We start from the raw sequence: 141,596 nt of genomic DNA on the forward strand, positions 1-141,596 counted from the left end.
GTCCCTGGAGCCCCTGGAGGATAAGGCATGGGTAGGTGTGACTGGGGCAGGTTGGCCCTGGGTCGGGTCTGCTGAAAAGGGCTGTCCTCTGAGCACGGGGCATGGAAAGTTCCTGCTTGCTCCCACAGACTGACAGTAATAAATGCACAAAAGAGAAGGACACAAAGGACTGTCAGGGGAGTGAGTCAAGGCCCCTGAAGGTCACATGATGAATGTCCATCCCACATGGAATTTCTCGGTGACCCAGGGGTGTGAATATAAAAGTAGCTGGAGTCTAACACAGAGGCGAGTGGGTCTTTAGGAGGGGGCAGCCTTGCGGGAGAGCCAAGAGCACCGATCTGGGAATCCGGAGACCTGCGTTCTCTAAGCCTCTTTGTCAGGAACTAGCCATGTGACCTTGCACAGGGTGACCTCTGTTTCCTTTTCTGTGAACACAGGGGCAGGACGGCATGATCCCGCTCCAGAGTTTTCACACAGCATTTGGCGAATGAGGCCCTCCAACCCCAGCACCTCTCGCTGTTTACCCTGTGCTTTTTGGACAAGACGTGCCAGCCGCCTCTGTTACTGCTGGGTGGTCAATCCTTGTGGTTAATGAAGACTGCTTTGGGGCAGAGGGGGAGCGGAGGCTGCTGGGGAAGGTGGGGGGATGCGGGTTCTGAGGTGGGATGATTTTAGGCAGCAATATGCAGAGGAACCTGAAAGTGACTTCGCTAAGCAGTTTTTGCCGTGGGCTTGCCGGCAGGTGGCCCTGGTGGCCCCCGCTGCCATCTGCCACCCTGAGTTTCCATGGCCAGCGGGTGGTGATTGATGGTGGCATGGAGGAGCCTATGTCCCTGAGGGGCTCTGCTTGCTACCCCCATGCCCCTGGGCTCAGAAGACCTATTCCCAGACAGCCTGCATCTCCGGCTCGAAATCACTGGCTCTGATTCTGGTTGAGGCTTTTCTTTCCCACGTTAAAAAAAAAAAATTATTTGAGAGAGAATGAGAGAGAGGGAGAGAGAGTATGAGTCATGGGAAGGGCAGAGAAGCAGACTCCCCGCTGAGCCAGGAGCCCGATGTGGGACTCAAACCCAGGACCCTGAGCTTATGACCTGAGCCGAAGGCAGAAGCTTGAACGCCTGAGCCCCCCCCAGGTGCCTTTTTTCATTTTCTTACCCACTTGAGTGAATGTGCTTCTTCCTCCCCATGTGGCAGGAGTTTTGAGCCTTCTCCCTGGTCAAGTTTTGCTCTGTCCCAAATCCCACTCTCTGTTTCTTTGAGGTTGACCTTTCTCATTCCAGGCCTGGAGCCCTGCCCCTTAAGCAGGGCGACTCAGGTCCTCCCAGCTCTAGCTGCTTGGAAGCATCCAGAATTCTAAGATTAGTCCTCAAGACTGCAGAAGCACGCAATATGAGCTCTTACCCTTAGGGAGGCCACCCCAGACGTCAAAAATGGAAGCCTGAGGGCCAATTTCTTGTCATTCTAAAGTTTTCCTTGTCGTAGATAATTCTTGCACCTATTAAAAAGCACATTTGGGAGCATGAAAACAAATGAAATGTGCTGTATTTCAAAGGAAAACTTGATGGAACAACACCTTCATCCTTCATCCATGTAGCATTCTGTCAGCCAAGGCAGCATGGTGCAGGGTCATCACAACATTGCGTGAATATGGTTCCTAACTTTTCTGACTTAAATCATACTAACACGATTCAAAAAGACCTTCTCCTGGCTTCCCTTTGTCCTCTGCTGCCCTTTCCGCTCTGCGCTCTGCCTGCTCTGAAGGCTGCCCTCTGCCGTGACCCCTGCTCTTGTTCTTTGAGCATTCTTTGGCCTGGATACTTTTACTGATTTTCCTTAGTCTAATTCTGTATTGCAGAAAATTTTGAGTATATCCCCAAGTGGAGAGAGTAGGATCACGAGCCCCCATGCACCCATCACCCAGTTCCAGCCATTATCAGCTCATCCCCAGCCTTGTTTTATCTACACTTGCTCCCTTTCTTACCCTGCCTGTATTATTTTCCAGAGAACCCCAGGAACAGTTATGATTTGCCCATGTGTCGTGGAGAACTCTTGGCTGTTAGGCGGTGTTTATTAGTAATTTGCATTTTCATTCAAAATTCGTCTTCAGAATAACAAGGAGGTAGCATCTTGTCCCCATCCGATTGGTGAAAATGTAATGGCCAGACCATGCCAGGGAGTTAACAAGCACCTAGGACAGAAAGAACACTTAACCCTGACCTTGGGAATAGAAATTGGCATCCCAGGGTAGCAGAGCCATTTGAGCCACGCGCAGCATGACCGGAGATCCCCTCAGATGAAGGATTACAGGAATATTTATTGTAGTGGAGAGTTGGGAACCACTAAAAGTTCATCAACAGACAAATGAATAGATAAATTATGATCGATCTCTCCATCTATCTATATACAGTGAACGTTCATGCAAGGGACTGTGATACACAGCAGTCGGAATGAACGTGCTGGAGTGACACAGGCCAACAGAGATGACCCTCAACAATGGTCCAGTGAACATGACGCAAACTGCCTGCCGTGGTGCCGTCATAAACAGTTTGGAAATGTGCAAAGACTGTATTGAAGCATAAAAACGTACAAGAGTGGTAAACGCTGAGGGCAGGATGTTGTTTTGGGGGTGGGTGGGGCCATGGGATAGGGAGCTGGGAAATTCGGACTTGGGCAGCGTCTGTGAGGCTTATTTTCTTGGAAAAAATTTCAAGCAAGTGCGACAAAATATCAGGATTTGACAGTCCTGGATAGGCATGGCTGTTCGTTATTCTGTATACTCTTCTGTAGGTTTCCAAGGCTTCCTCATTCAAAAATTAAATTCAAGGAATGTGTAATTACTTTTCATCTTGTGAGCTGGAGGTGGCCCCTGTGCTCACGTGATGTCGTAAGCGTCCAGACGGAAGCTAAGACACTCATCCAGTCCTGAGAAAGTGCATATTTTGTCATCTGAGGACAGTAGGTCACGGATTGCCCTAAGTTTAATAGAGTCCTACGTATTTTCCAGAAAGTTATATTGACAGGGAAAGCCAAGGAACGAAACCCTAAGGATCTGACTTAACAGGCTATAGAAGAATCAATTACTTTGTATTTTCTCCTTTTGGAGAAGGTAGGAACAGGGTGGAGGGAGGGGTGAAGGGGGACCCCTTCCCTCCCTATATGTAGTCTCCCTCTTACCTGCGGTTGGTTAACAGCTGAGGCTTGCATTGGGGTAGGACAGATGGGCTTGGAGAAGGTAAGATTTTTGTAACAAGGCCTGGGTGACTGGATGTATGCAGGATGAAGGGCCCATCTTTCCCAAAACACAGACTATGCAGACTTGGTCCCTACTTGTCCGTTGTCACCAGGGTTCATAGTGTCCTCGCCAGGGCCCGCAGCAGTCCTCTCGGTGAACTCACCCTTTGTTCTCTGGCCTTGCCTGGGCCCTGTCCTCGTGTGTGGACGAGTGCCTCCCCACACTGGTCCCTGGGCTGTGTGCCCAACTCCTGCTGACCTCCCGAGACTCAGATCAAGAGGACCTCCATGAGACGCCCTCCCTGAGTCCCCAGGTTGACACCCACCACGGCCCTGGCACAGATAGCTCCTCAGCGGGTTGGTGCTTCATTCCAGGCCTTTCCCGAACAGTGATGCCAGTGGAATGGTTCGGAGCACAAACTCCCATGTGGCCTGGGGCAGATGACTTAAGCTCCTGGCTTAGCATTCATCTGTGGACAGGGAGGAGAAAGGCACCCACCTCAGGTTGTTGCTGTGGGGATTACCTGTGCCACACATGAGGCATCCAGAGCAGGGCCTGGCAAGATCCAGTGCTGAGAATCGCTGGTTCCTCTCTCCTACTGTCTTCCTTCTACCTTCCCTCCTTCCTCTTCCTTTGTGCTCACCATTTTTCGCCTACCAGCGTGGGGAGATGGAAGACATTGTAAGCAGAGCCTGTCTGTGGGAATGACGAACGGCAGGCTTGTAAGGGGGTGGGAGTGGGGAGGCTAATTCTGGAATGACTTGGGGGAGATCGGAGTGATGGGGGAGTGGGCCAGGAATTTGGACACCTTGATGACCAAGAGGAGGTGTTTAGACAAGAAGGGACTGGCAGAGTGGAGCCAATAGAATTTCTTTAAATTTACTTGTATTTTTGATAAGTGTGGAATGGCTTAGGCTTTGGCTTCATATTCCATTTGTTGAGCATGCCTATTGCACGGGCCAGCAGGAGGTGGGGTGATGTGATGCGCCTATGGGTAGGACAGGCACGCAGGAGTCTTGTGCCCAAGCACTGCGTTCAGAGTTCGCTGGGTGCATTAGGGTGTTGTGGGATTTTGTCCTTGACCTTTCTGCATTCTTCCAGCAAGTTTTGATGAAGGTGAAGGTCACACTCATTTAAAGCCATTTAAAGGGCTTTAAAACGAGAAGAGACAGCAGGCAGGTTGGTTGGTGGGGAAGATAAAAAGCAAGGCAGACGGATGGGCTGCCTTCTGCTAGCATGGAACGGGGATGAAGGCAAGGTTTGGAATCCAGCTACCCAAGTGTGAGAGGGGGAGGCTGTGGGCAGGGTGGCAGGTTGTGTAGCTGGCATGCGTCAGCCATGTGACGGGGCCCCCGGACGGAGCCGTCTTGTCTGCACTGGAGGAAATTTGGTGTCCAGAACCAGGGTGCTGGTGTCCTTCCTCTTTGCCGGTCACACCACAGGTGGGAGATGGCGTGAGGTTCTGGGCAACACATCTGGAGGCACAGAGGCAACCTGGAGCCTGTTTGTGAGAAACAGGGAAGAGAACTGAACCCATGTCATGCGTGCAGCCATGGAAGGTCTCGGGCTTTTCAGCCTGGGGAGGAGAAGCCACAGAGCATCTAGACGGCAGGCTCCTTGAGCGTAAGGATGGTTGCTAGGCATCTCTCTGTAGTTTTCGTTATTGTTTCAGTGTTCAGGGCCTAGAATGTGCTCAGTTACTACCCAGTGAATGGGTAAATAAGAGACTGAGCTCAGCCTGTGTCCAGGACCCCTGCGCTCAAGTTCAGTTCCAAGTAAAGAAGAGTGTCCTAACAGAGCTTCCTGACCCGAGCTGCCACCCATGGAGTTGAGCCTCAGGTGTGGGGAGTCAGTAGCTGCGCAGGCCCCAAGAATCATTCTTTACATCCCTGAGTCAGGACCTAGTGTGGAGGGAAGGAAAAGGAGTGGGTACAAATCTGTGATGGCTGAGGGTGGCCAGGAACAAGTAGATTTGTAAATGAATCTGTTGGCAACTTAGAAACGCACCCCCCTCCTCCCCAAACAATGCTTTTTATAATTTCTGGTTAAAATGCCCTAATTTGAAATAACATTGAGTAGAATTTAAGTTAATAGTGTGAATCGCAGTCCCATTTGCTCAGCTTCATGGCCCAGATCCGCAGAGCCATTTGTCACAGTTTGTTTTAAAGCCAGGAAGAAAAATACTCCTGGCCACTGTCCAGAACTCCTCGTGGAGATGCTGCCTTTGAAACATGGAAGCAGTGGGTGGCTCCAGAAAGCTGGGGTGGGGCAGAAGGAGGGCCAGGGGCGGGGAGGCAAGAGACGGGGTTCCACCTGCCCTCACTGGCTTGCTGGTGACCTTGGCTGAGTCATGCAACCTCTCTCAGTCCCCGGTGCCTGGTGGAGAGGAGCCTTGGCCGACCACACCTTCTCCAGGTCAGTGAGCTTTCCTCCTTTTATTCATTGAGCTAAGACTTTGAGCTCCTCTGGTACCAGGGACTGTTTCAAGAGCAGCACCAACGCTTTCCTAGTTTTAAGACCTAGGATGCACAGAATGGCATCCTCCGTACTAGAGAGCAGCGTTTCTTCCAGGCGTGAGAACCGTGGGCGTGCAGATTGCTGTGAGCTCGGGAAAAGTCATCAGCAGGCTTTGTCCTGGTGTGCTTGAGGCCTGAGAGGGTGCAACAAGGGCCAGCTCTGAAGTGCATGAAATCAGGCTGTGGAGATGTGGAGAGCTGAACAGATGCCCTTCAGAGCGCCTCTGAGCGTGCAAGGAGCCGGAAAACGGGTGTGGGGAAGGTGGTTTTGGAGTGGAGTTGTCTGCACGGCAGGGACTCACTTCAGCTGGCAGGGGGAGTGAGGCGCCCGGGGGGAGGGTTGTTCTTTGGAGTGGGGGTGCACTGGGAAAGAGGGTTCCGGGAGAATGAGTGTGTGATTCATCCCGCACATGTCCTGGGCACCTGCCGCGGAAGCCCAGAGGGGCCCACAGAGCTGGGTTACGATGGGGCCCTGATTTTGGCTGCCCGGAGGCCTGTGAGGCAGACGGGTATGGAAATGTCCCTCCACGGTGCAGCCAGGGGCACACCGCACAAGAGGGGGCGAGGAAGGCCTTCCAGCAGAGAAGACAAATGGGCTGGGCTTTCAGGAGGGACTCGGAGTGGGCTGGGTGTGGGGCAGAGAAAGAGCCATTCCAGGGAAGGGCTTTGAAGTCCTCAGACTTACACTTCTTGTGGGTGGAAGCAGAGACCCCATCACCAGGCGTTGGTCATTTGATTCTTGGAACGATGGGGGATCTATGTTTCAAGTGCCCAAAAAAGAGGGTGGCCATCCCAGTGTTTGAGACTGAGAATTCTTTGTGCTTAAGCTGCCACCAGCCTTTTCTGGAACACTGTGGGTGGAAAACAAAAAATAGTCCTTCCTGCTCTGCGTGTGGGGATTGGGCGGGATGAGGGCTGGGAGGCAGCCGGTGGGCCAGGTGGTGGGTGGATGGAGGTGTGGCTGCAGGAGGGGGCCTGGGAGGGGCTGACAGTGACTGGGAGTAAACAGGATTTCCGGGCGGTCCCTGGGCCCTCCACTGGCTGTCCACAGTTGAGGGAGGAGAGAAGAGTGAGGACCACTCTGTGCCAGAAAGAGAGCCAGGGAAGGCAGACATTAGTGGAGATTGTTTTGGAGGAATAGTCAAATATGCACAGATACAATGAATTTATTTAAACAAATTTCTGGAATTGACAGCTTGACTCAAGGGCTAACCAAGCTCTGTGCCTTAAAACCAGTGGGTGGGAGCCTGAAGTGAGTTTGAGATGGGGTCTAGACCCTGGGGGCTCTGTTGTGGAGAGGCGGTTATCCATTACCTAGGGCTTTTCAACCAACTACCCTAATCTTAGTGGCTTATGAGAATAATCCTTTTATTCTCTCTCAAGGAATCCTGTAGGCTAGGACTTCAGGAAGGTTTTGGCTGGGATCCTCCCTTGGTGTCTTTCCTGCAGCTGCATGGAGCTGTTGGCTGGGACCCTAGCTGGTGCAGCGTGGGGTGGGGGGTGGGGACGTAGAATCTCTTTCTCTTCCTGTGGTCACTCCTGGGGGCTGGCCTGGCTTCCTCAGAGTATGGCGGGTTCAGTGCCGTCAGGCTGCTCCCAGAGTGTCCAGGGCTCTGAGGGAGCGAGGCGCCGGGGAGAGCCAAGAGGAAGCCTTTCATGACCTAGCCTTGAAGTCACTTGTGTCACTGCAGCTGAAGTCATAAGCCCACCCAGGTCCAAGGGGAGGACCCAGATCCATCTCTCCATGGGTGCCTTGGAGTCAGGTGAGCAGAGCATGGGATGGAAGAGAAGGGAGCTTTGCAGCCACCTTTGGGGTACACTCGCTCAGGTGTGGAAATGGCAGGAGCAGTTGAACTCCCCCTAGCACCGTTAGATGCCGAGGGTGGAGAGCACCGCCTGTGGTCTGGCAGGCAGCCCACGATACTGGGCACTCGGAAGAGGAGGCAGCCAGGGACGGAGGCCACGGAAGAGGGACGCCAGAGCTGTCCTCGGCGGGGCAGGGAGGACAAGGGGGGAGGTGCTTTTGGCCAGAAGTGCGGAGCTCTTGTTGATGAGTTGTTTTCTTCACTATCTGGAGCCCTCCCCCCAACCTTCCCCTTAGATTGCTAAACGACACTTAATTAGGAGAAATTTTAAGTAATCTTCGTCTTTTTTATTGTCTCCAGATTTTACTTTGGCATAGCATGCATTTTTATTCATTTACTTTGGAATAAGCAAAGAGATGCACGTGTCTAATTTAAAAAGATACAGAAGAATGTAGACAGTGGAAATTAAGTCTGCTGCACCTCACCCCGTCCCCCCAGAGACCACCGCTGTTGCTGTGCAGGCAGTGTTCTCCCCGCCCCGGGCCCCTCGGTGATGCTGATTCTCTGGTCTGGCGCCCAGGCTCTTCCCCAGCCCAGGCCTCCCCTCCGGAGCCACCCACCCACCTTCACCAGAAGGCTGGGCCTGTGAACTCAGGGTCAGCCTCAGCCTGGGGCTCTGATCGGGCTTTTCTGAACCTGTCATTGTAGATGTTGCTTCTAATTCAGGTTGGATTCATTCCACGCTGGTTCTTCATTTCTGCTTTGTGTGGTTTCTAAATGTTCTTTTATTCCCAAGACCATGATTTCTGGTATTTTTTGTTCTGTCAGTTACACGTACATTTCCCTGGCAGAGGGAAATACATATAGTTGGGGGAGCCCAGGGGCTTTGAATTTTGGTGTCACAGAATCACACAAACTTAGAGCTGAAAAGGGACTTTAAGGATTGTCTAGGTGTTTTCCCTTTTTTGTTTTGTTTTGTTTTGTTTTGGATTTTTTTAAAAATTTTTTTTTGCACATAGGGATTTCAGCTCCGGAGAGAAAGCTGAGAGATTAAAGTCCTCTCTGTGCCAGAAAACCCCACAAACCTCCCACAAAACCAGCCCTGCTTTACTTCCTGGGATGGACACCACCCCGCAGAGACCCCCAAATCCCTGGAGCAGGTGGTGGGAAGTGCCTGATCCAGCCCTGGGTAGGAACGCTGCAGCCCAGGAGATTCCAAACGGCTTGAGCGCAAGACCTTGGCGCTGTGCCCAGGCCTGGAGGGACTTCTTAGCCGGCCTTCAAAGGGACAGATTGCAGCTGAACTCCGCGCGGTACCCGAACACAGCTCGCCAACACCAAGGGCTGTGTCTCTGCAGTGCGCAGCATCGATCTGTAGCATCTGAAGCTCTTTTTTCTCTCTGAGTGTCCATAGAATTCATTACTTTACAATGAGCCTGTCAGGGACAGCTGCAGTGAAGAAACTCTCCGCTCAGGTCCCGGTGTCTCATCCTTCTGAAATTTTGCCTTAGCGAGTAAATCAAATGCTCTGTAAACACACTAATGTCACCATCCACACGCATGGGGATTTAAAACTTTCTCCAAGCCCCTTTATAGATGCTGCCTCCCCTGTTCTTGGCCGCAGCCCTTTACTTTTCTGGATTTGGCTGCACTTTCTGAGAAATGCTTTTTTGGGTATTTAAAGAAGATTTTATTTACTTATTTATTTATTTATTTATTTTAGAGAGCATGTGTGTGCAAGCAGGGGGAGGGGCAGAGGGAGAGAGAATCTCAAGCCAACTCCGTGCTGACAGCAGAGCCCAGTGCACACGGGGCTGGGGCTCCATCCCCTGACCCTGAGATCATGACCTCAGCGGAAACCAAGAGTCAGATACTTAACTGACTGCGCCATCCAAGCGCCCCCATAAAAAGCTTTTAAACAGCAGCTCCTTTGCCCCTGAAAAGCACTCCATGCACTGGGTCCTGCTCTTGGCTCTACAGGTACGGTGAGTGAATCCTGCCAGCCAAGGGGAGCTCTAAGTTAATGAGTACAATCTTTCTTCTCCTTCTTACAGCATGGATTTCCTTTACAATCCTTGTGAGTTTGGGGAGACAGAAGTAAGTGGCTGAAAAAGGGTCACTGGGTGGGATTCCAAGTCCCCATTTGTTCCTTCCAGGTTTGCTTTTTTACCCCCTGCCTCAGAGCGCCCCTCATTCAGTGTGTGGCGTGCTTAGTTACTCCATAGTTATCTTGAAAGGGGTTTCTGAGATGCTCTTTAAATCCTGGTGAGGATGTCGCCCTCCGTGGCGGTCTGCTGTGCCGAGGGATGCTGGCAGCCCCCACCACACACAGATCCGTAGCTCATCTGGCCATATACACAAAAGACAGCTGACAACTCCGCTTATCAGCACTAGGTGTGCTGGAGGCCTTCGGGGATGGTCAGCGCTTTCCGGTTTTGATTACCCGTAACTGTTTCAAACGTACAGCCCTAGCAAAGCGATGACCTTCACAGCCGTATCATCAGGGCTCTCACTAATGGGATCATTTTCTATTTTGAACGTCAGTTGCCTCTCCTCTCTTTTCTCAATCAAGCCTTCATTGATTGCGTCGTGCGAGTCTGGGATCCTTGACTGCCTTCCAGGAACAGCTCTGCCCTTGGCGACTTCTGCTATGTCTGGACCTTTGTGGTAATGATGCCCATTTGGGAGCTGGGGGGTCCTCCACTGACGGAGGTTTTGAGGGGGACTGAGTGCCAGCTATTTGGGAGCAGTCTTGAATTAACTGTCTTCTGGCAACTTCCTCCAATTGATCGATGGCTTATTTTGGCCTCGGAGGCACCTCCTGTCTGAGTGTTTGCCTCCATCAGCTGTGTGACTGTTCTCTGCTCCCTCTGTCCTGCAGAGGGTGGTGGGAGGAGGTGATTTCTAGCCTCAAGTGGCACGGTGGTCTGGAGGGTCAGACGGACGCAGGGGAATGGACTCTTAGTCCTATCGTGACTCATCCACCCCCCCGCCCCCCGCCAACCTTCCTCCTCTATCTTTGTTCCGTATACGCAGCCTGTCACCCAGATCTGCAAGTTGCTCTGGACAGCTCCTGGACACTTGGGCTCTTGACCACATTTCTTTAGCATCTCTTCTTCCAGACTGCCTTTGTCCCCCTCCTGGGGTCTGCCCTCGTTGGTTCTCAGTGGCGCTCTTCTAGACCATTGCAAGGATCTTTTGCTAGGACCTCTTTCCCATCGTTCCCGCCAGAACCACCTTCCCGAGACATGACTCAGAATATACATTCAGAATATGGACACCTCATTGGCTCTTCACTGCCCTCGGATCACAGCCTCTGTAGTATGGCGACTGAGCCCCACCAGGTCTGCCCTGCTGCTCCTGCCACTTATCGGTCTGATCCCCCAGTGTGTCCACACCGTGAGCCCTTTGGCTCCCCCCAGGAGCTGTGTGCATGTGGGCTCCTCTGGGCTGAGGGCCTTGTCGTGTCCCTCCAGCCTTACCAAGCAGGCACATCTGCTCACCCTAATTAAAACAGGCACCAGAAAGCTCTGATCTCTGAAGCTCTTCTGACTCCCTACGGTTAGTGAGGACCGCTTGCCCCATTCCCTGCACGTGTCCTTCGCTGCACCGCTGGCCCTTCTGACTTTGTTTGCACGTCTGTCTCCACCTCCTAGATGGCGAGGATGTGGGTCTTGTAGCTCATCCGCCTGACACGGGGCCTGGTGAGGGAGAGGCAGCGCCCACAGTTGTGGACTGGATGAGAAAGGAGTGTGCAGTACTGGCTGCGTATCCCCTTGGTGCTTAATTTCTCTGAGCCTCCGTTTGCTCACTCCCTCTGTGCAACGGGGACAGCATCCTTCTCTTGCAAGATGGTTGTGAAGTTCAGATGAGAGGACGATTGCGGAAACCGCTTTCATAGAGCGGCTTGGCCAACACCAGGGATTTCGCAGGTTCTCAATCCTTATGGCCCTTTTAAGGTGACAGATGAGGGGGAGCATTGGTTTCAGGATGAAGCATCTCGTGACACCCTCGTGTCTTTGGTCTTACCCAGAGGGCTTTTCCTCTCACCTCTAATTAGAAAAGGATGTCTGGGGAGCGCCTTCAGCTTCTGGGCCGAGTTTGCCGCTGGGGGCAGAGGCTTTTGAACCCTCGTGGGACCACTGAGCCAATGCTCAGAATCCCAATCCTGAAATCTCTCTTCCTCAAGGCTTCTCTAGGGCCTTACTGGTGCAGCTGCCCTCGCTTTCAGTAGGGAACTGCGGACAGCCATGGGACTTGGGGTGCATCCTTGGCCTCGGGTAAGTCAGAGGTAGCCTGCATGGTGATGCCTGGACTTCTGCCTTCTCAGAACTCTCCCAGCCGCCTGTCACTCAGGGGCCTTCTCCATACCCTGGAAGGACGGTTGTCACCAGGGCTCATGGTCTCCATCTGTGCTGCACGAGGGCATTGAGTTGGAAGAAACAGAAGAGATGTGTACAAGGGCTAGGAATGGATCAACACAGAATTGAAAGTTTAATAACTTGGAAAATAAGGGGTTTTAGCAAAGTGACTAAATAGCTTGGGGAAAAAAAAAAAGGAGATGAGGTCGAACCTGTTCAACCAGGCCCTTGAGCAAGTACCAAGCTCAAATAGAGGGCAACTGATTAACCATGCAACCTGTCACACCTGCCAGGTCACCTGGCCAGCCTGGCCCTGGCCGATTCTGCCATCCAGTCTTTCTCAGCCCTTCCCTTCCCCCTCCCCCACCCACAAAGGCCGCTTGGCCCCCTCTCCCTCCCCGCCTCCCCCACTCACCCAGCCTTGGACTCATCTGTACAAAAACAGTCACCCTTCTCTGACTCCTTTTCTGGGGGAGGGAGGGTGCAGGGGAAGGCAGTCTGAGAAATGCGTTGTGACCGCTTGTCCTCCTTCCAAGAGTAATCCATGCAGAATGCAGAATGCTTAGGAAACACAACACACAAAGAAAACCAGTCACTTACTACCTTCCTGTCCTTTAGCAATTTCCTGTGTGTTGGCCCAGCACCTTCCCCATACATAGGTAGTGGGGTAAGCGGTTCTTTACAAAAACACTTGTAAACCCTCTAGAGCCTTTTCCTTCTCTAACTTAGTAAGATGTTTCCGACGTGTTTAGGTGTTCATAATATTTTGCTCTGTGATTTTTGATGACTGTGTAATATTTCACCTGCTGGAGAAGGGCTGTCATTTCCATCACAGAGCCTTGCTGGCTGGACCTCTCCCCGCTTCTGCAGACCCCCATCCCCACCCGCCGTGTGCTGCTCCTCATTCTGCCACCCTTTGGAAGGCCCCTCTAGTCTCCCCCAGCACAGCCCCGCACACCTCCCAGGGCTGTGCTCCGAACTCCCCAGTTCCTGTCTCTGGCCTGCTGCAGAGTTGTGTTTTATGTGTTCCTGGCCCCAGTAAGAACAACCAAGGGACCCGCTGCTCACTCCCTGGTGACAGTCCTGTTCAAAGCGTGTTCCTTGAATTAAATTGGAAAATGAGGCATCCCTAGGGCGGCCCTCAGAGGAGGAGATTGAACCACCAACAATGAAAGTCAAAGCTGAGAGGAGGAATGGCTGTGAATTATTATGATAGAGGTAACAGGGGCTTGGGAAATCCCCAGGGGCGGTGTCCATGCACTTGACTATTAATTTTTAGTTGAGTGTGGATGTTCTTTGTTAGTGTGCTGGACGTATTTCAGGATGCCTGGCCACTCACTCTTTAAGCAGGGACTGAGGGGGCAGTGGTTGTACTCCAGATAATGAAATACAGAAAACCACCCCGTCAAGTCTGCCTGGGCCTGGGTGGGGCGAAGTGTGTGTCATAAACGACCCCCCACATCCACACCTGAGCCTTTGAGGTTGCTGTCTGGGGAATGTGTATGAGAGCCGTAGTGGGGAGTTGCAGGTGAGTGCACAGGTAACGGTAGGTTATGCAAGCTGGACTGTTGGAGCCCAGAAACTTTGGCCAAGTAGAGAAAGCCTGTCCTTGGAGGGAGGAGTGCAACTGTCCTGAGGAAGTAGTCTAGGTCATGTGGGTTTCCAGTTCTGGGACTTCTAAGGACTGTGACTCATACTCTTGGGTTGTTTTGAACTTCCATGGTGTCCCCTGTCATACCTGCCCCACCGCACACATATACCCACTTGAGCTAGTTGAATGGGCCCCTGAGCTCAGATACTTGTGTTTTTCTGGCTAACGACCAAGAGGATGGCCCACATGCCTTTGAGCATGGTCACAGTCAGGACAATGGTCATCCCAGCTGCCAGCCCATCTGTTTCCCTGACCATCTGGCAAAGCCAGCCTGGCTCCCAGAGGAAGCTGCTTGAGTACTTCTGGGACTGAAGGCAAGTGTTCTGGGCTTCACCTAACTTGAGAGAAGGGGGCCCTTGGACCCTGATGTGCTTATTGGCTCTCCCATTGGCGACATATACTGAAGTGTCTGACAAGCCCCAAGCGCTGAGCTCAGGGCATGTTTGGATGGTAACAGAGCTCCTCAGTGTGCAGAGGTTCCCGCTGGGAGTCACAGCACAACCTCCATGAGGCCAAGAGAGCCAGGGGAGAAGGCTGTGATCTTGGGCGGAATTGGGAGAAGAGCATCAGTGGTTGGTACAAGGAGTGCTCCCTGGAGGGAAGTTGGAGGGGCTGCACCAGGAGTAGGAAGCTGCTCTGAGACCCATCTGAAGACCACCCATTCAAAACCTGCATGTCCCTTGGCAGCTGGGCAGCCCCCATTTCTTATGTGTGTCTGTGTATGTCTGTGGCCTTGGCATTGGAAGACAACAGGGAGGGTGTGGGACATTGTATTGAGGGCCACGATAGACCTCTCAGGAGCTTCCTGAAGCCGTGGCCTCTGGTTCCCTCCCAGGTCATGGCCCTCGAGGTCTTATGCATTCCTTGCTGCCCCAGTGAACTGACCTCCTCATGCAATCCGCAGGAGCCCTTTGGGCATTTTTCAGGAAGGACCTGGGCTTAGCATCTTCTTCCTGGGGCCACGAGAACATCAGGGGAGACATAGACAGGAAGCCTGCCAGCTTCTAGGAGGAAGAACCGGAGGACAGGGGTGATGGGGGGAACCAAGGAGGCGTTACCTTGCTCCTCATGGAGGACGGTGGTGATGGCCAGTAAAGTGACTCCTGGGATATCCAGCAGGTGCCTCTCAAACTGTCTAAGAACTTGGTGAAACTGAGGCATTCCAGGTCCAGAATGGTTCTGAGTGAGGGTCCTTTTACAGGAACTCACGTGAAACTGGTGCTTCCTAGGCCACCAGACTCGGCCGGAGAACTGTGCCGTGAGGTTGTCCTCTCATTAAAAACAATCTGCCTGACACTTAGTCCATTTCTGTTATCTTTGAAACCGGATGGAAGGAAACAGTGGTCAGTAGATGTAGGGTAATTACAGAGAGAGCATTTACAGGCAAGTAATCTGATTCCGTCTTTTAATTTTTTTTTTTTCTCCTCCAGAAAACAGAAGGTGAATACTGGTACTTCTGTTCAATTATAAGCATTTTCCCCTGGATATGCTGCCCTCAGTCCTGGTGTAGTTGGGTCTGTTACCTTAGCTGTTGGCATGGTTGGGTCAGGGCAGGCTGCAGGGCTCCCCCATCTGCCTTTCCAGAAGCTTCTGGGCTGTGCCGACCTTGGGATGGGAGTGAAGGGCCCCAGGTGGGTATGAGAAGGTGGGAGGACTGTGGGGCATTAGCTCTGCCTTTTCGGGGAGTGGAAGGCTGTGGGAGGGCTGAGTGACAGGAGGGGGTGTGGCTGAGGAAGAAGAGCAGGGGGCTGTGGTCTTGGGGGCTGGTCCTAGTGCCAAGCACGTCATGGGTGAAAGGGCCACGGACATCTTAGAAGTGCTCAGTTCTCCCCTGAGGGTTCAGTGGTTAAGGAGAGAGAAGCTAGGGGATTGCACAAATTCGGTCGAGGAGAAGACAAAGACCTAGTGCTTCTGGATGGAGAGCAGGAGCCGAATTCAGATTCAGATGCATGCTGCTCGAAAACCAATACTTGACAGACAAGGGATGGTGGGAGAGGAAAGCTTGCTTTCTTCCGGAAGCCGGCAGTCTGGGAAGGTGGAGGACTAACGTCTCGAAGACCGTCTCCCCTGTATAGTTGAGGCTGGAAGGGTATAAAGGGGAAGGAAGAGGAGCACATGAGCAGGAGAAGCAGGTGCCCTGGTGGTTAGTCCAAGGTGGACGTGACACTGAGCAGACTTGCTGGCTTCTGGGGCAGCTGTTTTCATAGACTCAGACCTTATCTTCTGGGAAGGTCTGTTCCTTCACTTCTCAAGGCCAGTGGTCTGCAAATCTCAAGGAAAGTAGGTTAGTTCTGCTCCAGACCAAGGGACTTAGGTCAGCAAGCAAGGAGTGCATAAGCTCAAAGCAAGTTATCCCTTAAGACCCGTTGGAGTGCTGTTCCAGTGGGAGGCATGTACAAAGAGGAGGACATGTTGGCTATGGCAACAATGAGAAATCCCATAAATATCCATCTATAGGGGAACAAATAAAATGCAGTGTAATCCCAGGAGGGGATACCATTTAGCTATATAAAAGGAAGGAACTAGAATTATATCGAATCTCAAAAACATTGGGGAGCAAAACCAAGGAATGTGTCTGTATGGAACCAAAGTGTTTTTGTAATGATACTGTGTATTTTCAATGATTGTGTATATATATATTTATATACATATATACACATATCTGTTTGTGTCTGTATTTCTGTACATGCGTGGATTTTTAAGAAAAGTCTGGAGTGGTTCATAGCAGTGCTAGTCTCTGGGGAGTTGAGGTGGGAAGCAGGATGATGGCTGGTAGTCAGAAGAGATTGAAAGCTTATAATATTTTCATTATCATTTGTTTTAAATATTCTAATTGAAGTAAATATTAGAACGTTTAAAGTATTTTTGAAGTCTTCGTTCAGCAGCGTTCTAAGGTGGCAGCTACAGCATTTAGGACCAAGTAAATGAGGCTGCAGCTGGGAAGCAGGGACCCCGCTCTCTGGGAATCCTACCAGAGACAGACAACCAGGCAGCCTCATCGTGACTCAGCAGGACACATGTCACGGAGATCAAAGTCGGTTTGGGGTGAAGTGAATCATTGTGTTTGCCATCTTCTTTGCTGGTTCTGTAGCAGGTAGTCATACCTCCTTAGAAGTGGCATCAATAATGTAACATTAACTAATCATCTTTAGACGAGCTCTATTTTAGGTACCGCTGGGGATTTAAATCAAAAAAAAAAAAAAAAGAGAGAAGGAATAGTGATATTTTTGTCCTTGAACTTAAAACCAGGCCAGGCCTTCATCTTATCTCACTTGACTGTGAATTTGGTCTCCCTGCTTTGGGTCTTGCCCTCTGCTCTGTCCTCCACCTGCCTCTAGAATGAGGACTCAGAAACACAAACACAGTCTGTGTCCTTGCTTTTCCTGTGCTAGTCCCTTTCTCAGCTTCCCCTATCCCAGAGGAGACCTTTGACTGTATCCGTGTGCCTTTTGGTGCCCTTTCCCGCCTGGGACTCCTGTACCCTCCTGTCGTGTGACCAGAGCCCCTGACAGGCTTCTCATTGGTCCTGCAGCGACCCGGTAGTGTTTTTATGTGGCACATACTTCCCTGCCCACCCTTCAAGACCCAATTCAAATGCTCCTGCTTCCGTGAAGCCTGTTTGGAAGCCTACAGTCTCCTTCTGAGGGAATCTTCACCTTGCACTCTGCCCCTCACCGTGGTCACCTTCTGTTATACAGTAATGTTCGGTTGTGTGCATTTCCTTTGGGATTGTCAGCTTTGCATCCAACTATGTCTTATTAATCCCTCCCTCAGTTTGGGGCTGGGCTCCCCTTCATATAACAGATACTCGGAAACTGTTGGTTGAAAGCGTAGCGTAGGTTCCAGCCCTCTTGGCCCTGTAACCAGTTACTCCAAAACTCAGTTGCTTCAGACTATTTTATGGTGTCACCGAACCTGTGGGTCAGGAATTGGGGCGGGCGTGGCGGGGATGGCTTCTGTCTGTTCCCACTATCCCGGAGTCTCAGCTGGGAGGCTGCTTGTAGCTGAGCGGTCCTATGAAGGCTCGATCACGTACATGGCGCACTGTGGGTGGTGAGCTCTGTCGGGCTGTGGATGGGATGGAGGGGGGCCCCCTCCCTGCACCTTGGGCTTCCTCATAGCACGGCAGCCTCAGGACACTGGAGATTGTTCTGTGGCCACACAGGGAACCAGGTGGCAGAGCAGATGCTGCGTTACTTGCTACGACCAGACCCTGACGGTCACAGGGTCACCAGCCTGCCCAGGTTCAAAGGGAGGGAGATTAAAGTCCACCCCCGATGGCATGGTCCCACTGAGGAAGAGCACCTGGGACAGGAGCTGTGTTTGGAAAACACGCCTTTCCAGGGTGTGTGGGAGAAACTGGGTTCACAGCTAGAGCTCGTGTCACCACCGCAAGCCCTCTGGCACTCGGCCACTTCATGCCCGTGGAGCACTTAGGATGGGCCATGTGTTCAAAATCTTGGAGGAAGAACTCGTTTAATCCTTCAATGACAAGGTGACAGTTAAGTCACTTTACAAATGGGGGGATGCTGAGGCACAGAGAGCTTCAGTAGTCCTAGCCGAGGTCTTGCAGCACTGCCGGTGCTGTGCAAGATCAAGGTAGGAGAAACTTCTGGAATCATCTGCATTCTTCAGATCTGCTGCTGGGTGCTGGCACTGCACACACATCGCATGGGAGTCAGAGGCTGTTTCAGGGGACAGTTTTGATGGAAACGAGGACTGAGCTAGAGGTATTCATGCCCATGGTCTGGGGAAGTGGAGGAGACAGCTGTCCTGTCTCTGTGGTTTCCTGCACGTGTGTGTGTGTACGCACACCTTGGTCAGACTGCCTCTCATGGGTGCTGACATTGACCTAGCGGGACCCCTTTGTGAAGGTGCTTTGGGTGGTGCGCGTGAGGGTAGTCTGGCTTCCTCCGCCCCTTGCCTCAGGTTCTGCATCTGTGAAGTAAAGTCGCTAGGAGTATATTCCTCCCAGGGCTGCTGTGAGCGTTGACATGCGTTAGTTAATACCCGTAAAGCACTTGGACAGTGTCTGGTACCCCATCGGGGTCCAGCAGGTGCTGGCTGTCGTCGCAAGGGCCAACCTAACCTCTGTGTCTGTCTGTCCATCCCCTGGTCCAGAAGGGGATCACATGGAGATCCTTTTCGCTGATACTACTGTTGTCCTCCCTTGGCTGAAGGCTAACAAGTGGGGACCCCCAGACCTTGTCACCAGCGTCTCCTCCCTGATTGCTCTTTCTCAGGAACCTACATTCTGGGAAGCTTCTATTGGGTCCAGTCTCCACCTTGCAGAGGGTCTGTTTGTCATTTTAAACTTGAGGCCCTAGAGATTCCCCACGACAGTTGTCAGGACAAGGTTGGTAAGAAAGTCAGTCTGTGGCTTATCCTCACTTAACGCTGATGTCCCCACGTTCGGCATGCACCACAGACTAGGAAAGTATATACAGTCACATTCTTTGTCCTTGAGGAAATGGCTTAACCCGGAAGGACATCTCCTAATCAGTCAGGGTGGCTCTAATGACATCAACTAACCTTCGTTGTGTGAGGATTAAATGAGATGATGGATGCTGAGCGGTGAGGGTAGTGGCTGGCCCCCTAAAGTGCTAGTCGTTACCATCCTCTTTCTTCATTGTAAAGCAACACAGACTTGCCAATTTAAAGTAATGGGAGAATAAAAGAAAAGAGAAGGGGAGGGTCACCAGCGTTCTCACCACTCAGAGATTTAGCCCAGGATCATTGTTTTCTGGGGTCATTTTTCTAGGTATAGTTTTGGGTTTTTTAAAACACAATTTTACTATTTTTAGCCGAAAGTTAAATGTCGATGTTTCTTTTTTATGCTCCTGTACTTACAAAGATTTTTTTCCCCCGGTTTTAGATGATCTCCTAGGGGGCGGAAGAAAATAAAATCTTGGAATGCTCATTGGGTGGCTTTCACAGTCTATCTGATCTCTGGGGTTACCTGCGAGATCGAGATACGGTGCCTTACATTGTTCCCATCGTATGGAGAAAGAGATCCGCCAGCGTGGCAGGGTTGCGTGTAGAATTTCTACCAGCTGGGTGTGGAGGGAACTTTCATAACTGGAGAGGCAACAGCTGGAAGAGCAGACGTGGAGAGGTGAGCTAGATCCTTTGACACTTCGACATGCTCAGTCATGCATCTTGAACATAGCAGTTGGACCCTTTGCCTAGAGACGTGGGTTCCCCGAGCCCAGGCGTATTCCAAAAAATGCACGAGAAGCTAGTTTTCACAGGCACAGTGACCCCTCCTGCTCTGTAACTCCTGAATCATACTACCCCTAGCCAGTTTCATCTGGGAACAAAGGAAAAAGAGCGTCCTTGAACATGCACGCTCTTGAAAAACTAGTGAAGTGATAGATACCCTGTGTTTTTTTATGTGACTGGAGACGGTCACAAGTAAATCTGAAAGGCATGGCCTGTCCTAATGATCATGTACTGTCTAAAACAATATTCTGAATTCTTTTCCTGGGCCTTGAGTTGCTTTCCGAATCTTTTAAAATTGATGGACCCCTCTTCTAGAAAATGTATGCATGGGCAGCAAACACAGTTTTTCATTAAATCTTAAGACTCACAGGTGTCGATGGGGCGCCTGGGTGGCTCAGTGGATTAAGCCGCTGCCTTCGGCTCAGGTCATGATCTCAGGGTCCTGGGATTGAGTCCCGCATCGGGCTCTCTGCTCAGCGGGGTGCCTGCTTCCCTCTCTCTCTCTCTCTGCCTGCCTCTCCATCTGCTTGTGATCTCTCTCTCTGTCAAATAAATAAATAAAATCTTTAAAAAAAAAAAAAAGACTCACAGGTGTCGATACCAGTCATATATTGGTGCAAAACAAATTACCCCCACACTTCAGGCTGAAATCAATAGTAAATTCTTCTCAGTTTTACTATAAACCTAAAATTGTTGTCCCCCACCCCCCAAAAAAGTGCAATCTTAAACAAGAATTTTGATTGGAGAAGCTGTGTGCGCTCCGTGAAAGCAGGAATTACTGCAGTTGTCAATAAAATTCTTAAAATGAGAAAACACACAAAGATAACAGTAAACATTATTTCATACAGTTCCTGTGCATCAGGAATCCAGGAGCCTTTACCTCTGGTGGCTCTGATACTGTGACTCCTGGTGGGGGGCTGTCATCTTGGCTGGTCTGGAGGACCCTCTTCCGGCATGGGCCAGTTACATGCTGGTCTTTGAGGGGGTTGGAGGTGGGGCGCTCAGGTAGACCTGCCCTGAGGGCTGCTTTGATGTCCTCCTGACATGTTGTCTGTGGTCCCAGAGAGCAAGGCAGAAACCCTGGTGTCTTTTTCAGCCTAGCGTTGGACGTCATACTCCAGCGTTCTGCATTTCCAGTCAGGGCAGAGGGCAAGGTGTGGAGGGTAAACTCTCCAGGCACGTCACCCTCCCTACACATTGACTCCAGGGGTTTCCTAACCCTTTCATTTAGGGTTTTTATATGGGGTTTTATTACACTGGCATAGTTCGTTGAATCATTGGCCGTTGGTGGTTGAACTCAATCTCTTGCCCCTCTTTCCTCCCTGGAGTATGTGGGGTGGGGAAGAAAGTATCAGCCCTCTAAGCTGGGTCAGCTCCTCTCTTAAAACTGTCAAGGGCCTGCTTTAAATCATTAGCATCACTCCTTTGGGGGGAAAAGGGGCTCTTTATGAATGACAAAAAGACAGTGCTACCAGTCGGAAATTCCAAGGGTTTTAGGAACTCTGGGCCAGGAACCAGGGACAAAAACCAAATACTTTTTTTTTTTTTTTTTTAATTCTACCATATTAGTCAATACAGAAGAAATTTTATACAGCAGTCATACCTTACTTTTGTTTTTGGTTAAATTTTTTTCCTGCTTATGCAAGTAGTATATACTCTTTGCAGAGAAACAAGGGTCGGGAGGAGTAAAATACAAAAAAGAAAATAAAAATCACTTGCCATCATATTATCCAGTATTTTCTCTCTCTACTTTTTCGAGAGGAAGATACAGAAATTTTCTTTTTTTTTTTTAAAGATTTTATTTATTTATTTGACAGACAGAGAGATCACAAGCAGGCAGAGAGGCAGGCAGAGAGAGGGAGGGAAACAGGTTCTCCGCTGAGCAGAGAGCCCAATGCGGGGCTCGATCCCAGGACCCCGAGATCATGACCCGAGCCGAAGGCAGAGGCTTAACCCACTGAGCCACCCAGGCTCCCCGATACAGAAATTTTCTGTACACCCCTTTCTCCACTCATAGGTAGCCTCACGTATCACCCACGTCACTCATCAGAGCTGCACGTTGGTTACCCAGGATGAACCTGCATTGACACAGCAGAGTCACCTGAGGCCCATAGTTTACCCTAGTGTTCACCCTTCTTCCGCGGTACACTCTGTGGGTTTGGATAAATGTGTAATTAAACGTGTTCATCATTACAGTATCGTACAGAGTATTTTCACTGCCCTAAAAATCCTCTGTGCTCTGCCTGTTCATCTCCCCGCCCCCCGCAACCACTGATCTTTCTAGTGTCTTCATAGTTTGGCCTCTTGTGGAATGTCACATAGTCGGAAGCATATAATGTGTAGCCTTTTTTGATTGGCTTTTTTCACTTATTTGTATGTAAAGTTCTTTCATGCCTTTTCATGGCTTGAAAGCTCATTTCTTTTTATTATTTTATTTATTTATTTATTTATTTTGAAAACTCATTTCTTTTTAGTGCTGAATTCTCTTCTGTGGTCTGGATGTACCACATTTGTTGATCTCTACTGAAGACTATCTTGAGTTCTTCCAACTTTTGGCAATTATGAATAAAGCTGATATCAACACATATGTACTGGTTTTTGTGGCAACAAAAGTTTTTAACACCTTTGGATAATACCAGGGAGTACAGTTGCTGGATCATATGGTAAGAGTGTGCTTAGTTTTGTCAGAAACCCCCAGACTGTCTTTCAGAGTGGCTATTCTGTTTTGCATCCCCATTAGCAATGAATGAGCGTTCTTGCTCTAAGTCCTCCCCAGCGTTTGGTGGTGTTAGTGTGCCAGATTTGGGCGGCTCTGACAAGTGTGGAGTGGTATCTTTTTGTTGTTTTCATTTCTGTTTTCCCGGTGACAAGATGTGGAGCAGCCTTTCATATGCTTCCGTGCCATCTGATATCTTCTTTGGTGAGGTGTTTCTTAAGGTCTTTGGCCCATTTTTTAATCATTTTTTTTCTTATTTTTGAGTTTCGAAAGTTCATTGTATATTTTGGTTATCAGTCCTCTATCAGATGTGTCTTCTGCAAATATTTTCTCCCAGTCAGTGACTTGTCTTCTAATTCTCTTGATTTTGTTTTTCACAGAGCAGGAGTTTAATTTTTTTTATTAATTTTTAAATTTTTTTATAAACATATAATGTATTATTAGCCCCAGGGGTACAGGAGGAGTTTAATTTTAGTATATGTGCTGCCGAAGCGAGCACAAGGAGGAGTTTAATTTTAAGAGCACTTAACTTACCCATTATTTCTTTCATGGATTATGCCGTTAATGTTTGTATCTGAAAGGTCATCACTGTCCCCAATCTCCCCTAGGCTTCCTCTTAGGTCATTTTCTAGGAGTTTTATACTTTCACATGTTAGGTTTAGGTCTGTGATCCATTCTGAGTTAGTTTTTGTGAAGGGAAAAAGGTCTGTGTCTAGATTTGTTTTTTTTGCTTATTTGTTTACATGTGTTTATACAGTTATGTGGGCATTATTTGTTGAAGAGACTATCTCTGCTCCATTGGATTGCCTTTGCCCATTTGTCAGAGATCAGTTAAGTATTTATGGGGCTCCATTTCGTTCTATTGATCTATTTGCCCTTTCTTTCTCCAATACCTTGCTGTTTTCATTACTCTATAGTAAGTCTTAAAGTTGCATAGCTTTAGCCCTTCAACTTTGTTCTCCTCTTTTCAATATAGTGTTGGCTAGTCTGGGTCTTTTGCCTCTCTGATAAACTTTAGAATCAGTTTGTTGATATACACAGATAACTTACTGTGATTTTGATTGGAATTGCGTTCAATCTATAAGGCAAGTGAGAACTGTTATTTTGATGATATTGAGTCCTTTTATCCAAGAACATTGACTTTCTCCATTTGTTTAGTTCTTTGATTTTGTTCATCGGAGTTTTGTACCTTTCCTCATATATATCTTCTGTATATTTTGTTACATTTCTACTATTTCATTTTGGGGAGTACTAATGTAAATGGTATTGTGTTTTCAAAACTTCACTTTCCTTTTGTTCCAGGGTTTGTTTGTTTGTTTGTTTAGTCAATCCCTTTAGGTTTTTTATATAGACAATCATGTCATCTGTGAATAAAGACAGTTTAATGTCTTCCTTCCCAATCTGTATACTTTTTTTTTAAGATTTTATTTATTTATTTGACAGAGATTACAAGTAGGCAGAGAGGCAGGCAGAGAGAGAGGGGGAAGGAGGCTTTACATTGAGCAGAGAGCCCGATGCCGGGCTCAGCCCCAGGACCCTGGTCATGACTTGAGCCGAAGGCAGAGGCTTTCAGGCGCCCCCTCTGTATACTTTTTATTTTCTTTTCTTGCCTTATCTCATCAGCAAGGACTTTCAAGTATGATATTGAAAAGGAGTAGTAGTAAAAAGAAATATCCTTGCGTTGTATCTAATCTTAGTGGGAAAGCTTTGAGTTTCTCACCATTAAGTTTGCTGTTAGCTATGGGGTTTTTTTTGTAGGTATTCTTTATTAATTTGGAAAAATTCCCCTGTGTTCCTACTTTACTGAGACTTTCTATGGTGAATATTGTTGGATTTTGTCAGATGCTTTTCCTGCTTCTCTTGATATGATCATGTGATTTTTCTTTTTTAGCCTATTGATGTGGTAGATTACATTAATTGATTTTTAAATATTGAACAAGTCTTGCATACCTGGGATAAATCCTACGTGGTCTTGGTGTATAATTCTTTCTGTAAATTGTTGGGTTTGATTTGCTAATACTTTGTTGAAGATTTTTGCATCTATGCTCATGAGAGATATTGGTCTGTATTTTTCTTATAATGTCTTTGTCTAGTTTGAGTGTTAGGGTAGTGCTGGCCTTATAGAATGAGTTAAGAAGTGTTGTGTCTGCTTCTGTTTTTCTGAAAGAGATTGTAGAGAGTGGGCATACTTTTTTTCCTTAAATGTTCAATAGAATTTACTCATCTGGACCTGGTGCTTTCTGCTTTGGAAGGTTCTTAATTACTGAATCAATTTGCTTGATAGGACTATAGGTCTATTGAAATCATCTGTTTCTCGTGTGGGTTTTCACAGATTCTGTCTTTCAAGGAATTGATCCTTGTCATGTAGGTTATCAAATTTGTAGGCACAGACTTGTTCATAGGATGCCTTAATTATCCTTTTAATTTTCATGGACCCTGTAGTGATGTCTTCTCTTTCATTTTTTATTATTAGATAATTTGTGTCCTTTCTCTTTTTTCTTAGTTATCCTGGCCAGGGGCTTATAGATTTTACTGATCTGTTCAAAGAAGAGCTTTTGACTTTGTTGATTTTCTCTTTTGATTTCCTATTTTCAATTCCATTGATTTCTGTCTCCTGCTTACTTTGGACTTAATTTGCTTTTCCTTTTCTATTTCCCTAAGGTAGAAACCTAGATTACTGATTTGAGGTCATTCTTCTTTTCTAATACATGCGTCCAACGATATAAATTTCCCTCTAAGCTCTGTTTTGCCTGCATATGACACATTTTGGTAAGTTGTGCTTTCATTTTCATTGAATTCAAAATATTTTTAAATATCTCTTGAGATTTCTTCTGTGATCCAGGTGTTCTTTAGAAGTGTGCTGTTTAATATCCACATGTTTGGGGGATTTTCCAGTTATTTTTCTGTTACACAATTCCATTGTGGTCTGCGAGCAGACACTGCGATTTCTAGTCTTCTGCATTTGCTAATGCAGAATTTGCTAAGGTGTGTGTTACGGCCCAGAATGTGGTCTGTTTTGGAGACTGTTCCGTGCAAGCTTGAGGAGAATGAGGACTCTGCTGCTGTTGGACGAAGTGGTCAATAGACGTGTGTTACGTTCAGTTGATTGATGGTTTGTTGAGTTTAGCTATATCCTTACTGATTTTCTGCTTGGTGGAACAGTCCATTTCTGAGAGAGGGGTACTGAAGTCGCCAGCTCTGCTAGTGTATTCATCCATTTCTCCTTATAGTTCTATCAGTTTTTGCCCCATCCAGTGTGATGCTCTGTTGTCATGTGCGTACACGTTAAGAATTGTTATGTCTTTGTGGAGAATTATGTAATGTCCTTCATCATCAGTTTTTACTTTCTCTACCTTGAAATCTGCTCTGAGATTAATAGAACTACTCCTGCTTTTTTTTTTTTTAAGATTTTATTTATTTATTTGACAGGCAGAGATCACGAGGAGGCAGAGAGGCAGGCAGAGAGAGAGAGGGAGAATCAGGCTCCCTGCTGAGCAGAGAGCCTGACATGGGGCTCGATCCCAGGACCCTGGGATCATGACCTGAGCCGAAGGCAAAGGCTTAACCCACTGAGCCACCTAGGTGCCTCCCTGCTTCTTTTGATTGGTGGTTACATGGGGTATTTTTCTCCATCCATTTACCTGTAATCTATATGTGCCTTTATATTTAGAGTGGACTTCTTATAGATATATAATATCTACAAGATATATAAGATATTATATATTGGCTCGTGTGGTTTTTTTTGTTTGTTTGTTTTTGTTTTTTTTTGTAGCGTGAAGGGAGCTTTATTAATTTCTATCCATGCCTTCAACAGACAAAATATACAGAGAATTACCCTTCAGTTACAATAACATGACACTGGACTATTATCACTAATGGCATCAAAGAAATGTGAGGCATTTATGTAGAGGAAACTCTCAACAATGGGTACAGCCCTGTACCACTTTACAGAGTACTTCCACATTATTATCTCATTTGATATTAAACATTAACATAATGCTTAAAATTGTGAAAATTGATGGAGTGCTTTCTCATGACTGCGCCAAACACTGTGTTGCTCTATGATTTCTTTTTTTTTTAATTTTTAAATTTTTTTATAAACATATACCGTATTATTAGCCCCAGGGGTACAGGTCTGTGAATCGCCAGGTTTACACACTTCACAGCACTCACCATAGCACATACCCTCCCCAAAGTCCATAACCCCCACCACTCTCTCCCTACCACCCTCCCCCCGGCCCCTCTCAGTTTGTTTTGTGACATTAAGAGTCTCTTATGGTTTGTCTCCCTCCCGATCCCATCTTACTTCATTTATTCTTTTCCTACCCCCCAAACCCCCAACATTGCATCTCCATTTCCTCATATCAGGGAGATCATATGATAGTTGTCTTTCTCCTATTGATTTATTTCGCTAAGCATAATACCCTCTAGTTCCTTCCACGTCGTCGCAAATGGCAAGATTTCATTTCTTTTGACGGCTGCATAGTATTCCATTGTATATATATATATACCACATCTTCTTTATCCATTCATCTGTTGATGGACATCTAGGTTCTTTCCATAGTTTGGCTATTGTGGACATTGCTGCTATAAACATTTGGGTGCACGTGCCCCTTCAGATGACTACATTTGTATCTTTAGGGTAAATATCCAGTAGTGTGATTGCTGGTCATAGGGTAGCTCTATTTTCAACTTTTTGAGGAACCTCCATGCTATTTTCCAGAGTGGTTGCACCAGCTTGCATTCCCACCAACAGTGTAAGAGGGTTCCCCTTTCTCTGCATCCTTGTCAGCATCTGTCATTTCCTGACTTGTTAATTTTTGGCTCATGTGTTTTGATCCACTCTCACAATCTCTGTCTTTTAATTGGCACGTTTAGAACATTGATTGACGTTCAGAGTGATTTCTGATATAGTTGCATTTGTATCTACCACACATACTACTGTTTTGTATTTGTAGCCCTTGCTCCTTGCTCTTATTTTTGTCTTCCACTCTTTCTCTGCCTTTTGCATCCAGTCCTTTTTAGATGGCTGTATATGACCCTGTGTATATTTGTTCTTTTCTTTTTAAATTACAGAAGTGGTATTTGCTTGTTGCAAAGTAATTCAAAACGTATAAGAATGTCTAAAGTGAAAAAAAGCAATAACACTAAAAAAAAGTAATCCCTGCCCAGGAGGAGTCTCCTGTTGTAGGCTGAGAGGGAAGACGGAAGGGGCCTCGAGGCCAGCGCAGGCCTTGGCCAGGTAGGGGACCTGGGTCTCTTTGAAGACATGGTGCTGTCTCAGAAAATGAGGGGGCAGTGCCAGGAATAGGAAATGTGGAGAGTGGGGTGCAGAAAGGGAATTAAACTGAGAAGGAAAATGTAATTTCTACTTCTGTGTTAGGGTCCACTCTTTAAGAACGGTGTTATTTTCAGGGACCAGAGGCCCTTTGTGGGGCAGGAAGGAAACGAAGGAGATCTTGAATGAACAAGTGCGGCCGAATGTGTGTGGTTCAAGTCCAGCCTGGTGTTTGTTTATTTATTTGTTCAACAGGGCTGCTTACAACCTGCTTCCTGCTTCGGGCTTGGACAAGTTAGTTTGACCCGGATGCCTCAGCTCATCAAGGCCGCTTCACGCTGTTTACTTTCCAGGGGGTGACATGTGTGATCTGATGGCCGAACGCCGTGGTAAGGTCTGTGAGGAGAACATGGGCTGGCTAAGCTCCGGGTTGCCTCGTGTGAGGAGAGCCAGCATCGTCCAACGGGCCTCTGCCGCGCCCATTCACTAGAGAAGAGTGACGCTCTCTTGACCCAGATTCACGGAGAGTCTTTGCAGAAGGGAGGAGATGGCCTCCCAAATCTGGACACCTGGGTGCCAGCACATAGAGACCCGTGGAAGCAGCAGTTGTCGACCTTGCCATGCTTTTGGATTTTTAGAATTGCTACTGGCCAGGCTGCACCCCAGACCAGTTATACCAGCTGGGGTCCAGGCCCTGCTGTGTCAGAAAGGTCCCCGGGTGATTCTAGTGTGGCTGCAGCGTGAAGGAGAAGCTGGCTCCCTCTCACCTGCCTCTAGTGACCTTCCTGGCAAGCGGCTGTGGCTTTTGTGTCCCCAAGCCCTGAGATACAAAGAGACCTGAATGTTCTGAATGCAGTTAGATTGTTTTCAGAGTTCTGTGTTTCTGGAGGAGTGCAAACATTTGATTCAGAATGTCACCATACAGTTATTTTAAGTTGTCATAGACAGAGTACACATAGTCAAAATGTTATACACCACAATTTTCACAGATCGAAAATAACTAATGAGCTGTCTCCTCCGTGGCTCTCAGTGTAGTAATGAGGGCTGTCAACCAGGATGGATCAGTGACATTCACAGACCACTTTGATCCGTTGATTTGGTTCCCTCCCCTTCATTTGTTCAGTTCCCAGTTTCTGCGCAGGAAGCCAAGATGGGGTTCTGGGTAAGACTTGGATTGGGAGTAAAGGATCTCCGTGAATTACAGGTCGGAAGCCCCCGTCTTTCCTTCAAGGGTCTGTGGTAAAGTCTGTCATCTTGTAGCTGAGGCCAGCTTGCTCGGAGGTGCCCGCCCTGCCCCCTCCCAAGTGCAGCCCTGGACTGGCCTCGAGTTGTGTCCCCTTGTCCTCGAGCCGTCCAGGCTGCTCACCAGCTGGATCCCCGTCAGATCGGTTCACATCTGGGCAGCTGGGATTCCTTTTCAGAGAGGGAGAGGGGAAGCTGTCATGGACCGTGGAAGTGGGCTGCTGCTGTGGGTGGAGGTAGGTGGGTGAGAGACGCTGTCGTTGTCAAGAGGCCCTTGGATTGTCCTTGGGGATGTCTGGCCAAATCTATGGATCCAGCACTGCATAATGTTCCAGCCAGGAGGGGTTTTTAGGAGGGGTTTTTAGCTAGCAGCCCTGCACAGAAGAGTAACTGTGGGCTAGACCCGGTGTTGGGGGCTTGACAGGTGCTTTTGTTTGTTTGTTTGTTTGTTTGTTTTAAAGATTTTACTTATTTATTTGACAGAGATCACAAGAAGGCAGAGAGGCAGGCAGAGAGAGAGGAAGGGAAGCAGGCTCCCTGCTGAGCAGAGAGCCAGACTTGGGGCTCTCGACCCCAGGACCCTGGGATCATGACCCCAGCGGAAGGCAGAGGCTTTAACCCACTGAGCCACCCAGGCACCCCTATGGGTGTTATCTTACTGAGTCTGATAACTCTGTGAGGCCCATGTTATTGTCCTGGTCTTACAGATGAGAAAACTGAGGCCCCGAGGTTTAAAGTAATTAAGCCAAGGTCACAGCCAGTAAGGGACAAAGCCAGCCCTAATATATGTGCTGGTCCACTCCCAAGCCTTCTTAGAAATCTTTTTATAGATGAAGAGATCAAGGTCCAGAAAGGAAAAGCAGTCTGTCCAAGATGATACAGCTAGTCCTAGTTACTGGCAGAACAGGGGCTGGAACTCACCTGCCCCCTGTGCCTCACTGCTGTACCCAGCTGCTGCAGGGAAGGAAGGCCATTCGGCCTGGGGGTAGTGGGGGTGGGGGGCGGTGGTGAGGAGATGTGGGGGGTGCCTTCTCCTCCCTGCCCTGGGGCTCAGGCAGTGGCAGCCTTAGGCTGGCATGGAATGAGAAATGAAACTCACCATTTTCCATGCTCCCGAGTCTATGGGGGAGAGTGTAGTTGAGAAGAACTAGGAGAAGGCAGGCAGGGGCGACCTCAGAGCAGCATAGCCAGCCAGACTGGCAGCGCCCCTCCCCCCATGGCCAGTGTGCTGGCATCGGGGCTGTCCTTCCACGTTCATGTGCATTCAGCTTCAAGCCGCAGTCGCCCGCAGGAGCTCCAGGAGGTGAGGAGCGGCTCCTCCACCTCCTGTGCTGGGAAGAGCTACATCTAAAAACAAAGGGCGCAGCACCAAAGCAAGGGCCGCAGGACTCCCTTCAACCTACAGGCCCAGCCTGCAGGACGGTTGCTTTTATTTGTTTTCATGGGAATGGGTGTTGAGGAGTCAACGTTTCCTGCTCATTTCATTAAAAACTTTGTAAACGGCATTAATAAGTAGATATAAAACCGCTACACAAATGACAAACAGAGGGACTAAATGAAATTCCCAAGGGTTCAGCCATTGAATCAGTAACCAACTGTGGCTTTGCTTGGTCAGATCTCCATATATGCAAATTCGGGACAGAGCTTTAGCGCAGTGTTTTAATTAATATTTATAAATCACAGAGCACCTCAGAGAGGGCCAGGAAGCTATTTATATGATCATGTCATACAAATCACAAACGCTTTTGAAAATCGCGGCCTACTCTGCGTTTTGGTCTGGGAAGTAAGCGAGCCTGTCTGTGTGTCCCCCACAGGTGTCGTGCTGGCACAGCGACATGTCGCCGTCCAGGAAGGACCCCTGTACCGCACAGAGGGCTCCCACATCACCATCTGGTGCAACGTGAGCGGCTACCAGGGGCCTTCGGAGCAGAATTTCCAGTGGTCCATTTACCTGCCATCCGCCCCGGAACGGGAGGTCCAAATCGTCAGCACCGTGGACTCCTCCTTCCCTTACGCCATCTACACCCAGCGAGTCCGCGGGGGGAAGATCTACGTGGAGAGGGTTCAGGGGAACTCAGCCTTGCTGCACATCACCGACCTGCAGGCCCGGGATGCCGGGGAGTATGAGTGCCACACGCCCAGCACGGACAATCAGTACTTTGGGAGTTACAGTGCCAAGATGAACCTCATGGGTAAGGAGATGATGTTTCCCGTGGCTGGCATCCTGCCCCAGTGAGTCTGCTCAGGGTGCTATACCCAAATGCCACAGCCCGGGTGGCTGACACGACAAGGTTGATTTCTCACAGCTCTGGAGGCTAGAAGTACAAGGTCAAGGTGGCAGGCACGGTTGTTTCTGGTGAGGGCCCTCTTCTGGGTTGCCAACCTTTGATTTCTCGTTGTGTTCTCCCATGGCAGAAAGGGAATGAGAGAGCTCACTGAGGTCCCTTTCCAAGGGCTCCCCCTCCATGACCCCATCACCTCCCAGAGTCCTCACCTCCAAACACCACTGGGGATGGGGGAAGGAAGGATTAGGATTCACCATATGGGGTGTGGGGGAGGGGAGGAAATAAATACTGAGTCTAGATTACTGAGTCCCTGCTTTTGTAGTGCAACTTTACTTGACTAAACAACAACAACAACAAAAACCCAAAGCTCCCCAGATGTCTTAGTGGTTAACTAGTAGCATGAGTGAACAAAGGTTGTGGGTTCCCTTGTAAATCCCTTATAAATAGAAGGCTGGGGCTAAAACAAAAGATGGAGTGCGGGTGTTAAGAATTCGGAGAAGGTTAACTGACCCTGTAGCTGGTGAAGGGAGATAGGAAAATCGAAGGCAAGGACATTTGTGGTTGATGATCTGCCTGAAGAAGTGGTGGAGGTGGAGTACAGGACATCAGCTAGCAGAGAAGCGAAACTGTGGGGTGACAGAGGGGCTCTGAAACCTGCAGGGCGTTGCTGAATCAGGAGGCGAGTGCACCTGCAGGTCCTTGTTCACACCCGGAGCCACTCCCTAGGTCCTCCGGCTGCACAAGCAAGGGATTGTGCACCAGCTGTCTCCCTTGGCCCTAGTACCCCCTGAATGTTGAAGGTTGCTGGTGGGAGGGGACAGATTTCAGTGTGGACGGCTGTGGGCCACCAGGCTTGCTGATTTGGAAGGGTCAACAATATCAAGGCCAAAGACTTTTTTTTCTTTTTCCGCCCAAGTCTTAATCTCCAGTTTTTATTATCACAGTTCTGCTTGGAAATTATGCCTTGAGCAGAAAAACAGAATAGCTTTATTATTGCTGACCCTCCACATGGGTGAACATTTACACCCCAGTGCTGTCCACACTGAGTTCTCCCCTCCCCACCCCACACCAAACTTGCTTTTCCTTTCTGTCGGTCTGCATCCTCTCGAGAGGCCTGTGAGACCCAGGCCTGAGATGAGCTCAGTAAGAAAACACACACTGGTTGCGACTGGGGTGGCCCCAGGCCAAGAAGGGGGGTGTTGAGTCTCCAGAGTATAGTTTTTTTTTTTTTTTAATTTTTAAATTTTATTTATTTATTTGACAGAGAGCGAGATCACAAGTAAGCAGAGAGGTAGGTAGCTCGATGTGGGGCTTGATCTCAGGACCCTGAGATCATGACCTGAGCTGAAGGCAGAGGCTTAACCCACTGAGCCACCCAGGCCCCCAGAGTGCAGTTTTGACCAAGGGGCCATGGGGCCGTGTTCTGAGGCTTCCTTCCGGCACGGACCCCTCTGACACATGAATTACAGGAAAATTCCACCTACCTGATGATCAAGGTGGTTGTTGCTTTCCTCTGCCAAAGACTTTTTTTTCTTACAACGTAGGCTTGCTAGAGCATTGCATTGCTGAAGTTAGTGGGGGGGAACGTGGGGGTGAGGCAGTGAGAGGGGAGGAAGTCAGCGAGGTACACAGACATGTGAAAAGGCAACTTCTAGGAACTATTTCCTTTTGAGGATCGGTCAGAAGCCAAGCGAAAGTATCTTGAAGCAGTACCAGAAGGAACAACAAAATCTCATTTGGCCTAAAAGAGAATTCTTGTTGACACGGTATTTTTAGGGAGTTCATTTACTATGAGAAACAAAGTACATCCCGCCTATGTTAGCCAAGTGTTATTAAAATGCCAAACAGGTAAGCGTTAAGTGCCAAAAAATTGCAGTCCAAATCCACTCAGGAAACTCTTTCTGTTTCTGTGCCGTCCGGGGTTGACCGAGGCCTCCCGGTGACTGCTGAAGGCCTTGTGGGGTCAGTGGTTGGCCCCCCGGCAAGGGTGAGGTTCTGCAGCTTTGGGACCGTGCGCCTGGGACATTTCTGTGTTGCAGTGATTCCTGACACCCTGCAGACCACGGCCGTGCCCCAGACTCTGCACAAAGTGGAGCAGGACCCCTTGGAGCTGACGTGTGAGGTGACCACGGAGACGTTCCAGCACAGCCACCTGTCAGTGGCCTGGCTCCGGCAGCGAGGGGGCGAGAAGCCCGCAGAGGTCATTGCCCTGAGCCGAGATTTTGTGCTGCACTCCAGCAGCGAGTACGCCCAGAGGCAGAGCCTGGGGGAGGTGCGGCTGGACAAGCTGGGGAGCTCCACGTTCCGCCTCACCGTCTTCCACCTGCAACCCTCCGACCAGGGCGAGTTCTACTGTGAGGCTGCCGAGTGGATCCAGGACCCGGATGGCTCGTGGTACGCCATGACCCGAAAGCGGTCCGAGCGTACTGTGGTCAACGTCCAGCCCACAGGTCAGTCTCTCTCTTGTTCTTGCTGGTGGGGAGGGTTGTCTGATGCTGGGAGAAGGTGCAGACTCCTTCTCTGGGGACCTCTGAAAGTACTAGGAACATAGAGGGGCCTGCCTAAAATCTGCACTTGATCTTAGCCAAAAGGCCGAGAAGCGATTCCTGCCTAAAATCTGACCTTCTAGTGACTTTTGGAGAGGAGCCAGCCAGCCCAAATCCGGCTTACAGACAGGGTTTCTTGGACCCAGGGGGTATTTGATATTTTTCTTGAATTACAAGTTCATTTTTAAAAATTGGAAGATTTCACATAAACTGTTTTGTATCTAATGAACTGGGTTCCCAGGGGCTGCCCCCCCGCTTTGATGACATTACCTGTTATGGTGACCAGTCCTATTTTATTTGTAGAAGACATTTGAGATTCTGAGCCTTCCATCAGAGGTCTGAAATTATGATCTAGGGAAATTTTGGCTTAAATTATGATTTCCTATATTAATACTATGTCCTTGGTGGTGTTTTATAATTTCCAGAATGCTTTATCACGTAGTACTTCTGCAGAAGTTCTGCAGAGTAAGTCAGTGGTGGGGCAGATGCCGAGGGCAGTGGCTTTATGGTGGGGCCCCGGGAGAAGTCCCAGGGCGGGGCATCGAGGCCCGCCTGGCGAGTGTCAGATTCTCCCATAAGGGCTTTCACTGGTGAAAGACCTGCTAAGGGGGCTCCCTGAGGAGGCTGAGTTGACATGTTTATAGCTGCGGTGAGAAGATGATGACACCATGAGCAGATATCCTCTCTGACTCCCCACACTCTCCGACTGCCCCGTGCCCCCGAGTCCAGCCATGCTCCAGATCAGAGCTAATGTCTGTCGCGGGCTGCCTTGGCTGGGCAGCAGCAGGCCTTCCACGAGACCTTCAGTGCCCTGACTTTGGTCATCGAGCCATCATCAAGGTGCAGTAAGCGGCCCCAGGACGTTCCTCTGTTGTTCCTCACCTCCAGGAGGAGCTGCGGTTGGAGGTGTCGTTTATGGGAGATGAGCTGTGGTACATTTGGGGTCTCATCTTCAGGACCTGACCTTGACCTTGCTGTCCTGTTTGCTACACACAGTCAGTGGTCTTGGCCTTCTGCCACTTTTTCTTGTGTCCGTGTAGAGCAGTGCTTCCAATCTACCCAATGGTACAGATTCCTGAAGCAGGTTGCTGGGGCGGGGCTGGGGGCGCTGGGAAGCTGGATTTCCAGTACACATCCCAGGTGATTCTTCTGCTGTCTATGTTGTCCGGCACAGCTCTACAGGTAATAGGGCAGAAGGGATTCTCTGGACAGCGGATGGGCTTTCATGAGAAGGATCGGCTCCGGGAAAGAGAGTGCTTTATCTGCTCTGTCGGGCCCAGAGCCGTTAGCGGCTTTTGGATCTTCCAGTACTAAGACATCTGGGGGAGGCACTTCATTTCGTATTTATCCTTTCCCTTTCTGGTTGGCTTTAAGATCAGCTTCAGAAGTCTGGACCAAATTTTGAATCTTAATGCTTTCAAATTAGGTGGCATCAGTTAATCTTCTTTATTTTAATCTTACCAATTTGGGATTAGGACTTTTTGAATTTGCCCAGCAAATGTATTCAGACTAAGCCAGCCAAGAGAAAACTAGATGCAAAAAAACGTTGATGACTTTACTCAGTGCCCCCAAGCTTTTCAGGTCCCACGGTTGCAGCTCCATCTGGCCCTTCCCTTAGTTCCTTTCGGTAAACATTCAGTGAGTCTCTGCGGTGGTGAAGGTCTGGCGAGAGCCGCTGGGGATTCGAAGATGAACAGCTCTTGGGGCCTGCCCTCAGGGAAGGGGCAGCTGTGAAGGCCAGTGGCTCAGTGGGGTGTCCTGAGGTCTGTGATGCTATGTGGATGGTGCTCTGGGACACAGCGACTAGGCAGTGCCCTGGCGACCTGAAGTTTTCCCTGGATGGGAGAGTGAAGGCGAATCCAGGAAAACCAGCAAGGAGGGCAAGTGGAGCTGAGTCTGAAGCTTGAGGAGCCACCAGAGGGGCAAGCTTAAGGGCACAAAAATGTGTCCCATGTTTGGCCAGCAGACAGGTGTCTGGCATGGGTAGAGGTTGAGGCCCAGAAATGAGTGACGAGAGGAGGCCTGAGGTCCCACGTGCTGGAGTGCGGAGCTCGGCCTTGACTCCATAGCCCCAGTGTTTGCAAGCTGTCCTTCTTGGGGTCTTGGGAGCCCCCTTAGAGGTGCCTGCCAGGAGGTGGTGGAGGAAGGCACCCCAAGGGCCACAGTGTTCCCTCATTGCCCTTAACCAAATGTTTTCTGTGTTGGGCAACAGAAGATTTTACATAAAGAAACTGCCCCCTCCCAAGGACTGTTTGAAAACTACTGCTTCAGACACTTGTAGGGGGAAATAGAGATTTTAAAGCAAGGAGTGACACAATGAGTTCTGGGTTCCAGAAGGACAGAACCCCAGAGGCCAGCTGGAGGTTGATTAAACAGGTCAGTCCTGCCGTGGAGAGACCAGGTAGGAGAGAGCTCTAAGACCAGGGTAGGTGGGCGGCAGTCTGGAAAGCAGGCAGCGGGTGCGAGAGACGGAAGAATGGGGAGCACCACACGGAGCAGGAATCCACGTACTGGGCACCCTGAGGCCAGGGCTCTGGGTGATTCCTTGAATTGGGATGGGGAGGGAAGGGGAAGGAAAGGTATTAAGAACAAAGTCCTGCTTCAAAGCCTCTGCTTCCTAGTCAGTGGCAGCCCTGGTTGTCTTTTCTTCTGTTTTTATCAGTTTCAGTCCAGGACTCCATCCTTCAGCAGAAGCTTACAGAGATGCTCAGTACTTAAAAGCACTGTCCATGCTGAGCCTGGGAGGGATGAGGGCCTGGGAGAAGCTGTGTGGTGGTAATTGCAAAGGCCCAGGAGAACAGCAGCAGTGAGAGGTCAGAGGAGCAGGTCTCGGTGAGAAAGAGAAAGAAACCAAGGGGTCAGTCAAGCAAGAGGAGAATCAGGAAGGAAGGCGTCATGGAACCCAAGGGAGGAGAGTGGGTCTGACTGAAACCTGCTTGAGAGAAGCCTTTGGTGCGATGGGTCAGGTTCAGGGTGGCCAGGGGAATCACTGAGGACATTTGCTAAGACAGTGAAGTGTGGGAGAGGGGCCAGAAGCCAGACTTCAGGGAGTTGAAGAGTGAGGGGCATTAGAAAAAGCAGAAATCAATGTCTGGGGGTGTAATTGACTGGGCATCATCCCCAAGGACCAGCTGCACAGGAAGGCGGTGGTATGCTGTAAGTCTTGTGTCTTTGACCTGGGAACATCAAGCTTCACCAAACCATGGGGTTGTCCCGCAAGAGTAGAAGAGTCTCTGGTTGCCACAAGTAGAAAGCCACAGGTGTAGCCAGCCTAACTCTGAGGAGATGGAAATGGAAAGTTCTGAGGTCTCAGGAACCTGTTTGCATGTCTTCCGTGCCATTTATCTGGAAGGCGTGCCTTTTTTTTCTTTTTTTTTTTTAATCATTGATGTTGAGTGACTGTAATTGGGTTTACCACAGAGCCACTATCTGGCCGATAACACAGGCACAGTTCCCTTTTGGTGTGTCCCTTTTGCGCAGGGGGTGACAGAGAGAAACTCCAGTTCCCACCTCGTAGGACTGGTTTTTGAGGAAGAGGAAGCTGAGCCAGCAGCTGTCCCCTGGGAGGCGAGCCCCTGGGAGTCGTTGATTGGGGTTTGCTTTGTCAGGAATTTGGGATCCTGAAGGAAGGAGTTAATTTGCTGAAGAATATGGATATTTGGAGCAAGACACCAGGCCATGTGGGAGGGGAGGGGAGAGCCTCAGGAACAGAGAGAGGAAAAGCCTAGTTTGGACTGGAAAAGAGGATGTCAAAGATGCATACTTGTGATCCCTGTGATTTCTCAGGGAAAATAGAATTTTTTATCTGCTTGAAGGGTGCATAGGACAGGGGGACAAAAATGGGGCAAAGGTCACAAAGTTAGTGATAGAAGCTTGGAAATGCCAGCATACGGAAGATAGTTGAGGTCAGAGCCAACAGGTCTATGAGGAATTCAAACATACCTGGATTGTGATTTCCCATCTTTAGGGGGACAAAGCTAGACTTGAAAGAAGGAGGGACCTAGCTCCAGCCCTCCTACCCAAGGCCTCGTGGTTCTGTTTTCTGCAAACCTTCATCCTTTGTCTCAGCCCCCACTTCTGCCATGGGTGCCCATGAGGGGTGGTGAGTGTCTCACCGTCTATGGGACACTGTTTGCGGCCATGAGCCTTTCCCTCTCTGAGCATCTGCTCCTTCCCGGTCAGACAGCCAGCTCTCTGGAGGGTGCTTGGCCTCACTGATCATCTCAGAGGTCATTCACTTTCAGCAGAACTTGGTATCTTCCCTCTCCCTCCTTCTCAAGATTTGATCTGACAGGTGGTGACCGGTGGAGAGACATTCATTTTCACTTTGTGGAATTTTGTGTGCGGGATTGTCATAATTACCTGTGTCTTATTTCCAGCGTGCACAGGGGACTAAGAACATATCTCAGTTATCGGTACATTTTTGAATATTTCTTAGCACTGGGGTTAGTGCCTAGGCCCCTGTGTAACTTTGTCTCTCACATTTCCATGGTGTGGGTCCTGCCACACTGGCAGAAAATGTTTGTAGGCCTGTTGCTTAAATGGAGTTTCGGGGGGTATAGGTGAGAGCTAGACCTGGGTAAGTGATGTCAGGAATGATATTCCTTATTGACCTCTGGGGTCTAATCCTGGACATCATAGGCTACAGGGTCCCCTCCATCTCAACTGGGATGATGAGCCCCTTAGACTGTCTGGGTCTAGCTACCTTTGAGTTCTCTCTGAGATATTCAGGAGTTTCTCGGGTCCTCAGATCAGCCCTGGGCATGGGTTGGATTTTTCTCCCAAGACTAGCAAGGACGTGCCTTCCCTGTGGTTAGCACACCCCCAGAAGGCCCCGGTGGTGGGAATTTGCGGATACTGTTGGGGTAGCTGGGGGTCCCTGTGTTCACCCAGAATGCATCCGTTTTGTTGTTGGTTTCCTTAGACAAAGAGTTCACCGTTCGGCTGGAGACCGAGAAGCGGCTGTACACGGTGGGTGAGCCAGCAGAGTTCAGATGCATCCTAGAGGCACAGAACGTTCCTGACCGTTACTTCGCTGTGTCCTGGGCCTTCAACAGCTCTCTCATCGCCAGCATGGGGCCTAATGCTGTGCCAGTCCTCAACAGTGAATTCGCCCATCGGGAAGCCAGGGGCCAGCTCAAAGTGGCCAAGGAGAGCGACGGTGTCTTTGTGCTCAAGATCTACCACCTCCACCAGGAAGACAGTGGGAAATACAACTGTCGTGTGACAGAGAGAGAGAAGACGGTCACCGGGGAGTTCATTGACAAGGAGAGCAAGCGGCCCAAGAACATCCCCATCATAGTCCTCCCCATCAGTAAGTAGAGAGATGTGCTGCCACCTCTCCTCCCCCCTCCCCACCCCTGTCTGGTCTGTAGCTGGCATCATTGAAAAGAAGTTGGGGGACAGATGAGCTATATGGCGGTGGGGGTTCGTGGAACCCAAGGGTTCAGTCAGCGCTGGCAGAGAAACCCGCTAATCTTTCTCTCTCCCTTTTCCAGCTTGCCTGCCCACACTTAGCACACCCACCCCCGCTACCCCCCAGTGACTCAGAGCACTGGGGTGCGTGTGCAGGCTGGAAGGGGCATCCCAGAGCTGAGCGTTAGCAGCCCTCTGTAAATGCTGGCTGGGCCTAGCTCAGCTGGGAGGAAAATCAGGAATCTGGGAATGACTCTTTGCTCCCATATGGGAATCAAGTGCCCAGAAGAAGTGGGCAGATGCCTACCTTGAAATATCACTTACAAGGGTTGGTCTTTAATGGGAGGATTTTCAGTCATAAAGCCCCTTATTTAAAAGGATTTGCTGTCTGGGTTTTTGCGTATAAGGATTGGCATTTCCCTAAGGGTCTCTTCCCTACTGAAGTTGTGTTTTCAAAAGTCAGTGGATGGGACCTCTCCCGTCTTCCTGGAGCATAGCCTTCCTGTGAAAGCTTAGCTGGTTTCCAAGGTTCTGGCCAGGCTCCTGTCTCCAGGGAAGCTGGCCTCATCTGGGCGGGGAGCTGTTGCGGCTGGGAACTGGGGACACTACCCGAGTTTGCTCCTACCATGTTTACTCATCCCCTAGGATCGGGACGTTATTAACATCTCAGTTCTCTCATAGTTCTGTTTTTACTAAAAAGAGTTAAAGCTTACCATGCCCTGATTTTTAAACAAGACCGTGAAGTTTTTAAACTAACCTCTAACCTTTTTCTCAACTGCTCCAACTCTTCTTTCCCTTAGCCTTGTTATGGTTCCCTCTGCTTTGATTTTCCCTTTTCCATTTTTAATATAGTTCTCCACAGGCAAGAAGGAGAAAGTTGACAGAGGGGTCTTGCCACTTTTCTCTTTTCTCTTTTCTCACCCATGGGATTCCTTTCTTTCGTCCTTATTTCTTTATTTTTTAAAATCTCTCTCACACATCTAATAATCTCAAAATTATTTTGTTTCTTAGACTCTTATTTTTTTCCTTGCAAGGCCTAGCATGGTGCTTTGCCTAGGGAACATGCTTGCTGAGTATTTGTAGAGTGGAAATGGTTGAATCGAATGCCCACTCTCCTGACTGTTTTCTGTCGGTTTGTGCTTGCCTTAACCACGGACTCTCTACCTTTAAATCTGCAACTAATTCCTCGTTGTGCTGTAAGGATCCAGGGAAGGGCAGCCACGCTGTTTTACTTCCTGTGTCTTTTGTACTAAGAGATTTCCCCAACCCCTTCCAAGAACTTGTTTGATGATCTGTGGCCCTGCTATATTGCTTTTCCAGCAGATAACTGGGTAGTTAAAGTCCCTCAGCACCACCAGATCCTGCCCCAAGGCCACTTGGGTAAGTCTACCAAAGTACAGCGATCACATCGGGAATGGTGATAATACCTTGGATTTTAATGGCGCTTTTCCTTCCGAGAGCCCAAGTGCTTCCGCATAGATCACTTCTTCCTGTGTTCCCGCCCCTGAAATCTCTGCAGAGGCCACAATCCTATCCATCCTAGGAAGGAAGAAGCCAAAGCACTGTGCAGAGATGTGGCAGGGCCAGTCCCATGAGCGGCTGAGTGTGCGTGGCGTCAGGAACATTTGCTTCCAGCTCCAGACCCACTGCTCCGTGCTTAGCCTGTGCTGCCTCACCTGCCTCCTGATGGGACATTTCACCAGCGCCCGTGCCGTCAGATTCTCATTAGTCTGTCCTAGTTCTCGCTTAATCCAGAGAGTTCTACACTGTCGGCTGCCTTTTTCTCAGGCCCAGGAGCACTCGGAACTAGTCAGTGCAGCCCCTGGGTTCTTATCTGCCTTGGACCCGGCCCGCCAGCCTGGTTTTTCTTCTCCGAGGGCCCCATCTCACCGTGCGGTTCTTCCAGGCATTCCCCACCGGAACCCAGCCAAGGCTTCTGGAAGAGTCTGCTGGGGTGGCCAAAGGGAATGGCAGGGACGCCCTGCACGTCATTCTGCTGGAGGCAAGCAAAGGGACTTTTATCGCTTCATGCGGAGTTGTCCTTTCAATTCCCTGCGTGGAATGACCTTGCTAGGGATGGGTCTTTAACTTAAAGAGGAATTATCATTAATGAGGATGACAGTGCTGTCAGTGTTGTGACCCCAAGAATTAGGAACTCTTAGCGACTCCATTTTGCACAAGAGAAATGGAAACGTAGGGAGGTTGAAGAAGAGCCCCAAGATTACAGAGTTAGGAAGCAGTGAACCCAGGCCTAGAGTCCCCATCTGCTTGCCTCCAAATCCATGTTTTTAGGGCTTCTTAGTGCCGTGGATGATGGCTAACCGGGAGCCTCCCCATCTCCGTAAATCATCTTCATATGGCTCCTGAGAAAATTCCTCTTTCCCACCCCACCCAGATCAATTTTTCACGTGGAACAAGCCAGTCCAGAATGGAGAGCAGGCACCCTCGCCATAGCACGAACTAGCTGCTGGGGCTCAGTGCTCATCTTTGTCTGTTTCTGCCTGTGGGAGAAATACGGGAAGAGATCGATTCACTACATGGTGATGGGTGTCTGTGGGTCCCTCCTCCGTGATTGGGTGTGCCGCTTAATCTGGAATTTGATTTCATTGATTGATTTTAAATCATTGTGTTTCATGTGGGTGGTACCTGGAAAACTGAAGCCGAATTCGTTATGGTGTTTGTATTCTATAATATTTGTTGGTTTTTAAAACTCAGTATAGATAAAAGAATGTATGCATAATGAAGACAGATTTGAACATCCAGGATGTTTATAAAAACAAAAGTTATTAGGAATAGTTAATCATGATCACTGTGACCACCTTTTGGAATCCTCCAGTGTGTTGGGTGACTTAAATGCGTAGTCTTACTTCTTTTTTAATCTTTAAAAAAATGCATAGTAGAAATGTCACTGTCCCTATCTTAGAGACAAAGCACGTAGAGTTGAAATAATTTGACTGAGTGACGTCAGCAAACTGAGTAGTGAAGGAGCGAAGGGAAGTGGATCCTTTGCCTGAACTTTGATTGGCAGGAGGTTTTGAGGTTGCAGCCATGGAACCAGGGCTGAACGTAGGTGGCAGGATGGAGAGCTGGTGGCCTTGGTCTGTTCCTCTGCGTTAATGAGAAGTATGAGAGCGTACTCTCCACCCCTCTGTGAAATGAGACGCCTGTACCATTTTAACCCACACCCAAGCAAGCTCATGTTTATCTTCCAAGTATGTCCCATTGTTTTTGTGCTGCTTGCTAATATTGCCTTGAAGGGCTCTAGTGACATGTTACAGATGTCCAGCATTTATTTGCCTGCCGTATCACCAAATGGCAGGAAGATGGAGGTCAAGTAGAATTCCAGAGTCACTCCGCTTACTCAAACTCCCAAGTGGAAAAATCCTTGAACCCCAGCTGAGCAGATTCCCCGATAAATGCCTTTATGCCCCAAGCGTAAGGTCATTGCTCTGTGTTTCTTAGGATCTAATTCAGTCTCTGGTCTCAGACCCTCTTTATCCCACACATTACCCTGGCACCCAGCTAAGGGCCTCTGAGTTTATGGATCTTAAAATCTGGGGGGGCAATGCCCAGAAGCAGCCAGGGCTCACAGTGGCAGCAAGTGTCTGGGGGCTTTTACCCTCCAGGTGACCGGCACCTGCATAGCATGACTTCTGCCCCCGTCCTCCTTTCCCCTCTATGGAAAGGGGGCGGGAGCGGCCTGAAAGCCACAGCGTGGCCCTCTCTCCCTCTTTCCAGAGAGCAGCATCTCTGTGGAGGTGGCCAGCAACGCCAGTGTCATCCTGGAGGGGGAGAACCTGCACTTCTCCTGCAGCGTCCGCACGGCAGGCCGGCCGCAGGGCCGCTTCTCCGTCATCTGGCAGCTTGTGGACCGGCAGAACCGCCGCAGCAACATCATGTGGCTAGACCGGGACGGCACCGTGCAGCCGGGCGCGTCCTACTGGGAGCGCAGCAGCTTCGGGGCATCCAGATGGAGCAGGTGCAGCCCAGCTCGTTCAGCCTGGGCATCTTCAACAGCAGGAAGGAGGACGAGGGCCAGTACGAGTGCCACGTGACCGAGTGGGTGCGGGCTGTGGACGGCGAGTGGCAGATCGTCGGGGAACGCCGGGCCAGCACCCCCGTCTCCATCACGGCTCTCGGTAAGGCAGCATCTGGTGGTCTTTCTGTGGGGCAGTGGGGAGACTGCTCCCCTGTCAAGAACCTCATCCTGACTTCCATCAGAGTTCTGGCAGGAAACGGTGGCACCTTCTGAAGGGTTTAATTGAAGGGCCTGTTACCAAAGTGTGGGTAGGGTTGCAGGGCCTTGGGGACTGGTGGCAGCTGGGGCACTCACCCTTCCTGGGTCTGCATGGAAGGAGTGAAGTTGGCAGAACTCTGGCCAGGGGATTGAGGCCACCCAGCAGGAGTGGTGGCCCCAGGTGGAGGAACGTGGCCACTGCCAAAACCGGCCACCCCCCAGAGCAGAGCCCTCTCTCGCCTGCCCCCAGGCTCTCCTGCCCTGCAGCCCAGGGGCTCAGCCCTTATCAAAAGGCCCAGAGCAGCACATATAAGGGTAGAAAATACCTCTTTTCACCCTTTATTTAGCATTTACTATGTTCCTGGCTGAGTCTAAGCACTTAAGCTCAATTGTCCCTTTGAATTTTCACCTAGCCAAGGGCTAAACCCAATTTTACAAGGAAACTGAGTGAGAAGGGTTACCTCATATGCCCAGGGCCACAGCTTTTAAAGGACAGACCCATCATCCAGACCAGGGAAGCCAAAGTCTCTCCACTTTTCTTTCAAAGCCTGTGCTTTCATCTCTCCCTCTGTAAGGCACCTTCTTAGGAAAGCCACTTCCTCCTTAGCATGAAATTAAAAGATACCTTGAGATTTGCTAAAACCAGAGAATTAGATTTGCTTCTCACGGGGCCGTGAAAGAGGCTTCTATCAATGTTTATCTGCCTAATACGATCAGCATATTAAATTGTAAAAGGCCAGTCGGCTACTTGTTATCTTGTTAGGTCTTCCTGTTTATGAGGACAGCTGTGACATCAGCTGTCCTCAGTGGCTTTGTGTCCCACTCCCTGGGACTACATTGTCCACTCTCCTCATAGGTAGAGCTGGTGGCGCCTTTAGACACACCCATGACGATGGTAGCCCCGGCTGGTTTTTCCCTCAATGGAAGATTACAAATATACCATCCACCCAAGATTACAAATACACTTTTTTCCCTAAAAGCTTAATCCCCAAGACTGGCCCGCTTCTTGCAGTCGTCATATTGCTCAGATTTCCGTCTGTGGAAACTTCGTCCACTGGTTGAGTTTGCCCCCCGGCTCAGTCAGCACCAGTGTGGACCTTTGGGGATGCCACCTGTGAGGAAACGTCTGACTTTCCAGTCATGGTCATTTTTTCCCCACATCATGAGGTTAGGGACATCCAAGGAGTGGTTAACATTTGTCCGGAGCACTTCTCCAGAGGTCACCTCACAGAATCCGCTAATCCCCTGAGAATTTTCCTTCTCACCTTATGTCTGTGGTTCTCACAGTCAGGGTCACCAGGGGCTCTGACCTGGGATCCCAGGGCTTGGTTCTACTTTCCTGTTCTCTACCTCTGAGGCGCCTCTGGCCAGAGCCATAGTTAGGGCGGCCCAAGGGGGGTAGGGCAGGGAGAGTGGAGGGCACTGTGGGGTCACGTTGCCTGTCAGTCTAGATCGTGACCTACATGAGTTTTCATATTGGTGCAGTTAGGTACGGCTGGCTCTCAGCAGGCGCCCCGGGAAGATGACAGGTGGGAACACCCTCCAGCCGCCCTGGCCCATCGTGACCATTCTGTGAGAGTAAGCCGGCTGCGCCGTGCTCTGTGATCCTGGCGTGTGCTCTGTCAAGCCTGGACAGAGTCCCTTGCCTGGAGAAGCTCTCTCCCCTTAGGGTGTTGAGGCCAGGAGCCCCTGGTGCATGGCCTCTCGCTGAGGTCCTATGTTCCCCCACCCTCAGGGCAACATATACTGCATGCAGAGACCCAAGTGACCACCACAACCACTTCAGGCTTGAGGCTGGGTCTCTGGGTCTTAACTTTTTTTTTTAAAGGATACATAAAGATAGCTTATGAAATCCAAACTGAAAATCCAGAGTTTTCAGCAGATTATGCCGACCTGTTTGCTGTCTTAACCGCCCCACACAAATCTAAAAAACTCATTCTATGCCTGGTCTTTTACCCACGGAATCTGAAGTACTTTCCTTTATGTGCATTTTGTTTCTTCAGCCAATGACATATATGACAGAATAGGGCGTGGGCCAGGTACTATTCCATGCCAAGTACGTTGCAAAATATTAACTCATTTCATCCTCACAAGGACCCATTTTTAGGGTGGGGAAATAGAGGTGGAGAGAAGCGAAGTAACTTGCTGCTGTCACATAGCTAGAAAGTGTCACCGTCAGGCATCTGGCCCAGGGGTCTGTGCCTTTAACCCCTTCCCATGGATAACACCGCCTACGGCCCCTGGCTAGCAGCTTGACCGTGGCAATCCATTTTTACTTCTCCATGCCCTTCCTCACCCATAAGAAATGGATGGTGCGCCTTCTTGTCCTACGAGGTCATTTTGAGGAATCAGTGAAGTGTGGCGGAAGCACAGCCATTGGCAGCATGCCTGGTGCATGGCGCTCCGTAAACGCTGGCTGGCCCTGGTTTTATGGTCACAACCAGTGAATTAATGTTATGTAGTGTTTCAAGGTGAGGGAAGTCAGATAGCCCCCATTGAGGAGCTGGGGTCAGGGACTAGTCAGCTGGCCGTCCGTGAGGAGTATTGGGAGCCTCACAGCCTACTGTGACGGCAGAAGCCCACCTCACCCCAAGTCCCCCCTGCTCGAGGTCTGGCCATGTACTGTGGCTCCCTCACTGCCTCTCTCCTTTGAATTTCGCAGGGAAAGTGAAAGAAGGGCGGGTGGTGAACCTCCACTGCCTGGCCCAGGAACTTGGGACATGTCCTGCCACCTGACTTCACGTTCTCCAGCCCCGATGTGCCGCAGACCAGACAGGGAGGCGTCGGGGCTGGAGGCTGTGTCCACCCTGCAGGCTAATGAATGAGGTTGGCTTGGGGGCTTTTTTTCTCCTGGTTTTTTTTTTTTTTTTTTTTTTTTTTAAGATTTTATTCTGTAGAGAGAGATAGCACAAGCAGGGGGAGCTGCAGGCAGAGGGAGAGGGAGCAGCAGACTTCCTCCTGAGCGGGGAGCCCGATGCAGGCAGACGCTTAACTGACTGAGCCACCCAGGCACCCCTTTTCTCCTGCTTCAGCCTGGGATCCCAAGATTTCTAGGATGAGCTCTGCCTACACACCTCAGTTCCTGCGAGGGGACTGATGGGAGGCAGGTGGAAATGAAGGTTTCACTCGGAGGGACTTGCTCAGTGCTGCTCAAGGAGAATTACCTCTGGCCTCTGTCTGCAGGGTCTTGGGACCTTCTGGGCTTGTGCTTCCAGGTGAGGGCCAAAGTAGACGTGGTCCGGGCATCAGGAGAGACCCAGAGCCTTGGCGGTCTCCGTTCGCTTTGCCAGCAGTCCCATCACTGCGGCACGCTGCCCTGAGAAAGCCAGGTGTCCCCCTCCCTCCCACAGCTGGAGTCTCTGCTCTCTCTGCAGAAATGGCTTCGCTGTCACAGCTATCTCCCGCACGCCGGGCGTGACCTACAGTGACTCCTTCGACCTGCAGTGCATCATTAAACCGCACTACCCGGCCCGGGTCCCCGTGTCAGTGACGTGGCGGTTTCAGCCGGTAGGCACCCTTGAGTTCCATGACCTGGTGACCTTCACCCGGGATGGAGGAGTCCAGTGGGGGGACAGGTCCTCCAGCTTCCGAACCCGAACAGCCATCGAGAAGGCCGAGTCGAGCAACAACGTGCGCCTAAGCATCAGCCGGGCCAGCGACACAGAGGCGGGCAAGTACCAGTGTGTGGCCGAGCTGTGGCGGAGGAATTACAACAACACCTGGACGCGTCTGGCCGAGCGGACCTCCAACCTCCTGGAGATCAGGGTGCTGCAGCCAGGTCAGCAGCATGGGGGGTGGGGGCTTGCCATGGCTGCCAGCACATGGGGATGGAGAGGGGACGCACATCGAGCCCTCAGTGGTCCTGCTTTGTAGCTGCAGAAATTTCAGATCTGTAGGTGGCTGCGAGAGGACCGTTTGCTGGTCTGGCTTGTCCGTGGCTGACCTCTTACCCCTTCATTTTCTTCCTGTGTTTGGTTTGGGTTGTTGTTTCTGAACCATTTGAGGGTCACTGGCAGGGGCCGGACGGATCTCCTGCCTCTAGGTCCTCCAGTGTGTGCCTCCTAAGAACAGGGACCCTCTACTGTCCACCCAGGACACTGCTGTTGGGCCCCGGGAATTCAACACCACTGCGGAATGCTACCAGCATTTCCCTGTTGTTCCTATGATGTCCTTCATAGTTTTTCTTCTTTTCTTCCTTCCAAACCAAGATCCAGTCAGGGATTGCAAACCGCTTTTAGTTGTCTTGTCTTTTTAGACTCTCTTCACTTAATGTCATCTCCTAAATTCTTGCGACAGCACCATGGAGGAGGGACCCATTGTCCCTTGTTGGCAGCTAAGGAATGTTGAGCGCGACAGGGAACAGGAGAGTCCCTTACTGAGTTATTTCCCTCGTGGCAGGTGCTTGGGGTCGCTGGTTTTATGAGCCTTTCACAAGCCCAGGAAAGACTATGACTTGCCCAGGGTCACGCAGCTGGTAAAGCGTGGACCCAGGGTTTGAATGCTTGTGTTTTTTCCCCCATGCCCTTTCCCAGGGTGGGAGAGGGGAGTGGTTGCTCCTTCATTGGACACTTTTCCTAATGCATGGGAGGGGGTAGGTATCTGTGCTTTCCTGGTGTCCCTGGTGTGTGTCCCGTCTCCTCCTTGGCTGGAAGCTGGTGGAAGGTGGAACCCAGGCTATGGGCCCAGCTTCCCTGCCATGGCCACTGGGCCCCTGAGTAGGAAAGGGCAGGCACCTTCGTTGTGAAGGGTGGTGTGGATGAGACGTGACTTACAAAGACGACTTTCTGACTTTGTGACCCGCCCATTTTGCAAAGATGGTTTGAATTCCTTGCAAAGAGGACTTTTCTACCCACTCACCAACCTGTCTGCTCCACGACGTCATATGGTGATAGTGGTATTGTCTGAGCTCCCCCTTGGCCTCTTCTAACCCCATGAAAGCCCTGTTCTGCACCAGAGTTTGGAACAAGCAAGTTGTATAAATGATGGAAAGGGGTTCCTTGGGCAGTTACAGCCTAAGCCTGGGCAGCAAGAAGCTCAAAGAAGATGCGGTGCTGCTTAAGTAGATTTTTTGGGTTAATGGAGGGTTAAGGAGAGACCCCATTTTGTATGACTTCTTGTTGTGGAAATGCTGAGGGACACACTTGCCTGTCTCACTGACTAGGACATTCTAGTTGTAATTGTGCATTTTGTGGTCTCGGGCCCTCAAGCTCACTGTTGTGAGCCACGGCGCCCGCCACATGGTTCTGCAGCTGTAGAAGGTAGGCTCGGTGCCTGACATTGCCTTTTTGAATCATTTCCTAATACTTGCTTGCTTCTGTCCCTGTTTGGAATCTAAGGCTGGAGCACGTAAGGAATGGCTCAGGAATTAGCTCAGCAAAAATTCAAGTTATTTGGATTTCGATGAACTTATGGTGTTTCTAAAGAGAATAAGGGTAGAAATGTGTTAGTTCCTCTTGGGAGCCAGGCTTTGTCCTTACTAGCACCTATGTGAAAAATTCATCCAACACTGAAACGATGGAGATGTTTGTATTCCTGTTGTGGTTTCTCTGTGGAGAAACCCAGGCTCCCAGTAACTTAGGAGGCATGATGGCAGTGAACCAGCTTGTCAAGTGAAAACCGAGCTTGCCAGGGCTGGTGGGCCTCGATCTTCTCAGCTTCCAGAGGTCTCTCCATTTTCCATCACACCATCTCATTCCTCCTGGGTGGAAATGTAGCTGGAGAGCTAGGGATGAGGGTCTGCTCTGAGGCCTGTCTCAGGTCTCTGTGGCTTGTGCCGAACTAGTCTGTGGAGCGAGAAGGGGCAGCAGTGGCGCAGGAGCCTGTGGGGAGGGGCTGTGGGCCACGTGGCCTGTGCTCCGAGGTGAGCAGTGATGTGCCCCCTCCACTGCCAGGTCCTCTGGGGGCTGCAGAGAGCCCGGTGGGTGCTGGAGCCACACACCACCGCCCAAGGAGTGGCTGATGCACGAGCGTGAGTCCATCCCTCTTAATGTTACCATCCTCCTCTATTAAATATTTATGCAGTTAGCACTTCACCTTTCCCAAAGAGCTCCATGGTCGTTTCTTCCTCCCCCCCACACACACTCGGGTTGGTTCTGAGCCTTCATGGTGGGGGGTGGGGCAGGCAGGGGAAGTAGAAGTGGAAAATACCAGAGGGCTGACTGTGTCAGACACTTGGCGTGTGTGATCTCGTGTCGTCTTCACCCGCTACCCTGGGAGGAGGCTCTTGCTGTCGCACTTTATCAATGAAGTCACTGAGGCTCACAGAGGTTCTGACTTGCCCAAGTCAAGTAAGTGGTGGGGGCGGGGGAGGTTGGGATTTGAACCCATGTGTGCCTTGTTAAAAAGCAGTGGGGTTGGATGGTGAAAGGGGGACTTTAACTTTCTTTAAGGCCATATCGTCAGAGATCATACTTAATGCATTGAGTTAACAACCTCATTAATAGAAAGAAGTTTATCTTTGGAGCTGGCTGACGGGGAGTCTCACAGCACAGGTGGTTGTAGCAGTGAGAATAGTGACAACGACACAGCAGCTAATCTTTATGGAGCGTTTCTTGTGTGTGTTCATCACCAGCCTGAATGCTTTAGATGCAGTAGCTTCCTTGGTTCTCACAATACCAGGTTTCACCCATTTTATAGACGAGGAATGGACAGAGACATTAAATAAATTATCCAGTGATCCATAATAAGAGGCAGAAGCAAGATGCAAATCCAGACGGGCAGTCTGGCTCCACAACCCAAGCTCTTAATTTGATTATATGGCATATTTTCTAGGCATTTTTTTTTTTTTTTTTTTTTTCTTCTCAGGGATCCTCTTCAGTACCAGGTACTTTTATTTGACTTCACCTCTCTCTGGTTTACCATCTGTGATTTCCTGACACCCGTTAGTAGATACTTCAATTTGTTTTTTTCAAGTTGGGGCCATGAGGTGCCCGTAGAGGTTCTAGTCTGCCAATGGTGAAGGACTTTTTTTTTTTTTTAAAGATTTTATTTATTTACTTGACAGAGATCACAAGTAGGCAGAGAGGCAGGCAGAGAGAGAGGAGGAAGCAGGCTCCCTGTGGAGCAGAGAGCCCGACTGCTCGATCCCAGGACCTTGGGATCATGACCTGAGCCGAAGGCAGAGGCTTTAACCCACTGAGCCACCCAGGCACCCCATGGTGAAGGATTTTAACGGACGTCTCCTCTAACGCCCGTTTCTTCAAACTTCTGCCACAAGATGGCTCCTAAGACTTGGGGATACCAGAGCTCAGAACCAGCCTGGGCTTCTCTTCTTTTTGCTCTCCCTCCGTCCTTGCCCCTCAAACAGTCCTCTTATCCCTGCTCTGGTGTTTTCCATCGAGTGTCCCCCCACCAACACCTGCCGCCAACCACTTTTAAGAATATTTTATAAAATATTCTGGGACACCTGGGTGGTTCAGTTGGTTGAGCAGCTGCCTTGGGCTCGGGTCATGATCCCAGCGTCCTGGGATCGAGTCCCACATCGGGCTCCTTGCTCGGCAGGGAGCCTGCTTCTCCCTCTGCCTCTGCCTGTGCTCGCTTTCTCACTCTCCCTCTCTCTGACAAATAAATAAATAAAATCTTTAAAAATATATTTATAAAATATTCTTATTCCAACAGAATCACAGAGAAACCCAGGGACTGTTGGCTCTCTTGTGCTGGTCCATGTGTCAGCCTTTCACTGTTCATGTCACCTGCTCCCATAGGGCTCTGTATGATCTGTGCCCCAGACCGGTCCTTGCCAGGGCCACCTGCTGGCCTGACCACATCACAGGTATTTGATGCATTAAAATCTCTGGCTGGATGGCACGATCGATCGTGGATCTATCATTGACCATTCTTTTTACCTACTTCCTGCTCCATCTGTGCGTCCCCAAGGAGATCTTCGAGGAATGCCATCACTCCCATTTTGTTGATTTAGATTAGCCTGACTCCCATCGATCACAGAGTGTGACCCCCATGGGGCATTTAGGCAAAACTTTAAGCCCGATCAACAGATTTCGATTCCTTGCTCTTAATCAATTCTTTTCTCTTTTAATTTCCAAGCATTGCTTTGCTTTCTTCTGATTTTCTTTAGCACCAAAAAACACCTCCAATCACATATTCCTAAATACAGAAGCAATAAGGGAAATGTCAGCACTCATTTTCCAAGTGTTACGACCCTCTCTTGGTCTGGCTATTAAATATTGCACATTCAAATTGACAAAGCTATAAACAAGCTTCCAAGAGGAGAGCCTCCGGTGTAGAAAGCCGACTTGTCAGTGGGTGTATTCTGCTGGGATTTACTGATGGGTAGTCAGGATGAATATTTAATACCCTGTGGATGCTGCGAAATCCGTTTTCTCCAGTTTCTTATTGCTGACCTGGCAGATTGGGAGGACTGAGTGCTTTTTTCTTTGACTTGCATGGGTCCAGGGCATATGAACAGTGGCTGTCCTTGTCACAGTCTGGTAAGTGACAGCCTGCCTCATCCCAAGTGGGATTGGCCCCTGCTTTCTTTCAGAGAAGCTGAGGTTCATTCTCCTGGCATGCGGGTGCATGTGGCTTCTGCCTGCTGGGGGCTCAGAGACAGTGAGCAGGAGCACCAGAGCCCTAGGGGAGTCCCCCAGCCCTCCCCACCTCCTCAGGCCCCGTGTCATGGTGACGCCAGGTGCACCTGTTTGCAGTCGGCATGTAAGGGTCACTGCTCTGCCTGCAGACAGGTAAGACAGACAGGGCATGTCTGGGTGACTCCTCATTAGCTGCTTCCACTTCCAAACTTTTGCTGCTTTCTCCTCGCTCCTCCCTCCCTCTGCCTTCTGCAAGCATGTTTGAGCACCTACTCTGTGCCAGTTTCCATGCTCAGTACTGCAGCTGCAGACAGGGGCATGTCCTCATTCCTGCCTGGCAGGCTGTCCTGCGGCCTAGGAAGATGTCGAAGCTTGGGGAAGAGTCACAGGGATGGTGGGAGGGCCGGCCTGGGGGTGGGCAGTGGGACAGTTCAGGCTTGGAACAGCGTGTACAGAGAACATCATGGAGGGAGGAAGCAGCACGCATGTTTAATGTGACTGAAGCATGGGGTCAGGGAGGGCTCTGGCCCCAGGTATGTGGGCGAGGGCCAAGGGAGCCCCTTTTAGACACCAAAGTGTGGAGGGTCATCACATGTGATGGTTAGAAGCGAGGACAGACCAGGCAGCCTGAGTTTGAATCTGGGCTCTGCCACTTACCAGCAGGGTGACCTTGGCCAGTATCTCTAAATTTGGGGATAATGATACTTATTTCATAGATCTGGCGGGGAGCAAATAGCCAGTATTTATGAAGTGCTTACAACAGTGCTTAGCACATAGAAAGGAATCTATGAATTGGTTAAATAACATTTTCTAATCTGAGCAATCAGGAGTTCTGATGGTGCTCAGATCATATCCTTTTTATAACAATTCAGAATAGTCCCTTTACTACTCTTAAAATGAAATACCTAGACAGTATAACATTCTTACTCACATAACCTTTAGAAATGGTTACAGTGCCCTAATTGTGGGATAAAGGATGAATGTTTTTGAAAAGGAGTTCGTAGCACAGTGACTCCGTGCTCAGGGACAGCTATGCTGGGCGGACACGCCGCCGCTCTGTCCCTAGAGACACCGACCGTCAGGCCCGTTAGCCCCAGCAGCGAGGCTCTCCCCGACATGCTTTCTGAAATCCTGAGCAACTCTTGCTGCAATGTGGAACAAAACAAAGGAAAACCCTCCCTTCGTTTACCTGGCATATATTAAAAACCATGCAAATTTAAAAAAAAAAGTATTGTGGTGATAGCAAAATGAAAGTAGGTTCTGGGTTCAGGGATGGCATTTTCTCCCACATGAATGTCATTTGAAAGTCATACAGGACAGAGCCAGAGGTTTGGGGCCCAGAGCCATCCCAGGCCTGGGTTTGCATCTATCCCTGGCCCTCATCCACTCAGCACCCCCACTTCCAATCGATGTGACAAAGAAAAACCTGCCCGCAGATTTCGCTGACATCTGCTGAAAACTATGGTCCTGAGGAGCCCCAAGCAGGCCCAAGCTGGGAGCAGTAAGCTCCTGTTTGTGGCTTAGGAAGTTCCCCCTGGTTCGGGGTGGGGGCTTGGAGAGCTCCCTTGCAGGCTGAATATGGCCAGCCAGAGATTCTAGGGGTCAAGTAGGGCCTGACCATGAAGGGAGAGAAGATCAGGGCTTAGGATAGAGGGACTGTAGGGTATAGTAGCTGCTTGACTGGCATGTATCTTTGCCATCTCCTTCTCTGAGGGAGGGTGACACACACACACACACATACACACACACACACACACACACACACACACACACACACACCCCATAGCTTTCCCTCCTTGCCTGACTTGCTTCCCTCAACTTGACAGACGTCTGCTGTCCGGCCACTGGCCCTGTCTGCGCCTCACTGTTCTGATCGCTGTCACCTATCTTTAGTAAAGCCCAGTGTTCCTCCTCTCTCCTCTACTCCTTCCCTGCCCGAGTCTCCTCACTTGTCCCTCTGGCCCTGCGCACCCCCGTACAGAACTGCTGTCTCCTGGGTTACCTGCGGCCACCTTACGGCCACACCTGTGTCTTCTCTGACTCACCGTGCCTCCCACTTGGCTGGAGGGCTGGTGAGGCTGCAGCTTGCCGGGCCCCACTCCAGCGTTTTGGTTCAGTGGTCTCAGCAAGTCCCCAGGTGATGCTGATGTCGGAGGGCCCCACAAGGCCCCAGATGGCCCCCCGAGAGCTGCAGATGGTCAGTGTCTGGTACGCATCCCAGGCCCCTTGCAGACCGGTGGAGGCTTACTTTTCTGACCTCACCTGCAGGACTGACCACTTGCTCTCCCTGACTGTGGTGTGCCGAGCAGTTCTCACCTTTGCTCCCCTGTCCCCTCTCTCTTGGGTGCCCCTCTCTCTCCCTTCCTGTGCCTGGGCAACACCTACTCACTTGTTTTTCAAGGGCTGGCTGAGCTCAGATGTCGCACACTTTTGTGAAATGTGCTGTCCCTCCTGTCGCAGTTGGGATTAAATGCCTCTCCTTTAGATCCCCATACCTCCAAGAGAAGATCGGTCACATATTTGCTCAATCACCCATTTCTTATTTGTTTAGCAATGGTTGGGTCACAGTCCCTGGCCTTCGGATGCTTATAATTTTGTAGGAAACAAAAGGCCTTTAAAAAACAAACCTCGCATGAGACAGCCTATAAGAGCCCTTCCAGGGTGTAAGGAAATCCTTTACTGATGGAAGAAAGGAGTTTGGGGCGGGGGCGTTGGGGGATGACATACAAAACAGGGTCTGCAGGATGGGTGAGTTGGCGGGTGAAGCTGCGGCTCTCCCTGGTGCTGCGTGATTCCCCCAGACACCTCTCTGGGCCTTCCACCTGTCCTTGCTGTAACACAGCCACCTCTCCCAGAATGCCAAAACCCAGGATCCCGCCCCATGAAAGGCCTAGGAAAGACTCTCCAGGTGCACAAAGAAAGGGCCCTTCGCTCTCAAACGGGGCACAGCATGGGAGTGCCCACAACCTGGGAGCCTGAGGCGCCCCCTGGAGGCAGCACCCACCTGAGCCTGTGCTGGCAGGTGGGGCCTCACTCCCAGCCTCTCTTCCTGCCCCTACCTCCTGCTGACTCCCAGCTGGGGATTAACCCAGCCTTTGCCCCTGGCTTTCCCATCACCTGTGTGCTGTCTCCCTCCCAAAATCCATTCACTCAGGCTCTAGGGTTCACGTGAATCACCCAGGGATCTTGTTAGAGGCAGATTCTGAGTCCGTGGCGGGGCGGTTGGGGGCGGTCTGGGAATCTGCATCTCTGTCAAGTTCTCAGGCAACGCCGGGCCCAGGCCAGGGGCTATGCGTCTCGTAGAAAGTTTGCCACTTTGTTTGACAGTTCTGGGTCTCATGGTGTGCTTTGAACGTGGCACCAAACCCAGAGACCAAAATGAAATGGAAGTAGTAAAAATGTAAATAAACTCTTGCTAAACTTTCTACAGATCATTGCATTTAGGCTACACAATACTCCTATGAGGTATTGTCATCACACCGATGAAAATTCCACCAGTCCTAGGCGCCTGGGTGGCTCAGTTGGTTAAGCGACTGCCTTTGGCTCAGGTCATGATCTCAGGGTCCTGGGATGGAACCCCGCATCCGGCTCCCTGCTCAGCAGGGAGTGTGCCTCTCCTTCTAACCTTCCCTCTCTTATGCTCTCTTTCCCTCATTCTCTCTCTCATAAATAATAAGTAAAATCTTTTTTTTTTTTTTTTTTTTTTAAGAAAATTCTACTATCCTAAAGTGGGCTGCGCCCCCTCTCCATGAAGGATGATGGTGCAGGCAGGCTTCCTACTGCCCAGGGCAGTACCAGACAAGACTCCTGAGATCTTCCTAATTAGGCATGGGGGCTGCGGGCTCTCCTGGGCTTCAGGCAAGGCCCTCCCTGCCCTTGAGATGGGGATGGAAATTCCAAGCACAGAATAGGAGCTGACCCCTTGCCCACCTGTCAGGCAGGCACCACATTTCAAAAGTGCCTCTCTTTCAAGCTTTTCAACACTCACAATATTTTGACATGGCAAGGAAAGAAAAAATGGAAATGCTTTAAAACATCTTCCTTCTTGGATTCTTGTTCTCAGACCACGTGACCGAATGAGGCTAGTCATAGGATTTCAGTTTAACATATGCAGTTACTATAGCAATTGAGGTTTCCTTAGTAACAGTTGCAAAATAATCTGGCCCAATTAATAATACATTTTAAAGCTCTTTCTACTCTACACTGAACAACCCAGTTTTTGGACAAGAACCAGATAATTCAGGTGGTATCATTTGTGCTGATATAGATATCATTTGCATGTGGTGAATTGGTTGGAAGGAATGAAAAGGGAGCTGGTTGTTTCAAGTATTGTAGGAATCGGATCTGAAAAGTCGACTGGCAAGCTAAATGCATCTAGTTTGCAGAGCTGGGAAGCTTACTGGTAAACCTGCCCTGGATTCCTGTGTGCCCTGGAGGACTTTGTGTGTTTGAAGAAGGGGGAAGGCTGGGGACTGGGCTTGTTTACAAAAAAGACAAGAAGAAGGGTGGGGCGTGGGACGTAGGATTTCTCTCTCATATTGGTGTGGGTTTTTTTTTGTGTGTGTGTTTTTTTTTTTTTTTTTTTTTTAGAGAGAGGGGAAGAGGTGGGCGGGGAGGAGCAGAGGGAGAGGAAGAGAGAATCTGAAGCAGACTCCAAGCCCAGCATGGAGCCCTTACTGGGCTTGATTTGATCTCATGACCCGAGATTATGACCTGAGCCAAAATCAAGAGTTAGACTCCTGACCAACTGAGCCACCCAGGCGCCACTCATATTGGTTTGCTCTTAATGGCTTGGGAAGGTCTGTGGGAATGTGAATTTAGCAGTACTTCATGAATAGTGTCTCCTAATTCACACTGAGTTACTCGTTATTGGAGTTGCTTTTGCAGTAATGGCATTGGGTATTAGATCCCACTGTCCCTTAGCTTGCTGAATCCTCTCTGCCATCCAGAATGTTGATTTATTCATGACCAAGGTGTCCAAATGACGGTCTGGGGCTTTCAGAAATTTCAGTTGGGGTGTGAAAAGCTGCTTTCACTGTTAGCTCCCAAGGAGGAACTTGGAGCTGTGTCTTTTTCCTTTTTTAAAACCTTTTCAGTAGGGGGATAATGGTGGGTAGGAGAGTAAGCAGAGCCAGGTGTAATAAGGGTGGAGTGGGTATGATCCCATATTACCTTCATGAGATGTATTTCCTTAGACCTTGGCTTCTTGCCACCATAAAGGTGAGCCCAGTCCTTAATTAGCAGGTAGGGTGGCACTGTGGAGTCTGCCCTTCCTCTGGTTTTGGAGCAGGGCAGCTACGGGAAGGACCCTGGAGTTAGCTCCTTTCTGTCCCATTGCTCTCCACTTTCTTCTCAGCCTCCTCCCCCTCTCTGCCTGCAGGAAGACCACCCCCAGCAATCCTCCGACTGCCTGCTACCACATTTCTCAGGCATGCTCTCCCCCACAGATCGCAGCAAACACTGAGCACGTACTTTCTGAAGCCCAGGCACTGTGCCAGCCTCTGTGGGGTGTAATGATAAGACCGTCCACTAGGCACAATGGTGGTGTTCTTCAGGCCATCCCTGGCACTCAGCTTCAGGAGGAGTACACTCGAAATATTTGCAGACTGTCAGGGAAAAGGTTGATCTCTGCCCTCAGGGCGCTCATAGATTAGGGTGGAAGAGAGACTAAGGAAAAACAGCTGGAAGATACGTAGAGGGTTCTGATGCCAGCGCCGATTGGGGCTGCTAGCCCAGAGTGGGGAGGAGGAAGGGGGAGTGGAGAGACGAATGCGCAGAAGGGCCAGAGGGGAAATGGTGGAAGGAGAGGGGCAGAGACCAGAGCTCAAGGAGGAGGTGCTTGGGGCACCTGGTGGCTCAGTGGGTTAAGCCTCTGCCTTGACTCAGGTCATGATCTCAGGGTCTTGGGATCGAGCTCCATGTTGGGCTCTCTGCTCAGCAGGAGCCTGCTTCCCCCTCTCTCTCTGCCTGCCTCTCTACCTACTTGTGATTGCTGTCTGTCAATAAATAAAATCTTAAAAAAAAAAAAAAAAGGAGGTGCAGAGGGACTGGGGGAGCGGTGTGGTGGGGTGGGGTTGCTGGAGAGGTGAGTCGGTGGAGATGAGCCAGAACAGTTGGGCAAGAGCCAGATCCTGGAGGGACTTTGTACTGTGAAAAGGAATTACTTTATCTTTATAAGCGATAAGCCGTTGGGAGCCATTAAACTTCCTAGCAGGAAGTGATTGGGCAGATCTGAGTGTTCTCAGAGTCCCCTAGAGGCTGGGTGATATGAGGAAGGTGGAGGGATGTCAGGGGGAAGCCAGCTCCGTGCCATTTGCCTCACACTGAGCTGCACTTCGGGGGAAGCGCGTCCATGTTCAGTCCTCCAGGAGCTGTGCTGGGCATAGCTTGGCTGGGGGCCGCAGGCAAGGCCAGGGACGGCCAGGTTTCCAGCGCTTCCGCTGAACTGCACCCCCCCCCCCTTCTTTGCCTTTGCAGTGACAAAGTTGCAGGTGAGCAAGTCGAAGCGGACCCTCACCCTGGTGGAGAACAGGCCCATCCAGCTGAGCTGCTCCGTCAAGTCTCAGACCAGCCAGAACTCCCACTTCGCTGTGCTGTGGTACGTGCAAAGCCCTCGGATGCCGACGGCAAGCTCATCCTGAAGACCACCCCACAGCTCGGCCTTTGAGTACGGCACCTACGCGGAGGAGGAGGGCCTGCGGTCCAGGCTCCAGTTCGAGAGGCACGTGTCCGGGGGCCTGTTCAGCCTCACGGTGCAGAGAGCCGAGGTCAGTGATAGTGGCAGCTACTACTGCCACGTGGAGGAGTGGCTGCTGAGCCCCAACTACGCCTGGTACAAGCTGGCCGAGGAGGTCTCGGGGCGCACGGAGGTCACCGTGAAGCAGCCAGGTAAGGACCCGGGGCACGGCCGTCCCAGGCCAGTGGCTTTAGGTGGAGGGACTGCCTGGAGCAGGGGGCGGGGAGTGCTGGGCTCGTGGGGCCATGCTTGCAGGGGCAGGGGCGGGGGGGCCTCCTAGTGCCCCCTGGTGCTGAGGCTAACTCAGGAAAGCGCCCTCTGCTCTGCTGTTAGGGACAGCATCTTCCTCACTAGGCTGGCCCCGCAGGGTGGCTGTGCTGGGCACAAGGCGGTGAGGCCAGGACCCCAGCGGCTCCTGGATCTCCTTCTGGGTTTTCAGGTTGCACCCTGGATCTCAGGCTGGTGCCGGCTTCATACCCAGCATTCTTGCCTGGGAGGCACTTTCTGGTCCTCTGCTCCCCTTTCTTTCTTACCACCCATTTCCACCCAGGGGGGATTCCTTCCCAACTTCAAGGCAGACTACCCCTTGGCCCCCATCTCAGAGCGTGTGGGTGGGGCCCCCATTCTGCTTCCTGACAGACCAGGAGAGGCACCTGAGCTCTGCAGGACTCCCTCCCACCCACCACAGGGCAGCCCTGCTCATTGAAAAACCCCTCCCTGTAATTCCCCTCCAGGTTTTAGATCTGCCCCTGGAACAACCCAGAATAAGTTTGGGTCATATCTTTTCACGTGTGGAGGGTGCCCCTGTCAGTTTCCCTTTCTCCTTGTTGAAGAACTCTTCTAGTTCTTTGAACAGCCCACACGATGTGGCCATTTAGCTCCTCTCCGTCCTCATTCCTACGTGGCCTGTAATCTGTTGTCACTAGCCTGTCCTTCCTGATGGGCCAGGGTGCTCTGTTGCACCACAAGTCCCAGCTCCGTGTCTTCATTTATGTTTTCCTCTTTGCCTGGAACAGCCTCTCCTGCTTCTCCTGTCTTCACTCCATCCCCAGGACTTCACTCAGCACCACGTATAGGAAGCCTTCCTGCTTTCTCCAATATCACCAGAAGTTCCTTTTTCCTTATAAAATACCTGATGTAATAATTAGTTGTTTGCATTTCTTTTCCACTATACTTTAAGTACTTTGAGGGCAGGTCTCTGTCTTTGTATATTCAGCCACTGGTATGGCACCCTAATAAATACTCAATGAATAAGAAACAAATGGCAGCTTTCCTCGAACACCCCAGGGCCTTTGTACTTACTGTTCTCTTAGCCTGGAACACGTTGACCAAAAGATATTCATTGATCTCATTCTTCATCAATGAGGTGTTCCTAGTGCATTTTAACTAACTGGCACCCTAGTCACCCTGTACCCGTTTCCCTGTCCCCTGCACAGCATACATCACCACCTGGCATTCTCTTATTTACCTATTTGTACGTGAGTAATTATGAACTGCTTATTATTTGCATTTATTATCAGATAGTATGTATTATATGTAGAACTAAATATGTGCATGTGTGTGGATATATTCTTCACCTTTCTGTTCCCACTGCTTGTGTCCCAGGGCCCTCGGTAAACCTTTGTTCAGACAGCGCATGGAACCAGAGGCAGAGGCCAGGACGTGGCCCGGCCCACACTGAGTGCATTGGGGCCGTTCCCCTTCTTTTCCCTTGGGATGTTGTTTTGCTGAGACTGCCCCAATGCAGGGTTCTCAGCCCCTCACAGTGACACTTCTGTGAACCCTTCTGTGGTGCCATTGCGAAGGAAGCTCTGGTCTCCATTATCCCTCTTGGTTTTTCCAGAGACCTCAGGCTGGTCCTTGGGGCTTTTGAAAACTGACAGTTGTCATTTGGCCCACAGATGTTCTTTTAGGTTTCTGTTCTTCCTGCCTGTTTTCAGTTTGGGTCACTTTCTCTGCTGGGAGGACATGATCCCCGCCCACCTCGAGTTCCCTCTTAGTCACCATTCATCATCGTTGCCTTTGCTCATTTATGCAGAAAACGAAGAGATTCTCAGTGGATCCTAAATTTATCGAGGAATTTCCCCATCTGAGACTACAGACTTACAGCAGGCTACTGGGCCACACACAGGGCTGCACGGATTTTGTCAAAAACACAGTTAGTGAGATCTCTGTTGGTGGGAATACAGCACTATAACAGAAAACTCACAGGAGGCTGATTCAACAACACATCCCTCCTTTTCAGTGTTTTTTTGGGTTTGTTTCTTTGTTGTTTTCTTCTTCCTCTGCTTCCAGTTCTTTTTCTCTACGTACCACCCCTCTCCTTCTTTACCTGATGAGAAAGAATATGCTTATAGAGCTTTTGGGAAAACACACAATGAGAGAAGAAAATAATCTTTCAACCCAGAGACCACCAGAGTTAATAGCCTTATACACACGCACATGCACATATATGTATATTTTTGGGAGACTGTTATTTAAAATATTTTTTCTAAATAAATAAATCTTTAAAAAATAAATATTTTTTCTATTTTTTTTTTTTAAGATTTTATTTATTTGAGAGAGAATGAGTGAGGGGAGAGGGCTGCGGGAGAGGGAGAGAGAGCATCTCAGGCAAACTCTGTGCTGAGTGTGGTGCCCAACTTGGGGCTCAGTCTCATGACCCTGAGATCATGACCTGAGCCGAAACCAGGAGTTGGTCACTTTACCAACTGAGTCACCCAGGCGCCCCTTTTTTCTGTTATTTAATTGTTTGACCTTTTAATTATAAAACTTACTGAATTGCATGGTAAAATATTCCGACAGTTTTGAAGTGTAAAAAGAGTAAAAATTGCTTATGCATGCCACCCTCACCTTGGGTATCACTCAGGAGGTGTCCTTCCCCAGGTTGCTTCTGTGCTTTTACAGTTTTTGGAGGTTTTTGGCTCCCCTGGTCCAGATAGACTCATCAGGACCTTTTATGAAATAACACACATGTCATCAGGACATACCATCATCAGTGACACTTTTTTCTCTGGAAGAGAATCTGATTGGGTGAGTTTTCAAGTCACTGGTTCCATCACTATCAGATGTTTCTTTACTAAGGTCAGATCTGTTCTGTTCTCACTTTGAGAGGGAACCCAAGAAAGTAAGAATTGCAATTTGTAGAGCCAACTCAGGAACATATTGTCTTGTCTGCAGTTCTTTTGTGTTAGATGGTCCAGCATATTCTAGCTGTCATGTGCTCAGTTTTCAAAATTGCTCTTGGTTTGAAAGAGGGTCTCACTATGGCCTCATCTGCTTGGCCCTTCCCAGCCAGCCCTGCTGGTCACCCATAGGCTCATGGGCTGCTCTCATTTGGGTGTGGAGTCATCTGTACCTCATGCTTATCCTCTCCTATGCATCTGAACTGGTGAGATAGAAACTGGGGGACATCTGTTTCCATGAACTGCTTACAGTCTTTGAACTCAGGTACATGGTCAAGGGACTCAGAATGTGTGGGGTGCCACAGCCTAGAGACCTTTCTGCTAACTGAGCAGGCCGCTGCCCTTCAGTACGTGGAAGGCATCCATGGGCCTGCACATGGAAAGGGTGCATGCGAGTTGCCTGTTGTTCCATGAGGCTAATATGTCTTTCCTCACCTTTCTAGACAGCCGCCTGAGGCTCAGCCAAGCGCAGGGGAATCTGTCGATCCTGGAGACGCAGCAGGTGCAGCTCGAGTGTGTGGTGCTGAACCGCACCAGCGTGGCCTCCCAGCTCCTGGTGGAGTTGGTTTGTGTGGAAGCCCAACCACCCGGAGCGGGAGACTGTGGCCCGCCTGAGCCGCGAGGCTACCTTCCACTATGGGGAGCAGGCCGGCCAGAAATAACTTGAAGGGGCGGCTGCATTTGGAGAGTCCTTCCCTGGCGTGTACCGACTCTTCATCCAGAATGTCGCTGTGCAGGACAGCGGGACCTACAGCTGCCGTGTGGAGGAGTGGCTGCCCAAGCCCCAGCGGTGTGTGGTATAAGCGGGCGGAGGACACTGCTGGGCAGATGGCTGTGACCGTCATGAGGCCAGGTGAGGGTTAATGTCCCCAGGCCCTCGGGGCTCTGGGTCTTTCCCCTCTCAGGGTTATACTTGGTGCACTGCACGGAGTGAGTGTATTAACACATTGTTTGCAGTTAAATATATGACCATTTACATTTTGTATTTGCATTCAGAATTGTCTCACATTTTTTTCCCCCTAGTGAATGGAAAAATGGCACATCTGGCTTTGGCCTAAAGTGGTTCTATTTCTTAACCAGAATAGCATTTTTCAGTTAACTATTGCAGAACGTGGAGTATTTCCTTGTTAAAGAGTACAGTTCCAGCTCAGAAGGTGGTGGATATGCGAAAGTCTTGAAACCGTAGCCATGTGGCTTAAAAAAGTTAGCTTGTGGTTTTTCAGTGGAGAAGACTTGATTCACGTGCTTAAATAGAAATAGCTTGCTTTACATAGGAAAAGATGAAAGTTAATCTCTCACTACCTAATAATTTTTTGGTACCAGTGACCACTCTGTGTGGCCTTTCTTGTCCTTGTCATTTCTATAGTAGCTAAATGAGCATAATTACTCAGTATGATTATGGTTACACATTTCCACCCATAATAAAAGCAGAGGTGGTCCTCTGGAACACCACATCCTCATCCATCCTGGTCCCAGCAAAAAGTCAGTGGTCCCCCAGAGGACATGGAGCAGAAATGGACTGGTGGCCTGTGTCCATGTGAACGCTCTGCCTTTTTCGTTTCCCGTGCATCCCAGCATTCCTGACTGTAGTCTGTTGGAAGTGTCTGTCACGTTGGCACATCTCCCTAGAGCGCTCTTTTCGTGGGTAGGACACGGGAGCCTCGCAGCTGTGCCCAGGCCCACGTGTCATGGAACACACCTCGGAGTGAACACACCATTTGTTCTGGGAAAGAGGCATTATCTCAGTGCTCTGTGTCTTGCCTACGCAGGATGGGAAATCACCTCTGCTTCGAGTTACTCATAGTTCCCAGGAGCCTTTGTTTTTTTTCTTTTACCATGCCTAGAAACTGCTGAGTATCTTCTCTCAAAGATGAAATTGTAGAGAGGTGGCTTCGGAGTGCTCTTGTCCCCCAGCACCCAACCATGTGCACGTCCCCACTCCAGGGCTGCAGGGCAACTAGGAGGGGAAGGACATTTACCAAGTCCCTACTGCATTCTAGCCTAACATACAGGGGAGAGGTGGAGGTGGCCTTCTTTCCTGGGGCTTGTACCTGAAACAGGAAAGAGAGCTCAGGGTGTGCACAGGGAGATGGTTGGGCCTATTCTAGAAGGGGACAGACATGGGCAACCAAATTAGTAGAGAGGTATGTTCAGGGGAGGGGGAGTGCGTGGGCAGGTGGGCATTCGTTTCATTCAAAAAACTTGCTTTGAGTCATTCCTGCAGATGAGGCACGCGAGGGAGCCAGGAAATTTAAACTAAAACTCACCTGCTTATATTTAAGCATTCGGGGCACCTGGGTGGTGTAGTCCGTGAAGCACTGATTCTAGGTTTCTGCTCAGGTCACGATCTCAGGGTTGTGAGGTCTAGTCCCTCATTGGGCTCGGTGCTCAGCACAGAGTCTGCTGGAGATTCTCCCTCTCCCTCTGCCCCTCCCGCTCAGGCTCTTTCTCTAGAATAAATAAATCAATCTTTAGATCATAAGCATTCAGGCGAGAAGAAAACAAAGGAGAGTAGATGAGGAACTGATCCTTCCAGAAAACTAAATGTCCAGGAGCTGATTGTCTTGCCGTTTGGCGTCCACTGCTTCTCACTGGCCAGCCGTCAGGTGCTTTAGGACACTAATGCTCTACAGAGCAAAGATACCGTGGACTGCCCCATCGAGCATTTCTCTCTCATGGCTCTGGGGTTACAGTCAGCCCTGCTCTCTGGAAGGGTAAGTCATGAGCCAAGGAATGTGAGTTGCCTTTGAATGGATATTCTGCATCCTGCCGCCTTGCCCTCCAACATGTTCTCCCCCTTGGAGCTGGGGCCAAGGCGCTGTTCCCGCCACCTGTAGAAGGTTCCTGAGCCTTTCTGTGCCAGCGATGCACACTGAGATTCTAGATGGGCCCTGGGGGGTTTCGAGGGGCTTAGCAGAGCCCCATGGAGGTGAGGGGACCCCAGCTTTGTGTTGTCCTGTGAGCAACATTAAGCCAGTTCAATCGAAAGCCCAGGACAATACTTGGGAAATGCTCCTCTTTGGTTTTCCCTCCAAGCAGAATCCGATTTGGTATCTCTCCTTTTGCCGTTGTGTTGGCATCTGTCATGAATGTTTCATAAACAGAGCCAAATAGGCCATTTAAGAGGTAGGGAGCAGATTATTTGTTTAGTACTTGTCCCATTGAGCCAAAAAAAAAAAAAAAATAGGGCAGCAGCAAAATAAACTGATTATGCTGCCTGGTGGTGTCTGTGACGTGTGACTCACCTGCTTGGGTCCCTCTTCCTGGCCCTTTTGTGTCTCCTGTCTCAGTTGGAAGGATGCTGTCCGTGTCATCCTTCTGGCAAGGTGGGGAGTGGTCTGTGCTCAGGGTGAGGGGCCCTTTCAGGTCTCGGGCTTCAGTCTTTGGAGAACACTTTGCTCCTCGGTTCACTATGATGTGGGTAACAGTCCCCACGCACATGGTTCAAACTCAGAAGCTGCTGAGGGTTGAGTGAGTTTCCCAGAGCTGCTATAACAAATTAGCACAAACTTGGTAGCTTGAAACAACAGTTTATTCTCTGACAGTTCTGTGAGCTAGAAGTCTAGGAGCAAGCTGTCAGCAAGACCAGGCTCCCCCATGAAGCTTCCAGGAAGAATCCTTCCTTGCCTCTTCCGGTGTCTCTTGGCTTCAAGTGTCCTGTGGCTTGTGGCCACATTGCTTCAGTCTCCGCCTCTATGTCCTTTTCTCTGTGTGTCCCCTTGTCTTCTTATCAGGACACGAGTCATTAGATTTGGGCCCACCCTAAATCCAGGGTGAGTTTGTCACGTCTGCAAAGACGTGATTTCCAATGAAGGTCACATTCTGAGGGTCCAGATAGACGTGAGTTTTAGGGGGACCCTTCAGCCCCTGCAAGAGGTTGCAGTGAAAATAAACGTTCCTTCCTCCGTGGAGTCCCATAAGCAGCCATGCTACCGGCTTCTTGTGAATTCTGCGGATATTCGAAGCAAACATAAACAGATACATGTGTCGAAATAAAATATATTTTCTTCTGCATACAGTGACCTGTAGAGTACACAGTGTTCTAGAGCCTAGCAATCTTTCTGGAGTCTCCTTCCCCCACGCCCGGCACACGGCACCACCTTGCTCCTTTCAATAGGTGTGTGTTGTATAGTATTACTGTGTTACTAGAGTGTATTTGGTGATGGACATTCAGGTTATTTTGAGCAAAGAAATTAAAACAACCTCTTCTTCCTTTTTTGCCCCCCACTCCCCCAGACGCTGCCCTGCAGGTGGACACGGTGGTCCCCAACGCCACAGTGTCCGAGAAGGCAGCTTTCCAGCTGGACTGCAGCATTGTGTCTCGGTCGAGTCAGGACTCCCGCTTCGCCGTGGCCTGGTACTCTCTGAGGACTAAAGCCGGAGGGGGAAAGGGACGGCCCTGGCCTGGGTGAACAGGAGGAGGAAGGGGACGAGGAGGAAGAGGAGGACCAATGGAGCGGACGGCCCTGCTGCAGCGTGGGCCCAGATGCCGTCTTTGGCCCAGAAGGTAGCCCCTGGGAGGGCAGGCTTCGCTTCCAGAGGCTCTCCCCGCCTGCTCTACGGCTCACGGTGCTTCAGGCGAGCCCCCAGGACACTGGGAACTACTCCTGCGCGTGGAGGAGTGGCTGCCTAGCCCTCAGAAGGAGTGGTACCGGCTGACGGAGGAGGAGTCGGCCCCCATCGGCATCCGGGTTCTGGACACAAGTGAGTTGGCCCAGGTTACAGGGGAAGGTTCCCTGTTGGTTCCAGCTGGTGACTCCAGCGGTCTGGAAGAATAAATCAGAACTTGATTATGGGGTTACAAAACAGTTTTCCCACCTGTCAAGGGCATTTTGGCTTTGTCATACCGGTTAGTATAGTTGACCCTCAGTTGAGGATAGGAGTTAGAGTGGGAACATACCGTCCAGTAATCTTCCTAATCAACTGGATGTTCCACCAGATTACCTTTTGGTAACATTTCATTATCCAGGTACCCCAAGCGACATTATGGTGTCGCTCTTCAGAATATCTCACCTAGCCCTGCTCTAGCCAGTTAGCGTGTTTCGGACTAAGAAGGACACAAAATGAAGCCCCGAGTACATTGCTGCTCTGTTTTTCTCAAGTTCCTGGCTCAGTGTGTTTTGGAGGGTGACTTGGGGGTGGAGCTGGATGTTGCATGAGTGGTTGGATGACCAGTGATACTGTAGGCACCTGCTCACCATCAGCTGCTCCAGAAAGGTCCAGAGCTCGACTTCTCATCAGATCAAGGGACTCCAAGGCCAGAGACTGGAAGAAATCATTGGTGGCCTGAATGATTTGTTCTCACAAGTCGCTCTTTAAGTTGCCCTCCTGTCCAAGTGTGGCATAGAGCAGACAGAAGATGGAGTGTGTCGTCATAGAATGGCCTGCATGCACAAATAAAAAATCTGCGGGAAACCATAACTTCTTTTCCGTTTCAGCCAAAACATTGTACTGGGTAATTTTGATTTGAGGTTTTTTCATCTTGTCAGCTTTTTCTTTTCTTTGACTACCTCCTGTTTGGGAGATGGAACCATATGAAATTGAGGTTTTGTAGGTCGAAAGTGGGCGACTATCAGCAATTTTATATGCTTTGGAAATCTAACAAGTATAAGTGTGTGTTGAATTTTCTTAATAACACTGAGCAATGGCTATGCAGTAGAAAGGGAAGCAGAGAAAAGCCTAAATCATACTCAGATCCCCTCATAATCCACTGAATAACCCCAAAGTACAAGCAAAGGTGTTTAGTCCACATTTTATCTTCCCACTGTGGATGTTCCTATTTATTAAGTTTCATAGCACATAGAGGTCATCCAGCAACCCTGTTTTCCAGAGAAAATGGTCTGCTGCTGAGGTCTCGTACACCAGAGCAGACCTCGGTTGGGTCTGGGGCGTGGGGGAGCGGGTTTCATTACCTTCCACATCCAGGAATAACTAGCACTGAATTCCTTACAGCCACACACACACACTGTGGACATTGGTAAATGGTCTGTAATGGCATTTCACTTGATAATGTTAAGTGAGTAAGCATCATTTCCAGTAAAACTGCTTTCAGAAGCTGGGAGGTGGGGAGAAAACGTGTCCTTCCCAAAGAAGGACATTTGGAGCAGAACTGAGTCCAGAGGGACATGTAAAGTTCTCACCGGGCAGGTGGTGAGAACTTTCAGCTGCTCCACTATCCCTTTGGGCTCACAATCAATAAACCGCATTTGGTTCTGTGGCTCTCCAGGCAGTCAGTACTGGCTCCCTGCTGGAGACGGAGTCATTGCTTTGAATGAACTTCCAGCTGTGAATGGGAAGAGGCACTGCTGGGAGAGCAAGGCTAGGGGGGTGGTCTCTCCTCTCTTCACAGCAGCCGGGAAAAGACAGGGTGGGTGCGGGAGCTGGGTCGGACTGGGTGAGGGCTTCCAGGAGTGAGGACCAGAGGTCCAGGCTCCCAGCCCTCACGGTCTTGCCTCTGTTCCAGGTTCCACCCTGCAGTCCATCATCTGCTCCAATGACGCCCTCTTCTACTTCGTCTTCTTCTACCCTTTCCCCATCTTTGGCATCCTCATCATCACCATCCTGCTGGTGCGCTTCAAGAGCCGCAACTCCAGCAAGAACTCGGACGGGAAGAACGGGGTGCCCCTGTTGTGGATCAAAGAGCCACACCTCAACTACTCCCCCACTTGCCTGGAGCCCCCAGTGCCTCAGCATCCACCCAGGAGCCATAGATAAGGGGAGCCAGCGGACCTCAGCCGAGGAGGAGCTGAGACTCTGCCTTCCTGCCTCTTGCTCTGTGATCGCGCAGTGGACGCCACCCAACCCCTGGAGTGCTCGCGCCGAAAACTGTCAGACTTGAGAAGCGTTCGAAGTCCCCGATCAGTCACAGAGACAGACTGCCTTGAGGTGGCAGTCCTGGTTGGTTAGCTGTTCTGGAGCAGAAGTCCTTATCCTGCAGAATTAGGCTCCTTGTTTTTGTTTCCGGTAATGTAGTGAGTAGCTCCAGGTGCCACGTCTACTCACTGATTTATAGAGTATTCCCAGATAGATGTTACAGGGGTTCTTATTCTTTGTAATGGACTCTTTTTAAATTCCTTCAGTTTACCCTTTTTGGATTCCGTAATGTGACGGACGAATTTCTCTTAAAGTACCACTGATGGCAAAAGGAAGGATGAACTTTCCGGCGCAAAGGAATCTCTTCCAAGACTTATTGTTTTTGCATACTTGAAAATGCTACCCATGGATCAGAACCCGCCCGAGCGTTTTTTACTTTCTTAATGAGACTTGAAAATTATGTGTAGTGTGGGCCCAATTTGTATCTTATCATTTCCCTCAGCTGGAGTGGTTGGAACCCCTTTGTAGTCAAGATGAAAGCATTGAATTTGCTTCGAAGAACTGTGTACATACAGGAGAAATCCAGCATAACCCCATTAGGAGTAGATGGTACCCAACCAGCCTGTCAGGGAGGCGAAAAATAGGCTTCATCCCAAGCTTGCCAAAAAAACAAAAACGAAAACAAACAAAAAACAACACCAAAACCCCCACTTTGTTGGAGAGGAAGTCAAAAGCTCCAAATGGCATGCATTTTGCCAGCTAAAGTGGGAGAGGGCTACATTTAGCAGCTCCTGACTTTCGGATTGGTCAAAGCCAGTGATGAGCAAAGGAAGGAGAAAAGGACTAGTTGTTGGCTCGATCTGTTCTGCACAAGCAGTCTCTTAACTGATAACTGTGAGCGGGTGGGCTTCCATTCTAAGGTGCTTTGCCAAACTCTTAAGGGAAAGTGGCCAGGGAGCCTGAAAAGGGGACAGTCTGAGCTGAACACATCAGGGCCCGAGCAGCTACCACAGGACACCGTATACCTGGAGTGGGCACGGGGCAGGCTGACCGCTAAGTTCCTGCAAGGGTCAGGGTGGGACCAGGTGGTTTCCGGAGTCTGACCTTGGAGGGAGTCTGACCTTGGAGACCAGGGGAGCTGTAACTGCTGCGATGGAGGTATGAAGACTAGGTTTTTCTTCTTGCCGGCAGTTAGTTTCCTCAGAGAGAGCCCTGTCTTTCTTATCCACCATCCCCCCCCCCCCCCCCCCCCCCGTGTCTTACTGCCGTAAGAATATCTATCTGCCCAGGAGAGGTCCAGACACAACCCTTTTGTGACCTATCAGAGGACCTAGTCTCAGTGGGAAGTCATCACAGGCCTGGGTGTGGCTTTTTGCCCTTCCCCTTCTTGGATCTTGTTTGTGGTTTTGGTGATTTGGTTATTTGTTGTTATGGTGGCGTCTCATTCGAATGCCCACCAAAGCCTAACAAGGCCAGTGTCACCCTGTTCCTTTATATCCCGGGGCAGTGTGCTTGGTTCTCCTGGAGCCCCGTCCTGGTTTACAAGTGTTGCCTTTTGCCCACTCCATGGGAGGAGTGCTTATGCCCTGGGCTCCTCTGTTTTGCCGGCCAAGAGCGCCGTCTCCTCTCCTCTTGAGCTTGCATCTTGAATCCCAAGGGAATTCCCAGTTTAGAAAAAGCCACCAGGGACTCAGGAGCTAAGTCTAACCAGAGTGATTATCGTCTGTTCTGAGGCTGAACAGACGTGGCAGGAGGCCACGTGGGTGCCAGTCCGTCTCGGGGTCCGTGGGGGTGCGGGTGGCACAGGTGCTCAGCTGAGGGGAAGCCAGCCTCCCTTTCCTCCCCCCACTCCAGTGCTCTCCTATGGGGCCGTGTGTAGGCACCACCCCTTCAGCCCCCCGTAGCCCGATGTGCTCATTCTCATTTATGATGCAGGCTGCGTCAACACTTTGGAGGTAGTCAGCCGGCTCAGCAGTGAGGGAAGAAGACAGTCCTTGGCCCTATTTCTTCCTTTCAGCCATGTGGGCTTTCTGTGGGAAAATTAGCCCCTCATTTGTAGCCTGAGTCAGTGAGGGAAGATGACTTACTTTCTCCTCTCTGAGAAGGGGAAGATTCCAGAGGGCTGGGTGGGACTGGGAGTATAAATGACAGAGAAGAGTTGACTTTGCATTGGTTCTCAGCTATAGAAAAGTAGGTAACACACAAATTAAATAATGTGAAGCAGTTGTAGGAAATTTAAAAGGAAGAAAAGAAACCGAAGCCAGTATTTTAATAATTGGGTTTTTCTTTTCTTTTTCCCCCTGTATATTTTCTCTTGGGCTGGGGGCTACCATCAAAGGGTGAGCATTTCAGCTTTTTCGAAAAATACCCAGGACCTTGTTTGGCCATTTCTACGGAAATGTGGTGTCAGATGAGTGGTAATGGTGCCCTCTAGTGGCTGGAGACCTCATTGCACACAGCCTACGGGAGTTCTAGGCCAAGGACCCGGAGAGGAAAACTACCAGCTGTTCTCTTGACTTATCTACAGCTACAATGTTGCATTCATGAAAAACTACACTGTGCTAGGCCCATCCCAGGATACTGATATAACCACACCCTCCTTCATCAGGGTGTCTCTGTAGCAGGTTTTCATATTCTTTTCAAACAATGGTTTCTCTGCGTTTATTGTTGACAAAACAGGTAGGGTAAGAAAACTACCCATGCATGATGTAGAGAGCTGTTGATTTGTTTTTGGGATTTTTTGTTTTTTGTTTTTTTTTTAAAGGAAAACTATTTGTAAAATGTTGCACTAAAATGTTTTATATACACTTGAGAGACCTGTAGTAAATTATGTTGAAAATACGGCTGTTTACAGTTACTGGAGCCCATTGTCCTCCTTTCTCTTAAACTGCCTCTCTCCTCCGAAACTGGGCCCTGGAGGTGTGGTGTTCTGCCCCTGGCGTTGGCCTGCTAGGCTCAAGGGTCAAGCATTGTAACCTTAATTACCCCACCCTGCCCCCAGCCTGAAGAGTGCCTCGTACAGATGATGGGGGGGAGGGGACCTTTCCCAAGATGTTTTATTGTCAACTGCTAAAGATGAATCATAGTACATGTACACAGTTACCCTGATTGTCAAGGCCATGTTGCCCCCAGATCTGCGCAGGCACCACACACCTGGAAGCCTAATAGGTAGGTTCACAAGTAGAGCTCCCTAACCAGCTTTCCTTTTTTGGGGGGGGGGGGACAGGAAGGGGTAGGAGGAGACTGATGGAGCACAGGAATGGGGGAACAACTTCCCTTGGCTACAGAGAGTCTCCACAACAAGACCACACCGCCTTTCTCAAACGATGGAGTGTTGTCCCCCATCGACCGTGGACTTATCAGCAAGCATTTTCTGGGAGGCAGGAGCCGAGCAGGAGCTGTGTTTTCCTGCTCAGGGTGCCCTTCCACACAGCACACCAGTCCACGTTCCCCACACCACTCGAACACTGGGATGGTACCTAGGAGTTCACCACTTCGGCAAAGTGAGAATGATAGAATGATTAAAACCATAGCAGTGAAACATGATTCGGCAAAACCCATCTGTAATTTTGTACATTGCACTGACTATGCAAAAGAAACTAGATAGCGGGTAAAAAGCAGAGGGAGGTGCTTCCTTTTCTCTTTAAAAAAAAAAAAAAAATCAGACCTTTCAAAGGCTTTAATGCACGCGTTCCTCAGCGTCGCAGCCCCATCTGCTGCATCCTTATCAACTTCTTGCAGCTGCTGGCCTGGCCAGGAGTTGAAATGGGATTGTTTATCCCTTGGGTACCCAGAATGGTTCCATGTTATGTCTTACGCATTACTTTTGCCTAATTTTTCTACCAAATGCTCTCTTTCTGCCAAGGCACATTTTAAAAAGGGAAATGGAGTATTGTGGAAGAAGATTACCCATCCATGCCTTTGGTGCAAATCTGCCCAGTATTTATATGAGTGAAAATGTACATTTCCACAAGAGGCTGGGACAATTTCCATGTATGTAAGATTGGGAGCAGTGTTTCGCTCAGCTCGTTCTGGGATTTCTGAGCTTCCTGGGGGGTAGTTCCAAGATAGGCAAGAACTAGAGCCAAAGAACCAGAGAGGGATGTGCTAGGAAGAGCAGCAACCCCATGCCACGTGAGCAGGCTGAATGAGCCCTCCTTTCTTCCCTCTCGTTCATGATTTATCTGCAGTGATAAGCAGATGTGACTGGTCCTCACTACTGGCACCGGATGAAAAATACATCCACTCTCCTTTTGGGGGCATGTCTTCAGTATACGAATAGAGACTTTTGGGCCCATTGCCTAACTCAGGTCCACCTTTCAGAGCCACCTTTGACTCTGTTAGGGTACGGAGTTGACCACCCCTCAATTAGAGAACACTCTCGATAATGCAAGTTGCACAGCGAGGTTTATTTCCAGCTAGCTGGGGTCCAAGTATCCGCCCGGCGCAGTGGGTTTCCACAAGGACCCCGAGCACTCAAAGCCAAGGGTTTATATAGCATTTTCAAGGCACTTTTCCATAGCTACATACATATCTTGCACCCCACTTTGACAGTTTAACTTTGTTTAACCTTTTGCCACCCTGGCGTCACCCTGGCGCCATCCTGGCGGTTAAGTGAGATTTAGGTTTAAAAGAAATTTAACTTTATTTACATTTCCTTCTGCCTCAGCCTCCTTCAGTTTTATGGTGCGACCTTAGGCCTTGAGGAACTGAGCCCTTTGTCTCTGGAAATTGGGCCATTGAAGAGATAGCCCTTTTTGTTGTAAATCACCAGGACATTTGCAAACCAAGGGAGACTCCTGACTTGCAGGACTGTGATCTCTGCAAGTTAACTATTTGCTTTTCTTTAACATTTGGTCCCTGTGGCACCACCACCTAACCTCCCTGGTGGTATATGATTAAGTTGTTTCTTAGGTTTTAGCTACTTTCTCTTATTTCAAGTCACGTACACCCTGTGGGCTGGTTAGGGACGCTCAGTAAAATGGCTTCTGGGCCTTCAGGATGGCCATTCTTAACGCTAACCCACTCTTACAGTGCAAGGTGCCGGCTTTTGCTTTGCCCAGATGGCTGTACTTATGTCAGGGCTAGACTCGAGGCGGGTACAGCCTTGTTTTTCTTGGCCTTCACACCTGGAGCTCGTTTTCTGGGACTTGTTTTTAAGTGCCCTGGGGGAAGGGGAGCAGGGACAGTTTAAGGGTTAAACAACAAAGTTATTTAACCTCAATGGAAGCCTCTGGCTAAAATAAAAATATAAAATAGGTCTTTATAACTCATGAAGTCTGCTAGACCACGTGTAGAAGGAGCGCCTGGCTGGCTCAGTTAGTAGAGCATGAGGCCCTTAATCTTGGGGTTTTGGGTTCAAGCCCCACATTGGGTGTGAAATAAATATTTCCCCCAAAATGGCTTGATAGAAGAATAGCATTTCTCATAATGAGAAAGCTGGCACTGCTTGTTGGACTTGGTCAGAGGAACATCTAACCAAAGAAGACCTAATGAATCATTCCTTACCCAAAGGCTGGAGGCCATGACCTGAGGCATACTTCCCAGCCCCACGTGACTGGGCAGACTTTTCCACAGCCCTGCTGGACTGACAGCATCTGCTGGCCAGTACAGTCCATAGCATGGCTGTTTCTGTATGAGAGGGTGAGAGTGGTGTTTTAGATTTAGCTTCAGCTGGACTGCCCGTGCTGCGCCTTACTGTGTGTCCTTGGGCAAGTCATTTACCCTTTCTGAGTGTCTGTTTCCTCTTCTGTGAAAATAGGGGCAGCAAGATTAAGTTAGTTCAGGTGATGGACTTAACACAAGGCCTGGTTTAGTAAGTGCTCAGCAGATGTTTGCTGTTATATCCCTTCTCAGTTCAAAAACATTCAGAAGCTCTCCAGTCTAAAAGTTTGACCTCATCCTACCTTTTTCAGTTGGCCTGAGCAGAAATGTGATTTTCTCACATTTTGTGCTATACATTGCACCTTCCTCATGTTCCGAGTATCTACAGTTGATAGGGAATGTCTTCGGGTAGGATGCTTCCTGGTACATGACATTGGTCCCAGAAATTTCATTGATAGGGATGCCTTTTAAGATTTAAGTTTTTTTTGTTGTTGTTGTTGTTTGTTTTGTTTTGTTTTTAAAGTAGGCTCCCCACCCAGTGTGGAGTCTAACACAGGGCTTGGACTCACGGCCCTGAGATCAAGACCTGAGCTGAGATCAAGAGTCAGGTGCTTAACCGACTGAGCCGCCCAGATACCTTTTAAGATTTTATGCTTGACTTAAGAACTAATGAATTCTTACAGTATAGTTCAACTGTCTTGAGTGGTTTTGGGATCCTCACTTGAGGCTGATGGAGAAGACAGCAACAATAAAGCACATTTCCACTCCGTTTCTGAACTGACACGCTGGTGTTTATTAGGGCAGCAGGGTGTCCTGTTCACCAGAAGAGGTTTAGAGTTCCCTTAGTTCCCGCAGCTGGGCGGGGGCAATTCATGTGCCTCTCTAGGAAAGGGGGAAGACAGGGAAGCCATGTGAGGAGCTGGTTCTCTGAGTCCTCTGGTCTGGGGTCAGACAGATTTGAGCGAGGACAAGCCAAGCAAGAAGAATGACCAATAGGGGGCGCTTGGGTGGCGCGGTGGGATAAGTCAGGGATAAGGTCATGGGATGGAGCCCCAAGTCCGGCTTCCTTCTCAGCTTCTCCCTCTGCCCCTCTCCCGGTTCGCGCTCTTTCTCTCTTTCAAATAAATAATACATACATGCATACAATCTTAAAACAAAAACAAAAAACTAATCACTAGGATGGAATGTTCCAAGTGCCTTTTGCATCTGAGGCTAGTGGTTTGGGAGGAGGCCGAACAGTGAAGGGGCGACTAGACCCGACCAGACCTGGCTCCTCAGCCTAAGGGAAAGTCCACAGCTGAGATGGAGGAGGAGGAAAACAAAGAGGAAACTGAGAAGGGAGAAACCCAAGGCTTGAAGTCCCAGCTCCGGGGAAAGGCAAGGTTGGGGTGGGGGTGGGGGCGGGGGCGGGCAGGCTTAAGGAAAAGGTGGCCTGAACTTGAATAAGACAGGCGGGACCGGGGGCATCAGGTGATCCCGCACGTTCTAGCAGTTGCCCCAAATGTCCCGTTTCCTTATATTTTAATATTCCAGGACAGCGGCAGAGAAGCCAGCTCCACGCTGCTGCTGCTGCTGGAGGAAAGCGCGGAAGGAAGTGCTTCAGAGCCGCCCGGTCCTGCGGCAGAGTTCTCCGGTCCCCATACCGGCCTGCGGAGTGGAACGCAGCTTCCCCTCCCCCCAGTTACAAAGTTGCCTCCATCGCGTCCCAGACGTCCAGGAAAAGTGCTGGAGCAGCGGGAGGAACGAAGAGAAGCCTGGCTTTTATTTATTTTTATTTTTTTATTTTTTAAAGATTTTATTTATTTATTTGACAGACAGAGATCACAAGTAGGCAGAGAGGCAGGCAGAGAGAGAGGAGGAAGCAGGCTCCCCGCTGAGCAGAGAGCCCGATGCGGGGCTCGATCCCAGGACCCTGGGATCATGACCCGAGACGAAGGCAGAGGCTTTAACCCACTGAGCCACCCAGGCGCCCCGAGAAGCCTGGCTTTTAAAACGCAAGCCACTTTGATGGAAGGGCTCCAACGAGCAGACGAGAGGCAGCACAAAAACTCTGGGAACAGGGTGGACAGGAAGCGGGGTTAGAGAGACGAGGCGGGGCCAGAGCGGGCGGGGCTGGTACAGCGGGGAGCCGGGGGGCGGGGCCGCGGGAAACTGCTAGCGAAATTACTAGCGTGCGCTCTGCGCAGTAGGGCCTTAGAGGCCAGCCGGACGCGCCATGACCGTAGGGAGTGCGTGTGGCTGGGCCGCGGGGGTCCTTGGCGTGGTCTTCCTGGCGCTCCAGTTCGGTGAGTGGGGGCCTTCCCCGTGCCCTGGCGGGGACTGGGCAGCGCTGGGGGTGTCGATGGCGTCAGGGCTCCGGAGCTGGGTGGACGGGCGAGGCTCGAGGCGGCCACGGCTGGGATGGGGAGAAGAAACTCAGCCCGCGGGACCTTGTCCGGCAGAGTTGTCACTTCAACAAGTCTCCCGTGGGTAGTCGGGACGCAGCTTTGACCTTAGGCACCGGAATCCGCCTTTGGAAGAGGGACGGGACTGTGGCTAGCTCACTTTTCCGGTGTTTTTTTTTTCTTTTTAGAATCCTTAATTCCCATCTCCCCCAAGCCCTTTCACCTCCCCACTGGGTGTTCCTCCGGAAGGGTGTGCCTTTGCTGGGGTTCAGGGACTGCGAAACCACTTGTTACCCCCCACCCCCACCCCCGGGGTACCGTCGCCTAGCACTGGGACGGGCCTTTCACTTCTTCCGCAACGGGTAAGCTCCCCCAGGACGGGTCCCGGCGGCTGGACCTACCAAAGAACTCGGCTTATCCGCGGCGCGCCGGGTGGGGCTCAGGAGCGGCGACTGCCGATTGGTTCCCCTTCTGCTCCCCTCTCCGCCGACGCCGCGCCGCCTTTGAGTTGAGCTCCTGCCGGAAGGGCACCCGACCTGGGACAGGGACCCACCAAGAAAAATGACCGAATCGCCTCAGGATTCCGAAGCAGGGCGGCTGGTGCTCCTTTCCCCTCCCCTGAAAATGTAAAAGAAATCTGTGCGTGTAGAACTGCGTTCAACCCTTTCCCATTTCTTCAGCTAAGTTAACAGCCCCATGAAATATTTGTCTCCATTTTTATCTCCCCACCTTTATAAACCCCTACACACACAGCCGTAGCCAAACCTCTGAAGCATAATAATAAACGCTTAACTAGTTCTTCTTTCCTTGAGGGTTTCCCGTTGGGGGCCCCTTTGCACATACAATAAGTCAATCTTCCATCCTCATTCTGCACTCAGCTCCCATTGAGTGTCTATGGGGTACGTGTCTTTGGAGACTGCCTAGCGCAGAGGGGTTGAGAGATCGCGAAGTGCCTACATTCTAAGACACAGAAGTAAATGCTGTAAGACAGGCTGAGCATAAAGTGTTATGGGCGTCAACAGAGAAGGGAGCAGTGTCTTCTGTGGAATCAAGTCTGTCTTGTGAAACAAAGACTTCATGGAAGGGAGGGTATTTGAACCTGGCCTTGGAGGATAGATGGTGTGTGGACCTGCTATGATGTGGGAAAAATTCCAAGAGGTGAAAACGACAGGGGAGCAGTGTACAGGGTGAACCTGGGCAGTTGAGAATCATTTGGTGTCCCTAGAGCCTAAGTGTGCCCGTGGGACCTGGAGGCCCTGCTGCAGAGCTCTACACATCCCGGATGGGAGTCTGGATTATCTTCTGCAGGCAAAGGAGAATTCTTTCTGGGCCTCACAGAATCAGAACCATGTGCTTAGGAGGAATAATCTGGCAGCGGTATGGAGGAAGGATTGCAGCTGGGAGTCATTGGAGGCAAGGATGCTGTCACGGGGGGGATGCCATCACAGGACCCCCCCCCCCCCCAATTTTCCTATGCTGATGGCTGTGCGAAAGGGGCAGATGCACCTACAGGCGGAGCCTGTCTCAATGGGAAGCTGCCCACCAGTGATTAAGAGCATCAGCTCTGCAGTCAGATGCTTGGCTTCCCACCCTGGCCCTGCTCCTCACCTGAGTTATAATTTCTGTAAATTGCCTAACTTCTGCAAGCCTCACTATCTTGGCCTTGAAAGAGAGGCAGAGTATCACTCACTGGTGAGGAAAGGTAATGAGAGTATATACTTCCTAGAATGTGAACATGAATCACTGAACACATTCTTACTGAGAGTCAGCTATGTGTTGGGCACGATACAAGGGACTGGGGTTACAACAAGGGACAGACTTCCCTGCTTTTGTGAAGCTTACATTATAGTGGGGAAGAGAGACAGCAAATGAATAAATGAGTAAATATATAGATGTTAGGTGGTGGTGAAGTAAACACTAATACAGAGATTGGTAATACAGAGGAAAGGGGAGTAGGCATGGTTGATATTTCTTTTTCCTTCTTTAAAACTTTGCAACATCAGAAATCTTTAGAATAGTTGGAAAAAATAGTATGATGAACACATACATACTTTTCTCCTGGAATCCCCAGTTATTAAAATTTTGACACATTTGGTTTACTTCTGTTTACACACATAATTTTTTTTGTCTAAACATTTGAGAATTGCAGATCTTATGACACCTGTAAACATTTCAACATATGTCTTTTAAAAACGTATGTCTCCTGGAATCCATGAAACCATGATCACAGTCAGGAGATATACCATCAGTATGATACTGTTTGCTGATAGAGTCCAGAAGCTGATCCTGGATCACACACTGCATTTGGTTAGTCCTGCCTCTTTAATACCTTTTAATCTAAAACTTGCCAACTCTTTTTTTTGTGTGTGTGTGTGCTTTATGACATCACCATTTTTGAAAGGTCTGGGCCAGTTTTATAGTGTCCCTAGATTTGGATGGTCTGTTTCCTCATGATTAGATTCTGGTTAAAACTTACAGGAATGTTCCATAGATGTGTCATGTCCTTCTCCGTGCACCTCAGTAGAGAGCAGATGCAGTCCTATTTGTCCCATTATTGGAGAACTTAACTTTGGTTATTAAGTTGATCCACTAGATTTCTTTATCACAGAGGCACCTGTTCCCCTTTGTAAATAATACGTGATTTATCAAGTGACATTTGAGATTGTATAACTGTCCTGTTCCAAAACAATCTTTCATGCAGTGTTTTAGCTGTTTTAGCATCCAGTGGTGATTATTCTCCAAGTCCACTAAAATATTTGTGGATGGCAATTTTCTATCCCTATTTTTCTTTATACATCATTGACATTCTTGGGTAATGAAGAGCTTTTGCTCCTCCTTTTTATTTTAATTTTTTTTTTTTTTTTTTTTTTTTTTTAGTTTGAGTATGGACCCATGGGTATTTTTTAAGATGGCATTTTTTTGTCAACTCTTTTGATGCTCGGTGATCCAGATTTTGGCAAATGGGAACCCCTGTGTGCTTCCATGTTCTTTCCCATGTTTCCATCAGTTTTTGAGAACTTCCTACTTTCTGGCACAGAAGCATGTCTTGGACTCATTTTGTACCCTTTTCCTGCCTCAGCCTGTAAACATTAGAGTCTCTTGTTCCTTTTAGTGGGAGATGAGATTTAGAAATCGGTATCTGGGTATTAGGTGTGCTCAAGGCTACTGGAGTCTTTGTTTCTAGGCTGTCAGTTCTCAGAGCTAGGAAATTTTCACAAGGTCCTGAGTTTATCCTGTTACCACTAAGCCTCATTCAATAATTTGGTTCATCTTTCTCTTCCTCCATTCCTTATTCGTATCTCCCTTTGCCACAGTGAGAACGCTATTCCTCATAGCATCACTATGTTTTCCTAATATGCATTAAACACAAAATAGTTTCTTCACTACTCTACCAGTACCACTACCAAGCACAAACTTTACAGTTCGGAGTTTCTTCACGATTCTTTTTATTCATCCATATATCCCACTGAATATGTACAGAATACTGTCTTTTAAAAGTTACTTGGATTAATTTTTTTCTTCTGGGTGGTTATGCTATCAATGCAATATATAGTTGCATTAATTTGTTTCCATTCAATTTTAGGGTTCCCCCTTGATTTAATTTTTAAGTAGGTGAAATATTAATATGATGCCAGTCAAACCATATAGAGATATGCTCAGAGAAATCCTGTTCCCACCCTCTCCCTGTCATAACAGGTACTGTTTGTTTCTGTTTTATCCTTGTTTCTTTTTGTGGATACAAGTGTTTGATGCAAAAACAGTAACAATAGTAACATTCTCAATATACCCTTTTCTACCTTGCTTTTGTCTCTTAACCATATGTCTGGATAATCATTCCATATCGTTCATAGAGATCATCGTCATTCTTTTTTTTTTTTTAAAGATTTTATTTATTTATTTGACAGAGATCACAAGTAGGCAGAGAGGCAGGAAGGGAAGCAGGCTCTCTGCTTCACAGAGAGCCCGATGCGGGGCTCGATCCCAGGACCCCGGAATCATGACCTGAGCCAAAGGCAGAGGGTTTAACCCACTGAGCCACCCAGGCGCCCCTGTTGTCATTCTTTTTTTACAGCTACCTAGTCTTCCATGGGCTGAATGTCTGATGTTGCATTCAGCCACCCTGCTCTCTAGTGGTTCGTGTTCTACACTGTGTAGCCCGGGGAGGGTCTCCCTAAAACGGTAACAGGTGAGCGTGGCCTTAAGTGACCCAGGCAGCTGTCTGAGGGAGCAGTATTCCAGGCAGAGGGGCTAGTAGCAAAGACCCTGAGACGGGCTTCTGGCATTTAAGGGCATTCAAGGAGCCCATTGCACCAGAAAGCAGTAGGAAAGGAAGTTGTAAGCACAGTCAGGGCTAGGTCCTAGAGATAAAGTTCTGTGGGCCCCTTTAAAGACTGTGACTTTTTACTCCCAATGAAATGGGACGTTTTGAAGGATTTTGAACAGGAGTGAAATTATAGTGACTGGAATGTGTAAATGAATTATTCTGGTGAATCTGGAGAGCTGTCTGTAGAGGGAGCAGAAGAGACGCAGGGGGACCAGCTGGGGAGGCCATAGGAACAGTGCAGGTACACGGGTGGGCAACTGGATGGGAGACGGGGGTGTGTTTGGAAGCAGGAACCAGCAGGATTGGGTGCATCGTCAGGATGCCACGTGGATGGGGCTGAGGTAGTCCATGCAGGTAGCCAAGCTCAATAAGGACTGTTGCTTCAGCTCTTTTTAGCAGAACCTGCCCTCTTCTGTTGCTGCTTTGTATAGTTCCTTTATCTTGCCAGCTATCTCCACAGAGATTTTCTTTCCCTGTACGCAGAAACAAAGCTACTTCTTAAAATGTTTCTTTCACTGATTTGTTTTCATGTTTGTTTGTTTGTTTTTAACAACACAGTGTGTTAAACCTGGACATTGATGATACAGTGTTTGTCTAGCATTTCTCCTTTTTAAGTTATTATCTCACATTATTAAGTGAAACTTGTTCATTTTTCTTTCTGCAATCAAGGTTCACAATCTGTGTGTTTTTATTTAGGAAGAAGATACTCTGAGTCAAAATAGTGTGGTGTATTCCTATAAGAAAACTAGACCCATTGTTATAATAGTAACTGTCAGGAATTGAGTACATACTCTGGGCCAGGTCCTATGCATAGTAGTTTGGATTTTTGTTTTCATTTCATTATCACACCAGTTTTTTTAGGTAGGGACTATTAAAGAGGAGAACAAAGTTCATTTAGGTTAAGTACCTTGTCTAGGTTCACTTCACACAGGAAAGAAGTGAAAGCATGACAGAAGTCAACGTCCATCTGACTCAGAACCCGTGCATTCCCAACCCAAGTTTAGATAAACAAACTTTTGTTGTTTATCTCTCTTTTTTTTTAAGTTTATTTATTTTGTTAGTAATCTCTACACCCAATTTGGGGCCTGAACTCACAACCTTGAGATCAAGAGTCATACCTTCTTCTGACTGAGCCAGCCAGGTGCCCCCATAGGTGATCTCTTACATGTGACATGTATGCATTGTTCAGTGTAATTTTGCTAAGACATGTAAAATTATGTAGGACAGCATAGTTAGCAGTCACATAAGATTGTTTTCAAAAGCATCATCTGCAGAAGGGGGTTGGGGAAACCTTGTTCGGGCTGTAGAATTCAGGATATGGATTTATTGACATATTTATGAACATTTTGTTACAGTTATAATCTCTCTATACACCCATACTTTACTCCCTAGTACTTTTGTGTAATCCTGATCACATTATAATTTTTATGAAAATTAATGGTAATGCATCATATCACCTAAATTCCACCCTTACTCAGATTTGCCCAGTTGTCACAAGAATGTCTTTTTTTAAACACCAAGATCTTTTTTTTTTTTTTAAAAGATTTTATTTTTATTTATTTCACAGAGAGAGATCATAAGCAGGCAGAGAGGCAGGCAGAGAGAGAGATAGAGGAGGAAGCAGGTTCTCTGCCGAGCAGAGAGACTGATGCGGGACTCGATCCCAGGACCCTGAGATCATGACCTGAGCCGAAGGCAGAGGCTTAACCCACTGAGCCACCCAGGCGCCCCTAAACACCAAGATCTAATCAAGTTTCCCACATTGTGTTTGTGACTAGGTTTTTGGTTTAATTTTGGTAGGTAGCTTTGAAAAATTTTTGAAGAGACTTAGAACCACCTTTTGAGAACCAGGTCAAAGAATTTGTTTTATTGTCCAAGAATTATCATTATTATTGTCATTGTAGGTGTTTCTTGAATGAAGACAAGTTTACAGGGTAGGTATTAGTTCCTCTGTTTAAAAGCAGAAAGTTTGCCTGCATACATGAGGCACGAGTGTTTGTTTGCAGAAGTTTTCTGTCTTTTGATTTCAAGTGCAGAAATCAAGTGATTTCTTCTCAAGTGCAGAAGGTTTTTTAAAGCTTTTACATAGGAAAACAGTTAGACTCAGCAGTCACAAATTAAACCTGTCTCCGGATTAAAAGTGAAACCAGGATACTACCTTGTCCACTTGTTCAAACCCATTGAGGTCTGAATAGGAGTTGTAAAATACGGAGACTGTCCCCACGAAAGTGCTAGAAAACATCTTAGCATTTCTTTGGAGATAGCTTTTGGTGTCTGTCCACTAGCATCCAAGAAAATGTCTTCCTGTTACTTTATTATAGACACAGCATCTCCTTTGACCATTTCCTTTTTTGTTTTCTTGTTTTCCCTTCCTTTTAAAAAATCTTCTTGCCCTTGTGCCCTTTTGTCTTTCCTTTCTTTTTCTTTTCCTGCTACTGGTGCCTGTACCAGTGACATCTGAGTCCAAGGACTCTGAGGCTCCAATTAAAATCAGTGGAAGTAAGGTGACCTGTTGCCCAGAATCCCTGTAATAAGTTCATATCTGCTCTCTGCCCCCAGTGGGGAGCTCCTAGTTCATAGGTCTACCCTTTGTGACCTTGACCAAGTATGCCATCTGAAGGAAACAAATTATTTTGATAGGCTTGTTCTCAAGACCCATTTCAGGTCCTCGTGGACTTAAACTTCCTTTCTATAATGTTCCTCAAAATGTCTGTTGTGATTAGTGTCTGAATTTCCACCAGGCTCACTGCTGTGTAGTTTCTTGAACATTTTCCCCCTGTAACAGTTAAAAACTAGGGGGAAAATGCTATTTTATATACACAGTCAGAAAATAATAAGAAATTCAGATTCATAAGAAACTAATAAGGCCGTGTCATCATAAATTAGTTTCTCAACTATGAGCCAAATAACCTGAAAATGATAGGGATTATAAAGAAATTCTTAATGAAATGATCAATAGTGTATAGAAATACCTTGAATCAGACTTTGGAGAATAGATTTTAAAAGGCTCACAGAGTCTTAAATTGCTCTAGTAAAGTCATTATTCCCCAAAGCATGCTGTAGATCTCAGATATATCCTCCAACAAGAACATGTGGCTTTTGAGCCTAATGAGCTCACAAATGGGGCTTTTGAGCAAGATGGTATATGGGTATCTTGAAAGACAGGCTGGAGGAGTGCTGACAATTAGAAACATAACATGAAACTAGCAAAAATGATTTTGATAATACATTTTACTTCACCTAATAGAACCACAATATTTTCATTTCAACATCTAGAAAATATTAATGAGGGATTTTACATTCCCTTTTTCATATTAAATCTTCAGTGTCTGGTGAGTATTTTTACATTCACAACACACCTCCATTTGGACAGACCACATTTCATGTGCTCAGGAGTTATGTGTGACTAATGGTGACTGAGGCACACTGTACAGATAGAGAGGGAAAAAGACTTTAAGTGTCAGCCCAACGGGTAAAATAGGGAAAGCTTTAGCCTTACAGGAGACAGAAAAGCTCAACAGGAAATTGATTTCATTGGTTCCAATATCTCCATTCCAGAAGAGCTCACCAGGAGTCAAGTTGTAGCTTGACAACTGAGAGCATGTGTGGGGCAAGTTCTAGGCTGTTTCTGGGACTGGGGGTACCAAGGGGCTTACAACCTTCTGAGATTCAGGTGGCTGCTGTTTCAGGCTGAAATCAAGGAGACAGGGAAGCAGTGGTAGTGTAGCTGAGAGCAGGAGATTCCTGTTTTTAGCAATCATGGCAGCACAAGTCCTTGACTGGATCTGGACAAGGATGGAATGGACAAGGGAAGACCAAGGCATCTCACTTCCTGGCTAACAATGCGGGCTCCGGAGCTGGCTGCCTGTGTCTGGGCACCATCTCTGTGTCCTCTGCATGACCTCAGTCAGCTTCTGAACCTCTGTAATCTGGTAGCTCCCATTCTTTGGAATGTTCTTCCCCATTTTCTCAGGCCCATGCTGTCACTTTTTCTAGGCTGAGTTGGCCTAAGACTCATTTGGAGTGGATTTATGAAGAGCTAGGTTAAAGAAATGAGCTGCACTGCACTTCTTTAAGTAAAAAGACTCAATCTCCTCTTTATTACCTACACACCTGGTGAGCAGATTTCCTACCCCAAAACTGGAATTTGGGGTCTGACTGATCTGCTAATATCTATGAACCTAATAGGACAGATTATCTGATAACAGACATTTTAGGAGAGTGGCCACTTCTCTGTGTTGTAAATGTGTGTACGTGTGTAGAGAGAAACTTTGTTTCCCAAAATGCCACCACTTTCACACTCCAGGCAGATGTCAACGGACCGTATGCCATGATTCAGAGGAGAAAGGTTATGGTCACAACCTCCCGTCTGGAGAAGAGACTCATCTGCTCACTTGGGTTCAGAATGCCCCCACATCCTGCTGTCTTCACGCTTGAAGGAGTCTTTAACTGAAACACCGTTAGAATATTGAACATGGGGAAATACCAAGATTTATATATTCGGGTACTGAAACTTTTAGGGGATTTTTTTTTTTCATCAAATCAACTTCAATCTTAGCTACTAAAATCTGCAAGCCATCCTTAAAATATATTTTAGAGAGAGAAGAAGACTTTAAAATCACATCCTTCATTTCTAAGAAATGACTTCAGTAAACAAATTGCATCTTCTTAGACCCCATAGGGGCTGTTACCTTTGATTCTGAGCTGACATCCTGCATGGGTCCACACTTACCTGGTGCAGATAGCAGGCAGGAAGGGGAAGCAGGAGACATCTTGAAAGGAATAGCAGTGAGGGAGAGATGGGAGTGGGGATCCAGCAGCCTCTCCAGTCTGGCTGTGGTGCTGGTGGCTGGCACTGGAAAGGTGCCTCTTTCGCCAGCACATGGTAGAGGGGGCTGTCCCAAGCTCAGGGTCTGGGTGAGCTGCCAAATTCCGAGGTTCTGTCAGGAAACCCTGCTTTTTGGACTCTAGCCGAGTTGTATTTACGTTACTTAATTCACTCAAATATTTATCAAGTGCCCTTCCTGGGCCAGGCAGCGGGGAAACAGCGGAGACAGAGCACCACCCTTTGTCTGAACTCAGATTGGGATCAGTTGCCGCCTTTTAAGAATGAGAAGTTCCCCCACAAAAGTTGAGCATCCAGCATTTCTTGGAAAATCAGAAGTTCTGCAAGTTGCACGCGCGCCCGTGGGTGGGAGCTGAGGAGCGCATGCGCGCCAGTGCCCGCGGGCGTCCGCGGGCTGCACCGGGGACTTCTGTTCATGCTGCTTCTCCCCGTTCTCTCAGGCTTCGCAGTGGCACCTGTGGTTTTGTTTCCCATGTCACGTTTTCACCTGTCCCTTGTTTTCCCTCTCTTTCTTTTTTTTTTGGCTCTCACTTTCCTTCGCCCCTGCATTCAAGCCTCTCTTGTCCCCTTTCCGCATCGCGCATGGTACCGTCCATCCATCGCGCATGGGGAGTGCAGACTCCTAGACCCTCCCTTCAGCTTCCTTTCTCATGGCCTCTAATTGTGAAGCCCTGTCCCATGTCCCTTTGTCACATCTGAAGTCGTTTGCAAACTGCAACATTACCATCACAAAACTTAGGTCGTCACATTTTGGGGATTTGGGTTTATCACTTTCTTGCTCCGTCAAACCTCAATTTCCTCATGTATATCAAGCCCGGGGTCCTGGGGGCCACAGACTCTTGTTCTCTCAGGACCCCTCAGGCCGTGACAGTCAGTGATTTGGGGACCCCTGAGCCCGTTACCTCGCCTGCAGGTTTCAGAGGCGTGCTTGAGTCTCAGCTGGCGTAGTCCCCATACAGGATTTCTACAGATGCGGTTTCTAGGATGTATCCTGTCACGTCTGTAATAGCCATGTGCCACATAGCAGGCTACATAAGAAAATAGTGGTTAAATTTTCAAACCGTCTCGGTTAAAATCTAGTTTTGCCACTTCACTAGCAAGTCACTTAATCTTTGTGTTCCTCAGTTTCCTCATCTGCAACATAGAGTTAAAAATAGCGCCTGCCTCCTGCATATCTGTAGAACTCTTCCAAGGGTGTCTTGCAGATAATGAGTACTCTACAAATGTTTGATTACTAAAAATAGCAATCAGTGTCAATCCCAGGACCCAAGGAAAACACCCAGAGGAATTTGTGGCTGGGAGTGGGAATCTGTCCTCTTTAACTCAGTAGTTATGGTGACCATATTTTCTAAGTCAAAAAATCAGGACACTTCATCTTTAAATATGTGAGTTCTAATTCTGACTTCAAGCTATATAAGAATTATCAAAATTGGGTGTGATGGTGATGTTTTGCAAGGACACTGCCACTAAGTATTTGGAGCTGGGGCTGATTTTAGATGTAGGATTTCTCTATCTATTGGTATTAGGTACCCCCCTGTCTTTAAAAGATCATTCAGTATTCTTCAAAACAATTTTTAAAATGCAGGCTGGCATGGAACGTCTGCTTAGGCTATCACTAATGCATTTTTTTCTCTCCCTTCGTTTGTAAATGATGCAAGCCCGCACCACGCTCAGTGGTCACACCGCCAGGATCACACACAACAAAGGCGTTGATGTGGCCTGACTCACTGCAAGAAAAAGAGGGAAAGCCCTGTTGAAAGCCACATTTATTTCAGCCATTGTGTAAAGACTCTCAGTCTTATTCAACCCTCAAAACAATCGTTTGTGGTGGGCGTTAGGATTTACATTTTACAGCTCATATGGGAGGCTTTTGAGAGTTCCACTGGGCCCACCTGCCTGAGAGTCTGGGCACTTACCATTCTGCCCCCCAGGCGTGGGAAGTTGGCATCCTCTCTGACCACCCCGATATCAGCAAAGCAACCAGCCCACTGCTGACCCCTTTCCTTTGCTGCTGTTTGTGTGCAAATTCATTCATTCGCAGTGTGTGACCTTTGAGAAAGAACTCACTCCCCTTTCTCCTATTCTTCTTTTTCATTGGCAGTTATCCTATCAGCAACTTACTTCAGGGTTAGTCTTGGAAGTACAGTGGAAAAGAGTTTACTGTGGGAAGGGAATGCTAGACAGTAGCCACTACAAATGTAATGCTCCCCAAGCCTTTATCCTCTCCTGTGTGCCCAGCAGCCTACTGGACATCTCCACCTGGGAGTCTTACAGACCCCACCCAGTGTGGCATCTGAAAGTATGATCTTCTTGCCCCAGCTGGCTCCCCTTCACATTCCCTGTCTTAGGGAATGACACCAACCACCCATCTTGGAGAAGAATTATAATATAGATAACAAAAATTTCTGTAACGTACAAGGAACTCATAAACTCTGATGAGAAAAAGACGAGCTAGCCAACAGAACAAAAGGCAAAGGATACAAAAGGACAATTCTCAGAAAAGGAGATCCAAATTACCAAAAAACAGAAAAGATGCTTAAATTTCTAGAGGTCAGGAAAATGCAAATTCAGAGAACAGTGAGATGTCACTTTGTGCCTGATAATTAAATGTGCAAAAAAAAAAAAAAAAAGAAATGATCGCTGGATGCTCACAAGGTGCAAGGAAAAGGTAACTCAGATGTTACTGATCAGAATGTAAATTGCAAATGCAAGTATTGTGGCAGCGCCTATTAAAAAATCTGGGGCACCTGGGTGGCTCAGTCCGTTAAGTGTCTGCCTCCAGCTCAGGGATCCTGTGATCAAGCCCCACATCAGACTCAGTACTCAGTGGGGAGCCTGCTTCTCCCTCTTCCTGCTACTCCCCCTGCTTGTGCTCTCTCTGTCAAATAAATAAATAAAATCTTTAAAAATTTCTTTTAAATAAAGAATATGTTGCCCTTTAATTTAGCCCCACTCCAGGGACACTGTGCCATAGATACAAAGCCATAAATATGCAAGAACCTGGACACAGGTATGGTTGTGACAGTTACTGTAGTAGAAGAAACTAGGGACCATCAGTGGTGGATGGCTGATTAATAATGATTCATTCACACCCTACCAGTGGATTTGGTGTGACCTCTATGAGGTACTCTTGTGGGAAAGGCAAGATGTGGAGAAGTATGCATAAGACCGTTTTTGTTAAATCATGACCAGGCATATAATTTTGTATATATCTATATATCTATATATATATATATGCATTATGTGTGATGCATCTTTGTCTCTATTTGGTGATCTGAGCAGGGAGGGGGAAAAAAGGGTATATTCTGAGTTGTTAATGGAAATTACTGGACTGAGGGTGGTTAGAGGGCTTGGGAGATGGGGTAAGGCATCCAAGCCACACACACCCACACAGGTCAAAGAAGACTGTGCTAAATGTCTATATCTCCATTCTGCATCTATATAAAATTATATCTATGTGTCTATGTATGTTTTGTTTTTAAACACATTTTTTTTTAAAGATTTTATTTATTTGACAGAGATCACAAGTAGGCAGAGAGGCAGGCAGAGAGAGAGGAAGGGAAGCAGGTTCCCCGCTGAGCAGAGAGCCCGATGCGGGGCTCCATCCCAGGACTCTGGGATCATGACCTGAGCCGAAGGGAGAGGCTTTAACCCACTGAGCCACCCAGGTGCCCCTAAACACATTTTTTAACTAAAGAGTTTGTCTTATTTGTCACCATCCTGCCTAAAACTCTTTGGTAGCATTCTCGTCTCAACATACAGGGCAGAATTTTGTCTGAGGCTTTGCAAGGCCTGGGCTCTGCCTGCGCGTGCAGCCCGCCAGCTCCTCTTGTCTCATGGCATTGTCCTCCTGTCTTCTGGACCTGTATCCCTGAACCGGGGCCTGCTCCCCCCAACCCCACTTGGTGGCACTTGCTGCTTCTCATTCTTCACAAGCCGTGTCTAACCCCTCGTCGGCTCCCCAAGTGGGTGCTCTTTAGTGACACCCTGTGTTTCTACTTGCTGGCCCTGAGCACAGCTGCAGCGGGACGTTGGACAAATTAAATAATTTGACAGTGTGCACAAGCAGGGGGAGCAGGGAGCAGGCAGCAGGAGAGGGGGAAGCAGGCACCCAGCTGAGTAAGATGCCTGATGTGAGGCTCGATCCGAGGACCCTGGGATCATGACCTGAGCTGAAGGCAGATGCGTAACCCACTGAGCCACCCAGGCGCCCCTGGTACAATTATTTGGATCAAGTCTGACTTTGCTAACAAAAAGTAAGCTCTGAGAGGCTGGGACTGCATCTGTCATGTTCTGGGGGTGGAGGGTGAGGGTCCCCACATCGTAGAGCTGCCCAGTGGGTACTTGCAGAGCAAATATTTCCAGAATGAGCCTGCTGTGAGGGGGGTGCGGCACAAGAGTCGGGAAATCTGCGTTCCGGGCCCTCTGCCACCCTGAGTCTGCAGAGTGACTGTGAGCCTGTTCGCTCCTCTGTGCGGCCTGGTCGGCACCACTGCTGCAGTGTGCGTGATGGGTGTTACAAAGGGACACAAGGGTGCGGGAATGCACCGCGGACAGCGAGGAGGCATTCGGTGACCTTGTCCTTCAGTTTTCTTGGTACCTTGTCACTTCACCTGTGAGATGGGGAGTTGTCTTCTTGGGTTCCCCAAAATTGGATCCCTCAATAATGGGTCCGTGATTAAAGGAGCGAGACTGATACAAAGCGAAGGTCAAGCAAAGCTTTATTTTGCGCCAAGCATCAGGAATCTGACTGACCATCAAACAGACGGGTCGTGGCTACCCCTTCAGAGAGGACAACCCCTCCTTGCTTTCCAGAGTAACTTTTTTTTTTAAAGATTTTATTTATTTATTTGACAGACAGAGACCACAAGTAGGCAGAGAGGCAGGCAGAGAGAGAGAGGAAGGGAAGCAGGCTCCCTGCTGAGCAGAGAGCCTGATATGGAGCTCGATCCCAGGACCCTGGGATCATGACCTGAGCCAAAGGCAGAGGCTTTAACCCACTGAGCCACCCAGGCGCCCCCCAGAGTAACTTTTATAGAGCAAAGGCCATGTGGTTGGGCCTGGCCACACACACAGGTGATTGTAACACACACAGGAAACTCCACAGTGATGCTAGGCGGCCAATTGAATTACAATTTACCCTAGTAGACATTGGAACCAGCCTATCACACCTTGGTTAGGATTGGCGCCCAAAGGCTCCCAAAGGGCGGGGGCCATACTCCTTGGTAACTAGGGAGACAGTGTGCGCCCCCACTGATTGAATACCTCCACCTGGCCTGACCCACCCTTGTATTTGGACTTTGTTACCTGGGACCGGTTTCCCAGACTTGCTTTTAAGTAAGTTCCCCTGGGAGGGGGCGGGGGGAGTCAATTTAAGTTTTACAACAAAATGGCAGTTGAACTGGGGTGGGGCCGCTCTGGCTGAATAGGCCCTTACAGTCTGACTAAATGATTTTGAGAATTTCTTCCAGCTCAAAACTGGCTTTTTTGGATCTGGTCTCCCCCTTCCCTTCCCGTGCTTTCTGCCAGCACTGGCTCCATTCCCGATTTGCTCCGTCATCCTGTTCTCAAACCCAGGAGACATGGCCTCTCCCTGGGAAGATGGCAGCCGAGGGTCATCTCATACCGCTTCTCTTCCCCCACTGCCCTCCCCACTCCTGCATTCATTCACACACAAGACATTTCAGGCCTCCACTAGTGGGTGTGGATAGACCGTCTCTCCTCACATCCTGCCCCTCTCATCCACCCACCCACGTGGTCTTGTCGAGCGACCAGCACCCCAACAAGGCTGCTGGTGAATTCCTGTGGGCAGTCCCCCTTAATTAAGGGAGATGGGTTTTTAAAATCCTCGCAGTAGACGAACGGGCCCTATTTACTCCTTATTTGAAATTACTGAACACGGCTGCCTACCATCAGTCTATTTAATAGTCTTGATTTTTCCCCATGTTCTTTCAATTACCCTGATTGCTACCAGGCAAAAACTTCAAGTTTTAATTTATTGTTAATGTCTTTCCCTTAACAGCTGCTCTTCTCTCTAAACAGGGAAGTCAAGTCCGGAACCAGATGCATTTAAACCCATTCTGGGGTATCAGGAATATCTCAGTCTAGTGGTGGTAGTAAATATTCAATAGCCAGATTGGGGGCGAGTAGGCGGGAGTCTCTGTTTGAAGCCTTAGTTCCTTTGCTGTGGATACTCCCACGGTGTGGATTTCAGGCTCTCAGCCAGGCTTGGCTGCACCGGGTCGGGCACAGATGCTAACAGTTGACTCTCGAGGAGGGACAATTGAAAACAGCTCACCCATGCTCCCCACGCCACTGAACCCAGTCCACCCAGTCCTGTGCCCTGAGTGGCTCCGCTTGCTTCCCAGTCCTTGTTTCTGATCTCCACTAATTGCCTGTCAGTCAGCCAAGAAGGACACCTGACCAGTCCATTAATGCCCCCTCTCCCTCGTCTGCACCTCCAGTCACTAAACCCTGGTGCTTTCTGTCCCTAGCTGCTCTTGAGTCTGCGCTTTTGTCTGTCCCCTCCCTCTAGACCTTGCTCTGGCCCGCCCAGGAGGCCACCCTCTAGTTGCTCCAGCACTGACCTCGATTCCGGTTGCCCTGCCTGCATGCCTGTTCCGGGCCACCACTGTCCACTTTGCAGGCCGTGTCAGCTGGTCTAAATGATGTCACTGGTCTTGCGTAGAAAACCGTCCTGTGGCTTTCGCTTGCCATTAGGATCCATCCCAAGCCCTGAGCCTGTCTTACCTGACACCCCCAGGCCCCAACTCACAACTGCTGTGGTTTGGCCCTGCCTGCCCCTCCAGCCTCACCCCCAACCTGTGACCTACTTGCTTTCTTCCTCTAGCGATGGGGAGCTGCTTTTATTTCCTCAAACACACCCAGCTCCTTCTCCACTCGGGGCCTGCTTTTTTTGGCGGGGGCTGGTGGGGGGAGGCTCCGCTTTCTCTATCAGTACAATTACCTCTCCTCCCCTCCTCCGCCAGGCCTTGGGCGATGCCTCCGGTGAGCATCAGCATGACTTCCTGGGGAAGGCCCTCCAGGAGGTAGCTCCCCAGGCCTGCTTTGTCTTCCCCACAAGTGGGGCTTCTGGAGGGCCTGCGCTGCCCACAGTTCCCAAAGGGGACTTGGTGCTCCATCGAAGCTGAGTCTGTTTCTTGCGTGTATGTGGGCCGCAGCGCCCCCATGAGAGAAGAAACTCCCGCCTTCCGTGAGCTGTGTTTGCCATCAGCCATTTATCTGCTTAGTGTAAAAAGTAGCTGATGAATCATTTTTACTGCAAAATCTCTCTCCTTCACCCCCGCAAAGAGCATCTTGGAGGATGGTTTTCTATTTTCAATCAAGTCGTGTTGGTTTTCCTAACCAATTTCTTTTTCCCTCCTAGACTCCATCAGCTGTAATTCCCTGATGTTTGGAACTGTGAACGGGAGCGTAACTTTCCCTGTATCAAGCTCTGTATCCTTAACAGAGATTATGTGGACAAAAAATAGGGATAAAGTCCTTGAATGGGAAGCAGACTCTCCCGTCAGAGCTTTCCCACCTTTTGTAGACAGAGTTCATTTAAACACCACATCAGGAAGCCTTACCATCTTCAACCTAACATCTTCGGATGAGGGGGACTATAAACTGGATTCTGGCGACACTTCGTTCACTCTGAAGGTGATTGGTGAGTATTCCATAACTTTATTTCATAAATTGGTTTGTTTCAAATGGCAACTGTCCAACTATTTTAAGAGACGAACACAAATGAATGGTTTCTGAGAAATAAGAGACTTGGATCTCTTAGGCTGTCAGGCACACCAGTGTCCGTCCCCTCGTCATCCTCTGAGTGAGGAGAGGTTGTGACGGAGATGGAGGCCAGCTGGGTGGAGCTGCTGCGAGCAGCATTGCTTGTCTTGCTGGGAATATTCTGGAAAGGGATGTAGTGGCAGCAGTGAACTCAGAACTCTGAGCTCCACTGAGAGATGATGCTCTGGAAATTAGAGTGTGCACCTGCACCGCACCCCAGGAGGTAGATTTTTTTCTCTCCTCTATCACTTTACACGGGAATGTGAGATGGAGTCCTTCTTCCTCCACACTTCCCATTGATGCTTCCAGGTCATTCTCCTTGTCATCTGTAGGCTCCTGGATACATCCCAACATTTCTGGATCATTGGAAAGCCTGGCCCACTTTTGCTGTTTCTGATGTTCCTGCTGTCATAATTCTTAGTGATTATAATATTTAAATATATTGTTCTAATATCCTGGCTTCTGAGTCCCCAGTCTCCTCTCCTGTGAGGGTCTTGTCTTCCATCCACCTCCTCCGCTGCCTTTCCCCACGGTTAGAACCTAGAAGTTGTCATTACCACTCATTCTGAGCCCTCCACTGTGTCAGGCCAGGTGTCCCCTGCTCTGCCAATTCTGCTATCCCTTTACCTCGCGTGACCTCCTGTCCTCCTTAGGCAGCCCAAATGTGCTCACTCACTGGGCCAAGCATTGGAAAATTTGGTTAGTTTCCTTGCTCCTTTTAATTTTTTTAATTTAATTTTTTAAATTTAATATTTTAAATTATTTTTTTAATGATTTTACTTATTTATTTGGGAGAGAGAGTAGGGGCAGGAGCAGAGGGAGAGGGAGAAGCAGACTCCCTGCTGAGCAGGGAGCCTGACATGGGGCTCGATCCCAGAACCCCGGGATCATGACTGGAGCCACCCAGGCACCCTTTTTAAATCGGCTGTACTCCTATGGCCTGTGTGGCCAGGTCCAGTCCAGTGCGCTCCCTGTTTTGTGCTAACACACTGTGGCTGTAGAGAAACTCATTGCCCCACAAAGCCTCACACATGAAGCTTCTGGTCACTTGCCTCAGTCAAATCCAGTATGTCCCCCAGTGTCTTAGCAATTATCCTTCCTCTCCTCAAGCCTCATAGACCCTCTTCTCCAGACCCACTCCTCAGCTGAAGGCTTTGCATCTTGTTTCACTGAGAAGCACTTAGAGGAGAATTTCCATAGGCTGTCACCCTCAGCCTTCCTGCCTACCTGCCTTGAGCGCCAGTACCCTGCTCACAGAGGTCTAGGCCCTCTGCTGTACCCCAAGCCCTCTTCCTGCCACTGCCCTTGGGGACATCGCCCTAGTCATTGCCCTTGCCCTGTTCCTGCAGCAGAGTCCTCCATGGACCCAACTGTCATACGTAGTATGCGGTCAAACATTGACACCAGCACCAGGAGCCCCCGGATGCCCCCTCCCTCACCCCTCCAGCTACCACCCACTTACCATCTTGAGTTTGTAGAGAATTCCATGAAGGATTATCTGTGTTTGCTTTTTAACCCCTTTTCTTCTTTTTACTTTTCCCCCACCCCAAACAGGCTTTCATCACCCCAGGCTTTCACCCGAACTCTTGACTTCATTAAAAAAACCAGTAATCCATTCGTGCTCTCCCCACCACATCTCTCTTGGCCGCTCAGCAGCATCCGACAGAGCGGATCCCTGTCTCTTCTGAAACACGACCTTCTGTGGGCATCCAGGATCCCACCCCGTTCTGGCGTTCTGTTCGCTCACTAGCTGTTCCTTCCCGGTTTCCTTGGCTGGTTCGCTCATCTTGCCCACCTGCAGGCCTTGGAGACCTGAAGGCCTGAGCCACCTTTTTCTGCCTGCATTCACACCCAGCTGGATGATCTCATCCTGGCTTCGGGATTTAACTATTATTTTGGTACTGATAACACAGATTGAGAGCTCTGACCCGGGGCCCCAATGATGTGTGTTTCAAACCGCTTCCTCTGGATTTCCACTTGGATGCCTGTCTGATGATAGTGAGCTCATCAACTTTCCCTTGAATCCTGTTCTTCCCCAAGTCTTCCCCGTGCTTGGTTAATGGCAGCTCTTTCCCAGTTGCTCAGGCTAAGCCTTGATGTCATCTTCGACACCATGTTTCTCTTCCTCTTTCTCTCGAACACCATGTTTATTCCACCAGGAAATTTGCTGGTTTTACAGCCTCTGACCACCTCTCGCCACTTCCTCCGGGGCTGAGCAGGGCTCCTTCAACCTTGTCCGGAGGACTGCAGCGACCGTCTAACTGGTCACCCAGCTTCTACCATTGCCCCTTAACAGGAGGCATTTTGTGTTATTTTCAGATTTAATTACATTTAATTTTTTTTCCAGTTTTATCGAGGCATAATTGACGCATCTCTGTATAAGTTTGAGGTATACAGCATAATGATTTGACTTACATGTATTATGACCACAGTTTATTTTTAAATGCAAGCAGCCAGAGTGATCTTAAAACAGAGGTCAAAGCGTGTCATTCTTCAGCTTAGAACCTTCCAGTGGCCCCATCTCACTCGGAGCTAAAGCTAAGATCTGTAGTGCAAGGCTGAATGAGATCTGGCATCCATGATCACCTCTTTCTGTTCTTGGGCATCCTAGTGTTGCCCTTGACTTTGGCTGCCTTTTCTGTGCTGCCCCTCAGCATTGCCAGCTCAACCTGTACCCATCTTGGCCCTCTATTGGGTCCCAGGTTCACTGTTTTCTCCTAGAAGAAGGTGTCATTCTAGCCTTACCTCCTCTACGCCAGAGGTGTTCTAGAAAGATCCATCTCGTAGCAAAGTGTGTAAGATGGTTTGCAGGGAAGGGAGAAGAGGCAGAAAGTCCAGTGTAGAACTTCAAGTCTGAGCTCTCCAAGTCCTGTCTGAGGTAGTGTCAGTAGAATAGGAGGGGGTGAGGAGCTGGGGGAGTAGCTATTATTCACAAGTTCACCTGCCTGGTCTGTTGGAGACACTAGGAAGAAGAGAGAATTTCTCTCCTGTTATCATTGTAGCCCTAGAACTCAGGTACTAGGTGTTCAATAAATATTTATTATAGTAATGAAAGCAATTGAACCAGGCGACCGGGAGGTGGAAGGGGGAGTTGACAGAAATGGGGGCTTTCAGGCTGGGTGGCTGGTTTGTCCAGAAGATGATTAACTCCATTTAGAAGAGTGAGGCTTGTTAAGGTGTGGAGGCATCCCATCAGGTGAACCAGTGCATGCCTTTGGAGAAGCAGAATTTATAAAACATGCAGGTTGGGGATCTGGCTGTTTATAGAGCCAGTAACTAAAAAGATTGATTTCGTATTTAGATAACAATGGAAAACGTTTGAAGAGCCCTTTCATAAGAGTTTGTAAAACTGTGTTCAGACTTTTGGATATGTTTAACTTTTTAAACTTGATGAAATGGTTAAAAATAATTTTGTTTTTAAAATTCCATGGTCATTCAACTAAGGTGCATGATTTCAGGAGTCAGCCCAACTGAATAGCTCTTAGGAAGTCTCGTTAGCAAAGACCTGCAGAGCCCAAGAGAGGTGAGTGTTGATCAGGAGGCAGTGATGTGGGCAGCATTAAGGGTGGGACCTCAAGTTCTGGCTCTAGAGTCTGGCTTTTAGCCTGTGACACTGAGGAGCCACTGGATCTGATCCTGGAGCAAAGAAATGACTTGATGAACTCTATTTTCAGATGATTAATCAGATGGTAGGTATTGATGGTGGATTAGAGAGGGGGGACACCAGGTTGGAAGTGACTGTGATCTTCTAGGGAGACAGGTGTTGCTGGTAGATGTTGGGAAAGGAAAGAAAGAGAAGATACTTCTAAGAAAGAGTCAAGCGAATTTTGATTTGGGTTATAAAAAGACATAAGATGACTCAGGATTTCACACCTGAATGACAAAACGATTGGTCATACTTTTTTTTTTTTTTTGAAATGAGGAAGGCCTACTTCCTTCAGGGTGTGTTAATACCTAAGTGACTTGGTGATCTTCCGGAGACACCAGACCTAAAGGGAGATTTTCAGAAAGGATATTTTAGGCAGGGGGATTTCCTGGCACCCCCTCAATTCAGGCCTTCCACTTCCTTGTGTGTAAGTTCGTATTTGGCTTCCTTCTTCCCTCAAAATCCCCTTCAAATTTCCACCACCAGTGTTTATTAGTGCTTTCTCTCATTAGCTGCATTAAAGGTGGTGATGTTCATATAAGTAGAATTAACTACTCAATCCTTAAACGATCTGAAGTGGTATGACCTTTTACTAAAGTTAAGAGAAATACACAAACATCATCAGATCTGTAGAAGCGGTTCTCCATCTTACAGAGCAGTGCACTGGATTCATGCATTGTAAATGGACTGAGTTGTCTTAAGGATGAAGTGGGTATGTTTCCTGTCAGTTTCATGCTGCTTGAGGTCCAGATGTAACTCATACTTGTTCGCTGTGGCCTTGGGAAGTCTGGTGGGCAGTGAGAGAAGCTGAGGATTCTCAGCAGAGATCTGAGCTGTGGGAGACCTGAGGAAGGTTTGCATCCTTTCCCATGAGCGGGACGGGCTCTTCCAGCGGCCATGCTGTGGTGAGACCACCAGAAAGAGCTTTTGGATGGTTCCGTGCGCTCTAACAACACACAAAATTACACCAGCTCTCCCATGTGGGCCCTTTCAAATTCTCTTCATACTCCAGTAGACCTTTCCAATCTTTCAGAGTATTACATTCCATTTCATAGGTGAAAATGAGACTGATTTAGCCATGGGCTTCCTTCTCCATCTGTAGAACAAGGGGCCTGTGCTGGTTGGTTTCTTGAACATGTTCCCGCTACCACAAGAGCCATGGGCCAAGGTCACACAGCCAGCCAGAGCGGAAGCGCACACCTCCTAGCTTCTGGTTGTGTAACGCACGCCTGTGGAGGGGGTGCTCACCTTCCCGCCATGCGCTCTGTTACAGCTGATGTAACCGTGCCAGGCAGTGCGTGTTAGTCCCCATGTCAGCTATTACCATGTCACCTCTTGTGATCCTCATCCCCATCATGAAGGGGAGGCGCTGTTGGTTTCCCTGTTGTGCAGGAGAGGAGACCTAGCCACAGGGATTCAGTACCTTGGCCGAGGGCACGTGGCTCTTCCTGGCAATGCTGCAGTCTGAACCCAGGCAGTCAGGCTCTTAACCACCTCACCCTTCCTTTTCGGAGGGGAGCCGATGAAGTTTACCTTTTATACAGTGGAGAGAATCCCTCCCTCTGTCCAGTGTCTGCTCTCCTCACTGAGGAGCCACCTGTGAGCCTTGTGTTGGGTCAGGCGCCGTGGGTAAGGGCTGAGGCATGTTGAGTCCTTACCTTCCACAGATGTGCAGCCGAAGGGGGCTCGTGAGGTGCCACTGTTGAGTTCAGAAAGTGTTGAACGAAACCCTAGATGCTGGCTGAATCAGATCACTACACTAGAATCTGGGACAGAATGCTCGGAGCACCCACATCAGCATCCTTGGCCGGGGCGGGGGGGAGCCCAGGAATCTGTATTTTAACATACACCCCTGGTGACTTCTCGTGCCCACTGAGAGTTGAGAAATGCTTCTGTGGAACATTTCCAGGGAACTAGAAAGCTCAGTTTCAGGCACAGCTTAGTTGCAGAGGGAGGCATAGGTATGTGTAGAGTGTAGAACTATCAGTTCTGGTTCTCAAGTGCACGGAGACACTTGGGGCCTCAGGAAGGTGCTTCCTGGGGCTGCTGTGGGCATGTGGTAGGCAGGAAGGACTGGAGGAGGCTTAGAGAGGAGGGCTCCAGGCTGGCTAACTTGGAGTCAATGACAGCAGTTCTTATTCTTTTAAAAGCTATTGGTCTGTGGCTTACAATTTAATCTGGAGAAAGGAGTCCATTGCTTGCTTTCAGGCAACACATAACAAGTTATGTGAACTAGATTAAATCGAACAGCTGAAGAAGTCCCAAGCAGAAGGGGAAGTCGTGGGTGACTCAGGTCTCTAACCGGGTGTGTTACTTAACTGAGTATAAAAGAAGTCTGGAGAAGATGGGGGGAAAGAGGAATTGAATATTTTCCGTTTTTAGATTTTTTAAAAAAGATTTTATTTATTTATTTGACAGAGAGAGCATAGGCAGGCAGAGCAGCAGGCTGAGGGAGAGGGAGAAGCAGGATCCCCGCTGAGCAGAGAGCCAGATGTGGGCTTCCATCCCAGGACCCTGAGATCATGACCTGAGCCGAAGGCAGATGCTTAACAACTGAGCTATCCAGGTGCCCCCGTTTTTAGATTATTTTAGATGAATAATTAGATTGTAAGCATTCCTTTGCCTTAGAAAATATCGTTTTAAATAGCAGCATGGTATTCTGTCATCTCGATGAATGTTACTTTGCTCTAATTTGCTTTTTCATAGATGTTCATAAAGCATTGAAATTTTATTATCCAAATGCTACCATGACCATTTTCTGGAGAGTCTGTATATTTGTACATGTTTTCTCCAATTTCTTATGGTGAGTTGTTGGGACAAGGTAGAGATGCAAGAAGGCCTATGAATGAATAAATACACGGACGTCTAATGGGATAAGCTAGTGTTATGGTTCTTAACCCATCCTTTCAGGTTTGGGCTGCTGTAGCCAGTAGGGGGCACCTGCTAGAGAAAGACTGGGCCTGAGGCCTCCAGACTGACAGGTCTGTGGCAGGTGCCATCCCCTACTCTGCCTATTAGCAGGACCCGCTCACGGCACGGCTCCACGCATGCTTTGCAAACGCTGTAAGTTAGATATCTTTTGGAATTAAACATTTTTAGATTGTAGAATAATACGAATTATTTCCTCTCTATATGTTAGGAAGCACCCCACTTAGTTTTGGGGACCACCTTGTACTCAAATACAAGAACATTTTTAGTACAACAGGGTAGTGAATATTTGAAGTAAGTGAGAAAAATATGGAGCACCTGGCTGGCTCAGTTGGAAAAGCATGCAACTCTTGATCTCAGGGTCACGAGTTCAAGCCCCACATTGGGTGTAGAGCTTACTTAAAAAAAAAAATAAACAAATAGGGGCACCTGGGTGGCTCAGTCAGTTGAATGTCTGCCTTCTGCTCAGGTCATGGTTCCAGGGCCCTAGGATCGAGCCACTGCATCGGGCTCCCTGCTCGACAGAGAGCCTGCTTCTCCCTCCCCCTCTGCCTGCTGCTCTGTCTACTTGTGCTCTTTCCCTAGCTCTCTGTCAAATAAGGAAATAAAATCTTTACATAAATAAGTAAATAAAAATAAAAAGGAAGTAAGTGAAAAAAAAACAAAACTGTTAAATCCTCATGTCAGCTCAGATGAGGATTTGCAGCTACCTGACTTTGCTGCTATTCTGTGGAAACTCGTGGCTTCCTGCATGGAGGATAAGGGATTTAGTGCCTGCGTATATTCTGAATTTGAGCAGGAAGATCTGACCCAGAAGAAGAGGGAATTCTGTCCCCTGGGTGCTCAAGGAGGGGGGTCTGTTTGTCTTTTCTAGCTCATCAGGAAGCTGGGAGCTCTTCATCCCTTCATAGACGATGAGCCTAAATGTTCCTCTTTCCTATACTAAATATTACATTTCTTTTCTCCAGGTCCTCTTCCGTCTCCAACACTAAATTGCACCTTGGCTGCTGAAGACATTACAATCAATTGCAGGATCCCAGAATCTTACAATTTCACACAATATTTAAACTATTCATGGAACTGCTTTCCGGCACTGTGTAAAAATGGCTCCAATATGTCTGAAGTGTTGATTAAGAGGAACAATGATCTCTCGCAGGAAATACGCTGTACTGTTCACAGTCCGTTGTCCAAACAGACATCCTTGCTTGTCTTAGCAACCTGTGTCCCAGATGGTGAGTAAACAACACAGTGTGTCATGGCAGAGATACTCTGCGGGGGCAGGGGGTGTTGGGGGGAGATGCGTCCAGGGACCCCAGGTGGCTCCGGAGTTTCAAACCAGAGATGCTCACCTGCGTTTCATGTCTGAAATGTAAGATGAGGACCCTGCATTATAGACGTGCAGCTGCCATTTCTCAGCCTCTGCTGGGCCAAGCACTGTTCTGATCAGTTCATGAAGTCAGTCCTCCCCCAGCTGCAGGAGTTGGGTACCAGCCATTATCTTTATTTTATGGGGAGAAACCTGGACACGGGAAGTTCAGCGTGGTTGCCTCAGATCACAGATAGTGAGGGGCAGAGCCTTGTTTTGAAGTCAGACCATCTGAAGTTCCAGAGCTCCTCAGGAACTGTTCATGGCAGTACTCGGTAATGTTCTTCATAACCATCGTGTTCTTGAAGGCTGCCTGTGTGCCCCAAGAATGTGCACTTGGTACCTTGTCTCAGCTGCTCCCTGGATGGGATGACAATCTGTTTTGGCTGTGGCCCTTTTATTTTGTTCAACTCTCATGTTCCTTTGTAATTTGCCATTTTTATTAGCGGGGTTTTTTTTTTTTTTTACATTATATTCCCAGTTTACAGACAAAAGGATCGGTAATTTGAAAGTGGGTCATTAGAACATAGAAAAAGAGGTGAAAATAGTGAACACTATGATGCAGAGCAATATCATCATTGTAAATAGTGAAGAGGACCCTGAGTTCCCTTGGGCAGTGATGGGGTGATTCTGTGAATCAATTTTTTCTGAACAGGCAACTGAAGCAGAAAAAGGCAGTTAGTCAATGTCATGAATATAAAAAAACCTTGAATTATATTTGATTAGTGAGCCCTTCTCTCTGAGTTGACAATGTACTGTCCTTCTTGAAAATTTTCTTTCCTCTCTCCTCTCTCCTCTTTGGTCTCTCTCCTTTCCTCTCTTCTCTCCCTTTTCTCTCTCCTCTCACCTCTGTCTCCTCTTTCCTCTCCCCTTCTCTCCTCTTTCCTCTCGCTTCTCTCCTCTCTCTCCTCTCTCCTGTTTCCTCTTTTTCCTCTCTCCTCTCTCTCCTTTCCTCTCTTTCCTCTCCTCTCTCGTTCATCTCTCCTCTCTCCTTTTTCCTCTTTCCTCTCTCCTCTTTTTCCTCTCTCCTCTCTCTCCTCTTTCCTCTCATCTCTCTCTCTTCTCTTCTCTATCTCCTTTTTCCTCTCTCCTCTCTCCCTTCTCTCTACTCTTTCCTCTTTCCTCTCTTTCCTCTCTTCTCTCCTTCCTCTTTCTTCTCTGCTCTCTTCCATCTCTCCTCTCTCCTTTTCTTAGTAGGTTCCATACCCGGGGCTTGAACTCTGAGGTCAAGACCTAAGCTGCGATCAAAAGTCAGACACTTAACCAACTGAGCCACCCAGGCACCCCGAAAATTTTCAAATAATGACATGGAGGCATTAAGTTCATTATATCATTTTCAGACAAAGCAGTGTGACTTCCTGGGTAAAGCAAACAAATGCTTCCAGATGAAGTACAAAATGAGTTCCAGTTCTTAACCTATGGTTTTGATCCCCAAAGGCAGAGAAAAGACCAGACCCACAGAGGTACCACTCAGGATGGCACCTTTTGTGCAAGTCACACAATTGTCCAGAAGATTTGAAAGCCAGCTGCAAAGTCCACCACAATTGTTCTGCTTGAGCAAACGTTTCTTTAGTAATTCCACTTACTGGGTGTTACATAATATCCAAGGTGTGGAAATGCGATTTGATGCTAGCAGATAGTTGCCTTATTGTGGGAACAAAAACCAAAAGCAGTGTGCTTTTTTGGCTTAGGTATGTGTGTGTGTGTGTGTGTGTGTGTGTATATGTATGAGAGAGAGAGAGAGAGATGCCCATAACCAACAAAAGAAAGAAGGTATTGCGTGCAGAATAAACCAGATGGTTGAAATCTTGAAAAGCTTCTTGTGCCCCAAGCATTTTGCCCTTGCATAGGTTTTCACTTAACCTTTACCATTGGAATTGAATGTCCAAGTAAGATGCCCTTTCCTGTGGATACCTTGAGAAAAGATCGTCATGATCTCATCCCTCTCCTTGATGATAGAGGTTGTTAATTTGCAAATAGACTCTCTTGGTTATGCAATAATGGTGATTCATCTTTCTTTTACATCACCCTCAAAACTAATAGTTCACATTGCATTATAGACTTTGAAAGTTTGAGAAACAGTGCTAGGTAATTCTTAGGTCATTTAAATCCTGGAGTAGTGCTGAGGCACCTGGGTGGCTCAGTGGGTTAAGGGTCTATCTTCATCTCAGGTCATGATTCCAAGAGTCAGGCTCCCTGCTCAGCAAGGAATGTGCTTCTCTCTCTCTCTCTGCCTGTCCCTCTGCCTACTTGGGCTCTCTCTCTGTCAAGTAAATAAATAAAATCTTTTTTTTAAAGATTTTATTTATTTATTTGACAGAGCTCACAAGTAGGCAGAGGGGCAGGCAGAGAGAGAGAGGAGGAAGCAGGCTCCCTGCTGAGCAGAGAGCCCGTTGTTGGGCTTGATCCCAGGACCCTGGGATCATGACCTGAGCCAAAGGCAGAGGCTTTAACCCACTGAACCACCCAGGTGCCCCTAAATAAATAAAATCTTTAAAAATAAATAAATCTTAGAGTAGTCCTGACATAGGAGACATATACCTGGGGACCCACTAAGCAAGTGTTGGGAGGACGTTTTTCTTCCCTGCATCTGGGGCCCAAATCTAATGATCGTAATGGTTCTTCTTGACAATAAATGTCTAGGATCTCTTTTCTTCCCAATATGATTTTTGAATACTTTCTGTACAGTTGCATGCATCATAACAGATAAATTTGTGTGGGTATAGTGGTTAAAATCTAGGTGTTACTTTTTTAAGTGCTGATTTTTTTTTTTTTAAATCCAGACTTTCTCTATTTTATCAGTGAAACTCATGTGGACCAGCCTGCTGCCCTCTGGCAGGCCCTCCCCAATAATCATTTTGTTGGCTCCCCACTATCACCATTTCAGACTGCCCCACAGGAGTCACTTACCTTATAAGAAGTTGTTTACCTTTTAAGAGTGAGGAAACAAGTTCTACCAGCTGGGGCGGCTTCCCCAAGTTCACTTATGTAGTGGAGATAGAATTAGAATTTAAGTCTTTGAATCCTGGAGCCTTTTTTTTTTTTTCCCCATTACATCATCCTGATTCTGTATGTCTTAAAATAAGTCAAATTAAGAAATAAATTTTGACTCACGCACAGGACTTGGCTGCCAGAAAACCATACCATTGGAATGATAGTATGGACTATGGGGGTGTTCTGTAGGACCAGGGATCAGGTTTTTTAATAAATAAATTATAAGGGGAAGAAAGAGAGAGGCTAGGGAGAGCTTAAAAAGTCAAGAGATTTAAGAAGCCTATAATTAATTGCAATATATGGACCTTGTTTGATCCTGATTCAAACAAAAAAAAAGTGAAAAAATAAGAGAGATTTAAGTGGTGACCGCATATTTGATTGTATCAAGGCCTTAGTTTTTTTTTTTTAGCTATGATAACGGCATGGTTATGCTTTATAGATAATCCTTATCTTTTGGAAACATATACCAAAATGGGTATGGCTTAAAAATTGTGCTCTCTGGAGTCAAACAGGGGCTCACTTCTCTACTTACCTTGAAGCAAGTGGGAAGGGAGAGGAGAGAGCACAGTCCTTCCCTTTAAAGAACCGCCCAGTGTGGCGTGCATCACTTCCAGGGCCAGCAGCTTGGCCAGACTGAGTTCATGGCCATGGCCCCTGGGGGAGAGTGGGAAGTGTCCTCCTTACTAGCTGGCTGGCTGGGCATGCACTGACTTAAAACACAGGGGTTCTATTCCCAAAGGAAAATGGGGAGTTGGGTATGGGGACCAATAGATGAACATAACTTGTACCGTTTTATTTTATTTTTAAAGATGTATTTATTTATTTTAGAGAGAGAGAACATATGTGAGTTGGGGGAGGGGCAAAAGGTGAAGGAGAGAGAACATCTCAAGCAGACTTTGCTCTGAGTGCAGAGCCTGATGCGGGGCTCAATTTCACGACCCATGAGATGATGGCCTGAGCCAAAACCAAGAGTTGGATGCTCAGTGGGTTAAGCCTCTGCCTTCGGCTCAGGTCATGATCTCAGGGTCCTGGGATCGAGTCCCACATCGGGCTCTCTGCTCAGCAGGAAGCCTGCTTCCCTCTCTCTCTCTCTCTCTGCCTGCCTCTCCGTCTACTTGTGATCTCTCTCTGCCAAATAAATAAATAAAATCTTTAAAAAAAAAATTAAAAAATTTAAAACATAAACGAAATCGGAAAAACGTACAGACTGATAAAAGTAGCAAATGTAAAAATAGAGGGTCTCACTTTTTTGCACCTCGCTGATCATTTCGTGTACTCCCTCGGGTATATGCACCCAATTTAGAAACTCTGGGTCTCAGCCAGAGGTTATGGTGTCTCAGAAGGCTGTGATGGCAGCAGATTGGGAGCAGTGGTTCAGGTTGGGGTACGTGTTGGAAATACAGCCACAAGGAATTCCTCATGGTTTGAGTAGGGGAGAAGGGTCCCAAATAAGAAATGTGCAAATGACCCCCAGATTTCTGGCTCAAGAGTTGGATGAACAGTATCATCATTTACTGAGACTGGAAAGCAGGGCAGCAGGTGTGTGGAGGACGTGAGAAGTTTGGTTTGGGACATGTTCGAAATGCCTGTTAGATTTCAAGTGGAGACCTCAGTAAGGCGTTTTGATTTGAGTCTAGGTCTCTGGGGAGTCATTAGCATGGGAGAAGTAAGTGTGGGCAGAATCAATGTATAGTCAGCATTTAAAGCTGTGGGACTAGGTGAGGAGATAGGACAAAGCAGTGGACTGGGATGAGTCTCAGGGACTCCAGCATTTCGAGGCTGTTGAGAGGACAAGGGTCCCACAGAGGGGACAGAGAAGGATCTCCCAGGAGGCAGGAAGAGAACTCCAGCAAGGTGGCATCTCAGTCAGGAGCCATGTGAAGAGGGGGGAGCACCTGTCCGTGCAGCAGACGCCGAGGAAGAACAGACTGAAGAACTTGTGTTACTGTTTTGTCATCTCCCCTGAATATCTGCTGTCCCAGAGTGGGGGTGGCAAAGGCATCATCCCTGGGAGAAAGGTTTTTGGAAGGGACTGGATCAAGTACCATTAGACTCAGCTGTTTAAAAAGAATACTTTTTTAAAAATATTGGTGGCTTGAAAATGAAGATGGCTTTTTTCACATTAGAATCTATATCTATATCTATCTATTTATCTACGAGGTGTGTGTGTATGTGTATACATACATACATACATACATACATATCCAAGGTAGGCAGTCCTGGACGTATTGCTGCTCGATGAAGTTGTCAGAGACCCAGCAGCAGCCTGGCTCCTCCTGCCTTGCCCACTGGTTCAGGCAGGAGGATCCAGAAAGGGGAGACTTTGGAGAAATCCACACAACCCTCCCTACAGCTCAGTGCCCAACACTTAGTCATGTGGTCAAACCCAGTTGCAAGAAAGGCTGAGGAACTAATCTGTGAGTGGAGTGAAAGCATGCCCAGCCAAAAATCTGAATTCTGTCACCAAAGAGGGGGGTAAGGATAGGGGGCATTACAGGGAGGTAACTAGCAGTTTCTGGTTGGGGGCCTCTCAGATCAAACAGGTGGGTGACTTTCTGTTTGTTCTAACCCACCCGTGTTCTGAATAAGAGGAAAGGGTGTGTATTCACATTCTCATTCTCATTTATTCATTCACTTTCTCTCTCCCCTCCCCCCCACCCTCCCCAGCCTCTCCCTTCTCTCTTAACCCTCAGTGGTTGCTGTTAGTGACCCCAGCCTTCCCTTAGCAGTGCCCTGGGATCATTTTGCCATATGCTTAGGTCTTCTGCCTTTGGATTTTTAGCAGCTGGATGGAGTCCACATTGTAAATATGTCCTGCTTTTCTGCTGAGGACACGTAGGTTGTTTTAGCTTTTTTTTTTTTTTTTTTTTTTTTTAAGATTATTTATTTGACAGAGAGAGATCACAAGTAGGCAGAGAGGCAGGCAGAGAGAGAGGGGGAAACAGGTTCCCTGCTGAGCAGAGAGCCCGATGGGACTCTGGGATCCCAGATCCTGGGGTCGTGACCTGAGCCGAAGGCAGAGGCTTAACCCATTGAGCCACCCAGGCACCCTGTGTTAGCTTTTTGATATTGTCAGGAAAGCTGCGGTAAACATCTTTGTGCCTTTTCTGGAGGGAGGGGAAGAGCACATCACTGATCGTTTCTGTAGAAATGGACTTGCAGGGTCAAAGGATGCCAGTAGTGATACCAAGAGCATCTCCTCAGTAGGTTGATGGTGATAGGTTATAGCTGTTCTCAAGGATCTTAACTCAACTGATGCTCACAGCTGCCCTCTGAGACAGGAGTATGTATCACTCCCATTTAGTCACCCCTGGAGGAATCCGAGGCAGCAAGAGGTTTGCAGCACGCTCCGACTCTTATAATGGTTTGGTGAGACTGTGGGCACACTGTGTAGCTGCTTTACGATGGACGTTTTTACGGAGCCCTTGTTACGCACTGCCACCACAGTGCCCTACCAGACACGTGTTGCTAAGTTAAGCTTCCACAGACAGTGTGGGCTAGCTGGAAACAACACTTCTAGTGGAGTGTTTGCATCTTTTAATAAATAGCACTGGGCTTGCTATGTATCAGCTGTATATGGGTAAGTTTATTTATAAATACTGTTGGTTCTCTTGATCTGCGGTAGTCAGTCGTGTGTCATAAAGTCACCGTGAATATGGAATTAGTGAATACTGAATGTTGCTTCTGGGAAATGCAGGGTTAGGTTCCTGCAAGCTTCTGGTCAACATTTTTGTCAAGAAATCAGTAAACAACCTTTTTTTTTTTTTTTAAGATTTTATTTATTTACTTGACAGAGAGAGATCACAAATAGGCAGAGAGGCAGGCAGAGAGAGAGAGGGAGAAGCAGGCTCCCCCCACAGAGCAGAGAGCCCGATGCGGGGCTCGATCCCAGGACCCTGGGATCATGACCTGAGCTGAAGGCAGAGGCCTAACCCACTGAGCCACCCGGGGGGCCCCAACAACCTTGTTTTGTGTGCCTTTCTATTTAAAGACACCTTATTATAGATGTGTTGTTGATTCATGAACATTGGACTCTCGGCCAACAGTGCCATGACTTAATGCCTAGATGAAGCATATCTAACAAAAACATATATTTTCTCTGAAAGGCATATCCCAGCCTTCTTCCGCTTAGGAATGCTACACAGCACTTTGGCACTGTGTTCAGGGCTATTTTAGACAATTAGCCAACAAAAAGCACGAAAGTATGAAAAATGTGGCAGTACACAGACCAGGAATAGGGCACTTACTTACCTTAGAGGAGAGGACTCAAGAAGGTGGAGCGTTGCCTTGTTCAGCCTCAGTGGGGACATGTCCACCTAGCAGTCGGGTTTTTTGCCGTCCTGCTGCGTGTGTCCTCCAGGGACCATGAACATGCCGCGGCATGGACGTGGGGAGGACACATGCATCTTAGCAAGGAGGCGGATCGCAGATATGGAATCTGCAAATAAGAAGACTCCCCTGGACTCTGTTTTGATCAGTCCAGGTAATTGTATTTACTTCTTTCTCACCAGCTTCCTTTTTTTTTTTTTTTTTTTACAGAGCATTCAAGGAACAGGTTTACAATTATACCAGCAGTAGTCCTAGTAGCCCTAGTAGCAGGAGTAACTTTTTTGCTGTTTAAAAGAGGTATGTATACTTTCTTTCAAAAAAATCCGTTTCAAACTCGAATTGGTTTTCAAAGGCCAGAAAATTAATAGTTTAGAGACTAAAGCGAAGTTTGAAATTTTAGGCGTTTGGAAAGAAACCAAAGCTTCTGTTTCTTCCTGTGTTCCTCATCATCCAAAGTTGCTGGGTCCTCCAGGTTTGCCAAGATTTTGCATGGTCTTGCGGGGAAGGAATCCTCAGGCCATTAGGAGGCTTTACAGATGTGGGAACCCCACTGGACATTCCTCAGCTTCCTTCTGCTTGTGGTCTGTGTCAACATGTATTATATCTCTGGTCTCCAATCTAGATTTTGCACAAGACCCCTTGCTCTTGGCTGCCAGGGCTTTACTTTCCATTCTTCTAGCCCAGAAGGGAGTCCCGGGGAGGAGGAAGCTATTGTTGGGGTTTGGTGACTTGGAGTGGGTCCTAAAGGCCTGGTATTACTTGCATTGCCTTCCTGAGCCATTCTTGGTCCCCTAGACATGTGGGCCAGCCCTGAAGGCAGCCCATGTGCCCTGGAGAATGGGTGGGCTGTTCCCCCATCCTGTTCTTCTCCACATCTGCTTTCTCAAAAGGGCTCTTGGCAAGGCTGATTTGTTACTCCCACAGGGAATGCAGAAGAGTCACCTTTCAGCCACGTGATGGCATGTGGGACCCACGTCATTTCACATGCATGTATTGGACCAACTTAGATTTTATGTCCCCCTAGACCTGCGCTGCTCAGTACCATAGGCACTGGCCATGTGGAGTGGTCTAAATATAAAAGCAATTCATTAAATTTAATTTAAAATTTCTTTCCTCATTTGAACTGTCTACATGTAAAGTGCTCTGCCACACAGAGCTAGCGGCTACCATGATGGGACGGACCAGATAGAGAAGAATTCCATCATCGCAGAAAGTTCTGTCCGCCAATGCTGTCCAAGACTACTGTTGGTACATGGCCACTAACATGTCATATCCCAGGGATACTGTTTTCATATATAGGTTGCAAATACCACGAGGATCCCTAGGTAGTAGATTATGAGTCAGTCGACTCTCCTCTAAATAAGTTATAAAAATCAGCTGGAGAAAGTTTTGAGGCTTCATTACCAATGAGTAAAATATTTAGGGAGCTCAAATGTTCTTGTAAAGAATTATTTTTAATCCCCAAATAGCAGTATCATTGTTCATCATCTCCATAACAGATGGGTCCCCAGAAACCAAAAATCATTATCCACTCAGAGTTCTTGTGGGTCTATCATCAGAATACCTGAACAAACAAACAAAAAAAAAGGTGTACTCAGTGCCCATATAATTCCAAAGCAGTCAGGTGATTTAACTTTTTTAAAAAGTTCATTCAGTGGAGAGGAAATTAATTATTCCCATGGTCAGTATCCGTAGCACCTTATAACCTGAAAAAAAATTATCTTGAAAAATATCCTTACTTCAGCTGGCTTCACCACCCTAAAGCCATAACTTGGGAAAGGCTGAGGCATTTGGCATGGAGCCTTCTGAGGGGATGGCGGTGAGTTGTAGTTGACAGACACTGGGACAAGTTCAGTCAGGCTTGTGGACTAGGCAGCTGGACCACCAGCCTGGCTCCAGACAAGGGCTGATGCCTTTTATGGGAGGACACTGATGTGTACGTGTATGGAAGCCACATCTTAACATCCAAAATGGCGCTGTCCAAAATGGTAAGCCATGAGCCAGTCGTTGAACCCTGGAAACATGGGAGTCCAAAAAACACATGCCGTAAATGTAAAATGCTCACTGACTTTATAAGACGTAGTATTTGGAAAGGGCTGCAGAATATCTCATTAGTAAGGTTTATTTTGATTACACGTTAAAATGACAATATTCATGACATGTTTTGAAAATTATAGTGTCAAAATTAAATTTAATTTCAAAATTAGAACATTTTGAACATGAATTTCACCCGGTTCTTTTTACTTTGTAACATGACTGCTAAAACTTAAATTGACCCGGGTGGCTCTCATATTCCTGGGCAGTGCTGACCCATGCCGTCCGAGCCTGCCTATGTCTTTAGCTTTGTGCATGGGCTGCCATAGAAATATCCATTTTTGTTAGCGGTGTTTGCATTTCTTTTCCTATCATGTGAGGAGCCGTCTTGGAACATGTCCCTGGACCCCCTCTGCAGTTAGTTTGGCTTCAGCATTTGGAAGGGCGGGAAGACCAGCTCGACAGGGCTGTGGTTTAGAGTGCTTCAGAATCAGGTCTCCGTCAGGCACGTAGGAACTGCAGCGTTCCGCTTTGCTTTTCAGTCCTTTAACTGAGTTGAAAATTTCTTCATTTGTAGGTTTTCCGCAACGTGGCAGAGAAACAGAGAGAACCGAGTAAGCACCCCATAGACTGTGCGGTGGGTAAATTAGGTTTCATTCAGCAGAGCCAGAACAGGCCTGATGAGGGCCATCTCTTCCTTGGGGACCAGGTGTATCTATCACTTGTCTTGAATGGTAGTAAGTGACATCCGCGCTGGGCTCAGCAGTTTCCGGATGTCACCTCCTCCCGCCCTCGCAGTGAGCCTTGCACGGGTATCGTGACCACTTGCTCAGAGACAGTGACTATGAGAAGTCAGGGCCCATTGCTAAGACGTCGTCAAGCTGGGTCAAATCAGGGTCTCCAGACTCGGAAGGTTTTACTGTTAGCCTCCTTCTCCTGTCCCTGGAGAACTGGACTAAGGATTGGGTTCACTTTGGGAGCCAGGATCAGAGCTGGACCTGTATCACAAGCCAAAGGTAGGATCCACACAGTCAACAGCAACAACGTGGCTAAACTCCCCTATGGAGGCTCCAGAAGGACCCCGGTCCCCCGCCAGGTCCTTGGCAGTCGGGAGGCAGGAGCCCAGGAGCTGGGCTTTAGGGGGTGTTGGGAAGAATAAAGGGGCTCAGGGCTGTGAGGCAGGATAGGGAGTGACGAGTCATCCTCTTTGGGACAGCAAATGTCGGTGAGAAGAGGGAGCTAGGGCTGGACTGGCAGGCTGGGCCAAGTCAAGATACCGAGAGAGTTGCCAAGAGGTCTGTGTCGTTTTTTTCTGGGAAACCACTGAGGGTTTCTGAGCAGAGCTATGTGTCAGACAGAGCGTAGGGGGCGTTAGTAGACAAGAGGCTGGAGATGGGGACACTGCTGCTGGACAAATGGAAGAGTGCAGCCAAGCAGAGAAAGCCTGAGTCGTGGTTGCCCTGGCAGGGCTGCCATGGGGGGCTGGGTACAGGAGGAGGTGTGACAGTCATATTGACGAACATTCCAGCTAAGCAGGCAGGCTGCCCAGGCCGGGGTTGCGAGTTCCCTGCCAGCTCATCTCTCCCGGGCCTTGGACAAGTCACTTCAACCTTCTGTGCCTCAGTTGTCTTCTGTGGAAGAAGGGCGTAACGAGAGTAGAGGAATAGTAGTGTGGGTGATGACATAGAAATAGCAGCATGCACAAACATGTTAATAAAAATACAATGCTTAGAAGAGTGACTGGCTTGGAGGGGAGCTTAATCAATGTTACCATGCTAGGATGGTTGTGAATATTATTATTATCATCCAGGAAAGAAGCCAGAAGTAGCAGGGATTCTGACGCTTGGTGCCCAAGCAGGGCTCTGGGTTGGGAAGCTGGGTCTGTGCTGTGACACGCTGAGTGTGGGGTTCTGGCGCGTTACATGGGTCCCGAGGTCTGGTGCACAATTGCTGAAGTGGCTTTCGGGGCTGCGGCTGGAGCTCCAGCCTGGGGTGCACCTTCATTAGTAACCGATGCCCTGAGCGTCTGAGGTCACCAAGAAAGCCAAGTCCTTGGGTGACAGGCTGAGTGGAGGGGCTGGGCTGAGTCAGGGGGGAGAGCCAGATAGGCCCCTGCTAGAGACCCTCAGGGGGGCGGCTACATATTAAGGGTGAGGAGAGGCTCGGGGAAGGTGGGTGGGCAAGACCTTGGCTTTATTGAGTGAGTTGCTGATTTTCAAGAACGCCCCGGGGTCAGCGGTAGGAGTGGGAATGAGGAAGGGCCGCTGTGCAGCAGGGAGCACCTGCCTGCCGCGGGGTCCATGGGCTCAGAAGGTCCCTTTCCCCCCAGCTGCCGGGTTGGACACACCCAGGTTACCAGGGAGGCCGGCTGGGCAGGAGGCCTGGGGCAGCTCTGGGAGCCTCCCAGCAAGGCTGTGAGGGGTTGATGGGCCAGGAGGCCATGCGGAGAGGGCTGGAGAGAGGATGAGCAGCGGTCGGTGAGGTGAGGAACAGGTGTGCCAGCAGGGAAGGGGGGAGAGAGAGCACAAGGGCTGTGGTCAGAGGTGGGGATTACCAGTTGGCAGCAGTGAGCATGACTGCGGGGAGGGCGAGATTCTGGGCCGGCCTCTGCTGATACCCTGCTGGTGACAGCGGACGGGCAGCCATCAGAACAGGACTGCCGCCGTCCTTCAGGGGAGGCCGTGAGCCAGGGCCGCTGGGAGAGGTGACGGAGTATCCCAGAGCTCGTGCCCTTGCTGGCTGCTCTCTCCATTCAGCACACTTTCACGGAGGTCCCTCTGTGCCAGCAAGGTGAGGCTCTGTGTTCGCTGACGGCTTGAGATCATGTGCCCAGGGAGGCCTCCACTATGTGGGGTTCAGAGAAGGGGTATGCTAGGGCTCCCCACTCGAGCAGTTTGTGGGCACACAAGAGAGAGTGGATGAGTACATAAACAGACGGGCTGAGGCCCCGGGCAATGGGCCAGCATGTATGGTAGGGATGGTCTGGGCTGGGCAGCCACCCGAGGGGAGGTGAAGAGGCCAGAATCATCACAAAGGCTCTGAGGGGAGTGGGATGCAAGCTAGATTTTCGGAGCAGGGTGGAGTGGAGAAGGCATTCCAGCTGGGGAGGCAGCAGGGGCAAAGACATGGAGGGAGCTAGACCCTCGTGGTGTATTTGACCGAGAGGTTGGTCTGCTTAGCGTCAAGCTGAGTAGGTGGCTAAAGACTGAGGTCAGGAGCATAAGCCGGGCAGGATGAGGATGGGAGCCGTCGTAGGCTCTTGAGCAGGAGAGCTCTGCGAAGCAAGAGAAGCACTGCTTTGGGATAATGAATCTTGGAAGGTAAAAGTGACATCTGAGGGTGACATCCTGGGGAGAGACCTGGGTAGCCTGGAGCTGGGTGTGGGAACTCACTCACAGCTCTTGGTGTATTTTTGTTTACTGTTCAGATTTTGTACTTTATATATTTACAACCTACTTAATACTGATTTTTACATTTAAAGAGGCCACTATGGCCACAATGGGACTTCCTTAAACTCAATTATTAGTTACATATATGGCGGAGTGGGGAGGATTGGAAGAGTAGTGGGGGAGGGGACAAGCATAACCAGGAACAAAGGCCAAATTTTCACATTTCTGTGAGGACAGTGCCTGAAAGAGCTAGACCCACTTAGAATATGTCCAAGGACAGCCAAGCACATTTCAGAGAGCTGAGAGAAAAACGGGCATCATACCACACTTTTCAGCCAGACAATTCAATGTCGACAATTTCCAGGAGTGCTGGTCATTTCTATTTTTGTGTGAACGCCTGGAAGACAGGTCACAGAGTCACCCAAGCTAAAAAGGGAGCCAAGAGCCCTGTTTCTCTGGGAAGAAAGTCTGTGGGGGTGTCTCAGCCTGAAGGGGAGCTGGAGAGGCAGGAGGAGCAACACGTGTGGGCATGGGTGAGGAGTGCGGCCACCCAGCCCTGCCCCTGCTCTGAGGAGTGCTGTGCCTGCCGGGACACGTTTGGGAAGCACCTCTCACTTCATCCCCCTCAAAAATTCACAGCACCCATTTTTGGGTTCTATTAGATTCTTTAAAAAAAGTTTTTTTTTTATTTTTAAGATTTACTTATTTATTTGAGAGAGAGAACAAGCAGAAGGGAGAGGCAGAGGGAGAGAGAGAGGGAGAGGGAGAAGCAAGCTCCAAGCAGGGAGCCCGACAATGTGGGGCTTGATCCTAGGACTCCAGGACCGTGACCTGAGCCTAAGGCAGCCGCTTAAGTGACTGAGCCACCCAGGCACCTGTTAGATTCTTAATAGGAAAGCTCATAATCTGCTCCCTTTTCCCTAACCCCTGTGACTGCAGCGCTCACTCTTTATGATCTCTGGTCATCAATGGGGCACAGATATTTGGGGAGCCCTGGTGTGGTCTGGGCTGCACCCAGTGGGTCTGGCCTGACCTAGGAAGTATAGGTGGTAGGGAAGGCGCGAGGCAAGAACAGGTAGCTGGGTATGAAGGGGCGTGTCCAGGCTTTGCTGCCGCTTTGTGCCTGGACTCATTTTCTTCTGAGCCAACCCCAGACTGGTCCTGTCATCACTGCAGAGATGACTCATCAGGAAGAGAGGTTGAGGAGGAGCGGAAACCGTCCCCAGGAGCCACATGTGGCCAGGAGCAGATAACCCCCAGAAGGAGCGACAGCTCACATAACAGTGCTTAAGGTCTCAGCTTTGTTCTTTGGAGGTTTCAGTGATGCTCAAAGACTGGGTCGGTTTGAGGAAACGGGACTGAATGTGAGTGCCTCGCACTGAAGGTGCTACTTCCAGTGGGCCTCCAGCTACTGTCCCAGGAGGGCTCAAGACCCATCTCCCTCCATCTCTGCGCCCCGGAGCCCTTGGCTTTGATGGCTTCATTGTAAAAGGTCTACTCCCAGTAGAATAGGAGGGTAACTTGGTCTGCATTTTACAAGTTACTAACAGAAAATCTTTTTTCTTATAGCCCCAGTTGACCGGTACTTCAAGATGATCAAATGTATAGTGACTAAGTTATTTAAATAATGGAATCAAAAGCCATCTGATTTGCTGTTCAAGTATTCTGTCATCTTCAAGGACATTTTGGAACTCTAATCTGAAGTGACCCTCCACCAGAAGAGTCTTTTTTGGGAAGAAATATCAACTATTAACCAGAACTAGTATCTACCCTATCCCTGCTCTGGTCTCCAACTAGATACTGTAAATGGTTTTTTGATTCTCAGTTTCTTACTGCCAATTTTCTATCAGATATACACGTGTAAATATGTAAATATATCCTAAATGGTAGGTGGTTTGGCTTTATTTTTTCCTCTTAGGTCAGAAAACTATTCTGAGTCATCTACCTCAGGAGGTGGAGGTCTTTTTACTTAGATCCGTCCTCCGCTTCTCTTTTGTCTTAGAGGGAAAAGAATTCATTGCAGGATGGGTAGTGGAGTGAGGAGGAGATGGACAAAACACGTTCCGTGTGCTGGGTCCATGGCTCTTGACAGGACGCGAGAATACACGGGTCTTTTGTTTACTTCGCTAAGACCAGATTGCCGCCATCTACACACAGGGGGACTTGTCACATGAAGGTCTCTTAACGCACTCAGTGTCTGGTGTTAGCTGTCACACGGGCAGGGAAATAGCAGAGAACTTTTAAAAACTCTGAAGTCCTATACAAATGCAGAACAACAGCCTCTCCTGAATGAGGAAGCAGATGGTGCTGGCTATCCCTCGGGTCACCATCATACATACCAAAGTCCAAGGCCCTTAGCTCCTGAACCCACACTACCCCTGGAGCTCCTCTCACATGAGAGTCTTCAGCCTGAAAGAGGAAACACCGCTTTATCACACCAAGGCAAAGCGTGCTGAAAGGAGCCCCATGAGACTGCTCTCTCTGGCCCCCTCACAGTTATCAGCAAGAATGAGGCGGGGGCCTGGGAGCCCCGAGTACTCTTGGGAAGAGCCCTACTTCCCCCTGCTCCTTCCACCTCTGGGCAGCAGAGCTTCCTATCAACGTATGTGTCTGGCTCATCTTGTGAAACCCTTTTATTTCAGGCCCTGTGGGGAGCCTGGGAATCCCAGACCTTCCTTCACCTTCCAGACCTTCATCTCCAGATGCTCTGTAAGGCTGTTTCTGACCCCTTCATCAGCAGCAAGATTCCTAGGATTCTCTGCTATGAATGTTCCCTCCACCTTTCTGTTCTCACCGGAACCCGACTGTGGCTGCTGCTTCCCGATGCCCTCTCAAGGGCCAGCTGCTTCCTCTCTTGGGTTCCTTGGACACTGGGCAAGAAGGAGGCCTGGCATCCTCTTGGCTCCTGTCTGCTTCCAGCCCATGCCTCCTTCCTCAGTTCCGATGGGCAAACCAACAGATCACCACCACCAGACATTCCCTTTTCTAGCATCTTCGTTGTTCCTCAACCTGTGAAGATTTTAGCGCTAAGCCCAGGTCACTCTCCTAATATGCCTCCCTTCCGAATCTGAGTGTGCTTGCAGAACCCCAGATCCAGTGCCCTGGCATGGTCTGCCCCAAGTATCTTGCCCCCTGTCCCTTCCCAGCAGCCACTGCCCTGGTCTTATCCCTGACCTTCCACCAGCAATGCCTGCAGCCCCTCACAGTCCCTGTTACAGGTGTCCCTGCTCCTCTCTCCATCTTGCACATCTCTCCCTGAGGGCCCTGCTCCACAGACCCCCACTGGCCCCCACTGGCCTGCTGCTGCAGCGACCTCTTGTTCCCAGAGCCACGCTGGGTTTTCATGTTCATCGTGAGAGTGACTCCTCTACCTTTACTCTTTTACCCTCCCACTTGTCCTCATTTGGCCAGATCCTAACAAGGTGGGCAGAGTCACCTCTGCTGGTTCCCTCCCTGCACCTGAGCTGCTGAGCACCCCTTCAGGCAAAGACAGCCCTGGGCTGAGTAGGGTCATCTTGGACTGCAGACCCCCGGGGGGCTCGCACTGGTCTCAGATGGCCTTGAAGCATTGCCCAGGTCTGCTCACTCTCTCTTCCCCTCTTTTCCTAGACCTGTAGCCCTGTGTCTGCATGCTCTGCTGCTCGCCTCACTTCCTCTGTCACCGAAATAAAAGCATACAGAAAAATGTCCCACCACGTGTCTGCACACCCCGCTCGCTGCATTGGCAGCCGTGTCTTTTGCTTCCCCTCCTGAGACTGTTTGAACACTCCTTGCTCCTTCTGAACCCAGTCTCCCCCACCTTGTCTTTGTCTGCTGGGGCCACCATAACAAAATACCAGTGACTTAAAAAACAATTTAGACTGGGCGACTTAAAAAACAAATTTATTTTCTCATGGCTCTAGAGGCTAGAAAGTCCAAGATCAAGGTGCCGGCTGGTTTGGTTCCCGGTGAGGGCGCTCTTCCTGGTTTGCAGGTGGCTGCCTTCTTGCTGCGTCCTCTCATGGCTGGGAAAGAGCCCCGGTGTCCCTTCTCTTCTTCTGAGGGCACCAGCTCTATCAGAGCAGGTTTCCCCCTCCTGACCCTATGTAACCTTTGTCACCTCCTCACTGTTCTGTCTCCAAATAGCGTCACCCGGGGTTTAGGGTCTCAATATGTGAGTCTTAGGACAAAATGTTCCTTCTATAACGCTGCTTCTGTGTGGGATCCCACCCGCCCTCATCTACTTAAGGAGATCACTCCTTGGCTGTCTCCCACATCATCAGCATTCACCTTTCTGCTACACCACACAAACAGAATGTCATTTTCCATATCTTCAAAAAACCAAAATACCCTTGATACACTTCCCCAACTGGCCTTTGTCTCAATTTTCCACTATCTTTAATGGAAAATTTTCTCAAAAGAAATGATCTGTACTTCCTTTTTTCTGACTCCTCCCCTCCTTTCTTGAACCTACTTCTATCAGGCTGTGGTCCCCACTGCTTGTCAAGGTTACCAGGGACGCCCCCCCACCCCTCCCACCTAGGATCTGGTGGGCAGCTCTCCAGCTTCATCTTGCCGTGTCTGTAAGCAACATTTGACTCCCACATAGTTAGTACTGTAGGTGCCCGGTTCTGTGGGGTATACGAGAGGAAAGCTTGTGATGTGATAGGGTAAACAGATCTGTGAGCACTTGGGGTGAATGTACGAAGTCCTAAAATGGAAGCCTATACAAAGAACGAAGGAATTACAGCCGTACGATCCAGCTGTTCCACTCCTTGGTATATACCCAAGAGAAATAAAAAGATGTTAACACAAAGACTTGGGTATGAATGTTCATAGATCATTACTCATAATAGCCAAATAGTGAGAACAAGCCATATGTCCGTCCATGAGGAAAAGATAAATGTGGTCCATTCAGACAATGGGCTGGTAGCCGGTGTAGAGAGTAATGAGGATCTGAGGACGCCTGGGTGGCTCAGAAGGTTAAGCAAGTGTCCGACTCTTGGTTTCAGATCAGGTCATGAGTTCAAGCCCCAGGTTGGGCTCCCTGCTGGGTAAGGAGCCTACTTAAAAAAAAAAAAAAAATTACCAGGGTCTGATACATGCTATACCAGGGGTGAGCCTTGAAAACGTGCTCAGGGAGAGAAGCCAATCCAAAGAGACTGTGTGATTTCGTCCGTGCAAAATGTCCAGAATAGGTACATCTCTAGAGCTAAAAAGTGGATTTCTAGTGGCCCAGGGCTGGAAGGAGGATGCAGGGTCAGGGGACGGAGGGACTGCTAATGAGGGCATGGTTTCTTTTTGGGGTGATGACAATGTTCTAATATTGTAGTAATTGTATAACTGTTGGGCTAAAACCATCAAATTGTACACTTCAAATGAGTGGCTTGTGCTGTGTGTGAATTATGTCCTGATAAAGCCATTATTATAACAAAAAGAACTAAGCTATTAGTTCAAGCTGGGGGTCCCCCTCCCCAGATCCGGCCTTCCCCATCAGCTGGCTCAGCCCTGGAGGCCGATGGGAGATGTAGGCAACTTCCCTAATCTCAGGATCCCAACTACAATTTTCCCCACTCTGCCTGGGGCTGAAAATTACCAGAGGACAAAGTAAACTTCCTTTTGGAAGTCAGAGCCCAGAACAATCATCTAGCTTCAAACACGAGCCAGTGGGTCTATGAAAGTGTCACGAACCAGAGTTCGACTTAGAATCTTGAGACACGGGGGGCGCCTGGGTGGCTCAGTGGGTTAAGCCTCTGCCCTTGGCTCAGGTCATGATCCCAGGGTCCTGGGATTGAGTCCCGCATTGGGCTCTCTGCTCGGTGGGGAGTCTGCTTTCCCCCTCTCTCTCTCTGCCTGCCTCTCTGCCTACTTGTGATCTCTGTCTGTCAAATAAATAAAATCTTAAAAAAAAAAAAAGTCTTGAGACACAGGCACCTGGGTGGCTCAGTCAGTTAAATGTCTGCCCTCGGCTCAGGTCATGATCTCAGTTTCCTGGGATGGAGCCCTGCATCAGGGCTTTTGCTCAGCGGGGAGTCAGCTTCTTCCCTTCTCCCCCTGCCTACGACCCACCCTGCTCATGCTTGCTCTCTATCTCAAATAAATAAATTAAATCTTAAAAAAAATTTTTTTTTGAGACAGATCATTCCACTGTGTGTCTCCTCCCGGCAACCCTTAGTCATGTTATGCCCAGCAGCCATAGTCCCACTCATCCATCTTCTCCCACACTCCCATTCCCAGGCCCGCTCCTCCTTCTGGGGTGTCCCCCTGCAGAGCCAGTGGAACCTCCCTTCCACAGTCAGCACTGGACCCTCCACTCCCCACCCTCAGCCTCGTCTCTGCATTGCTGGTGCTCCTTCCTGAGGCCTCTGGCCCCACCAGAAGCCCTCCCCTAAGGGACAGGCAGGTGCATTTTCTCTCCGATTCATGCATGAGGAAAGCCACAGGCACTTGTCCAAGCTCAGCCAGTCACAAGTGAAAGAATCAGGGCTCCAATCCAGGCCAGGCACCCCCGAAGGACTCTTCCCCACCAAGCTATACTAAGAGAAGTTAGAGGCATGTGGTCACTCTTCCACGGATAGTTGGGAGACCTCTGAACCCTCAGTTTTACGCCCCCACCCTCAACTAAAAGGTCAGATGTCTGTGTCCATCAGCCTGAGGAAGCACAGCCCTGGCCACTGGGCCATGTAGTGAGAAGCCTGGCAGTGGCCCAGCAGCCCACCAGGGCCCGTGTGGCCTGGAGCAAGAGTGGCTGGGGATGGCGGAAGTGAGAGTGAAGTGAGCAGATGTGTGGGTTCCCTGGGCAGCCTGTTAATATCTGACATCTGGGGAGTTTGAGTCCTTCCTCTCTCTCTAGCCTCTTCCTCTTCTTGATCTCTTTTCCTTCTTCAAGGTTTATTTTTCAAGAGTCTTTCATGCAAAAAGAAAACTATTGATTAAAGTAGTTGGTCTCTGATCAGGGAAATACAAATCAAAAGCACAATGAGCTACCACCTCACACCAGTCCGAATGGCTAAAGTTAACCAGTCAGGAAATGACAGATGCTGGCGAGGATGCGGAGAAAGGGGAACCCTCCTACACTGTTGGTGGGAATGCAAGCTGGTGCAGCCACTCTGGAAAACAGCAGGGAGGTTCCTCCAAAAGTTGAAAATAGAGCTCTTACGACCCAGCAATTGCACTACTGGGTATTTACCCTAAAGATACAAATGTAGTGATCCGAAGGGGCACGTGCACCCGAATGTTCATAGCAGCAATGTCCACAAGAGCCAAACTATGGGAAGAGCCCAGATGCCCACTGACAGCTGAATGGATAAAGAAGATGTGTATATATCTTGCCATTTGTAACGATGTGGGTGGAATTAGAGTGTATATAGGCTAAGTGAAATAAGTCAGTCAGAGAAAGAGCAAATATGTGGTTTCACTCATATGTGGAATTTAAGAAACAAAACAGATGAACATAGGGCAAGGGAAGGAAAAATAAAATAAGGCAAAAATTGAGAAGGAGGCAGACCGTAAGAGACTCTTAATCATAGGAAACAAACTGAGGGTTGTGGGAGGGGAGGTAGGTCGGGGGATGGGTTAAGTGGGTTCCCGGCAGTAAGGAAGTCATGTGATGTATTGAGCTCTGGGTGTTATATGCAACTGATGAATCATTGAATTCTATCACTGAAACTAATAATACACTATATGCTAACTAAATTGAATTTTAAGTTTTTTTTTTAAAAGGAAAAAGGAAAAAATAAGAAACAAAACAAAAATAAAGTAGTAGATGTATGTGTGTTGATTTTAAAGTCGTTGAAAAGCACCCCAATGAAGACTGCCTCCCTCACCGGCCTCCTGAAATCCGTCCCCCCCACCCCCACCGCCTTTATTCCTTCAGATGCAAGCAGAGCAGTTAGAACCTGTTTAAAGATGACTCATGAAACCACTTAATCGACACACCTCTCCTGGCCAACCCATTTAGAGACTGGAACAAAAGGAAAAAAATGTGTGCCCCTATATACACATCTGTATGTATTTTCTTAACAAGCGAGATTTTTCTAGAACATTTTGGTAACAAAAAAAAATTTTTTTTTCTTTTGAAAAATTGAACAGTAGGTGTATTAAAACTCAACAATATTTTAAGTTTAAATATTTTATTTATGCCCTAAAATAGTGTTTATTAGAATGGTACTTTCCCGGCTTTGATGAAAAACTCATTAGTAAGAATTTCAAAGTCTACTTCTTTGCTTATCTTAATTTTCAATAGATGACCTTGCCATGTTTAAGAATTTCTCTTGACCAGGTAGGCTGATGATGGCTGCTGAGGCCTGCCCCAGGAGCCGGCTCTACCCCCTGGTGCTCTACCCCCTGGTGCTAGGCAAGCCTGGCCAGGACTTGGAGGCCAACACCAGTCTGGCCCAAGCATCCAGGTTTACCTCACCCACAGGAATTACAAATATTGTCACCCCTGCTGTTCCCTAGGGTGGGGGTGGGGGAAGAATTTCTCTTGACCAAGGGATGATTTTCATTTCCAACCAACTTTAGCTCATTGCAAAGCCTTTCAGATCTCATGTTTGTTGAAAATGTTGAGATTTGGTTCTTCACAGATTTTTTTGCATTAATTTTGAATCTTGAAAATATTGCATTAACTATTATTTATCTTGATTACTGAGTTCTTTTGGTGCCCCCTTCAATTTTGCACCCTAGCTGAGGATCTCACTGGCCTCACCCTAGTCCCAGCCCAGCTGAGAATCTTCTGATGGCAGAAGTATCATAGGAGGAAAAGAAAGAAAACCAATTCATTCATTCAACAATGAAGTCAGTCATCCATCCATCCGTCCATCCTTTCATCCATCCAATATGTTAACTGAGTGCCTACTATGTGCCAGGCACTGTTCTAGACACTTGGAATATAACAGTAAACAAGACTGACAGAAGTCTGCCTTCCTGGGCCTACATTCTAGAGGGGAAGACAGACATGAAACCAGATAAATAAGGGAAGTACAGTATTAAGGGCTAAGAGAAGAATAAAACAGGGAACCAGAGGGGCGTCAGAAGGGGTGAGGTAGAGCTCTAAGAGAGTGAGGGCCCACTGGATCCATAGAGTGGGAAAGAGTCAACCTCTAGGTGTGTTTTGTGTAGTCTTCACAGTGTTAATTTTTTTTTTAATTTTGGATATCTTTAGAGGCACACAACTCTCTGCCTCACCACTGACTCCATGCTTCCCTATTGTCTTGCATCCATGTTTTTTTCCTGGCTCTGTAACCCCAAGCCATGGAGACAACTGTATGCTCTAAATATGCCCTCTAAGCAATAGAGAGACCGGGCACAGGACAGTGAGCCCCAGCCTATGTGGCTGGGAAGCCAGGGGCAAGTACCCTCCACCCCAACGTCCTTTACAATGTGCAGTCACAGTCCGCAATGCCACAGTGGGGCATTCCCCGAGAAGGGCGGGGGTTTATGTTTTCCACCAACGAAGAGAAATGAGAGCTCAGAGTCAGAAGTCAGTTGAGTTATGGACACTAGAGGACATTCCATTTCTTTCATGTCTTAGTTTGTGAACTAAGAATCACATCCACAAGAATAGCGTCTGTTGAGCCTCTCCTGGGTTCCAGACGCCTTTGGACTCAGAAGCTCTATGCGATCCTCACCAGAACGGCTCTAGTCCTCCATTTCCCAGGGGACAGGCGGATGCTCAGAGAGAGATGAAGTGACCTGTCCAAAGCAGCGAGCTCCTGCTGGAAGTGTGGCCAGACCCTGTCCTTCTGCCCCAAGATCAAATTCTTTGCTGTAAACCTTGCTGCCCGTGGAAGGGATGGAATGCCTCCTCCCATCCTGTTGCTGCAGATGGGATGTAAGGTACGCACATCTGAAAAGAGCCCGGCTGGTCCTCTCCCGGTGGTAACCACTGCTATGAAGACCCATCCCATTTGAGCCTCAGGGAAGCTCTGTCAGTGAGAGGGTGTCGCCCCCTTTTGCGGAGAGGGGAACAGGTGTCGCGACCTCAAATGGTATGTCCAAAGTTACTTAGCAAGTTAGGAGATGTGAACCTGGGCCAGAGTCCTGTCCCAGTGCTGCACCTCCCGTTCCAAGACAGGATGGCAAACCCGTGGACCGCCCACCACCACACCCTGGTCAAGCCCCTTACCTTACCCCCGCCTTCTTGCCCTGGCAGCGAAATGCTATCTAATGTTTGGTAAAAGGGTGGATCCGCTGTGCTGCTGACTCCTGCACTCACTCCCAACCCCAAATATTTCAATCACAGAGTAACTGACTGAGTCACATAGAGAGCTGGAGAGGGCCCAGCAGCTCCCCACTCCCCGAATGACAGTACCTGAACTCTCGCCTCTCTTGCCTGACTTCAGGCTAGGTGACCCCATGCCTTCTCCCCGTGAAATGCAGGCTGCCCTTCTCTCCTGGTGGGCACGCTGGATGCACGGGCCAGAGAGGGTTCTGTGGCTTCCCTGTTGACCCAAATGTCACCTGCAGTGAGAGGTGTCTGTTCCCAAACCTGTTCCATGCTGGGGTGCTTCAGTGAATGTCACATAAGCTGGGGAAATGTGGGTGTGAAAGAGTTATTATTTCTGTAAGAGCCAAGTTGACAGTTCGGAGAGACTTAATAAAGGAGAGATCCTAAAATAAGGTTATTGTTGATTTGGAGGTAGGCAAGACAACGGGAAAAAACAGAGGCAAAGCCTGGTTTCTAAAAGGTTCCTATACTCAACCTGTTTTCAAGTGTCTAAGTTTGCTCTCGCCTCCACGTAAACCGATGTTAGAGGTCGCAGACAATGCAGCGAGGGTGTGATTTTTGTACAAAGGCACGGTAGAGCAGAACTCCAAAAAATCAGGCATATTCTCAATGCAAAGGCCTTGACTCTGTGTCAACGACTGGTAAAGGAATGTACATATGCATGTTTTGGGTTAACAAAAATGTTCAAGATACATATATGTAATTTAAATTTCCTTCTCACATATACCCACACACACGCTTATACATTCATGGAGAAATGGGATTATGTTATATATATTGTTTTAATTTTAATACAGTCCATTTTTTTTCTTCTTCTGATGGGGTCCTCCCTCACCTCCTCCAATCCACCTCCAAAAGCAGGATGACAGCTGGGTCTGGCCTCTGCCACGTTTCCTCCACACTCATGCGTTTTTGGCTCACCTACACAATGGGGCCAGAGGGTGGGGAAGGAGGACATAGCTCTTCTTAAAAGTGGGATAATTCTTTTTTAAAGATTTTATTTATTTACTTAACGGAGGGAGAGATCACAAGCAGGCAGAGCAGCAGGCAGAGAGACAGGGAGAAGTAGGCTCCCTGCCGAGCAGAGAGCCCGATGTGAGGCTCAATCCCAGGACCCTGAGATCATGACCTGAACCAAAGGCAGAGGCTTTAACCCACTGAGCCACCCAGGCGCCCCCAAAGTGGAATAATTTTGTGTACAATTTCCTGCCCTTCACTTTTTCTCATGAATTACTCATGGAAATCCCTATGAATCACCGGACTGAGGCCCAACTGTTCTTTTTAATGGCCGCAGAATATTTCCGCACATGTCCTAATCTATTCACCCTCCCTGCCCTGAAGGACATTTTCTGTGTTTCTAGGTTTTGTTTTCCACCAGAAACAACGATTTGTTACACATCCTTGTGCATCTAGTCGTATATTCTGGCACAGTGGCACAGGGTTTGGGGTGCTGACCCCCACGGTCCAAAATCCATCTGTAACTTTCAACTCTCCAAAAATTTTACTGAGTAGCCTACTGTTGACCGGAAGTCTTGCCGACATCATAAACAGTCAATTAACACAACTTTGGATGTCCTATGCATGATATCGTGCATTCCTACAATGAAGGGAGCCAGAGAAAAGAAAATGTTATTAAGAAAATCATAAGGAAGGGGAAATGCATTTACAGTGCTGTACTGTGTTTATGGGGAAAAATCTGCATATATGGGGACCCACACAGTTCAAACCTGCGTTGTTTCTGGGTTTGCTGTCTTTTTATTTCTGTGGGGTTGATTCCCAGAAGTGGGATGGATATATGTATTTTTAGTTTTTATTTTTAGTAGATGTTGCCAGATTGCTTCCCAGAGATTGCGTGCCACCCAAGAACAATGACTAAAGTAACCTTTTCCCACATTCCCACCAGCAAGAGGTACCATCAGGCTTAAAATGTAGGTCATTCTGATAGAGGCAAAGAAGTAGCTCCTTGCTATTGAAATTTACATTCCCTGATTGCTAGAGTCTGAAAGCATTTTATGTTGTTGTTTTTTTTTTAATCAACTGGACTTGCTCTTTTGTGAATTGCCTATTTGCATCCTTCGTAAGTTTTCCTTATTTTTTAAAAAATTATTCATTGCTTCAATTAATTCTGCAGCGAGTCCATCAGCTTCCACTCCCCGTCCCATTAGATAGGACTGGAAATGTCAGCAATGTTGATATGTTGCTATTGTAAACCATTTGAAATGAGGAGGAGAAATGAAAGCCCCAGAGGGCTAGGAAACGGGTGTGGGAGAAGAGGTTAGAAAGCCATAAAGTGAGAGGGAGGACAAAATAAATAACCAGGATTCTTGAGAAGATAGAAATGATGTAGCCCCGTGGTGGTCGAATTGGTAGATGACGAAAAAAATACAGTGAAGGCGTCAAGACTCAGGAGGGATATACATATTCATACACGTGTGCTCACGTGCGCACACGTCATTCATTGAAGCTTTGCCACGTGCCAATCACTATGCCTGGTGCATTACCTGCTGCATGTCCCCCTTCACTAGAAGGTAGATGGTAGTATTATTCCCATCACACAGATAGAAAAACAGAGGCTCACAGAAGTGTAGTAACACGGTTAAGCCTGCATTGCCCATAAAGGTGTAGAACTGGGACGGGGACCCAATTCTGCCTGCCCAAGCCCTTAGCTGGGAGATGACTGACCTGGGAGGTGTGGACAAACCTGTCATCACGGGGCTTGGGCCTAGACCAGGGTTCCAAACTGGACCCCAGAAGGGGTTACAGACCAAGAGGAGACAAGTGAGAAATGCTGCAACCTGGGTTGGGTGGTCAGTTTCTTGAGAAACCGGTGTGGTCAGAGGGGCCTGTGGGGGGCGGGTTTCGGGTCTGAAGATGATAGGGGGCCCTGAGCTGGGAGAAAGAGGGCTGGTGGGTACAAGAGAGCACACCCCGGATGGAAGCCCCCAGTGGATGACATGACTCGGGCACCCTGATGTCACACCACATCCCCCGGCTGCAGTCACGATGGAGTGACTGTCACAGCCAGTCGGAGGAAGTGCATGTTTGAGGACCCTGCGGTCTCCGTCCCTGGAGAGAATGAACAGCCTTGTTATTGCTGAGTTTCCAGGTGCTTTAGCTGCTCAGCCCTCCCCACACCTCGGTCTCTGGGTGACAAGAACCCCTGGGGCAAATGGCCGAGTGGCTGGAGGAGTCACGCTGGTGAGAGCCCCTGAGGGGTCTAGAGCAGCAGGTGCGATGAGTGCAGGGCCCAGAGCCCCTGGGCTCCCCACCCCAGACTCAGGAAGTTCCTGGCGCCTTTTCCCAGCCACAGCATCAGGGCAAGAACACTCCCCTCCCACCTCACAGGGGGTGAGTGGACTCCTTGGAAAGCACTGAGGCTTCGGTATAAATAGCAGCGTTTCCCATGCATGGGGGGTGATGCTAGAAATTCTTCGACTGACCCAAGCAAGCGGCCAAGTGATCCCCTTGTCCCAGGTGGCTGGCAAGGCTGAAGGGTGTTCTGAGGGTGTTCTGAGAATAGGGGAGGAGAAATGTGACCTGTGAAGACAGTGGGGTTTCTCCGAGCAACCCCCAAGCTGAAATCCCCTCCCAGCAGATGGCTCCACCAGGGAGTCGGGAAAAGACCCCATGGGGTTGGATCCAGCAGATGGAGGTTCAAATCTCAGGTCCTCCATTTATGAGGGGAAGCCACCAGCCAGACTTCTGTTCTCTGTCTGCATGGTGGCAGAGCCCCACGTGGGCGTGAAGGACGAAGGCGCGTGTTTGGTGCAGGGAAAATACTGGATGGATTTCAATTCTCAGCTAACTCCATCCTGGGCTTTGGTCCTTCCCATCCACAGGGAGGGGACGGGTGATATGCAGCAGTCCTGCTGGGATCTGTGCTCTGTGTTCTCTCTGTGGAAACTCCTCGAACCCCATGAGTTGTGCGCTGTGATCCTTCTTTTACAAATGAAGCATCCGATGCTCAGAGGGGTTGAGCTGCCTTCTTGAGGTCTTACTCTTTGAACCCTTTTGCCTGACATCAAAATCTGTGCCCTTTATCTGAGACAACATGCCCAGTCCACTGAAATCTACATATTACTTTTCTTGCAGATGATAAGAAACTCTCAAGGTACAAAATCCACGCAGATGAGGTCAGTTTCAAACACAATCTCTTCTCGGTCAATGAACCTGCTGTTAAATCAGTTCTTGGGTGCCTCCTGGGCATCATGGTCCTTTTTCTGGTCGCACTCTGCCTGCACCCCCAGGCCCAGGTCGGAGGAGCATCAGACTCTAAGTGCAAGAAATGTTCGAGGCCAATCCGCCCCGCCTTTCCCTCCGGACGGGGAGAATGAATCGGACCGTCAAGTGCCCAAAGTTGCCTGGGAGAGGCCTGGGCTGCTGAGTGCCCTCCGTGCCCGCTTTCGAGCCCCCTCCCTCCGTGGGAAGCACAAGGCCTCCCCTCCCCGCTCCAGGCCCTTTTCTCAGAAGCAGGTGTCCAAGACACACTGTTAAGGACAGGGTCATTTCACTGCATTTTCCTTTGGCTGACTGGTCTACTGGGCTGCATTTTCTTCTTCCAGATCTAGGATCGTTCAATGAATGTTTCCATATAAGGTGGAAATAGAAATTCCTTTTGCTCAAAATAGCAGGGAGGAAGGAAGGGTGTGACCTGGGGAAGGAGGACAATGCATTGAGCTCTACCCGTAGGACGGAGGCCTCCTCCGCCCAGGCCCCTCTCCTCCTCCGCTCCCCTGCCAGAGCCCTGCTGCATTCTGTACTTCTTCTTTATTTCTTTTTTTAAAAAGATTTTATTTATTTATTTGGTGGGGGAAGAGTACGAGTTGGGGGAGTAGCAGAGGGCCAAGCAGACTCCCCACTGAGCAGGGGGAGCCATACACAGCTCTATCCCAGGGCCTCAAGATCATGAGAGCTCAAATCAGATGCTCAGCCGACTGAGCTGGCCAGGTGCCCTGTGTCTGCACGTCTAGGAGCCAGCCAGCTCTTCCTCCTCGGGTCCCAGACTCTCCTGCTCCCAGGGCCAGCAACCCCCCTACTGAGCCTCCTACCAGGAGGGCTCACTCCGGCCCACTCTGGCTCTCTCTCCTTATTCTTCTTATGTTGAGTCCTTAAATCCTGTACTTTGATGAAGTCTGGAGCATTTTCCTTGTTGTCAGAGGCTGTGCTGCATGGTGCCATAAGAATTTGCTGAGGAACCTGACACATCGGGTTTAAACACGCTTTCTTCCCCTGGCTGCCTGTGTGATTCGGGGCAGCCCAGTGTCTGCATCTGTTCCATGATCTGCAAATGGGGAGAATAATAGTTTTCAGCAGGTCTCGGGTCTGAGTCAACCGGACAGTGTCCCTAAAGCGTTTTGCTCATGGTAAGGGCGCAGTAGATGGTGTCTTTTCTTCCAGGGATTAGCCCGGGTCTCATGCACCTGCTACGATCAGGCCTAGCACCCCTGGGGCCCGCCTGGGTCGCGCAAAGTGAGAGATGAATTTCTGTGTCCCAGAGGTCTGCTCTCGTGCTTGCAGCCTCCCTCTGCCCCTGCCCGTGGCAAAGTGACCCTCCCGCAGGCTGATGCTGCTGCACCAGCTGTGTCGGGAGCCAGACTGGGCAGGCCTCCAAAGCCATCATCATTTCCAGGGCACGATTAATCATCACGGGCCCCAGAGGCCCACAGAAGCTCCAGAGGCCAGGGCGACAGAGTACAAAGGAAAAGCTCTTGGGAACTGGGGTCTAATGCTTGGCTGCGTCCTTGGGCAAGTTTTTTAGGTTTTCACTAAATTTACTCATATGAGATTCAACTACAATTCCAACGAGAAATTCCTCCCTCTCCTCTTCCCCCTTACACCGGCCACAGACAAATTCAACAAATGCAAGTTGGACATGTAGGTGCGAGGGGTACGGGTACAGTCCCGCCATGATAGCATCACAGAAACCCTCCCCTGATGAGAGCACAGGTGTGTTCATCACATAAATGAATACAGAATTGTGCCCCTGAAGAGGGGTTCGTGGTGCTGGAGTCTGACGGTGACCTAGTCAGAGAGGTCGGGGAATGCTTTTTGATGAGGCTGCGATTGAAGGGAGACTGAAGGACCAGGAGGCAGTCACTAGCCACCACAGGGTAGAAGAGATTTCCAGGTAGAGGGCGAGGTCAGTTGTAAACAGCCAGCAGCTGGAGAGGTGTGGGAGGAACTGGAAGGCCAGTGGGCTTGCTGGGTGGGGAGGATGGCTGCAGTGCTAAGGATTTGGGCTTCAGTCTCCCATGAGCCCCAAGATAGTTTAAAAAGGAGGGAATGGATGTTGGAAGAAAGAATGATTCTATCAGTACCTCATCCCCCTGTTCATTTCTCAGATCAACTTAATGATCACTTAGCAAGAGCTCACAAATCTGGGACATGGCAGATGTTTTGATGGAAGATACTTTGACATACAAAAGGGGTTGGAAAATCTGGAATGTGGGGTGATGTCTGAGAGTGTAGGCCCAGACGCTGTGTCACACGGGGGTCCCTGGGCCCCTTGTGGGGAGCTCAGCACTGGGCACATGGCACTGGATGGGGGTGGAGACAGGGGTCCCAAGGAAGGAAGGGAGACTATTCCAGTGTCTTCTACACCAAAGAGCAAAGATATCTTGGCCACTTCATAATCGGGATCATGGTGAGCCATTCTTGAATCTATTGTGGATAGAAAAAGAGAAAAACCTAGTGATTCTTTGGGCCTTTTACTGAGCCAGGGATGCCCTCTAAACCAAGGGGAGGAGCCACCTGTTATCTGACAAGGAAAAATGTGTTATGTCCATAACTGAAACTCAATTCAAGTATGTGCGTCCTACCTAAAGACATTTTCTGTCTATGCAACCTTTCTATGACCTCAGGGAATTAAATCCAGATCTGCCTGCCTGCCTGATCACAGAGGTTAACTGCATGGGGTGGATGCTTGCTGTTTGACCACAGGCTGATCGCTTAGGGATAGTGACTCCCAGTTTCTGCATCATGAGTTGGGAATAATACTCCACTGGGTTAGATGAGAGAATGTACGTACTGTGTGCAGGATGGCGTCTGGTCCTGTGGCCACAGATATTACAATGGCAGTTATTCTGCATGTGGGATGTAGCCGTGAAGCTTCCACAGAGATTGGGAAGGCAATGTAATCAACAGCACGGTGAGCGGTGAGGGACAATAGGGGATGGTGGGGACTGTGTCACACTGGGAACACTTACCTCTCCAAAGGGGGAAGCAGCTTCTCAGCTTCAACCATTGGCTGTAACACAAGAACTCAGAACACAAAAACGTGGTCTGGCTTTTCCAGCCATTCTGGAAATGGCAGCTTTGTTAAACAGGCATACTGTCCTCATGTCCCACAGGGAGGATTTCGAGGAGGACAACTCTCATTTATCTGTCTGTCCTGGGGCAGTTGCTCAATGACAATATCAGTGATTTACACTCCCAGCCCAAGAAGTGAAGTGGGGGCCTTGGGGTGGGGGACACTGCAGGAGTTGCTCTTGGAGGCTGCAATACCACCAATGTCCACTGGAGGTCTCTCTCCTACAACTGATGGCATCACCATCCCTGACCAGGGGAGAAACGGCTGCCTCGGTCTCAGTGGGTCCCAAGGCCAGCCCCAGCCCACTGTGGAAGGATGACCACGCCCTTCACGGGGATGTGACTGCCTATTAAATGTTTACGGGAGCCAAACTTGGATTTTTTTTTTAAAGATTTTATTTATTTGACAGAGAGATCACAAGTGGGCAGAGAGGCAGGCAGAGAGAGAGAGAAGAGGAAGCAGGCTCCCTGCAGAGCAGAGAGCCCGATGCGGGACTCGATCCCAGGACCCTGAGATCATGACCCGAGCTGAAGGCAGCGGCCCAACCCACTGAGCCACCCAGGCGCCCCCCAAACTTGGATTTTAAAGGACAGCTCTTCTGCCAGCCAGGCAGTCTGTCAAAGGAGCCTTTCCTGTTTGCAAAAGTCCTTGGAGACACTCTCTGTACGCTTGGATCTCAGACAATCCTAAGAGTTTCTGGATAGGTCAGCTAGGTGGCGTCCCCTGCCCAGTCTCTCTCAGACGCTGACGCCAAGGGACCTGCTGCGTCCTTCCCCGATGGAGCCGAATAAGAAGTACAATCCCAGGCTTCAGAGGTTGCCCTGTTGGGAGTAGCTTTATCTGGTCAAAAATCCCCCGCTAAAAGGCCAGAGATCTGGGTTTGGGTTCTGGTTCTGCCACGGATTAGGCGTCTGTCCTGAGTGTCCTTGTCTGTAAAAGGGGCCTGATAGTCATCAAAAAATTGTTTCCAGTATTAAAGAGGAGTGCACGTGAAACATTTTTAAAAAACAGAAAGATATCTGAGTCATCTACATTGTTACCACAGGGTAGGGCTTGGCAAATGTTCCCTGGAAAAGGCCACAGAGTAAGTATTTCAGGCTTTGCTGGCTTTTTAGTCACTGTTGTAGCTACTCAGTTCTGCTAGTGTAGCCGGAAAGCAGCCGCACACAATTCATAAACTAGCATCAATAAAGCTTCGTCTTGCAAACACAGGCCGTGGGCGGGATTTGGCCCGTGGGCTGTACTTTGCCCACCCTTACAGCATGTTTTTGTAAGGCTTGTGAGCTAAGAATGGTTTTATATTTTGGAAGCGTCCTAAGAAACCAACAAAGGAGAGGCGACAGAGGCCAGACCGTTGGCGGCTCGTAGAGACTACAGTATTTGCCATCCGGTGGTTTATAGGAGTTGGCTGACACCCCCCACCCCCACCCCTCAGCTCTTGAGCATGTCGGGCACGTCAGCCCAGGAGACAGCAGCTGGTCCCTGGATGCAGGGTGAGCTGGCTGGTCATGACAGCACAAGCAGGAACCAGGTGGCCGCTAGGGCCGTCACGCTCATGGGGCTGCAGGAGAGTGGGGCCATGTGGCCTCCCAGTTCTCTTTTCAGATGCCTCTTTTGGATGGGCCCTTTGAAAGGATTAGAAAGCCTTCTGTCCGGAAAGGAACCCATTATCAAGTGCAAAGGGCTTTCATTTCCTGAACTGTTTCCAGGGTTCAAGGTGGCTCTGAACAGGGCCCTGAGTCACTGGGGAGCCCAGGACTCCTGCCCACCAACGGAGCCAGAGACTGGAGGAGGGGTACTGTCAGGCCGGAGATGGGCCCTGGAACCAAGGCAATGCTTCTTCTTCCTTCTGGATTCAGTCACACAGATGCACAGAGGCAGCAGCCACCCAGCCCAGAGAAACAGTGACCTTAGAAAAGGGAGAGAAAACCTGGCTGAGGAAAGCACGTTGTGCCTGTGAAATCATGGCGCACAGCCATGACGCCCCCTGTGGGGAAGGTCAGGAAGCCGGAACCCTTGGCAGGAGCTGTGTTGGTGTGTTGGGCGGGGAAGGCAGGGGAGGTGGCACAGTTGCTATGGGTCTGTTTCACTCCTCTTCCATGCCCCCCCCCACTTTCCTCTCACTGACCCCAAGGCAAAATGCTGTTAGGGAAACGGGCTGCTTGGCCCCCACCGAATCCTGTTGTCTACCATCAGGAAACTGGTGGCTCTTCCCAGTATTGTTATAGCTCCGAGGAGTTCAGGACAGACCTGGTGCCACTCAGACCCCGGGGTGGGGAGGCACTTCAATCATTTTGAATAAGGAAAGGGTTAAGGTATAGGCAGGGAAAGATAGGGGGCCCTGGCTGGGCTCTGAGGCTATTCCTGGCAGGCGGAAGTGCTAAGCCAGACTGAATGAGAGACAAGGAAACAGACCACCTGGCCTGGGTTGTTTGGGAGTATTTTTCTTTGGTGGCTACAGTGTAATCATAGAAAATGGCCAAACCTTAAAGAATTAAGTAATTAAGCGTGTTATCATTAGTCCGTCCTCAAACCAAGATGGCCCCAGAACCTCAAGTTTCCCAGTCAGTTCAAGAAAAGATTGTCACTAGAAGCCCTCAGGGGCAACCATTCAGGACCCCACTCACTCTAGAGAGCTTCTTCTTTGCTTTCTGCTCTCACCTTCCTTTACTTAATCAACTTTCACTTCCCTTCACACTTTGTGTCCACGAGATTCATTTTTTGACTCCATGACACAGGAACCAGGCCATCCTGTAACAATTTCATGGCAACTCTGGGCCTTCCCAAAGAATGGGCCTGGAAAAAAGACTTTTTTGTCTTTTTGTGTCACTTTTTCTGACTAAATATCATAGTTACTGCAGAACATTTGGAAAATATAGACCTGTATAAAAACAAGTGTACGGAATGATTTTAGACTGAAAAGCACCTGATTCATTCAGGAAACAATCATTTAATTGAGCACCTAGTCCCTGCCAGTGCTGGTCTCAGTTTGGGGGATATTACAGGAACAAGCAGAGTCCTTGCCCTCCCGAAGCTTCTATTCTAGTCAGTAGAGCAGGGGAGGGGCTAGAAGCTGATGAAACAGGGCACCTGTCAGGGGCCAGGAGCCAGGAAACGAGGAAACAGCTCGGTGGGTCTCTGGGTAAGTGTGTTTCAGGCAGAAGGAGCACAAGTGTGGTGGGAGCCTACCTGGTGTGGTCAGGGGTGTGAAGCAGGCCCCCATGGCTGGAGGCAGGTATAGAAGGAGAGGAGGAGGGGCAGCTGGCTGAGGGCCTGTGGGGATTTGTTGACCATGGGGAAAGCCTCAGATTGTTAGCAGATGAAACAGAAATCCCACATAAATGCTTAAGCCACAGAGCAACATGACCAGCCTTATGTATTGAAATACTCACTCTGGACGCTGGATGGAAAGTCTGCAGAGGCTGGGGCCCTGGGGTTCGCATGGGTGGGACCTGGGAAACCGGTTAGGCTTCCATGGTCTTGCAGGGGAGAACTATTCCTTGAACTTCCTGGACTCCCCTGCCTGGGGCTGAAAATTAAACTCACAGAGGCAGATCGATGGGAGAAAAGCACACGCATTTTATGTAATTTTTACAGGAGCGTGAAAGCCTTCACAAGAGAACCAGGACCCGGCGCAGTGACCAGAGCAGGAAGCTTTGATACCTTTTACACAAAGAAACAATAAATTTTGAAGAATTGAGAAGATAAAGGGTTGGGGCCAACAGTAGCAAGAGGGGAAGAGGTGACAAAGTTTGCTTATACAGCCTTCTTGGCTCCAAATTCCCTGTCACTGGTGCTAAGGACGTCTTCATTCCTTCGGGTGCCTTTTACACGGGAGATTTATTTCCTGCTTGCAGGAGCACAAAAAGCACCAAGGCGTCTTTCTTGCATCAGCTGTTTCTTGGGCCCCTTTAATTAAAACAACATGCTGAGGGGGCATATCTGGGGGTGCCGTGTTTGACGCCTCTTTGATAGTAACCCAGCTCTGTGAGTGGAGGGAGCTGCCTTGGTGGAGGCCAGAAGCCCCACTCTCTCAGCAGCCTCCGAGGCTCCCCTCTGGAACCCCAGAGTGCCTCGGAGCACAGTTTGAAAACCACTGGACTGGACGGTCTCTGAGGGCCCTTCCGGATCTGGTGACCCTGTTTGAGGCCCGGACCTGGTTCTGTGAGAGCCTGCCTGGTTTTCATTATCCAGGCCTCTGAAAAAGCCTTCTTGAGAACTGGACAGTTTTCAGGGTCCAGAAGCGGGGGAGATTTTGGAACATGAACTCAAATCCCATGTCCAGACCATGGCCAGCCCTCTGGAGGGATGGTAACGATGAGTAAAACAAAGTGCCTCAAGGGATTCACTGACTGGGATGGGAGATAGGAAGTCACACAAATGACCAAAGGTCGGGGTCTGTGACTTTCCCTGACACTCTTCTCTGTCTCCAGGGGCTGGCCCAAGGGCATCTGGAGAGCTTTAGACCACACCGGCTCCCAGAGAGTTCCCCAGAGACTCTAAATCGGTGGGCCCCAGTCTCCCCAGCCACCCAGCCCATGCTTGGGTTATCTCCTTAGTGTCCCTGAACCTCTCTGCTGGGCTGAGCTCTGGTCTGTGACACCACTTAGAGCCCTGAAATGTTATCCCCAGAACACAGCCAACATGGAAGAAAGTGTTCTTACTGAGCCCCACAGAGCCCACAGAGGGAGAGTCCTTGCAGGAGAAACAAGTGTGAGGTGAGGCTTGCCGATCTGGTGGGACCCTAAACTTCACTCTAGGACCTGAACACAATCAGACATTTCCAACCAGAGAGAGAGAAGCCCGGGGTCGGGGGGCGGGGGGCGGGAGGTTGCTGGGGGAGGGGAGGACAGAATGAAGCATCTGGGAGTGAATGGTATTTTTCTCACAATTACTGGGAAGAAAAAAAAAATAGCAACAAAACCAGACCGAGAGCCGCCAACTAAAAAGATTTCTCTGACTCAGACTGCTTTCCTGGAAGCTGTGAACTTTATCCTCCGGCAGCCATTAATCTAATATTAAGGCCCTTAACCTTCTTAATTGTTCTCTTTCAGCATCGGCTGGTTTCATATTAACCTTCCAGGCTTTCCCATAATGCAGTTACCTCCACCTCCAGCCAGGCCCAGGAGCGCCCGCTGGCCCCATGCCTTCCCCTCCCAGGCCTCATGGCCCCGTCCCCGCTCCCCTGCAGGCTGCCCCTCATTCTTCCTGGGCTGAGCAGCAGCCCACCGGACACAGTGTGCAAGGTGGCCTGGGGCGGCTCCTGTGTTATTGCAGATGGAGCCTGACCGGGGGAGAACACAGCCACTGCCTTTGGTGCTTAGCAGCCTCGAGGCATTTCTGTGGCTTGCTATTTGAGCTTTGTTTTCCTTCTCTCCTATGAAGAAGAACTCCTTGAAATTGTTTCTTGGGGAAGGACAAAGCCTCTCACCCAGAGGCTGAAGGCCCACTCGGGAACTGCCTGTGGGCCTACCTCGGATTCCCGCCCTGTGCCCCAGGAGGGGTGAGGGATGAGGGCCGCTGGAGGGCTGCATCCAGAACGGCCCACTCAGGAGAGCCCCTCCTGTGACTGGTCACCTGGCCTGCGTTTGGGTTCTGGCCTCTCCTCAGAGTGGTGTGTCCCTTTGGGAGTGGGCCCTTGAGGCCTTGGGTAACTGCTGAGGGCTGGGGGAAGGTGTTTGGCCCCCCAGGAGAGGCCACTGGGATACTTTCTCTTAACCTAAATACTCACTTTTCAAACCCTTATTTCAGGGGAAATGGAGCCCCAGCCTGGAGGTGGGGGCTGCAGAATTCATTCAGAAGTGGGAGAGGCGAGACCCTCCGAGAGGCCTTCGACCAGCCTCACCGTATCCATTCTGGGCAGAACGTGTGGGGGAGGGGAGTGGTCAAGACTGTCTCCTCCACACAGCACTGGGGTGGCAAGGCTGGGGCAAAGGGGTGGTGTCAGCAGCTTCTTCGAGGCCCGTCCCCACCAGAGATGGGCCTAGTTAGCATGGACCAAAGCCAGCTCTGCCGGGCCTTCCTGTCTGGGGGCCTCCAGGTTTGATGACTGTTTGGGACTTTGGCTTGGTGAGGACACCCCACCAGTACCTCCTCAGACCTCAGGGTGGGAAAAAGGCAAGCCCCTCACACACCCAGTTCTTCTCTCTGACTGAGCCCGTGCACCCAGAGAGCCCACACCCTGTCCCCACCCCAGGACCGCTTCTCAGCTGTGTCATGGTTTCCAGGCACAGCACCCCTGTCACGAGTGAACAGAGCCCTGGGCTCAGTGTTGGGGGAGCTGACCCCTCTGCCCCGGAGCCTCTGTTGTCCTCTCTGAGCAGCTCTGGCCTGCACACTGAGGGAGCTCTTTCAGACCTTCTCCAATGCCAATTCCCACCCGGAGGCACCTTGACTTGTGCCCCTTTCTTTCCTGAGTGGGATACCTCTATCAGTGTGCGCCCACCTCAGGGGACTAGAGGACAAATCCCACAAAAATGACATTGGGGCCCCAATGCCAACATGGCCTCCTTCACCACATGCCCCAACACAGCTCTGTTTGCCTGGCACCACACACAGCAAGGGGGTATCCCCCAGCTCTGCACTCCCAGGCTCCCAGTGTAGGGAAAGCCCCCAAACCACACCTCATGTTCATGAACTTAACCTTGGCCTGAAAGGCACTCTGGAAGAGATCCAGGTTCTCTCAGCCACGAGTAGATGCCATTAGTTTGGGCAGTCATGCACAGCCCTTTACATGAAAATACAGAAGAGGGTCTCTGACCGTGTGAACCTTCGGGGGTCATGGCCCTGGAGGTGGACATTTCCCTGGAACTGTCCCAGGTAACAGGCAAATGGGGCTAAAACAAACAAACAAACAAACATTTCTAAATAACAAAGCACTGTGTTTTTATTCTGTATTTTATACAATTGAAGCTTTAGAGGTTTTTTTTTTCCCTTTTATTAGGTTGTCAAATGTTCAAAATGATATCCAGAGCTGTCCAATTCGCCTGTCAGTCCAGCCTACTGATCTGAAGAAGTAAGACTGAGTAGGTTTAATTGGACCATCTCAGGGGTGAGCTGGGTATCTCTCGGAGTCAGGCAGCAGCACTCACCAAGGACCTGCGGTCAGCAGAGCCCCGCCTGGGATCTGTGCGAGGCCACAGACAGCCAACCCAGAGGTGTACTCATGGGGCCTGGATACTGTTGGGAAGATAAAGTACATGAGCCTGATGGGGGAAAAAAAGTCACAAGATGAGGAACAAAGCATGTGATTCCACTCAAAGGAATTAAGGGCAAACTCACTAGGAGCGGGAGGGTTTGGTTGCCGAAGGGATTAGCCAGGTGTGGTTAACCACGGATGGAGGAGGCAAGCTCTACCCTGGGTTTGGAGGCAGAAGAGAGAAAGTAGAGGAAGGTCTCCATATTTGGGTGGAGTGGTTAGTGGTGGGGGTCGGGGGCGTGGGGTAAGTGAGAAGGAAGAGGAGCAGAGGGGCCAAGCTGGCCTGGAGAAATCAGCCAGGGGTCTAAAAAGTCACACTCTGGTATAGCAACACCTCCTCTGGCCTCCACCCCAGACGTCCAGCACCCCTGCGTCTCTCAAGTGCGGGTCCGAGGCCTGGGGTGCCGCAGTCATTGCCATAGCAACCAATTATTCTGTCACAGAGACATGACTCTGACTCCAGGTGGGTTATGAGCAGAAGGCACACAGGAAATGGCTAAGTGACAGAGATCTAGTTTTCCAGCAAGTGCCCATGCTAATAAAGAAGAGAAAATGGACAGACCAGAAGATAAATGGAACAGGGATGAGCAAAGGCTACATTTTGCGTGAGGCACCAGCTGTTTGCTGCAAACAACAATAGCAGTTTAATAGGTTCAATGGGAACGATGCCGGCAAGGGCAGCCTCCGTCAGCCTGCAGTCTAAGGGGCAGGGCCGGGCATGCGCAATACGAGGCTTGTGAGACAGAAAGGGGGATGCCTGCAATGTGTCCTCTCAATCTTGCACGTATTCCTGATGATGCTTTTCCTGGCAACAGTGGCTCAGCAGCCCCTTGCAGGACCCCAGCTTTCCTCTGTGCATGGTTGCGTGTGTGAATTATCTCAAGGAGGATTTGTCAGTGCTACTTGGGAGTTAGTAGCCCAAGTACAAACCTTACTAATTAGAAAGAACTGGGGGAAAAGTAAGTCTGAGCCCCCAGCGATCTTAGGAGCAAAGACGTTACTGCTCTGAAGGCGTGACTGCTGCCGTACCTTTGTCAGAATGAGTCAGGTCAGCCCGAGTCTGCTCCTCGCACTTCAGGACTGAGGGCAAGCCACTTGCCTGTCCTGGTCCCCATCTTGCAAAGGGGGAGCTGGACTCCGGATGCAACCCTGGCGCTCACCCTTGTTTTCCAGCTCTGTCTAGAGCAGAGGCCGGCTCTGAGGGACACCACTGTAAATGTCAGGTTTATTTCAGGTGTCCGGTGTTTTCATAAAGCAGACTCAAGACACGTGTTCATCTGCTGTTCCATTCTGCCTTCAGTTAACATTGATTATCACCCTCCTGTGTGGCAGTCTCAGGGCCAGGCATCCAGAATTGAGGTGAGAAGGGATGGTGCCATGAGGAGACAAGCAGGTACATGCTCAAGCCCATGGGGTATGGTATCTCCACATGGACAAGCACACCCAGGTGTGGGGAAGGATGGCTCTGGATGTTGCCTGCTGAGCTTTCTCCACACCCTGGGCATGGTGGGAGGCAGCTTTGGGGAGGAAAGCAAGCTGCTCGGAGGGGGCGGTGCTGGGAAGACCCCGAAATGTGACCGGGGAACCTCAGAGCGGCAGGAGGGGTGAAAGAGAGCAAACCTGTCATGCCAATGCTGGTGCTTTGGCATCTTTGTTCTCCTCAAAGAGCTACAAAGAGAACAACCAGTCTGAGAGGAAAGGCAGTAAGCTAAGGGAACAGAAAACATGCAGAGTCCCAGATGGGAAAAGGATGATATCTGGGGTTTGCACATGCAGACGTGTCCCTAGAGGAGATTCAATGTGTTGTTGATGGTTAGGCCATCATCAGTAAGGCCCTGGGGAGGTGCTGGGTGTGGGCACCTGTACTTGGGAAAAGATGGAAGGAACAGGTAAGGCTGGCAGAAAGCCTCCTGGACACAGCCGGCAGGCACGGTGTTCTCTCCCTCCCCACCAGCTCTGGCAGATGGCTGAAGGTCTGAGTTTAGTCCAGGGCAATGGCGGTGACCCTGGAAACCCACAGAAAGATGGGGAGAACGTTCTAGATGGAGGCACAACAGTGAGTCTTGACCAGGGAGACGGAAATAGCAATCACCTGTCTGAGATTTCTATGCTTCTCCACTTAAAGGAATCAGAGACTCACATAACCTCCCCCTAAAGATCCAACGGTTAATCATTCATGTTATGCTAAACATTCCTGGGGTTCAAGGCCTTATCCATGCCGTCTGGTTCCAGAGCAACCAGAAGTTTGTAGGCACACGTTTGTGTGAGTGGAGCTAAGCAAGGGGCGCAGGCCGAGAGTCGCGGGCGAGAGAGCGATCTCCCGGGATTGCCTGCTTGGGAAATCTTCACAGGGAAGTGGAATTTGCGAGGGCGTTGCAGGGCATAGAGGTGGGGAGGATGAGGTGAGAACAGAAAACTGAGTCTGGGAGGCAGGGGACCAAGCTTGCAGAGGCGTCCTGCC

General features: G+C 49.1%; 2 protein-coding genes and 1 long non-coding RNA gene across 6 annotated transcripts; 2 read left to right on the forward strand and 1 right to left on the reverse strand.

Annotated features, from left to right (window-relative positions):
- Positions 1 to 5,448: 5,448 nt before the first annotated feature.
- On the forward strand, positions 5,449 to 71,643 carry IGSF3 (immunoglobulin superfamily member 3). Its single transcript, XM_047726074.1, is given in 21 exon segments — positions 5,449 to 5,647; positions 30,838 to 31,215; positions 33,348 to 33,758; positions 38,779 to 39,168; positions 40,590 to 40,649; positions 43,008 to 43,226; positions 43,229 to 43,442; positions 46,881 to 47,284; positions 58,530 to 58,655; positions 58,658 to 58,701; positions 58,703 to 58,940; positions 62,417 to 62,535; positions 62,537 to 62,623; positions 62,625 to 62,664; positions 62,667 to 62,749; positions 62,751 to 62,826; positions 66,210 to 66,355; positions 66,357 to 66,582; positions 66,585 to 66,677; positions 68,437 to 68,657; positions 68,659 to 71,643. Coding segments are annotated over 21 exon segments (3,912 nt in total). The 5' UTR covers positions 5,449 to 5,463; the 3' UTR covers positions 68,812 to 71,643.
- Positions 71,644 to 76,518: 4,875 nt separating this feature from the next.
- CD58 (CD58 molecule) lies at positions 76,519 to 119,209 on the forward strand. Of its 4 annotated transcripts, none has more exons than XR_007126581.1 (7): positions 76,519 to 76,675; positions 93,332 to 93,613; positions 101,278 to 101,543; positions 109,208 to 109,295; positions 111,610 to 111,646; positions 115,598 to 115,785; positions 115,991 to 119,209. XR_007126581.1 is itself a non-coding variant. In XM_047725527.1 (7 exons), the coding sequence occupies exons 1-6, from the start codon at positions 76,606 to 76,608 to the stop codon at positions 115,710 to 115,712; spliced, it is 855 nt and encodes a 284-aa protein (XP_047581483.1). In that variant the 5' UTR covers positions 76,519 to 76,605; the 3' UTR covers position 115,713; positions 115,991 to 119,209. The 4 variants fall into 4 exon arrangements, 3 of the variants coding, with proteins under 3 accessions (XP_047581483.1, XP_047581485.1, XP_047581484.1); XM_047725527.1 differs by having other exon boundaries at positions 101,278 to 101,541; positions 109,209 to 109,295; positions 115,598 to 115,713; XM_047725529.1 differs by lacking the exon at positions 115,598 to 115,785.
- LOC125097672 (uncharacterized) lies at positions 90,469 to 91,490 on the reverse strand. The gene is made up of 3 exons (XR_007126582.1): positions 91,390 to 91,490; positions 91,226 to 91,230; positions 90,469 to 90,576 (listed from the first exon to the last, which is right to left on the reverse strand). It is a non-coding gene; the product is annotated as an uncharacterized LOC125097672 (long non-coding RNA).
- Positions 119,210 to 141,596: the final 22,387 nt, after the last annotated feature.

This window comes from Lutra lutra, chromosome 4, assembly GCF_902655055.1.
Source record: "Lutra lutra chromosome 4, mLutLut1.2, whole genome shotgun sequence".
Classification (NCBI taxonomy): domain Eukaryota; kingdom Metazoa; phylum Chordata; class Mammalia; order Carnivora; family Mustelidae; genus Lutra; species Lutra lutra.

Bases quoted from the DNA above. Each gene is read 5' to 3' on its own strand.
- CD58 (XM_047725527.1), top strand. From the start codon at position 76,606: ATGACCGTAGGGAGTGCGTGTGGCTGGGCCGCGGGGGTCCTTGGCGTG. The intron at 93,614-101,277 runs GTGAGTATTCCA...TCTTTTCTCCAG, and splicing joins GTTCACTCTGAAGGTGATTG to GTCCTCTTCCGTCTCCAACA. The intron at 101,542-109,208 runs GTGAGTAAACAA...TTTTTTTTACAG, and splicing joins AGCAACCTGTGTCCCAGATG to AGCATTCAAGGAACAGGTTT.